Source organism: Sciurus vulgaris, assembly GCF_902686455.1.
Source record: "Sciurus vulgaris genome assembly, chromosome: 12".
In the NCBI taxonomy this organism is placed as follows: Eukaryota; Metazoa; Chordata; class Mammalia; order Rodentia; family Sciuridae; genus Sciurus; species Sciurus vulgaris.
The window spans coordinates 56,957,705-57,086,580 of NC_136473.1; the positions used below are offsets into that span (position 1 = coordinate 56,957,705).

General features: G+C 37.3%; 1 protein-coding gene, 2 long non-coding RNA genes and 1 pseudogene across 6 annotated transcripts; 3 read left to right on the forward strand and 1 right to left on the reverse strand.

Annotated features, from left to right (window-relative positions):
* Nucleotides 1-290: 290 nt before the first annotated feature.
* Nucleotides 291-65,559, reverse strand: AHCTF1 (AT-hook containing transcription factor 1). 3 transcript variants are annotated; one of them, XM_079106602.1, is made up of 36 exons: nt 65,169-65,559; nt 58,482-58,609; nt 56,082-56,335; nt 53,115-53,295; nt 50,085-50,292; nt 48,946-49,062; nt 44,639-44,723; nt 43,265-43,415; nt 41,938-42,070; nt 41,672-41,853; nt 41,261-41,322; nt 40,287-40,415; nt 39,920-40,010; nt 38,483-38,572; nt 35,361-35,501; nt 34,527-34,631; nt 33,330-33,423; nt 31,972-32,095; nt 31,781-31,837; nt 29,111-29,257; nt 28,351-28,538; nt 22,256-22,400; nt 22,048-22,179; nt 21,241-21,391; nt 20,640-20,790; nt 20,232-20,339; nt 17,082-17,274; nt 15,461-15,661; nt 14,437-14,848; nt 12,109-12,208; nt 10,216-10,301; nt 7,902-8,086; nt 4,657-6,454; nt 3,385-3,518; nt 2,261-2,343; nt 291-1,304 (listed from the first exon to the last, which is right to left on the reverse strand). In XM_079106602.1, the coding sequence occupies exons 2-36, from the start codon at nt 58,600-58,602 to the stop codon at nt 1,112-1,114; spliced, it is 6,732 nt and encodes a 2,243-aa protein (XP_078962728.1). In that variant the 5' UTR covers nt 58,603-58,609; nt 65,169-65,559; the 3' UTR covers nt 291-1,111. The 3 variants fall into 3 exon arrangements, with proteins under 3 accessions (XP_078962728.1, XP_078962727.1, XP_078962726.1); XM_079106601.1 differs by lacking the exon at nt 65,169-65,559 and adding an exon at nt 64,749-64,962 and having other exon boundaries at nt 7,902-8,083; XM_079106600.1 differs by lacking the exon at nt 65,169-65,559 and adding an exon at nt 64,749-64,962.
* On the forward strand, nt 61,772-63,915 carry LOC306641512. Its single transcript, XR_013758177.1, has 3 exons — nt 61,772-62,582; nt 62,693-62,779; nt 63,683-63,915. It is a non-coding gene; the product is annotated as an uncharacterized lncRNA (long non-coding RNA).
* LOC306641514 lies at nt 64,835-82,777 on the forward strand. Its single transcript, XR_013758179.1, has 3 exons — nt 64,835-64,969; nt 72,416-72,546; nt 81,854-82,777. It is a non-coding gene; the product is annotated as an uncharacterized lncRNA (long non-coding RNA).
* LOC306641507 (small ribosomal subunit protein uS13-like) lies at nt 78,853-79,779 on the forward strand (annotated as a pseudogene). Its single transcript has one exon. The product of its transcript is annotated as a small ribosomal subunit protein uS13-like (transcript).
* Nucleotides 82,778-128,876: the final 46,099 nt, after the last annotated feature.

Here is a 128,876-nt window from a genome sequence, read left to right on the forward strand (position 1 = left end):
TTATTAATGGTCCATTCATTACACACTATCAATTACCTACTATAAATTATTTTACAACACTTATTTATTGATGAACTTTATGGCCTGCATCAAGTATCATTACTTCATTGCACAAAGTCTTACTGCAGAAAAAAGGGTGCTTTTGTTTTCTCTTGTTCCATATCTACTCATACTCTTCCCATTCTCAATCTGTGCCTGAGGTCCTATGATAATTAATTTGCCAGTTTTAAATCCTGAATATTAAGGGATTTCTGTGATTAAGAAGTTCCTTCATAGCAAGAATATTATAAAAATGTATCCAGACTTCTCCCCTTATCAATATTAGGTGCACTGAGTATCTGTAAAACAGATTTATTTTACATTTTTTTTCTCAAATCTTTTCATGAGGTTGCTAATAAGCAGTGAACCGGTCAATCTAACCTGGGTAATAAGTCTCTAAATTAAGAGACATTAAAGATAAATAGCCTTTAAGCTTGCTGAACAAGAAATGCCAACATTAGAGTTAACCAATGCATTACTTGGAAAATTACTCATCTGAGGTAGATTACACAAAATTTGTGAAACTACAAAAAGGCAGCAGGATTACATGCCCATAATTCAATTTCAGCATAGTAAAAGGCAAAAACCAAATAAAAATACACATTATGATTAGAAATCTTAATCACAAAATCAAAGTGCATAAATTATAAAATAACAACTTTTAAAAATAATAGTACAATCACCCTCATTTTAAGATTGGTCTAATATTTTAACTGTAGAGAGAAAAATGGGACAAATGCCTACTAGCATATAAAATCATTAATACAGAAATCCCCTTTCAAAAATCTAAGACACAAACTACTGTTAAGTATATATTTTATTTAACATTCCAATAAGAAGCCATATTTACATATAATATAAATGTATGAAGTCTTAATATAAAATAGAAAAAACACCTGAACTAAAAGAATCACACTCCATATGGAGTTACTTTACGTATTGAAGACATTCTATTTACAAAAATTTACAATAATTTATATAAATTATTTTCTTCCAAATTGGGCAATTTTTAATAATCCACACAATTTTGATGACTACAAACAGGTGTACATTAAAATCTTGGAAAAAAAAATTATAGCATTTTCCTGCGTAAAACTTGCTTTGGAAAGGAGGATGGTTTCTTTCTGCCCCTTCCAAGAGTGTTTCCTTTAACTTCTGCAGTTTTTCTTGGTTTGCTCTTTACTCCTTCAATTGGGCTTGCCAAGGGAGAAATCAGCTTAATTTTTATTGGAGGAGGTGACCAAGAACTTTCTTCTTCTGTATTTCTGAAAGATAGAATCAAACAAGAATAAATGCATTATATGACAAAAATAACTGTTTTCTCAACACTGTGAAAGATACTTCACAAGTGCTTTCATTTTGCAAGAGAGGTAATGCAATCAAAAGAGAAGCACACCTTTTAAAGTCATGTAAGCTAATTAGAGTCAGGTTTCACTTAAGAGGAGTTTTGTTTTCTGACATAGACATTTAAAAAAAAAAAAATCATTGATAAATTTTCCTTTAATTGGTTCACATGCGTTAATAAATACTGCTGGCAAGGATGGGTGGACCAAGTCCTAGCAGTAAATCCATGTGAAGAGGGTCCAGCAGGCCCAGACAGTCAAGAGAAAGCAACTGACAAATACACGTATAATTTAACAAACATGAAGTAGTTTTTCAAATATATACAAAGCCAACTTTTAGTGTTACTAATGTAGTCAGGAATCTCATTAAATCAGTTTTTAAAGAAAATGGATTGGCACTTTTAATGTATCTGAAATGGAGTTAATTTCCCCATGGATACAGTTTCATTTTTAGTGAAATAACTGCAGAATCTTAAAGTTTACAATTATTTATCAATACCAAAACCATCTTTATTACTGGAAAGGTGAACCATCCCACATCCTTCTCCACCCACTGCAAAAAGGAGGAGAGAACAGCTGGGTACTAAATTACCTTCTTTATAAAGTATGAATAGGCTTTTTGTGATTGCTATAGATCACTCGTTTAGCAGCAAATTCTAACAATGTCAAGGAGCCAATGCTAGAAACGTCCATAAGAATTTCCCTTTTCTTTTTTGCAATGATGGGGATAAAACCCAGGGCCTTGTGCCCACTAGGCAAGTGCTCTACCACTGATCTACATTCCCCAGTCATAACTGCCCTTTTAAAATAAGACTCTTATCATCTGTAATTTGCAGAAACAAATGGTGAGATATTGCAGAATGGAAAGTCATACTTACTTGCTTGCTTGTTTTCTTTTTGCAGTCCTGATTCTTTTCACTTTTTGCTCTCCCACAGTTTCTCCTGATTTAGCATCATCTCTCTAGGGTTGAAATTTTACAGAGATAAATCCTAAGTAATTAAACATTTAAAATCTAAATTCTTAAGTTTTATCCTGAGTCAAAGAATATAGCCAAACACTGCAAATAAATTCAAACTTATATAGTCCCAAACTGACTCCTTCCATTCTTTAGTAGAAACCCTGGCTAAGACTGCTGCTCTTAATTCCTCACTCCCACAAGTCAACTGTATGCCAAGTCTTGTGTTTTATCTTCAATGGAAACTGACAAGTGCTGTTCCCATTGCTTGAGTTCCCAATCCAGGCTTTATATCTTGTACAGATTAGGCCACCAACAACTTTTTTTTTCTGCCTAGAATTCATCTTGCATAGAAATGACCTAAAGTAAATACATGAATATTTGCTAGTTTGTGAACACTCCTAACCTACCCACCCTTGCCACATATTCCATTTACCAACTGTTTTCTCTGTCCAGGAATGACTGTCTTCCCTGCCCTCTGTCTACAAAGGTATTTGGGTATAAATGATTCTTATCAAGCAATGAAATAATTTTTGTATTGTTTTTGTCTCTTCAATTAAACTATGTATTTCAATCAACTGTGAGCTGAGTTACTTTTGTATAAGCCAATTATTTCAATAAATGCCTACAAATTAATATTCATATATATATATATATATATATATATAAGGGACTCATAATCCCTGAAGAATTTCCCCCTCTAGGGTAATGTATAACTAGGTCACTGAAACAACTTCCCCAGAGATGCTCTTTGAATGACACATCAGGGGCTCAAGGACCTATATCACAGATAAACACACCTAGATAATTCTGATAGGCACTAACATTTAAAGACCATTCCCTCAATAGGTAATTTAAATTTCAGTTGCCAATAAGTAATGTATCATCAGTAACAAAGATGTGTCTTAAAAGTAGGGTCTTTAACAGTAAAGACATGACAGTTTTGGATTTTTACCAAAAATGAATGCTACCTTAAAAGATTATTTAGGATATATTTTAAAAATAAAATGTCTAAATAAACATATACAAAATCATGTATTTCTTACCAGTTCATCTATAACCTTGGATGCACTGGATATGTTCTTTCGCCTGGTCCTCAAAGCAGGAGGTGAGAAGACAAACTGGGAAGATAAATCTGAAACTAATTCTTTCAACTGTGTAGGAGCCTCTATTTTCTCAGCTAAAGAAAAGTTGGGGGAAAAAATGTATCTGTATGTATATTTCAACAAGATACTTGAAATAAATGATGCATATTAGAAAGATGCAAACATTACGAAATCTAGAAACACAGGTATCCTAACTTAATTACCAAGTTAGGACAAAGAAATGATGGGGAGATGGGGGCGGATTTCAGTATCATTTGGGTAAACCAAATGTTTACCTTTAATTGTTTACAAATATTTAATGACTCAAAATAAATAATGCTATAATATAAACATATGACTTAAAAGACAGGCACAAAATTGTATAACCCATTAGTTTTAATCTGTTCTGCTTCTCAAATATTCTTCACAGAAACTTTCTGCAACTATTTCAAAGGAGTAAGGAAACAAAAAAATTTGGTATCATGTACAAAAATGTTCAGCTTCTATTTACTGTTCCTTCCATGTTTCTATTATAGCACAGATGAGACTATTTTTTGTATATCAATTCCTCACCCATCCCTGTAAGCATCCTGAGGGTTAAGTTTTGACACAGTCAATGCTTTTAAAGGAGCTCAAATGTTAGGTTCAAAATCATTAGTATGCTGGTAAACAGTGCTCTGGGTTAAAAAAGGCAGATCTGATTTGATTTTTTTATAGTATAAATGTGTCCACTGTGCCCAACCAAACTATGGCCAGCTGACAAAACTGCTTTTCTGGGCTTGGGAAATGACTACAAAAGTACAATGCATTTTAAAGAGTTTCAGCACAGAGAATGTTGGAGATAGAAAATTTTAGTTTGCAGATTTAAGTGTCCTTAGGTTCAATTCTTGGTACCAAAAAATAAAAACTATGTTAGGTGCTGGGGATCGAACCCAGGGCCTTGTGCTTACAAGGCAAGCACTCTACTGACTGAGCTATCTCCCTAGCCCAGAATTCTTGAAATCTCAAAAGAGATTTGGAAACATGAAATCTTTAAACAATTTGTTTTAGAGTTGTTTTTTTCTTTCTTTGGTAGGGAGGTACTGGGGGAGGGAGGGAAGATTTCCTGTAACTACAAATTTTTTAGAGCAAATAAGGGCCTTAAGTCAAATCAAACCAAATAGAACTTTTAAACAATTAATTTTAGATGAAGATTCTGCATGATATGGAAAATATGAGTAAAAATAAAAGTACCTTTCACTTTCCTTGGAACCTCTGCTGCAGGAGGAGAAAATAAAGGTTCACTTTTTGGTTCAGAAAGGTCTGGTAACAAGATGGTCTTGCTAGACCTAGTTCTTGTACTACGGGAAGATTTAGTAAAAGTTGAGGTGGCAAGCAATCTTTCTTCTTGGTCATTTGTTTGTTTGTGTGTCATTTCATCTGATACAGGGTGTAATGAACGTTTCTGATTTTGATTTTTAGTCTTCTTGGTAAGTTTTTTCTTAGAGCTTGTCATCACAAGTTCCTCACTTGGCACTAAAATGGATTTTTCAAAAACTGGTTTCCCATCATCAATATTTTCATTTCTAGCTGGGGTGTTCCTTACAGATCTTCGGATGCTAAGAACTCTCTTCTTGGGACTTTTCTCTTCTTTAACAGTCTTAGATCCAACATCTTCTGATGGATTTATTTTCCTTGGTCTACCGCGTTTCCTAGGTGTGGCAGGTAAATCAATTTCTGCTTGAAGAATCAACTGGGAGGAATCAAGTTTAGACTCTTCTATCACATCTAACATAGTAATTTCTTTCTCTCTGATCCTTCTACTACGTTTAACAGGCAGTTGCTGGTCACTGGATTTCCCTTCCTGTATATTTTCAGAAGCTTCTCTATCAGCTTTTCTCAGCTTCTTGACAGTCCTACTAGGACTTGCTACTTTACTAACTTCTAGATCTTTTATAATTTCAGCACTTTCCTGATTTTCTACAGATTTTCTGGTTCTTCTAGGAGTCCTTTTTGCAACAGATGAAAGCTTAACTTCTTTTCTAAAAGAAATTTCTTCAGTTGCTGATTTTAATAGCTGGGATGATTTTAACTTTTTTAGTTCCCTACCGGAAGTAACTTCCAATTCTTGTTCCACAGAATCAATACTATCTAATGCATCTGGATTCGTTTCTTTTTTCTTCCTTCCTCTTCTAGAAATAATAGAATTTTGAGGTATCTGCTGGTTCTGAGATACTCCTTTGATATCAGAATAGGCACTTTCAGAAACCTCAGAAATTTCTTTCGCTTTTCTAGTTTTCTTTACAGATCGTGGCCCCAGCATCTTGGGAGTAGCAACATCTGCTGACTCCTGCCCTGCTGTAGTGATATTCAGGTTTTGGACACGCTTTCTCATGCGTGTTCTGGAGGAAACCATGTCATCACCCTGGCTGACATTTATAGTCATGGTACTTGTTTCCTGAACAGTCTTAATTGCAGGTTTGACAAATTTGGTGGAACACATTACCTTCTGTCTTATTAAAGGTACGCTTTCATGAATGGACTGCTCCATTACATCTGAAGTAATTTCTTTACTTCTTGTGTCTTTAATCACATCTAATAAATTTTCTGCAATTGCTACTTTAATGGGTTCAGGCACATATGGTAAAGTCTCTACCTTTTGGGATTCTTGATCACTAGTTATGATAGATGGAAAATCTGAGACATGTCCACGATCATCATGTTCCACACTGTATACAAGTTTTTCCTTGGTTGTTGTATTAACTACTTTAGGTAACACATTAGATGTTGCAGAATCACCTGTCTCAACTTCTCCTTCTTCACCTTCCAATATCAAGGTAAAGTTGCTCTGGGCCACAAAAAGTTCCCCATCTACTTCAGCAATATCACATTCAGCAGAGTCTTTATTATTAGGCAAGTCACAAAACTGTTGCTCAATAGCATCAAAATTATATTGAAGCTTAAGAGTTCCTGAGGGATATAACTCGTTAAATGAAAGATTCCTAGCCTCTTCTCCTGAATTTTGAACTTCAAGCTTTTCATGTCCAGTTACCTAAAATGAATTAAAGGCACCAGGTTAAGGAATTTAAAAATCTATTCTAACTTAAAGCACGAAGATTTTTAATGACCAACTTACTCTTGGTGTGTGCATTTAAAAAAATATACTACATTTGATATTTGGCACATACTACAAGGTTTACTTTATATATATTCATTTTAAAAATCAGGCCTGAATGAGAATTCAGTCAAAATAACTAAATTCAGAGATTATGACTGTATTTAAACTATAAATTCTACATTTCCCTAGCTGAGACAGTATTAATGAAAACTTGAAAATTATTATGAGACTACTATGAAAATTAGGACTTTTTCTATTCTTACCCAACAGAAAACTTAACTGGAGAAAACAATCCCCAAACTATATTTTAACAAAAATCCCCAAATTACCTAACTATCCATACGTAACAGCATGATCCCCATAAGGTTGAAGAACAATTCACCTACATAAGCTCCCTTGGGCTAGACTCAATCCTCTTCCCTTTGCTGGGGCTGCATAAACCATGAAATTCCTAAGGCTTTCAAGTTCAGTACCTCTCCTGCAAGGGTTTGGTGGAAGAAGGAATGGTCCTTGCATTTACCTTTTGGTAAGGGAAGGGGAGAAAAAGGAGGAGGTAGAGAGTAACAGAGAGATCTCCTGACCAAGAAGGTAGAACATTACCACCCACCTAGACAATGACATTTTCCCATTCCCCAAACATTGAGATGACAGATTGGAAATAGTATGTAAGTGAGGATTCCCATTTACACCATGCCCACATTTTTACTGTTTCACAACTAAAGGAATAGGGACTTTAACCATTTATTTAATCTGTTCAAGAAGATGAACATGAATAATTATAACATTTTAATATTACTCCCCAAACTCCATACAGATTTCTATACATAATTTTTTTCTCTTAAGTATGAAAGTTGCCTTTTGATAATAAAGATTTGGTCAAATTATAAAAAAAACCCATAAAACATATTAGGTACACACACACACACACAAATGCTTTTTGGAGTTGCACAGAAGTTGAACATCACCCAGGTAAATATCATCCTCACAAAATATGCCTGGGGTGGGGATGGGGATTACTGTTTAATTTTATCTACTTGTTTTCATATATAAGCTCTCAACAGTCTTATTGTCTCAGGAGCAGTCATTGTATGTTTTCTTCTGGCTAAAAAAAAAACTTTAAATTGAAGCAGATAAGTAAAAATTAAATCATTAAACTGTGGCTTCTTTAATGGAAAATTGGTTTTCATGAAAACCAATTTCTTAAAGGATGTATTCTTTTATATTCCATAAAATATTAATGTTCTTATTTAGTACAAATTGTTAAGATTTTTAATATAGCATTCAATTAAATGAATATATTAAATTTGAGAAATCATATCTTGAAACCTAACTAAACCAAAACTAAAAGACTGACAAAGAAGTAAAAAATTAATTTTTTTACATGAATTTCTTGAGTATCAGAAGAACTGTCAGAAATTGGAGGCTTCTCCTCTGGTATGTCAACACGCTCTTTTAGTACATCAATTTCTATTCCATGATCTTCTTTTAGGGTATGTTCAGAGATAACAGGACTTTCAGATGTGATGAGCCCACAGTTTCCACTATCACCAAGGTCACTGGCCACTGCTGGGGACAGGGAGGAGGTGGAGAAAAAGTCAAGCTTTTTACATTTCAAACTGAAAAACATGATCTACTTATGATTAAGAAAGAAAACAGAAAGAAAAGCTATATCTCACTTGAAATTATTACCTTAATCAAGTTATACTAAAACATTCTAAGATCTTAAAAGGGAAAGGTCTTTAAAAAGGGAAACCCACTTTTCTTCAGGATAATACACATTTAGTTGAAAACAATACATATATGCTTTCTACAAAGAATATAAATTACACATTTAAAACTGGCAACAATGGTTTTTTTTGATTGTGACACTTTAATGCGATGACAAATTCTTTGAGGAGGTTCAAGGTTTCTTTATTAATTTGAAAATTATGTTACCTAGTGACTACCAGAAAACTATCTATCTTTGTTAAACCAGTATAGAATTACACAAAGGACATGCAATCTGGGCTTTGATATGGCTATACAAGAGGAGGATATCTTTCTTTTGGCAAAAAGATACAAATAAACACAAATGTACTCTACCCTTTAAAAAATTAGGTGGAGGGGCTCACAAAAAATCCCTTTCATCTTTCTTTTCATCAAACTTCTATATATCACTAGTAATTATAGATTGTATTTAGGTTTAGCATTTGTGAATGACACAAAAAACAAACTAACCTCAAGAGGAGAAAAGATGTCTCCAACTTAACTAAAAATCCTTTTTAGTGGTTTAAGAAAATCAATAAAAAGGTAAAAAGATAAGGAATGGGAAAATAGGTACTTTTAACTCTTAACACTATATTAAAATAGCATACTTATTGGAGAAAACAATAAAACATGAGAAATCTGCATATTCTTTGACCTAGTAGGTCCATGTCTATCCATCAGAAACCTGACATAGACTGTTTCAAGATATATAAGCCTACAGAAATGAAACAGTAAAACAAAAAATAAGCAAAAATGGTTATCAGTCCAAATGTTCACCAATAAGCAATTAGTTAAGCATATCATAGAACATGCCTACTATAAAATACTACCAGAGACAATAAAAGGGCAAGATCCATCTATAATACTCCCGTGGAACAGTATCTTAAATAGGGGCTGGGTATGTAACTCAGTGGCAAGCAGGTGCTTGCCTAGCATATGTGAGGTCCTGGGTTCAATCCCCAGTACCTACACACACACACACACATGCACACACACACACACAAGTCAAATGAAAAAAGTTGTGTTTTTTAATAATAAATGTCCTGATAATGGAATAATGATTTATAGGAACAGCCTTTATTAAGTGCCAAGCACTATTCTAAATACTTTCCACACAACTGGCTTAATCCTAACAACTATGAAATGAACACTATTAACATTTCGTTGAAAACTGTATTTATCAGAATAAGTGCAAAACTGGATTATGAACCCAAGAAGTCTTGTTCAAACCCCTAAGCTCTTTTAGCCACCTTACTTGAGAACTCCTCTTTCCATATACAGGGGAAAATATACACAGAAAACAAATTAAAAAAAAAAAAAAAAAAAAAAAGATACCTTAAACAGTTAATAAAGGATTTCTAAAGTGAGTAACCTGGTTTTCAACTTTATATTCTGAATTATTTTATAATGAGCACAGATTACATTCTTCATTAGGCATGCTCAAACTTGTCCTAGCCCCTATTCTTTCAAGCTAGTCCTAGGCCCGTATTTTGTGATAGGCAAAAAAGTCTTAATAGTTAAGGGCAGAGGGTTTTGGAGTCAGATAACTACACCACATATGGTGCCGTGAGGATTAAATGAATTAACACATGTGAAAAGCTTCTGAACCCAACTGAAGAAAGTATCTTTACCTCTATAATACAGAGAGTGTCTGAGAGTAGGTGCCCCCAATCCCAAAATAAGATTAACTGGCGTGGGGGGCACGGGTGGGGATTCAATGAATTACACTTATTAATTTCCCTGACTTGGTTATTCTTTTATGTTCCAAAATTCCTTACAAGCAACCCATTGTTTTGACAGCTGACACATCTCCTTAGAATGCCTTTTATCTGGGAAAGCCAATCAAAAAGTGTAGAAGAACTGAGAAAAGAAAATTTCAATAATAGATTTTTGTTGTTCTAAGAAAAGATCGTTTCTCAAAAGATTAAAATGACATAAATAATACATACATTCATTGTTGTCTGCTCTAATTGTAGAGTTGTAGGTTTCAATAGATATTAATCCTTCATCCAAAATTGGTACCATAGGGATTTTCCTTTAGAAACAGAAATGAACACTTTAGTGTACATATCATGTATAAATATTCCATCTTCTCTACTTACTGCCAGTTCTGTTCTACTGTCTCTGTTATTGTTGATGAAAATCAAGGTATAAAGAAATCACCAAACTCATAAAATCCACCAAGTGAATTTAGAAACAAATAATGCTGTACTTGGTTTTCCCACTTTCTATTATTTTACTTTTTTGGTGACAATGGCATGGCATTAAATGCAACTATTTAAATGCTTGTCAGTATAAATTAGATTTTAGATAATTTTTAATAATAATGGCCATGTTCTTCAAATAAGCCTGTCAAGTATTATGGAATATTTCCTATATACACAGTAGGATCAGGTTCAGTATTTTAAAATTGGAAAAATAGGGTAAAAACACTCATAATGATAAAATGAGTTTTAGAATATGCTGACAGTGATCTTTTGCTATTCTGAGCTGGCCCTTCCCTAAAACCCAATTAAAGTAGATTGATTTTTTAAGTAAAGAATAATTTTTTAAAACACAGGTATCTGAAATGTGCACACACAGATGTCTAAAACTTACCTCAACCACAATGCTTATAGCAAGAATAACAGAATAAATCACCTCAAAATATTAAGAGTTTATATTTAGAAAGGAACTAGAGCTCTACAAAGATGTTAAATATTCACCTAGTTTCTCACTGAAACCAGTTTCTTCCCATATGAAGGCTTTTGTTTAATGACTATTGCAACTACCTATCAACTCCATTGTAATAAGTAACATTCATTTTCACTAAAATTCAAAAAACATTAAAATAATTGGATAATTTTTTCTTAATGGTTTCTTCCACATTTCCAATGAAGGCCTGGAAAAAGTCATCAAGTATGAAGTCTTTTCTCAGAAATGAAATATGTGACCAAGTTTCACTTATCGGGTGATTACTGTGTTCCTGAATTTTGTGGATTATTTGTGAAGTCACTCTCATTACTTACTTGTAAGTTAATTTTACTGAATAACCTTTACTACCTCTTAATAATTGAAGCTGACACCTTTTTGTATCCTCTACAACCGTGCTACTTCCAAGTGCTGACATGCAATCTGTGTTTACTCTTAAAAATAAGGAAAAGAGCTTTTGCAGAAGGTGAATTGATTACTTCATACAGTTCAGTTTAGTTGACTTTCTCAATAAAGCAGCACACTGATTCACATTCTAATGTACGCTGCTTATCCTAAAACAGACCATAGACTATATGGGAACTGGCACCATTTTACAAGACCCTGTTTTGAACAGCAAGCACTGTCCTATATCACCTAATGACATGGCCTTTCCTGGCAATGCTGTCAATGAAATTATCTGATAGCATAATATTTCAATTAGTTATTAAAAAATAAAACTTTAGTGATTATTGTATCAACCAAATAGTAGGGAAAAAATTTTCTTTCAGCCATCTCGCCTATGTTCTACTCTGGTTTTATAGGAGTCCTGAGCCTATATCATCCTGAAACTATTAAAATTTAAGTAAGGGCATGGAATAATACCATAGCTGTGAATGAACTTTTGGTGTTCAACAAAATGAGATAGTCAAAGAATATTAATATGCTTCAATTCACTGGGTCTCTATATTCCAGAAATGTCTAATAGCATTAAGAATTATTTCATGGTAACTAAAAAACACACAACTGAACAACTATGAAAACAGATATTAGCAAGGTGGAGATGTCAAAGATCTAAATGAGCTCTAATATATAAAAAAAATATTGTTATGGGTTCATAATTTCATTAAACTTCTTTGGAAAAATATTTGAAATTGTCTTTATAAACGTACCCTTCTTGGATTGACGGCACACAAAGTGAAGCTTCAACTCCTTCAGTGGCGCTTAAGTGATTTAATCCTGAAAGGGACTCCTTTGCCACTTTCAAAGTGCCTACAAATAATACAGGTAAGAATAGTGTTTATGCCAAATGTTTTATAATTTGCACAGGTCCTGAACTAGACCTGCTTTTTTTATTCTTTTGTGTTTATTTCCTAGGCATCTGACAGTCAGGAGCTTTTACTAATTCTCTGAGCCTAGCTCAAAGAGCTTCCCTTAACCTCCAACTTTTTATTTTTGGCCGAACAGGTACAATTTATTGCAAATGTTCTACATATATCAATTCACTTAATCCAAACTATCCAATGAGGTAGATGAGAAAAACTAAAGCACAGCATAGTTTATCTGAGATCACAAAGCATACTTAGTAAGTAGTTGAACAAGGATTCAAATTTAGCCTGGTTTCATCTAGAGTATGTGTTCTGTCCCCCCTGTCCCCCATGCCCCACCCCAACACACACACAAAAATACAGATTTCTACTTGGGACTTCCAACAGTATAGAAATAACCCATGAATAAATTGTTATGTACAATCATTTTCTTTATTTTTAATTGTGGTATTGGGGATGGAACCCAGGGTTTCATGCATGCTAGGCAAGCACTTTACCACAAGCTACACTCCCAAGCCCTTTTTAAAAAAATCTGTTTTATTTTGAAAGAGGATATAGTTAAGTTGCCTGGGCTGGGTTCAAATTTGCACTCCTCCTGGCCTTAGCCTCCCAAGTAGCTGGGATTACAGGTATATACTAGAAAGCCTGCCTCCCTGCCATGAACATTCTAATATTTATCATTTAAACATTTTAATGAACTATGACACAGCAAAAAAAAAAGCAGTGTAAATCTCTAGATATACATTATTTGAGCAGAGTCCTGAATTTAACAGAGAAATTAATAATAACACTTGTTACTAAAGAAAGATCTTACAATCCAAACTTCATTGGACTCACTTCTTGAGAAATATTACTTCAGTCTAGGCAGAAAATATTTCTCAAAATGATCTACTTACGACACAGGTTTTTATATAAATATATGCTGTTATAGACTTAAAAAGTTATCTTAGTAGACTTGCTAAAACTGTGTTTGGGATAAAAAATTTAAAAAGAGGCATAGTTTTCTAATCTACCAAGTCTAAGTCAAATCTCTCTTCCCGATATGATCCAGAACAGTATTAATCAAATTGCATTATAAGCACTTGTCAGTATAGTTCACTAATCCTTACATAATTGGGCAAAGGTATGTCTACTTTACACACATTTGGTGTTTCACCCAGAATGCACATTTATGCACAAGAAGAGCTCATTGGAGCATATATATGAGGAAAAAAATTATTACATAAATGAATATTAAATGGGCCTTTGGACATTTATTTTGATTGTTCTGTGATTATTTTGGAAATAAGGATTGAATACAGAACAAATTTCCTGATCTGTGATGGAATTTTAGTAAATTGAGGCTGCTGGATAAGTTAAAAATTGCAGCAACAATCTATTTTATAAAGTTGTTATTATTACTACTATACCTATATATTTATGGTAAGGTTTTCTAAGTCAAGACTACAGCGCCTTGCATTTCCATCCTCAAACACTACTATTCTTTTCCATAATTTCATGGCCAAATAACAAAAACACAGAGTTCCTCACCCTTCAAAGCTCATATATACTTATGAAGCCATACTCATAACTGAAAGAATTAGATTAGTGCAATTTGTCAAGGACATAGGACACCATGGAGCATGTAATAATTATTTGAACTTGATCTTGATGCTTTTCTTATGGTGAAAAGAATTCTATTACAAAATTTATTAAGGCTGATGAGGGGGCAGGAGGGATACAAAAAGGGAGGAAAGGTGGAATGAATCTTACTGAACTGTACATTTATGATATACCACAGTTAATTAACCTTTATGTATATCCATTAAAAAAAGATGATAATAACAATAGAAGACCAGAGGGAAAGGAATGGGGGGAGGGAGAAGGGGTGGGAAAGGAAAAGTACAGGACACTAAATTGAAACAAATTCTATTCCATGTTCATATATTATGTCAAGATGAAAACCTCAATAGTATGTATAACTATAACGCACTAAAGAGAAATTTTATTAAGGTATAGCAAATGTAAATTAAAAAAAAAATTTTTAGTTGTATGTGGACACAGTACCTTTTTTCTATTTATGTTTCTATGTGGTGCTGAGGACAGAACATCAAACCTCACAAGTACTCTACCACTGAACCACAACCCCAGCCTGTTAAGGGCAATTTTTCGTATGTGGAAATGAGTTCTTACCCATTTGTTTCCCCTCATCTGAAGGAACTACTTCTAACTCAAACACGTCTTTATCTTCATCCTTCCTGATTTGCTCAGTTAAATTAGTATTTAGTTCAGTGGAAGAATTCCCTGACTGGGAGGACAAGAAAATATCTTCAAACTCCTCTGGTAATGGTGCATCTTGATACTCTAAGGTGGTCTGGTCTGACCTGGTTGAAGCATTGCTTTCTTTGCTCACATCCAGTTTCTCCAAACTTGGTGAGGATGCATCCTGTGACCCTGTGTCCATTTCTTGAAGGTCTTTTTCTGAGTTATTTAGGAGAAAAGATGAGGTTTCATCTTTGCTCTTTGGCCATTCAGTTTCTGCTGGAACTCCACATTTATGGAAAGGTGTAGTGATAAATACTTCTGTGTTACTGTTATCTGTAGCCTGTTAAGATTATGAAAAGAAAATTAGTAAATATCAGTCTAGTCCTAAGCTTTTCATCTCGATCTTGCCCACCCTATTCCCAAATTTTCCTTAATCAAAAATCACTTGTTTCAAATCCATTCTCTTCAGATGCATAATGGTTGCTACTGTTTCCTTAACTGGCAATACATCATTAATTTCAAAAGACTAAAATATTCAATAATTACCAAATGGGTTCCCATTAATCTATAGAGGAGCTCTGAAGACACACCCTTCTAAATAGAAAACCAAATAGGAACTTAAGTAATACTACACAGGATTAAAAAAATAACAAAAAGTCCACGAATTAGGAGGTCTGGAATCTAGTGCCATTTCTGCCACTAATATCTGGCTGACTGTAGGCAATTCACTTGGTACTTCCAAGCCTAATTTTCTTTATCTGTAAGATAATGGATTTGGCTTAGCCAATGTGCTCCTGTCTCCTTCAGAACTGTTTTCTAAATCCAAGACAATCTATAAAATTGCATATAAAAATTCATAGTGAGGTTATTTAAATTGATTTATTATACCTTTTACTTGTAGGAGCTAATGTATTCTTTTGAGTCTTTTTTGCCCAATTATAATCAAACTTACTGTAGTAGTCCATTTTGTGTTCATGTCTTCTTCCATGAATGAAATTCTAGTTTCTTTAAGTCGCAAAGGAGGAGTAAGAGATCTTCCAGGTGATGTAGAAGGAGATACCAAAGGTGTTCTAAGACCTGACCTTAGGATGGATTGAGGAGTAAACTCAGCAAATCCAGAGGAAGCAACTGACATAGCCAAACTTTTAGCTTTCTAAAACAGAACAAATGGAATTCCACCATTAGTGTTTATAATTCACATAAGTATTTACTGGGGCCTTTGAGTCACAATTGTGGTTATAGTCTCATTTTCAATAAACATATGAGTAGAAATTTTTATTTCAGAGTGATTGGAGGAAAATAAATTCTACCAGTGTTTTCTGTATTTAAGGCTATGAAACTTATTTGTATCCATAAAAAACACAATGCCAATTAGAAGAAAAATTTAAGACAGAAAAACTTAGGTAAAGAGAACTAGGTGTACTGAACACAAAACTAGTTTAACCTTAGTATGTCTTAGGAAAAAAACTTTATATAATTATTCAATAATTACTTATTAGAAACTGAAGATTTAGTAATAATGAAAACAAATAATTTGAATTAGCACTTAATTTACTAGAAGTAATTCCTTCACTTAATTTGCCCACTAAAGACCTCATCAGCAGATTACTTAATCCCATTAATGAACTCTGTTAGACATATAATAGCATCATGACTTTATTTAACAGACACTTTTGGCAAGAGGCACAAAATTATTCCCTAACTTCATTTCACTTGAATTATTTGAACTTAGCTGTAGAAAATGCAAAACAGGATTTTATTTTTGGGCAGATGAAAAGGCTACAAATACAATATTGAATTGTTCTAGGAACCTAAAAATCTATCAACCTTCTTTTAATAACTATTTCAGAAATAGAATTTAGTGAAATAGAATTTTTCAGTTTGAAAAAGAAGAATTTTCTAGCTTTACTGATCTCTGGAACAAAGAACCAAGAAACAAGCAACAACAAAAAGGAAAAAGAAAGCTTCTGGGATTCAATACAGAACATTAAACAAGGAATTAGGAGATAACATATATGAAAATACCTAAAAAAATGAAAAGGCAAAAGACTACTGTTACCAGTCCTCACAAGTTTAGTTTTGTTGTTTTCTCAATAATATCAGAAAGGGTGGAGGAAAAAGTCATTTAGAGACTGATAAACTAAAGTAGGAAGGAGTAATAGTTCATGGTCAGAAAAATAAAAATAAATGTAAAAACTAAAAAGTATTTCAGAGAAGGAAAAAATAAGAGCATAATATTGGCAATATTATATATCAAGATATATAAAAATCAAAAACTTGCAAGCATTTTGAAAAGGACAAAGGCCAATTTATAATAACCATTCAGAGCCTTGTATCACATTCAAGGCAATGTACTCATTAATGTTAAACAGGAAAGGATAAATTTAATCAACCTTGCTTAAGAAGATGCAAAACTACAGCAAGTATTTTGGACAGTCATAAAAATTAAAGAGAAAAACAGCTTAAGCTGTTCTCTACTCAGAGGTATCAGTTATAAATAGCTTATTTTCCCTGTTATTTGAAAACTAAGAACACCCTGCCTTTACTATGAAAGCTAGGTTCATAATACTAACCTTAACAACAAGAGGAGTTTCGAGTAAATGTAATTCTGCAGCCTTGGAGGTATTCTGCTGCGATCCTTTTGACTGTGAATCAAATGGCAAAGAACTGGATAGTAGGCATAAAGGAGATCTTGTGGGGCTTTGCTGAATAAACCCCAAAGGTTGAGAAGGCTGGGGAACAGGATGAATAACCAAATCTAGTAATCTGTAATCAGAACATATATTATGAATAAAAAACTCTTGGTAAATTATTTACTGAATTATTCTGAAGAAATGAAAAGAATTTAGTATCCTATGTTATTGTTTAGATTTATATATTCACTGATAAATACCATAACCACATGTAAACATACTTAGCTAAGTATATAATCTAAACTGCCACCACTAATTTAAAAATTCAGAAAATAATTTCAGTAGCGAAAGAAGAATTAGAAATTATAGATAACAATTAAACAACTCTAGTTGTCCCCTGATCCCAATATGTTTCAGTACAGGGAATTCAACCTAGGGGTGCTTTACCTTTGAGCTACATCCCCGGCTCTTTTTACTTTTTAATTTTGAGACAGAGTTTCATTAAGTTACCTAGGCTGTCCTCAAACTAGTCTTCCTGTCTTAGTTTCCCCAGTTGCTAGGATTGGATATCCATCACCATGCCTAGCAATTCTCTTTCCCTTTTGTTATTTACTGAGCTTTCACTATGAGTCAGGCATTTATTTGACGTGAAGATGAACTCCTAATGATTGACAAAACTAAAGGAAACAGGATAAGGCATCCCCAGCAATCATGTGCTAAAATTCATCAACACTTAAAAAAAAAAAAAAAAAAAAATCCTATCACCTACACAGATATACATAATCAACAATGTTTTGTTTTACCTTTATGGATTTGACAGTATTAAAGACCAGACTAACACCCCCGTCCCCAAAAAAAGCAAATTAAAAAAGAAAGAAAAAGTTTGTTGACAATAATCTCAAAAGTTTTCCATAATGTCCCAGACCTAGTTTACATCAAATAATAAAACTGATTTCAGTCATGATCTGTATTAAGTATGCATAATCCAAGTAAGCTTAAAACCTTAACTTAAATTTAAACACTATGGTAATAGTTCAGGTCACAATTTCTAAGGGACCATTTGCACAGGCCACTCTTTTCTCAATTTCCTAATAGTCCACTTTATGTTTATATTTTATATACTAAAGACAGTATTGTTTTATTCCTCCCAAATGCCAGTGTGGATAAGCTGAGAATAACCAAAGAAGAACAGCTGTTCTATTGCCCAGAAATTAAAAAAAAAAAAAAAAAAAAATCCAGTTGCTATGTCTTCTCCTCCTTTTGAACCTTTAGGTAAGAATCAACCTATTACCCAGTGCAGAAATGAAAGCATTTTCTTAATACAAGGTCTTTGTATCTGTTATTCTGTACAGTCATAGTTTTGAGATTTCTACCATACCATGAACATCTAATTTAGACATTTCTTTCTCGGTTTTCTGTTCTGAATCTCTTCTTTCTCTATATTTGTATTTAAATTCTGTACTTGTAAACAATTTGCTTACTTTTTTATTTAACTATTTCAATATTATGTTAAAAGCTGTGCATTGTGTTAACATTTACGTCTAAGTTCCTATTTAGGGAAGAATGCTTCTCAAAAGAAAGGTCTGTGTGACAAATGGCAAAATTCTTTGGGTGGTGGAATGGTATACTGGGTATTAAACCCAGGAATGCTTTACCACTGACTAAGCTACATCCCCAGTCCTTTTTTATTTTGAGACAGGATCTTGCTAAGTTGCTGAGACTGGTCTTGAACCTCCTACCTCAGCCTCAAAGGTCAGTGCAATTATTATTACCATGCCTGGCACAAAATTCTTATACAAAATTAATATTAGTATCTTAAGTTATTCTTTAAGTATGAATTTTTGTTATTGTTACCAGGGATTGAACTCAGGAGCACTCTATCACTGAGCTACACTCCTGGCCCTTTTCATTTTATTGACTATTTGTTTTATGGTACTGGGGATTGAATTCAGGGTCTCATACATGTAGGCAAGTGCTCTAACACTGAGCTTCTTCAGCCCTTCAATTCTGATTTTGAGACAGGGCCTCACTAAGCTGCAGAGGCTGACCTTGCACTTGCAATCCTGCCTCATGTCACTGGTATTACAGGCATGCACCATCCCGTGCCTGGCAAAATGATACAATTTTTGTCCTTGATAAAACCTAATAAAAGATTTGCAACCATCATGGCCATTACGAAAGACAAAGTTCTCCGCTATTAATGATCATAAACACTTTTTAAGTCTTTTTTTTTTTTTTTTAATATCCCTTGGGTCAACAAGTAGGAGTAGGTCTACTGAGTCATAAGGGAAATGTATGTTGATCTTTATAAGAAACTGCAAGTTTTATGTTCCTACCAGCAATGCATAAGAGTTTAAACTGCTCTGCATTCCAGGTCAAAACACTATGTATTTTTGCAGTTAGCTATGGGAATAGGTTTACAGTAATCTCAAGAGAATTTTTCTTTTTTTGCAATAATAGGGATAAATCCCAGGGCCTCATGTATACAAGGCAAGCACTCTCCCACTGAGTCATATTACCAGTTATGACTATTTTTTTTTCTTTTTTTTGCGGTGCTGGGGATTGAACCCAGGGCCTTGTGCTTGCGAGGCGAGCACTCTACCAACTGAGCTATCTCCCCAGCCCCTATGACTATTTTTTTGACTGTTTGATGTTAAACACATACTTACAATCACAATTTCATTTAGATATGAAACTTTTATTTTACTTAAGTCATATCATATTATTGATATAGATAGTATTACTGCACCTGACATTATACGCAACATGGAGTAGCCTCTGCTGTACAGGAGAAAGCTTCAATATGAACCAATCAAGATTAGTGATTAGCTACAAAAACAACCTTCTTTAGATGCCAAGTAACAAGGAAATAATATTAAAGGGAAAAAAAAAAAAGTCTAACATTTTACTTTACTCCAAGTTACAGTAAAAATTACTTCTTTTCACTAAGATGTCTAAAATTAGAAGTTTTAAGTACACTACCAGTTGATTTAAAATTACCACAAATTTTAACAAAATCATACATTAAAAATTATAGTTGTAATTATTGCCTAACATCGTTTCTTTAAGGATGATTTAATGAACTCTCACCTAGAAATCCTCTGTGATGCTTTTGAAATGGGTGTTCCAACAAATGCCTCAGGCAGTTGTAGATGTGGGAAAGAATATACTATAGGAGATGCTGCTTCTATTTTAGGACTACAAAGAAAATTAAAATAAAAAATTAACTTTTGATTATATATCACAAACTGCATTGATTAAAAAAGATTAGATGGAAAAGGAAAGGCCTTTCATTTCTTACTCTGCAATATTTACAGTAAACATATCACTTTTAAAGATAAAAATCATTAAGAAAAGTAACTACCACAAAATGCTTTTCCTCTTTACATATGATAATAATAGACACTACAGTAATGAAAATAGATTGTAATATAATACTTCTAGTGTCCAGGAAAAACTGCAAGTAGCATGACCTTAAAAGGTGTAAGAAAAACATACCTATTATAAAGTGAGATGCTATTTCTAGGATCATTGCTGGTCCACACCTCTCCAATTCTAGATAACACATTATTGATGAAAGTGGATCTTGATAACACTGTTCCTGTCATGGCTTTCTTTGGAAATGCTGACAATGGTTTGGGTCTAGAAACTGTAAAATAAAGGATGTAGGATTTAATTGAATCTCTAACAAAAACAATTTTAATAATGTAATTAATATCAAAGAATGGACAACACAGAAGTCATGATAAAGTTTAAATTATATTTGGTTTAACAACTATAGCTATGCAGAAATTTAATTCAGGTGTTTAAGGATATGGTAAATTATTTAACTAAAAGTTGAGCAGGTGTCTTCAACTGAAATAAAAGATTTTCATTCTACACTATACTAAGAAACTGTAAAAACTTCCCAGGAAAATCCTACATTTCACAGAACAGCGTAGTCAGTTTAAAAAAAAAAAAGAAAAGAAACGAAAAAAAGATTGTGATGAAAGCATTAGTAAAAGTGAGCAATATTTAAGGTAATGAGAGTTTCAGAGAAGCAATCATTCAATATTTTTAATAGCCTGAGAGTTTATGACATTCTTCGGTGAAATCTTACATTCTCGAAAAACTGATGTTGTTGACAGATGGTAAGGCTTAGCTCTTTCCATGGCTAATTTTCTCTGGACTCTAGGAAGGATTTTCCCATATTGCTCTAATATAGAATTTCGAGCCACTGATCTCTCCCGCAAACGAGGATCCCGATCATTCTATTGAATATATCAAAATTGGTAAAAATTTAGTTCTGAAAATAATAGATGCTACAGTTATGTATTCAGTCAAAATATAATTATGATCATACAAGAATTTCTTCCTCCTACCTACATTTTTCCAAACTGAAGGTTTTGCCACAAACCTAATTAATTACACATCAATAAATTCAAAATCTCCACTACCAAACTTTGTTCCTTCACAACTAATAAACAATGGTTATCATTTATTAAGCATGTTTACATGTGTTAGTCAACGTGTTCTTTCATAAATCTGTGCCCTTTCACAAGTTCACAATGAGATATTATTGGTTTACAAATGAGGAAACAAAGGCTCAGAGCATGTCCTAAGCACACAGCAAATTAAGAATCAGTTTAAACCTTTGAAATCCAAAACTCTGTATTATGTAACTTCTGCTGTTGTCTCCACCTCTTCCTCTCATTTTCCCTGAGTGAAGTAGTTAGTGTGACAAGACTGTGGGCAGATGTCAGAACATAAATGGCATATAAAAATATAAAAATCAGAGAGGAGATGTAGTGGGAGTGAGAGAATAACAATAAAAGGCAGAGTAGTTACCAAAACAAAACAAAAACCAAACAAAAGTCTTCAGTTTCTTATTCCCCTGTCCCACACAATGAAACAACTTTAATCATACCATAAGATTAATCTTCAGAGTCTGGTTCAGCTTCAAAGCAGGAATATAATTGGCACGCTGCAAATGGTGAACTAAAAGGAATTCATGATTCTGAACACTGGCACTGGACTGCAAAAATTTCACCAAACACTCCTAGAAGAATAGAATGGATTTGTAAACTATCAATATACCCTGAATTTGTGGTAAATTTATACTGTTAAATGATTACCTGTTCAGTGTCTGTAAATGGTAACTTCAGTAAATCTTCCATTAAGCCCATTTCCTGACAGACTTCATAGGCATGCTTCAGTAATTCCTCTACATTCACTTTATTAGAATGTTGTCGCAATAAACTCCAGGCTTCAACCAGGCACCTAAAATTAATAATTATCAAAGTTTAGTTTTAGATAAAACTAAACGGCAAAAGAGCAAAAAGTTCAAAATGGCATCTACCTATAGAATCTCAAAAGATATTTTTCTACTGCAATCTTTTTAATTTTTTTTTTTTTTTTTTTTTAAGTTGTAGTTGGACACAATAACTTTATTTTGTTTGTTTAATTTTTATGTGGTGCCGAGGATCAAACCCAGTGCCTCACATGTGGTAGGCATGCACTTTGCAACTGAGCTACGACCCCAGCCTGTACTGCAATTTACAAAGACTTTAAAAACGTATTGGATATTAACTGCTGCATAATGAATTTGGCTAATAACATCAACATGATAACAGAGCAACTTTAAAGATTTAATATTATGCTGCTCTGTATTCTGTAAGTGTAAAATAATATGAAAGCAAAATAGAAGTTCACAACGAAAAACTAAGGAGGCCTAGAGAGAATTAAAGATTGATGTGACAGAAAAATATCAGACTTTTAAGGTAGTGATTATTTGACATAAAATCCAAAAGACAAATGATCTCACTGATAAGCAGATGACGACACATAATGGTGGGTAGGAGGGGGACGAGAATGGAGGAAGGAGGGACTGTATAGAGGGAAAAGAGAGGTGGGAGGGGTGGGAAGGGAGGAAAAAATAACGGAATGAATCAAACATCAATACCCTATGTAAATGTATGATTATGCAAATAGTATGCTGTTACTCCATGTACAAACAGAAACAACATGTATCCCATTTGTTAACAATAAAAATAAATTAAAAAAAAAAAAAGAATGGAAAAGAGAATGAATGAAGGTCTACAGGTGGAAATAAGCATATTTTATTCATGGGAGATGAAGGGTATAGCTGATTTGGGCTGATTCAGAGCAAGGTCTTCTTAAAGAACTGGAGTCAAATTTAACAGTCACAGACCACAGCAGAGGCAATGGAAGGTCCTTCTTTGAGAAATGAGATAATTTAAATAAAGCTGTGTTTCTTACATCCCCGAATCAAGACAGGGATTCTTGACCTTTAGAAAAAGGTTCAACTCAGGCTGCATTAATAGCCTTGTCTTTGAAGTTCACTTGAATATATCTATTAAAATTTAAGTTATATGTAGGCCACTGCAAGGAATATCATCTATATAAATGACAGCAAAAATGCAAAAAGATACACAGTGAACTATTATTTAGCCCTATATGTCACAGATATATACTTCCACGGAAAAAGATTAAGTTTAAAAGGGGGGCAAGCTAGAATGTTTTAAGAAGTGATCATAACATTAAAAAATTAATTGTGATATTTGGGGTAAATATGAGTGGTAGAGCTCTTTCCTAGGATGTGCTCCTAGATTCAATGCCAGTGTCACAAAGAAGAAAAAAAAAATTAACCAATAAACAAAACCTATAAATGTTTACACATTTAAGTACACAAGAAAACAGTTTTGAAAGATAAATACTAAGATTGACAATGATTAACCTGGCAACTAAATTTCTGGTGGACCTTTCATGGGAGGAAAAGGGGGCAGAATAAAACCACTCATTTCATGCCAAGTAAAAGTCATAGCCATTAGTATTCATAATGAGCATTAATCTAAGGAAATTTTGGCAGCACTGACCCAGACTTCCTGTGGACACAACGACACTCAGCAAAGCAAATGGCACCTGCTGTTGGAAGAAGGTCAGGGCTATCTGTTAATTTTATTACTCCAGCACTAGAGTATTTAAACTTATTCCACATATTTTATAAAGGCCAACAACTCAAAGATGTAAAATCTCTAAAATTTACATATGAAATTGTCTTGTATTTCTTTCTATCAAAACAAGTATGACAGTGTGGTCATTACAGCTTGAATAAAAAACGGGGATGGGTGTCTGTATTCACATGCACACATGTACAGGAAAAAAAAATGTAGTAAATTTTCCACTCAATCAAAATTTAGAAATGTGAAAATAAGCAAAACCTTTTTGTAGAAAGAGGAAGATAAAACGAACAGTTCAGTATTAATTTTAAAAATAAAATATGGAGAAATAAAGAAGTATAACAAAATCTTGGTATTAGCTAAATTTTATTTCATGTGCTAATGAAGACTTAATTATACTGGTCTATTGTTTCTGTGCGACAATGTTTATTCTTCTATTTTTGGTACTGGGGATTGAAAACAGGGGTACTTTACCACTGAGCTAGATGCACAGCCCTTTTTTATTTTGAGACAGTGAAAGGGTCTCGCCAAGTTACTTAGATTATAGACATGTACCACCATGCCTGTCTTATTTTTATTTTATTTTTTTCAGTTTTAGGGACTTGCTCAGAGCTTTGTGTGTGCCAAGCAATTGCTAGACCTCTAAACTACATCTCCAGCCCCGTAAAATCATGTTGAAACAATGCTTATAGCTAAAGAAATTTCAGATGAATTAATAACTTAAATAAAAACATAGCAATAAAGTGGTAGTAGAAACCATGAGAAAAAATTTTTTAAAACCTAGAAAAGAAAAAACATGATAATTATAATTTTCAGGACAGCAAAATTCATTATAAGCAAAGCACTATGAAAAGATAAATGACAACTAGACATGGTGGTATACACCTGTAATCCCAGTGGCCATGAAGACTGAGCAGGAGGATTAAGAGTACAAAGCCAGCCTCAACAACTTTGCAAGGCCCTAAGCAACTCAGCAGACCCCATCTCTAAATAAAATAATAAAAAGGGTTGGGGATGTTGCTCAGTGGTTAAACCCCTGAGTTCAATCCTCAGTACCCCAAAAATGATGAGCTAAATGACAAACTAAAGAGTAAATGAAAATCTCACAACAAGGTTAATTTCTGTAATGAATAATAAATCAATTAAGAAAAATTCAAACATACAGAAAAAGAGGCAAAGAATTTAAGGGGGCAAATTACATAATAAATAGCTCCTTATGAAAAAGACATCAGGGCTGGGATTGTAGCTCAGTGGTGGAGCACTTGCCTAGCACGCACGAAGCACTGGGTTTGATCCTTAGCACCACATACAGAACTAACTAACTAAATAAATAAATAAAAGAAAAAGAGGGCTGGGGTTGTGGCTCAGTGGTAGAGCGCTTGCCTTGCATATGTGAGGCTCTAGGTTCGATCCTCAGCACCACATAAGATGAATAAATAAAGGTATTGTGTCCATCTACAACTAATTAAAAAAAAAAAAAAAAAAAAAAAGTCTGTCCTCCTCACTTTCTCTATCCTCCTGGCTTTCCACTCTCTCTAGCACGTGCCCTTTTTTTCCCTTTCTCTTTTCCTCTCATTTTCTCTCTTACCCTGCAGGGAGACACTGTTTGCTTAATAAATTCCCTTATGTGAGAAAAAAAAAAAAAACATCAGGGGTGGATCAAAATGGCGTAACCCTCATGGAGGGCAATTTGCCTTATCTCTCAAAACTGCAACTGCAAATAGCCTTTGACTAAGTTATTCTACCCCTAGAATTTCATTCTAAAAAATAAATCCATGCATGTGAAAAATGCAGATACTCATTAAATTTAAGAATAGCAAAAATATATAAAAGTTCATTAATAGGAACTACACTAAATTACTCATCTCAGGCTAGGGTTGTGGCTCAGTGGTAGAGTGCTTGCCTAGCATATGTGAGGCACTGAATTTGATCCTCAACACCGCATATAAATAAATAAAAAATAAAGGTTCATCAATAACTAAAAGAAATTAAAAAAACTGCACTTCCATCCACAAAATGAACAACTATGCAACACTTGAAAGCAAGGAAACTCTTTATATATTGTTATGAAATGAATTCTAAATTAAGTTTAAAAAGCATATTTCACAAAGATATTTTTGCTAATGTCTGTCCAGAAAATCTCAAAAGGATGAACTTAATTGTTAATGATTGGGTTCAGGAGAAAAGCTAGTAATTCTGTTATCATTTTATACTTTATAAATGTTGAAGCAGATGGATATCTTATTAAAAACAAAGCCCAAAACACTCCACATACCTCTTTTCCTCCCCAGGCTTTGGACAAATTTTAAAATGAATAGAAATGTATTTTACATCACTCCTAAATTTAGCAGATATACATACTAGTAGGATACAAGATAAAATTGGTATAATTAATCTAATATTAATTTGTTAACAGTATATAGAATACTGTTAAAAGACAAAAGGCTAACATTCTTTCCTGTTTCCCCAATAGTAGGAAAATACAGTTATCTCCAACTTCAAAAAATCCATTGCTGTCTTTTACAAACAAGAGTACTAATTCTATTATTCTGCTTCCTATAATAGAAGGTGATAATGCTATGAAGAGCAGTAAGAAATATTTTTGATTGATTAAAAGATAGTCTAGGGTGTTAGCAGTTAACACATATAGAAAGTCATTTCAGTGTGGTGGGGTTCTTGGCAATATGGCAGAGAAGCTAGCCTGAAAAACTATGACAAACTCTTCAGATGCTAAAGTCAATATAAATAGTCTTTAAATGCATGGCAAAAACCACAGTAAGAAAAGAAATTCCAAACAGACAAATAAGGAACCACTGATTTCTAGGGGCCAGAGCAAAAGAAGACTGGGAAAGATACACAGGATATAAATAAGACACAGATGTATCAACAATTACATATAATAAAGGTCACTATATAATAATAAAAAGGCTGGGATGGGTAAGATAATCATTCAACTTGAGTTAAATAGTACAGCAAAATAAACCCCCCAAAAGTAGAAAAAAAGAATGAAGAAAATGATTATACCTATATAAAAACATCTTTTAAGTTCTACTGCACCTTTATGATATGAAGACTAAATAAACAATGTTAACAATTGACAATATAAAGCCTTTAACTCAAGTGCATCACTGTAGAGTGCATAATGGTTAACTTGTAAGCACAACAGCCAAGCCAGAGTTATAATGGTATGTCCTCAAATGTGTCTCACATAATCAAGAGGTTACTAGAATAAGTTGTAGGATAGGAGACTGATAATAAAGAGGAGGTGGTTAAGGGTGGAGTTAGGTTAACTTCAAGAAATGACAATAAAGGTTGATCAACCATTACCACCACTTATTAATGATGTATGACTTCTGCTGGCCACTATAATAGTGCTTTTGCCAAAACAATTTAAAATACTCTGAGATGGGCTTTATTAACCAATGTTACAAATGGGAAACTCATTCCCAGAAAAAATTAACTGCCTTTTTTGTTTGTTTTTGCTTGTTACTAGGGACTAAACCCAAAGGCTTTTTACCACTGAGCTATAATCCCATTCCTTAAAAAAATACTTGTTTTCAGACAGGTTCTGGTTAAGTTTCCTAAGGTGAACTCAAACTTGCATTCCTACTGCCTCAGCCTCCCAATTAGCTTGATTACAGGTATGCACAACTGTACCTGGCTGAAAAAATCTGCTTCTGACCTTATTTTAAATGAAAGTGGTACAAGTTAGGTTAAATTCACATCTATTTGAGCCCAAAGACTACACTACCACTAATGTAAGTTAAGGTAGCTCAAAAAAACAGTAACACCTTATTCATCTAACCCAGGGTGAGTTTCAGAAGGATTGTTTGTGTTTTTAGTCATTTTAAGTAGCATTATATAATCACAGCATTTACAGAAAAAAATGTAAATCTTAAGTTTGGCACTCTTTTTTCTCAAGGTACTTCTTGTTTTATTCTATTAGGCACTGTATGTTTTTCTTAAAACCGAAAAAACAAGAGGCATAGATAGGGCTGGGATGTAGCTCTATGGCAAAGCATCTGCCTTGCATTCTCAAAGCCCTGGGCTTAACGCCCAGTTCCAAAAAAATAAAAAAAATTAAAAAAAAAAAAAGAGAGAGAGAGAGAGAGAGAGAGAGAGAAACATGGTGTGTGATATTAGGGAATGCAACCAAAGTAAAAATACATTTTTGTTACTATCCATTCCATCAATTTCATATCATTAACATACATGATCAAGAGTCTGTACTTTTTGAAAGATGTACTTACCTATTAAAAAGCAAAACAGTAAGGTGAAGGATAACATCACTACCACTGGACACTGTTGGCTTCATTGTCTGAATATATCTGAGGGCTTGTCTATACTCTCCCTGACTCATGAAGGCTTGAATAATTTTTGAATGTTGCCAGGACAGAGGTTTTGCAGTAGCTGGGTGAAACAGAAGGTCCAACCCACTCTGAAAAAAATGACATGAAATGTGCAAAATATAAATACAATCCTTTGGAATTAAACAAAGAAAATAACTTTAAAATGAAAAGCAATATTAAAAGCCAGGGGAGGGAGGGATCAAAATAAAATAAGTTTTACTATAAGTTAAAAGGAATTACACTAACATATAATATTTTAAAGAATAAGTTTTAACAAAAGCCTCATACCTTCTAGACCTCAAGTTATACATAAAATCTTTCCACTATTAGTTTCATACATCAATGCTAAATCTTAGCTTTTATGGTTCACTCAACACCCCAAACGTATCTCTAACATATCTCTAACATACCGCGGTATTTGTATTATTCACAATTCTTATTTGTTTCCTTCTTTAAACAATAAGTAACTTAAGTTTCTAAAAAAGTTTTATCCTTATATTCTTGTTGCACAAGGTAGTGCCTGGTGAAAGCTTTGATTAAACTGAATTCTCCTTAAATTACCTATAGAAATAGACTATGATCTGTAGTATCAAGCTTAATCTAGTCAAGTATGCTTTCTCGAATCCTAGTAACTTAGGAAAGTTTACACTAAATGACTTACCTCATAGTCATTATGATCAATCAGCCAAAATCCTTGAATAAGTTTAATCTGTCCCCAGGAAATGGCAAAGGCAGTTGGAAAAGACTCAATGGGAGTATCCGTTTTGTTTGGAAAGGAATACATAATATCAAGTAGCAAATAAATGGTCTTTTAAAAAGAATATTAAGGATAATGAACAAAAAGAAAAACTACTACATATGTACTCAGAATAGGTAGCAATAGAATATAGCATTAAAAAAGTCTTGAAAACACATATAGAATATTCCATACTTCAATGACTGAATATATTCTTTTCAACAGCACATGGATCCTTCTCTGAACAAAGGATGTAATGTAAGCTATCACATATGCTAGCATGCAATTGTAACATAACCTTAATATACTTTCAGTTATGTGTGTGTAGGGTTACTTTGACAGTTCCCTTTCCATTGATATTAATTTTTTCATTCTTGCTTTTTTTCTTGATTAGACTTGAGTTTTATAAAATTTTAGCTGTATTATTTCTTTTGTATTTCATATATTTCTGCTATTATTTTTTCCTTCCTACTAATTTGAAAATAATTTAATCTAGCTTCTTTCTGATAAAAGTACTTTAAGTTATAAATGTTCATCTGAGTACTGTTTCATTCCAGAGATTGATATTTTAATCTTTAATTATCACTTAGTTCAAAGCACTTTTTATTTACTTTTCTTGTACTTTCTTCCTTGACATATGAAATATTTATAAGTGTACCATTTAATTTTGAAGTAGATGACATATGGGAGTGAGGTTCTATGTTTCTTAAGGTGACTGATCTTTAATGTAATAAATCATGCAGGAAAGTCTGCATGATTTCAAATTTAAAAACAAAGTAATGTAAATGCTTTTTATATTGACTGCATTGGTTACGTACATTTCAAAACATGTCAAAACTGAAGAAGTTGCATATTTCAAATATGTGCATTTTATTATATTTCAATTTTACCTCAATACAGCTACGGGGAAAAAAAAAAAAGATACCATGGACTGAACCCAGGGCCTCTTACATGCTAGACAACCATTCTACCACTGAGCTATTTCACAATCCCTTTTTATTCTGAGATAGGGTCTCACTAAGTTACCAAGGCTGAACTCCAACTTGTGATCCTCCCGTCTCACCTTCCTAAGTAACAGGGATTATAGGTGTTCAACTATCAAGCTGGGAGTAGAGTTGCATCAACTGTGGATACAGCCAGTATACCATGCTTCATTTATTCTTCGTATTTTATTACCACAACAAAGGAAATGAACTAAAGCATATTTTTTCCATATAGAAACAAACTTAAGAAACTTGCTTATTTAGAAAATTTAAAAAGCAGAGCTGTAAAATGGAGAAAGATGATGTTATAGTACATTATTATGCAAAATAAAAGGAGTAGTTAAAAAAAAAAGCTGTAAGCCAACTCATTTATTAGGCAAAAGTCAGCAATTTTTTGACACTATGAATCTTTTTTTTGTTTTGTTTTGTTTTTTTTTTTTTTGCGGTACTGGGGATCGAACTCAGGGCCTTGTGCTTGTGAGGCAAGCACTCTACCAGCTGAGCTATCTCCCCAGCCCCCACTATGAATCTTTATTTTTAAAAATATTTTTTGTTATAGATGGGCATATTTCTATTTTATTTATTTTTATGTGGTGCTGAGGATCGAACCCAGTGCCTCACACAAGCTAAGCAAGTGCTTCCAACACTTAGCTACAGCCCCAGCCCAACACTATGAATCTTATCAATTATAATGAACCTTATGTTAACACAAAAACATTATAAAAACTACAGAGTTCAGGGACTGGGGCTGTAGCTCAGTGGTACAGAGCTTGATCCTCAGCACCACATAAAAATAATAAAGATATTGTGTCCATCTACAACTAAAAATTAAAAAAAAAAAAAAGAGTTCAAACAATGCCTACAGTCATATTAAGCTAACTTACGATGTGTTACTTTGCAGCACGTAAGTAAACCCCATTAAAAATGACAACTTGCCAGCAATATTTTAGAGCAGTTGTTTAGTTTTATTCTTTCCAGTGCTGGCGGTCCAACCCAGGGACTTGTGCTTACTAGGCAAGTACTCTATCCCTTAGCTAAGCCCCCATACCCAACTGGCCCTCATGCAGTAGTTCTTGAGAGTTTTAGACACATTCAAGAATCTGACAAAAGCCAAGGCCCCATAACCCTAGACAGTTTTTTTGGCTGGTTGCTTTTGTTTGTAGTGGAGACTGAAGCCAAGCAGAGCACTGCCACTGAGCTGCATCCCTAGCCCTTTTAATTTACTGTAAGAAAAGGTCTTGCTAAGTTGTCAGGCTGGTCTCACTTGTCATTCTCCTGCCTGCACCTCCTGAATTACTGGGGTTACAGGAATGGACCACTGTGCCTGGATCCTAGACACATTTGAGAATCTGATTAAAAGCAAGGACCACATCCCTAGAAAAACAATTTTCCATATAATTTTAGGTTAATCATAAGCCAGTTGAATCCAACCAAGAGATCCTTGCAGGTGAAGAGGTTTTATTTAAAAAAAAAAAAAAAAAAAAAAAAAATTCCAAGCATGAAAGTGAGACTGCATTTGATTATTATTATAATCTACTATAAAATTACTACTACTCTGAAATTTTATGATATTTGGTATCACAGAAATATTTGATAAAAATTTAAAGGATACAACCGAGTGTTTATTTGCTTCAGTAATGTTGTCTAATAAATATATGTCAAGTAGTGCCTAGAAAAGAAATAGAAAAAAACTTCAGTGCATCTTACATTCATTCATTAACTTATTCAACATAGCTAAACATGTCTCCTCTCTCCCAAACTTTCAAAGATTCAAAGAGTGATAGCATGTTACTGTAGACCTACATGTAGACTAGCAGGAGGATATTTTCCTGTGCCTCCTTCATCTCGTTTCCACAACTTCTCAACTTGATCTCCTAACTGAGAAACCAATCCATCAATCATCAAGCAATCATGGTTCCACTTCCCTCTGTAATATGAGAAATATATTTAATGTTAATGTTAATTACTGGTATCAAAAAGCACCAGCTCTTAAAAGTAATTACTATCAAAGAAACAAGAGAGGTAAAGATTGGAGCTCATTTAGCATCATAAGAACTACAGAAACAAAAGAGCATTGATCAGATAAAATCTTAAGTTGCTTCAAATTCTGCAAGTTCAACAGTCATGGAAAATGTCTTGAACTATTCTATTTTTCACTGTATTGAGCAAATTATCATCGAGTATAGCAGTCTAGTGTAGTAAAACTACTCCAGCTCGAAGTTATACTTTGCATTTCCTCACCAGGGCTATTCTTTTATCTTTGGCTATAACTTCACCCAAAAATTTATTATTGAGCATGTACAATATGATATGGAGACCCTGTTCCCATTTCCTAATCTAATATTAATTATTAACAGTAGCAGCAATTTCTACTTCACTGAAATTTTCCTGAGTCAGGCTCTATATTAGGTGTCCTGCACATATTTTATGTTGATATTATAACTTACATGACAAATAGAATCACAAAGTATAATAAACTTGTCCAAGAACATACTTAGGAAATAAAAGATCTTTAACAGAATTTTAAAATATGCCTAATCATACTCCCAAGGTAATGTTCATTATTGTAAATTAGTTATTATAAACAAATTTTAAAAATTAAGTTGGTTATTATAAACTATTTGCACTGGCTTGCAAATTTTATGATGCATCAGAATTACAGTTTGCTGTACTTTTTAGGTACTGACTCCCTGGTGATTCTGAGCCAACAAAGGTGGAATCAATGTGAATCACTGCTAACAAATGTTGTCTGCTCTTTTAAAATTGGCATTCTGACTTGAGGAAGCTATTTAGTTCCAGATATAAGGTCAATGCTCTCCAAACAACTTTGTTCTACTACTATATTCATTATTTAAAGAGAAACAAGGCTATTCAAGTTTTTTTTTCCTCTCTCTCTTTTTTAAACATGCTTATTATAGAACCTCCTCATGGTTATAATTTTGTTTATTGAATAATGGTAGTACACATTAAAATAAAGGTATAACCATTAGGTCAAGGCAAATGATACAAGTAAATCAGGATTACCACTAACATACTCTAGTATTTCCCGTGAATTCCACACATTTAATCTCTGTATAGCATGATGTACTTTTGTTCTGGGAAAGTTTAACTTTTTTACACAAGTAATTCTAAACTGTGTTTTGAAGTTCTGGATTTAATACCTTGATAAACGCTCACACTTCTGTCGACGACTGGTGTAGTAGTTCTGAATTACCGGGTAGTTGTAGCATAACCTTGACAATTGCACAGCATCATCTGGATTTTTTTTAAAGTTGGGGGGAGAAAAAAAATCTAGTAACTTTTCCAGAATGTCTCAACAATACTTGAAGTTATATACATTGGCATTATGCTGTAATTTTATTATATTGCTTAAAACTGCAGGCTCCCTATATCTAAGTAGTAATACAAGGATGCTACACATTCTTTTATTTATAGATACACAAGTGAGAAAACAATGTCTCATGAAAGTTTACAATAACAGGGATGTCGGCTGGTTTAAAACCCTGCAAACTGTTCTAAATAATTTTACTCCCTAGGTACAAACAAAAATTTAAAAATCTAAAAGTATTAAGAAAACCCAAGATTATTAGAAATTGTGTACAGTAGCAGAAGCCCTTCTAAATAAAATCTGATGTGCTTACTAGAAATGCAAGCAATTGAAGGTTTAAAAGTGCATTCTATACAATGAATAGAAAAAGTTAATACTGAGAATTCTCTAATTTTTGGTACTGGCATGAATTATTACACAAAAGGGAGTATTGAACGCTTGGCAAATATTAGTTAGCAATCATATTGAAAAGAACACTAAATGAAGAGACCAGCAAATTAGGTTATAAAAACCATAGTTCCATGAATCTAAATTATAGCTAGTGTTATTGTTGTTATTATTTGGTAGTGGGAATTCAACTGGGGCGGGGAGGGTGGGGGGCTCGACCTCTGAGGCTCATCCCTAGTCCTTTTTAAAATTTTATTTAGAGAAAGGGTTTTGATAATATACTTAGTTAGACCTCCCAAAGTTGCTGAGGCTGGCTTTGAACTCGTAATCATCATGCCTCAGCATTCCCAGCTGTTGGGCTACAGACATGTGCCACTGCACCCAGACACTAGTGGTATATTGAACCCATTTTCAGAGCCTAGTTTTCTCAAATTTGCTTTCCTTTTAAAAATGTTATTCAATCCAATGAACACATATAAAGCCTACGTATCAGGTTTCAGGCCGAGGCACTGAAGATACAAAGTAAGGAAGAATGTAAGAAAAGAAAATGTAAGTGATGTAGAAGAAAGTAAGCCTGAAACATAGAGAACAATAAAATTATACAGAATGTTTTAATTAATATTAGATTAAGTAAATATTTTACCTAAGCCTTCTGGTAAAAGCCCAGAATGGGAAAACCAAAGAACCATTTGTACATATTGACAGATGAGCTGGGCAACCATATGTTTATTCCTTAAGTCCACCATTCCTGTAAAGAAAAGTTCACATGGATTGTTTAATTTTCAATTTATTAACCACAAATGAAAAACTGAAGGTATCTGCCAGTTTTAAAAAATAATTACTTGGTGATTTTTAACAATATGTATACACTTTTAACAACCTTAACTGGTAACTAAGTGACTTTGGTCCAAAATCATACCAAGTAAATCTCCAAAATGCTAAAATAATAAAACCCCATTGACTAATGAAGACATTTTGTGTAAACTAACATTTTATCATCAATAAAGGTTCAAATCAGGTCTTAAAATGAAACTGGCCTTTTTTTGTTTTAAAATGGCAAAAACTGGAAAAGAAAAATTGTCACCTCTCTGAATAAAAATCTATGTGTAGGGCTGGGGATGTAGCTCAGTTGGTAGAGTGCTTGCCTTGCAAGCACAAGGCCCTGGGTTCAATCCCCAGCACCACAAAAAAAAAAAAAAAAAAAAAAAAAAAAAAATCTATGCGTAATTGGAAGCTCTCCTGGAAGTATACTACTCTTGACCATCACAAACTTTTAACTCCAGAATTTTCAAAGCTCGTTTTAGTACTGGCTTATGGTACATCTAATAAGATTTTGCAGTTTTATATAAAAACCATTCCAGCATTTGAGAACTAATGTCCTTTATACAATGATCCACATAGGAAATAAGAACTTTATTCCATCTTTTAAGTAAATTTTAATAATGCACTCACACTTATATAAAAATAAAAAGCATACCTCTCTCAGTGATATCCTGAGCCTCTGTTGCAAAACAGCTTAAGACTGTATTAAGGTTGCTAAGATGCAAATGGCACCGCTGGATAGACTGTATAGTTTGTGGATCAATGAAACGACATGAACCATCAAATAATGGTACACCTTTCAAAAATCAAACACAAGATTAGTTTCCACACAGTAATGAATTAGAATCACAAATGCAAATTTCCTCAAATTTCTATCACTCGAAAGAATTATTCTATCTGAGATTTACAAAGACAAGCTAGAAATGACAAATATCTTCAAGGAAGACATCTTCAAATATCCTTAAGGAAGCTAGAATATGCTTTCGATGTAAGACCAGAAAGAGCTGGGTGCAGTGGCACATGACTGTAATCCCAGCGACAACAGAGGCAGAGTCAGGAGGATCACAAATTTGAGCCTAGCCTTAGCAACTTAGCAAGACCCTGTCTTAATACAAAATATTTTTTAGAAAAGGGCCTAGTTCAGTTGTAGAGCACCCAGTAGTGGGAGAAAACAAAAAAAAAAATCGACGAGAGTCAGTGAGAATTTGAACTCAAATAATATCAATGTGGAGTTTATCTTCATATATATCACGAGATGAGGATTTACAAATTAATGACCAAATTAATCAAATTAATATTTAATATGAGGGGCTGGAGTTGTGGCTCAATGGTAGAGCACTTGCCTAGCATGTGTGAGGCACTGGGTTTGATTCTCAGCACCACACATAAATAAATGAATAAAATAAATGTCCATCAACATCTAAAACATATTTTTTAAAAAATTTAATATGCCTGGTCTGGATATATTTTAATTCTAAAATCCTTCAAATCAAATCTAATTTTCTTTGCTTCCAATACACTTAAAAAAACATCATGCTCTATAGTTTAATTCTTAGACTCCACTAACTAGCAGAGAAATTCAAGTTTTCAATAACAACTGAATTACCCAATTCAACCCTGAAATACTACACTATACTCAGACTTAATAGTTTTACAGTTTATAAATTGAGTTATTTTTCCTTTTCTTAAAACAAAATATAATAAGCTCTGACAAACATTTTCCTCTTAAAAAAGTAAATACATTTTTATACTGATCTGACTTATCAGGCACTCTTCCATACACACAGTATTAATTGGTCACTAAAATGCTTAAAATTGATTTAAGTTATACTCCACATACATATATGTCAAAACACACTCTACTGTTATGTATATCTAAAAAAAATTTTTTTAAATAAAAAATATTTAGAATTTTGTTCATATTCATAGTTTCATAAACAGTCTAAGAATACTATACAACCAATCTCTCTACATACAGATCAAATACATACATATGTTTACTAGATATTTATTTATCTAATAGTATAAGGTGATACTAATGGATTAAACCAGTAGGCAAGTGCTCTACCAATGAAATACATCCCGAGCCCTTTTAAATTTTATTTTAAGACAGGGACTCACTAACTTGCCCAGGCTGGATTCAAATTTGCTGTTCTCTTGAAGCCTCAACCTCCCCAAGTAGCTAGGATTAGATATGTGACTCTAGGCCCAGTTCATATCAATTTGGGTTGGTTTAAAAATCTTCTACTGAGAATAACTTAAGTTGCTATTATTTAGAGTCAAATGTCTTTCAAAGTCCATTTGTTCATTCATCATGAACTATAAAAAAATGATCAAAACATGTGACATACATTCTAAAGTAAGCTTAATTTTTTCTTTTGTTTATAGTACAATCCTGTATCTTATAAATTAGTACTTTTTAAAAATGTTTACCTCACTCGTTTTTTTCCTATGCTGGGAATTAAACATGCAAGCACTATACCACTGAGCCACACTTCCAGTCTAAATTACTAGTACTTTTTTAAATATGTTTTTAGTTGTCGATGGAGCTTCATTTATTGTATTTATTGCAGTGCTAAGAATCGAACCCAGTGCCTCACACATGCAACATGGGAGGCAACCACTAAGCCACAACCCCAGCCCTACTAGTGCTTTTAAATTTTTTTTAGTTGTAGATGGACACAATACCTTTATTTATTTATTTTTACATGGTGCTGAGAAGTCACAACCCCAAACCCTGACTAGTACTTTTAACATGATTTTTGTACTCACTCATCATGATGGACTTTAAATTTCACTGGTTACCTCAAAACTTAGTCAATGTGTATAACAGACTTAAAAAGTAGTATCATCAAAAAGAAAAGTGAGTTGATAATAATGTTATGTGTTGGTAGGGGACAGGGATGTTACCTATCACTTTGCTTCTGCATATCCATGAATATTTTAAATAAAAAGTGAGGAAGGAAGTACAAGAGTTTCTGAAGTTAACTGGCAATATTATTCTCCTTACTCCACGATCAGCATATTTTATAAATTAAACTCCTATGACCAAAAGTAAGTAATATATAGTTCTAAAATTTACAATTGTGGCACATCAGCATGTTGTCACACTCTATTGTAAAAATCATTTTTCGACAGGGCGTAGTAATGTGCACCTGTAGTCCCAGGTTAAGGTGGCAGGATCACTAGAGCCCAAATGTTCAACAGTCCAGCCTAGGCAACCCAACAAAATTCTGTCTCAAAAACTTTTAAAAATTTTATTAACTTAAAAATAGAAAATATCCTGGAATTAGGAAGAGGGGTATACGTGTGAATTTTTACTTCCTGAGTTTCTCAAATCCTCACTCATTTGCTAATCCCGAAGATGAAAAACACTCTTCTGGAAGTATTCAGTCACCCTACACTGTTATTAATAGGGACAAATTAAAATAAATAAATAAGTAAAAATCAATGGATCCCATTATAGCAAGTCCTACTGATGTTGACATGGCATTTATCTAGAATACTCTGCCATCAGGTTTGGTGCATTTTTTGACCAGTGGTAACTGAGTCCTTTTACAAACCGCCAACTCAGGATCAACAACTGCATTATGTAATCTGAGTACCTGCCCTGCCCCCAGATAAAATGCTAGAGATTTATTTTTGTCATTTTAATATAAAAAAAAGAATATCATCTTTTGCAACTTCTTTACATTTGTAAGAATTTACTTCAATATGATCAAAAATTATTCAACTTAAAACTATTATATTTTGTCCTAAATCCAGACTTTTACTTACATAGCCTGTCAAATTCCTCTTTAGTGAGAACCACTTTATTCCATGTCCATTCAAGAACAAAGCGCAAATTAGTAGCAGAATTTGGTTGTTCTTATTTATAAGCATGAAAGGAAAAAAAATAATCACAAACAGAAAACTAGTTAACGGTCAGCAGAGAAACATGGCAAGTAACATCCTAACCAAATTCAAAAGTAAACATTGACGTTAATGTTGATAATCTTATAATTTATCCTGCTCGGTGCGTCAATTAAGGAGCACGTTATTTTATCTATTAAATGTTGCCAAAAATGTAAAGCCTCAATCTAATAGAGGAAAGATCAATAAACACCAACTGAAAGGCCAGTCTATAAAATAATAGGCCTACATTTTTTTTTAAAAGTCAAATTACTTTTTTCTTTTAATATTTTTAGCTGTAGATGGACAAAAAACCTTTACTTATTTTTATGTAGTGCTGAGGATTGAACCCAGTGTCTCACACATGCTAGGCAAGCACTCTGCCACTGAGCTACAATTCAGCCCTCAAATATCTATGATGGACTAAGATTTAGAAATGGTCTCAGATTAAGGAAAATTAAAAAGACATGAAAAACAGGGCTGGGGATGTAGCTCACTGGTAGAGCACTTGCCTAACAGGCACAAGGCCCTAAATTCAATTCCCAGCACCACAAAGAAACAAAAAAGACATGAAAACTAAATACAAAGCATGATTTTAGACTATCCCCCTCACAACTTACTAAAAAGGACATTACTGAAACCACTGGTAAGATTTCACTTGATATCAATGTTCTTTTTTTAAAATATTGTTTTAGTTGTCACTGACCTTTAATTTATTTATATGTGGTGCTGAGAATCAAACCCAGTGCTTCACATAGGTGGGGAAAACACTCTGCCACTGAGCCATAACCACAGCCCAATATCAATGTTCTTAATGTTTCATAATCATAAAGTGCTTTTCTAAGTGACTGTCTTTGTTTTTAGAAGGAAACTAATATTAAAATATGAATTAATAAGCATTTATTCTCAAATGGTTCAGAACATAAGATCATACATGATGTGTGTACAAAGTGATACAATTACCCAGAGAATTGAGTGAAAAAGTGAATCCCCAAAAAATAACCAGCTGAATGATTCCACTTAAGAAATTTCAATGACAGTATTACAGAAATAGAGAATAGATTAGTGGTTGGCAGGGAGTTAGGGATGGGGAAATGGGCGAGGGGAGGGTTAAACATGACATATGTGGTTGTGATATTGAACTAGAGGTTTGCCAGACTGCATCAATGGGGAGAGAAAAGTGGAATAAAGATCTTCATATTATGCCTTACGACTGCATGTGAATCAACAATTATCTCACAACTTAAAAGAAAAAAAAAGTGAACTAATAATTGATTTTAAAATAAAAATGTTCTAATAGTTAAAAATCAGAATACTACCTACCTTCAGTTATCCAACTTCTGATACAACCAGTCAAAAGTCCCAGGGAACTTGTTTGAATTGCTGCTGACAATACAGCTTCTAACTGTTCTTCCTAAATCATCAAAGAAAGGGAGGAAGGGGTGGGGAGGAAAACCATATGAGATCTCAAGTAGCAAAAGGCTGAAAAATCATTATAACCCAAAGTCAGGCAATGACAACTTTTTAATAACTTTTTAAAGAAAAATCCAAGACCACAGTTACTGATTAAACATAGCAGTCATCATTCTACTTTTATCTGCCTTTAAAAAATTATCTAATAGAAATTTATTACAATAAAAAGCTAATAACATGTAATCAACATAAAGAAATGATATAAAGATCATCTCACTTGACTTAAACTGGAGGGCTGACTATCAACAAGCCTTGGTGACAGAAGTCCAGCTATAAGACACCGATTATAACCATCAGGAATGACTTCATTGAGGGATTGTCCTGATTTCTTTAAAAAAGTCAAAGTCTGTAATAGATAAATAAATAAGACATCAATCAATACTCAATTCATCAACTTTAAGAATAAATTAATTACTCTATAATTAAACCCAAGTAAAACTAAAAAATACCTAATGGAATTTATGAAAGACTAGATTGCTGGAACGAGGAAATGGATTCTTTAACTCAACAATGCCCATTAGCTGTTAATGAACTGATAAGTACTTTAGATGGCTTACTTTGTGTTTGCATGATGCTGGGGTTGAACCCAGGGCCATTGTACATGCTAGGCAAGCACTCCACCAACTGAATTACATCCTCAGCCCAGCTTACATATTTTTATGAAAGGTAACCGTCTTAATCTTATCTAAAGCTGAAAGGTTTAGTAACAGATCAATAAACTTGATGCACATACAAAAGATTATTCCCGTGTATCAAATGAAAGACATCTAATATGAAGTATATGATATTTATTCACATTTGAATGATTATCAATTAAAAGAACTGTTTCCTTGGAAAAGTATTTTTCTACACATTATTTATATAAATATGGGTTGTTTTTAGCTTCTTTCTCAAAAGAACCAAGAGGAAGAATTTTAAAAGGGATGTGATAAGACACTGGCCTAGTCATTCTTTTCCTTGGTGTCTGAGTAGCTAACGTCCACAAAAAGTTACTGAAAGCATCCCAATGCCTTCCTCTGGAAGGCTGTCATTAGTAATTCATGCCACTTCATAAACTTAGTAGAAACTATCATTTCAGATGAAATAATAGTTTATAAAGTTAACACTCGAGTTTAAAACCATGAATCCCCTGTATTCTAAGATATGATCTCAGTTCAATTAAGAAAGTCTATGTTGCTAGTTGTTACTTACCTCCTTCTGAAAGCCAGTACAGGTTATGTGAACAATTCCTGAGTTTAATAAACAAGTGGCATCTTAAAAAAAAAGAAAAAAAAAAAAAAAAAAAAAAAAGATTAAAAAAAAACCTACTTAGCAATCAAACTGTCATATAAATTTTTTAAGTAAACCTTTTCAGGTATTTCCATCATGAAAATAACAAACTTTATCACCATAAAATAATTCATCTTTTCTAGCAAATTCAAAATAGTAATTATTTATTTATAAACATAAGTACTAAATTTCTCATATACATTGATCAAGTTAAACCCTTAAATTATCCATGTTAAAAAGTGAGATATGAACAGATTATCAATAGTCTCTTTATAATGTATACTCACATACATCTGCATAGTTTCTCAAAGGTGAAATTAAGAAAATACATACCAAAATTAAAAGTACTTGGGTTAAAATACTGCTCAGGAGGTGGATAAGAAGGAGGAATGCCTCGACTTAAACTTCTCTCATGTACTAATATATCCAAAATGTTATGTGGAGAAGTCCTATTTACAACGGAATCCAATGACCACAATGCAAAATAAGAACAATTATGTAGATATTCTCCCGATCTAAAAGAAAATTTAAAAATCATTATTGACTAGTTATACAAATACCCAAGAAAGAAAAGGGAAGAAAAAAAAAAAAAATCATACCTTAATGAATCTGGCATTTGTGCATGATACCAACGATTTATGTCAAAAAGTCCCAAATATATAGATGGCCTTTCCTGTCCATAAATATTCACTTGCCAGGTAAAGACAGAAACACTAGTGTCAGGAGATAGAGCTGAAAGAAAAAAAAAAAAAAAAATTCTCTCTCTAAAAACAAAATAATCTCAAAGTAAAATCATCCCAATAAAATTACGACAAGATTTTCCATCAATTTAAAAGTTTGATTTACATTCCATTAGATTTGTGAAAATGTATTTCTATCATCTGTGTGTAAGAAGAGATCTATTCATTTCTATCTTGACTGTTTTTCAGGGCATTATTAAAAAGTTTTCATCAGAAAAGTTCCATCCCAACTTCTTTTCAGTTAACATTTTAGCAACTACTTTTAAGATACTAGAAACACAAAGTCGAAAATTACTTCAATGACAACCTAAGGATGTACATACATAGCTAGTAAAGAGAAGTTAATTCACTACCTAAAATTGGTGCTCTTTGGGCATCAAGGATTAATTCTTTAGAGGAATATTGGCTGAGGGGGAAAAAAAGAGGAGTACCTGGACAGTGGCTGTGGAATTGCAACAGAATAAGGAGGCATCAAAAGAGGAAAGTAAAAATCTGAGACACTACTAATGGGAAATAGAAAAGGGAAGATGGAAATGGGGAAAAAAGAGAGTGCCTGGTAAATTCTGTTTTGGGAATGTTTAACTGGACCCGAAAGCCAGATAACAAATACTGATATGAAAACTAGGACAGAAGGCATCTCTGGGATGAATAAGCTCACTATGAGAAAGTCTCACTAATCACACACATACAATGAAGTCCCTGAGCATTCCCAGAACTGAATGTGGATCTTATTTAATGTTCATAATGATACTTTATAACTACTTACAAATAGGGAAACAGGGCTTTCAAACTGATGGGAATGGACTATAAATCAATGCTGAAATAAAAAATCTATGCAACTTTACTACATAAGGATATTTTGAGTCACATATAAAATTTAAAAATAGAGGCAATTATTTAGAGACTACACTAATGAGGACTAGAGGTAATTTCTGGTTTGAAATTCAATGTAACATACATACAAGAGTTCCCTCATTAGTCTTATCTATTCAATTCTTCAGTTCTACATAGCAATTTGGAGGCAAGAAAATACATAGTATATCTCACACAGCCTTGAATAAATTCCATAATTAGTATTCTAATTTTTTAACTGCCAGGAGTATGACAGAAGCCAATAAACATAAATTTTACATCACAATTAATCTTAAATCTAGACTTTGGGTGCTATAGAGTACTTTTAACCAACCTTCACTCATGTTTTCTTCCCTGTCACCATGAGATCGAAATTTCTCTATACTCTGGCACCCCAACAATTTGGTATTACTAGTATGTCCTCTCAAAGGAAATATTCCACCTGCCAGGTCCAGTGTATATCGTTCTTCACAGTACTCTAACCCCTGTAACGTAAGGGTACACAAATCTTAATAAGGTTCTAAAGCAAAGGTTACTGTAAAATTAAACATTATCCAAAATTTAAAGATTTTTTCACATAATACAATGAAAACCCAAAAACTAAAACTGAAGAGAACAAGTCATTGAAAAAAATTTTGTATACTACAAAACATAAACAACTAGATTTACACTAGGCATGGTGGCAATCACCTGTAATCCAGAGGCTCAGGAGGCTGAGGCAAGAGGATCACAATTTCAAAGCCATCAACTTTGTGAGGCACTTAGCAACTCAGTGAGACTCTATCTCTAATAAAATATTTTTTAAAAAAGGGCTGAGGATGTGGCTCAGTGATTGAATACCTCTGGGTTCAACCCTCAGTCCCCCCGCCAAAACAAACAAAAAACTAGATTTAAAAACTCAAAAAATGATTACTAATTAATCTTCTAAAGTGGTATTAATTATAGAAAGCTTCATGCTCTATCAATTGGAATATAAAGTGGAATAACTATCAAAAGTATACATGCACTCCCCACCACACCACACAGGGATTAATTAATCTCCAGCACCATACACATACAAATTATATTCATATGCACACAGACCAGCAAATCTATTTGTTTTCTCACTGAAATTCTTGCTCTAGAATAATTCTTAAACTTTTTTTGCTTATCAGTTCTTTTAATAATCAGATAGAAAACTGAGATTTTCCTTAGAAAAATATGTATAATCATAAGAATGCCACACATAAGTCAGGTACTATATCAATTTCCTAAAACTCATCGATATTTAAGTAAGTTAGGGAAGCTTGTTCTAGAGGGTTGGCAAAATACTTACATAAGCAGCACCCACAATTTTGTCAGGAATGCAGCCAGAAAAACACGTAGTAATCTGAGAATCTAGATGTGTATACCATATTATAAGATCACCTCACATGTACTGCTTGATATGTTAGAGCAAAAAAGATACAATTATTTTTCCTGAGTACTAATTAGGCCTCAAACTGAAGTCTAACCCAGTTCCCTCATTTTAGAGGAAAATCATAAGAGGGCTACCTTCATAAAAAGGGGTAAAATAGATCTTAAAAGGCCATTAATCTAATACTTTTTTCACTATATTGCAAATACAATAATAACTTGAATACAAGAGTAACTTTTCAATATCTTATAACAAAGGCACTTAAATTGGGGAAATAAAAAACAAAATTATAATGTTCTGATTGCCATTTACCTCATATAAGGTTTGTCCCGATGCCAAACATTTTCTATCACCAAAAGCCAGCTGAAGCAGATGCAAACTCAAAACATCCCCTTCACTAAAAGAAACAGAAATTAATTCAGGAGACAAACTAAATATCCCTGGTCCCCGCCCCCACACCCCCCCAAAAAAGCAAACAACTACTAAATATTTTGTGAAAACATTTACCATCTCTTATCATCTCAAAAAAAAAAAAAAAAAATTTTTTTTTGACCTACAACACTGAGTTCATGGGACAAAATTGTCACTGTAAAAAACATATGATTGTTAAAATGTTCCCTTGAAACAGTAATCTATTTTTATTTTATATTGATTCCACTTGATTAGGTTGATATTGTCTGTACACTTTAGGGGATATGTATATTGCAGTTACTTATATTCATTCCCAAATGTTCCCCCCAACAGCTATGTTTTAGTTAAAGACATATGACTCCAAGCACCTCTAAGTACTTGAGAGTTCCAAAGCTCAGCTCCCAGAATTCTTTTTTCTAGCAATTCTTTTACTCTAGTTCTCAATAAACCTGGTTGCTTATCAGAATCAACATAGGGGCTTTGAAAAAAAACAAAAAAACAAAAAACTAGTGTTTAGGCCTTACCAACAGATTTAATTAGTCTGAGGTATACAGATCAAATTCACTTTCATTATCTGGGCCTTCATGACCCTATATGTAAACAAGTTCTACTTGTCTGGCCTCATCTACAGCTACCCTGTGTTCTACTGCTTTGGTCATACTTTACCTTCAGATATTTTATTAAGAAACCTGTAATATTCACTCCCACGTCTTCTCATTATTCTTGCCATTTTCCTGACCCAATATCAATTAAATCTCCCTGACTCTACTATTTAAAAATAGTACTTCCCTATACTCCACCATATTCTATATTGCTTATCCTAACTTTACTTTTCAGCATTTAACACCATGACCAAAAATAATAGTAAATATGTGTACTAATCTACTTATTTATCATCCCTTTTCCTCACTGGGATATAAAGCTCTGAAGAAGAGAAATCTTATGTCTTATGCAATGCTATTTTCCACAGAGAATTACTGGCACATACCAAGATGCTTAATAATTGCAGTAAATGAATAAACACATGACAAATAGCCTCTGAAACCTAAAAAGTCAATAGGATATAGACTGCATACAACCAACATTAAAAGGAGTACCAGTTTTTTCACTCATTTTTCCATTACAAAAAAATAAATGTAACACCTGTAATCCCAGTGGTTGAGGAGGCTAAGGCAGGAGGATCACAAGTTCAAGGCCAGACTTAGCAACTTGGTAAGGCCCTAAGCAACTTAGCAAGACCCTGTCTTTAAAAAAAAAAAAAAAAAAAAAAGGCCACTGATGGGACTGGGGTTATAGCTCAGTGGCAGAGTGCTTGCCTAGCATATATGAGGCACTGAGTTCAATCCTAACCACCACATAAAAATAAATACATATATAAATAAAGGGTTTTTTTTGTTGTTGTTTGTTTAAAGTCACTGATTTCGCTCAAGTGGTTAGGCACCCCTGGGTATTCAATCCCTCATACCAAAAAAAATAAACAAAAAACTAGATATAGCTTTGTGTGTGTGTGTGTGTGTGTGTGTGTGTGTGTGTAGAGCTGGGGATTGAACCCAGGGCCTTTCACATGTGAGGCAAGAACTCTACCAACTGAGTTATATCCCTAGTCCTAGATGTAGCTTTTATAATCAATGAATACATTTCACAATGGTAACAATTTAAGATCTATAATCATAATTTTATGGTGATATATTCATCCATAGGAACTATTCCTTTTTCCTTTTATTTTGTTCAAGTGATTACTCTGATGGAGAAAATAAATTAATTTTATATTTATATCTTAATCTAGTTAAAATACCAATAAAGTGCTGGAAGATTCAATGTCCAGGGAGAGAACAGACACTGTTAAGTATATACCTTTGTACGATAAGAGATTACTTTAGTCTAACAATGATTTAAAGCAGGATTCCTAGTTGGGGATGTAGTGCAGTAGTAAAGGGCTTGCCTAGTATATTAGGAGGCCCTGGGTTTGATGCACTGCAAAACAAGCACAAACACACACACAATTCTTGACATGTGGTCCCATAGGCAGTTGTGACCTCCCTTAAATTGTATAATGATTATATTTATATCTACACACAAACATAAATATACATATTACTACAATGTAATATAATACACCACATTCTTCAATCTTCAGCACTGCCTATAAATAAAAGATCCATTAGCAACTAAAAACTATTTTTTAAAAAAGTCATTTAAATCTAATTATAAATGAAATCAAACTTGTCCTATTAAAAGATAAAAAGTGCTAGAAAGTAGCTTCATTAGAGAGGCCAGGCATGGTGACGCATGCCTATAATCCCAGCCACTCAGAAGGCTGAGGCAGGAGGATTGCAAGTTCAACACTGTGCAACTTGTAGAGACCCTCTCTTGAAATTTAAAAAAGGGCTAGGCACATACTTCAGTGGCAGAATACTTGCCTAGCATGCAAAAGCTCTCGGGTTCAATTCTCAGAACTGGAAAATTAAACTAACAGTCCTTGGAGAACTGTTCCCATGTGTTGTTTACTTGTGATGTGATATAATCAAGTGAATACTGGCCATCGCCGTAAGAAAAAAATGAAAAATGTTATCCTATTTTTTTAAAATTTGTCCTTTTTAGGTATGCATGAGAGTAAAATGTACTTTGACATACATGGAGTAAAACTTATTCTAATAGGATCCCATTCTTGCATTGTACATGGTGTGCAGTTTCACTGATTGTGAATTCACACATGAACACAGGAAAGTTATGTTCAATTCATTCTGTTTTCCAATTCCCATCCTCTTTCCATTCCCCTTTGTCTAATCCAATGAACTTATATCCTCTCCTCCCCCTTATTGTGTATTAGTATTCACATATCAGAGAGAACATTCAGCCTTTGGTTTTGGGGTACTGGCTTTCACTTAGCATGATAGGATCCAGTTTCATTCATTTACTGGCAAATGCCATAATTTCATTCTTTTTTATGGCTGAATAACATTCCATTGTGTATATAAACATTTTCTTTATCCATTCATCTGTTGAAGGACACCTAGGTTTGTTTCATAGCTTAGTTATTGTGAATTGAGCCACACTAATGTGGCTGTGTCACTGTAATATGCTGATTTTAATTCCGTTCACCCTGCCTCTTTTAAAATGATGACTCATTCATGCTTTCAATGGATATATAGTTCTAAAAACAACCTCAAAATAGTACTTCACACAGATTTCAGAAAAAAATAAGAAGTTCAGATAATAATTTTAAGGACAAAGTGGGTTAAATCTCCACAAAATCCATGAAATCCAGAGTGGAATGGTAAAATTGAAAGCAATAAATAAATAAATAAATAATAAAAATGGAATGTAGGCTTATTTACCAAATTCCAAAACAATGTAAGAGGGAATTCCTTTTAACTTTAATGTTGGAAATCCAAAAAGTAAAATAATAAATGCAAATAAAAAAATAGGGTAAAACAAAAATCTGAGTGGTGATATCTAACACAAAAACCCAAACTGACATAATTCAGGTATTGAAAGGTTGGGTGGACTTGGGAAAGAACAAACTACTAAGAACAGGAAGTTAATTAAAATGATAGCAGGCTGGGGATATAGCTCAGTTGGTAGAGTGCCTGCCTCACATTCACAAGGCCCTGGGTTCAATCTCCAGCACCAAAAAAAAAAAAAAAAAGATAGCAATTATACTACAAACTGTTTCATTATCAAAGAAAGAACTGAACTAAACACCAAAGAATATTTGTACTGTTCTAGAACTGGAAATAAATAAGTTTAACCTAATAGAAATTAAAAGATTTCTACTAGCTAACCATGGAACAAAATTAGAGCGTGCAAGAGACAAGAAAAGATTAACCAAACGAATTATAGGAGCATACTCTAAAAGACAAGTAGAAGGACAAGAGAACAGGGGGTAAATAAAAACAAGAGTCCTCACAACAAAAGAGGGAAAGGAAGAGATTATAAATGAGAAAGGATGTTCTTACAGGTACAAGGCCAAAAAATCCGCCCAATTAACAAGAAATTATCTACTTATCTGTATTGGCTTACTATTTGGAATAACATTTGATCAAATTAACACAATTTCTTCTTACTGCTATTCAACAATTAACATTTAAAATAATTTTAACTACCATACTTTTACTAAAAGAAATAACATAGCAAAAGTTTTCCAAAAGAGATAATACATTCTATTTTTGACAAATGTTTTTAAAAACCACAGTTATCACACTAACCTATCTTGTGTAGACTGAACAGCCCACAGGTAACAGCAATTACGAGGATCATTCTCAGGTTCTTGAAAAGTAATGGCATATACAGGAATTCTTCCACCTTCCAACTGAGTATAATACCTAAAACAGACAAAAGGTACATTGCTTACATTTTAAGTTATAGTTTTTAGAAAAGGAAAGAAATTCCTCACGTAAAACCTTGGGCTAAGCAATCACTATTTATGCGATTTCCAAAATTAAGTAATATGGGAAGCATGGCTATGCTGTCTTATCTTCAAAAATATACAAAGTACAAACATCAACATTATGGCCACCCAGTCAAGCTTGGCGTAACACATCTGTAATTACAGCAACTTTCGGGGGTGAGGCAGGAGGATTTCAAGTTCTAGGCCAGTTTGGACAACATAGTGAGAACTTGTCTCAAAAAAATAAAGGCTGGGAATGTAGCTCAGTGGTAGAGCACCCTGGGTTCAATTCCCAGTATTGCCTCGAACATTCACCCCCTGCAAAAAAAAAAGCTTAATTAGCCAAGGGATTTGTAAAAGCCAGGTTTTCTTGGTACTGTTTTAGAAGCAATTTCAAAACACAAGTTGATAAAAGGACAAAACTCTTAACAAAGATTTAAAAGATCTATAATGCCTATCTGCTGCCTCCCTTAATATTACAAGCAATTTTAACTCCAAAGATAAAAAGTTTCAAATAAATTATACTTTGGGGATTTTTTGATGCCATAAAAATTTTAAGACAGGTATTTTATAACTTTGATTTTGGGTGGGGAGGGCACCACTGGGGATTTAACAGGGGCCTCACACAAGCTGGGCAAGTGCTCAACCAATGTGCTACACCCCCAGTCCTAAGAAATGCACTTTTGAAAAATTCATAGTACACAAATACATGGTTTACGCATATAGTCAAACTTTTTACTAGCAAATGAAACACCAGTAACTGTACTGCTTTTTAAATGCTGCAAAAAACAAGTCATGTGTTAAATCATTCCATATCTAACTGTAATTTAATGCAATGAAAAATCATTCATTATCACTCATTCACTTTTCTCATGCTTATCTTCAAATACTAATTGAATACAAAGTATATACAAACAGAAAATACCAAGGCATATAAGGAAAAAAAGTTATACTTACTCTCTTTTCATACTTTTCATATTCCAAAGTGCAAGATAGCCATCAGAAAAACCTACAGCAAGATGATTTGTCCTGCTAATGTAGGTAAGAGTAGAAACAGCTGTTCCAGATGGGCTTACTAACTGGAAACACAGATGACGTCCTTCTCTCATCACACTTTCTCTGATATGTGGTACTTCAGCTGGGATACCAGTAATAACTTCGAGGTCTAAAACCAAAAATAAGAACAATTAAAGATTAATCCAGGCATAGTGGTAGCTCATATCTGTAATACCAGTGACCCAGGAAGGTGAGGCAGGAGGATCACAAGCTCTAGGCCAACCTGAGTTAAACTCCCCTAGGTTCAGTCGTTTGTATCAAGAAAATAAAAATAAAAAATGAAGAAACGAAACAGCACAAAAGCAAATACATGAGTCATCTAGCATCAACTGAATTAATTAAATGGAGTCAATTAAAATAAGAAGATGACAAATCATGCTGAACTAAAAAATAGCCACCTTTATCTATTTAAATGTTGAAATTTTTAAAATACGTTTGTGTAATTTAAAAAAATACATCTAAAATACTTTCAATGTCCTTAACAATCATAAAGTTCATTATATTTTTATTCAAATTTAGAACTACACCTCTGTACTTTCCTTGAAGGATTTTCTTTGAAGGATTCCTATGTAGGATAAGCCCAGTTCATCCTATGTCAGAAATCTAAAGAAGTTATCAAAGACTAAAGGGTCAGGTAATATAAAGGGGCACCCATGAGCCCAGACAGTACATCTGAGTGCTGAAAACAAACATTAATTTATCTCATGAGTTCATAATGATACTTATAAAAAAAAAGGGGGGGGGGGGGATGAAGAGGAAACCCACCCTGTCCACCTACAAAAGACCTTAGTGAACCATCAGAAGTAAATGGAGACCAACTTCTTATTCTGAAAATTAATACTTGAGCAGTAAACATTTATCCTGCCTTTTCTGTATAAATTCTATTTCTGGGTAGCCTAACAGCACTAGTTAATGAGAAAATTCCTCTTCAGAATAGTGAAATTTAAAAACCATCAATTTGCAAAAAGTAAACAATTTTGCAGATGCAAATCAATTTTGATTAAAAAGAAACAGTCAATTTAAAACTAGGGTTTTTCAAACCTGGCACCATGGACATTTAGGGTCAGATATATTTGATATGGAGGTGTTCTGGTGCCTATAGGATGTAAACTGGCATCTCTGGTCTCTATGGTAGTAGCCAAAAGCACCATCTTATCTAGTAATAACAACCAAAAAAGGTCTCCTGACAAATATCTCCTAGAGGACAAAATTCACCCTGGTTGAAAACTACTGACCAAAATCTCAAACCACGATTTTCAATCAAAGCATATTTATATTTACAAAAAATACAAAACAGAATTGATGCCACAAGAAACCACACAATTCCAAAATGAGGAACATCCTACAAATAATTAACTTCTTCATTAAGTCAGTGACATTAAAAAATAAAAACAGCATAGAAAGAGGATTTCTGTGCATTCAAAAACCCTGAAAGCCTAAGTGTCCAATGTAATTAATGTATAAACCTTGTTTAAATCCAGGTTCAAACAATCCAAATATAAAAAGATGTTTTAGATAAAGCAATATGATTACGGATTGAAAGAGTAGTCTATACCGAAGAAGTTTTTGTGTGGTGATGCTGGGGATCAAACCAGGGTCTTTGTACACGTTAGGAGAGTCCTCGCCATGAGCCCTGAGGCCCCTGAAGAATTGTTATTAGAAATGGTAATAGCATTTTAATTATATGTCAAAGTAACCATATTTGCTATAAAATAACACAGAAGGAAAAGGAAACGAAAGAAAATAAACACATGGTAAAATCTGAAAGTTAGTTGAGCTGGGCATGGTGGTGCATGCCTGTAACCCTAGTGACTAAGGAGGCTGAGGCAGGAGGGATTCACAAGTTTGAGGCCACCCTTACCAACTTAGCAAGACCCTAAATAACTTAGTGACACCCTGTCTCAGTGGTAGACCTTAGCACACTCAAGACCCTGGGCTGAAACCCCAGCACAACAAAAATTTTTTTAAAAATAAAAGTAAAGAACCTCAAAGTCAAAACCAAATGGTTCTTTCAGGAAAGCTTACATTCAGGTTTGTTCTTACTCGCTACAGATACCAACCATTTCAGTAAGAATCTCATATTTAAAAAAAAAACTAAAGGCACTTAAAAAAAAGAATAATTTATAAATATAAGCATTTAAAGGAGAAAAATTGTCTCTCCTCACTTTCACTGAATTTGAATAGCATTAGTTCTCCTCCTCACTTTCACTGAATTTGAATAGCATTAGTTCTATTTTAAAATGTTATTTTGTGAGGAAATTTTCAATTGATCTATAATTTTCTATGAAATTATTTTATTTATATCTTGGCCTTCCCAAAGGAACATAAACAGTATGTCAAAAAACTGTCAGTTCCTACATAGCTAGATAATTTTATACTAGCTAATTAGGATCAAGATTTTATATATTAGCCCTTCCAGCATTTATTTAACAGTTCTTATTCAAGTGTGTGTGTGTGTGTGTGTGTGTGTGTATGTGTATATATATATATGAAAACAAATTAGTGCCCTCCTTTTTCAAGGCCTACTTTTAGGACACGAACACTTCAACACAAAAGTTCTACAGTGCCTAGATGTACAGAATAAAAACAAGACAGATATATAGATAATTTCCTTCCTTCCTCCTCCAGCCTTCCCCGCTTCCTCCATTCCTATGGTACTGAGGACTAAACCCTGGGTCACTCTACCACTGAGCTACATCCCCAGTCCTTATTTTTTGAGACAGGTCTCTGTAAATTGTCAAGGCAGCCCTTGAACTTGTAATCCTCCTTCCTCAGCCTCCTGAGTTGCTGGGATTATAGTTGTATCCCACAAAGCCAGACTCACTTAAGCAATTTTTCTATAAAAAAAATTTGGGGCCATTTTAAATAACCAATCCATTGCATCAGAACATTCAGGTGTTCAACTTTTGGTTTCAAGTAATGAATAATTACCTAATGCCTCTACTTCACTCTGACTGCATGACACGTCATCCAAACACAGGTCAATAAGAAGAATGTGTCCAATATCAGTTACCACTGCTGCCACACCAAAAAGCCATCGCAGACTTGGATGTAAATGCTGAGAGCTTGCACTGGCTCCACCATGATTAATTATAGGTTCAATAGCTGTTACCTAGAAAGCAGAATATATGACTGACTTTCCTTTGACAAAATAAGAAAACACAACCAACAACAAAACAAAATTTGGAGTTAAAGCAGATTATTGGTTTACTACAAATTTAAACATCATCAAATAAAGAATCATAAATTTGCAAGTGATATTTGTGAATCCAAGTAACAACAAAATCTTTCGATATATTAGGAATTACACTATTTAAAAATATTAAAATCATGAAGCTGAATAACTGATGTTTACAAAGAGCTTATTTATGTGCCAGACATTGTGCTAATTGGCTCATTTAAAATTCACAATAATCCTTCGATATTGAACTATATGTAATTATCTGTTTAAAGATGAAGTAACTACAGTTTGCTTAACCAACTTACAAAACATTTTATCTAAGTTACATAAACCATAAAATCATTACACATAACTCAAATTGTTCTCAGCTGGGTGGAGTGGTGCACACCTGTAATCCCAATGACTCAGGAAGCTGAGGCAGGAGGATCCCAAGTTCAAAGCCAGCTCAGCAACTCAGTAAGGCCCTGAGCAACTTAGCAAGACCCTATCTCTAAACGAAATATAAAAAATAAAGGACTGAGGATGTGGCTTAGTAGTTAAATGCCCCTGGGTTCAATCCCCAGTAACAACAATAGCAACAAAAAACACTCAAAATGATTCTCACTTTAAAGCTTTTCATCAGCCATTCTAGGATACAGTTTTTCTCTTAGTAAAAACAATGCCTAGCTGACATGAGGTTCTGGGTTCAATCTCCAGAACCAGAAAAAAAAAAAAAAAAAAAAAAAAGAAAGAAAGAAAAGTAATAACAAATCATTCCAGAAAATTTTACTGTCTATTCTTAAACAATTTTAAGTCCTGCTTAGACTAAAGAGGGACAGCTTTCTCTAAATGGGTTATAGTCTAACAGACCTCACACAAAGCTTTGGCACTGACTAGATAACTGACACTATTTCAATTATTTGAGAAACTTTTGCCTTAGCTACTTTATGGAGTCATATTTTTCTCCCCTTCATCTCATGAGTCAAAATTTCAGATGTTTGTACTTAATTGCCATCCTTTTGCTATATTGCCCAGACTGGCCTCAAACAATCCTGCCTCAGTCTTCCAAATAGCTGGGAATACAGCAATCTGCCACTGCACTCAGCTTATATTTTATATGTAACTTTTCTATTACTTCACAAAACTAATTACTATATATGATGATTAAGTGATTATTTCTATTCTACTTATGAATGTCCTAGAGAGAGAAAATTTGGTATCAGTGGTTTATGTGTTAATTTAAAAGTATTTTTCAGGCTGTAATTTATTTTTATGACAAAAACCTGGCTGTCTCTATCATTAGTACACAAATCATGACAAATTCTGAAAGCTGTAATCTCATGTATTTTCTAATTAATGTAATGATATCTATAAATATTGAAATATCTTGTTTCCATCATACCAGAGAAATGCATACAGATTGCATTTCTCATACAAATACTGTACTGAAGTGATTATCAGCGCTACCTTATTTTAGAAGAGGCAATTATAAATATTTAGGAGATATTATACCCTAACCAAACTTCCTTTGACTATATATCTATCATTAACCCCACATCTTTTCTTTCTCCTACAGTCCCTCCTTCTTATGATATTAATCATCTTCTCAAATGAGCAACCAAGAACTTATTAATTCTGGTTCCTTCTCAATTACTCTCAAATGGTCAATGAGTCCTATCCATTTTACCTTCTGAATATATTTTCAACCTGTCCCTTACTCCTACAATTCTGTCATTTCCGTGATTCAGTTCATCATTAGTGACCTGAACTAGAAGTGTCCTTATTTCTTTTCTCATAATTCCATTCCTGACCCAATCCAAGGAACTTTTTACATGAGAGTTCTGCTTAAAACATAAAAATAAATCATCAGGCATTACAAGGCCGCTAATTATAAACCAGATCATTCAAAATATCAATCCCCAAACCACTGCACTCTTCTATGATTTTATATTTGTATATGTGTTTGTGTATTTATATTTTCTCGCCAGGTATACAGAAAAAAGCCGCAATAAATCTGAAGAAACAACTCAGAATTTAAACTACTTCTATAGGTACTACTGGGTAAGACTGTTAGTGTATGGAAGGTATAAATGTATCAGAATTAATAAATGGTGATTATAAATGAAGCTATTATTTACATATAATATTAAAATTCTAAACAACAGTGAAGACATGTTTTTTTCCACACTGCACCAAGGTTATAGTCTCAATTTAGAAAGAAAAACATTTAAAAACCTTATAATTAAACATACTTTCAGAGGCTGGGGTTGTGGCACATGCCCCACTTGCCTAGCATGTGTGAGGCACTGGGTTTGATCCTCAGCACCATATAAAATAAATAAATGAAATAAAGATATTGTGTCCATTTACAACTAAAAAATAAATATTAAAGAAAAAAACATACTTTTAGAAATATTGAGGTATTCCTCATAGAATACCACGGGAGATAAGAACAAGACACAAATGATACTTTTCACATAAACAAGTGTTAACACTATCATTCATTAACTATTTTTATTTCAGAATTTCCTAATTCTTAAGAATAGGAAGTTATATTTAAATGTTAAGTTCCTTTGATAATAAGAGCATCTTACACTTTTATTTTGAAATAAACACACATTAACATAAAAGTACACTGGCTATAAGTGTACAGGTGCAATGAATTTTCTCAAAGTAAACACAGGCCTGTAAACACTATTTTGAAAACAGAATATCCAAGTATCTTAAACATTACCTACCCTTCCAGGAAGAACAACTGCTTTAACCACTCTTGATACACCAAGGTCATAAAGACAAAGAACACTTCCTTCTGCTTCTTCCAGTCCTATCAACAATCCACTTCTCTTCTGCCAAGAGAAGTCTTTAACTGCAAGGACTACAGGAGGCTGCTGATTTACTCCAGTAAATCTATATGCAGACAACCGCTCTCCTGTTATAGAGTTTACTACCTCAAGTTGTGGACCACAAGCCAAGCAAGCAAGTCCATTTTTCCCTAAGGGGGAATAAAAAGCAAAAATATTTCTTATTTTAATACTGTATGCATACAACAAAACTGAAGCAGTTAGCTCTTTTACATAGATATATAGTATGCAGTTCATTACACAAAACTTTATGAATCATCTCCAAATTGAAACCTAAGCATTTATAAAACAGAATGGTCCTCAAATCAGTAGAATTAAGAATATATGTTGCACTCACATAAATTGAGAAACAATATGGTAGTAAAAAAAGAACAAAACTTTTGAAACATAAAATAAGCAACTATGACTACATTAATAATCATTCAGTAAAGGACCATGCTACGTGCTTAAATACATTATTGCATTTATTCTTTATCATAGTTCGATACAGAGATAATGCAACTAAAATGTGATGTAGTTTAACTTGTACAAAGTCGGTTACAAGATATTATGGTTCAGAAGTAGATCTCAAGTCTAACTCCAAAACTTGTGTTTTAAGTACTACAAGTTAAAAAATTTAAACTTGTGGAGCTACAGTAGTTATAAAATATAACAATTCTATCTATGAAGAGTTCACAATCTCAGATAAGACATTACATAACTAGCCTAACAATATAAAATACCAGAATCCCTTCTTGGTGCTGAGGATATAGCTCAGTTGTAGAGCATTTGTCTAGCATGCCCAAGGCCCTAAATTTAATCCCCAGCACCAAACACACACACACACATAAAAAGACAAAAGGAACGGAACAAAACACCCTTCTAGGCCTACTAGTCATGTTTGAATTCATTTTGTCTACAATGTAATATCATTGTAGGGGGTAGGGTTACCAGGTCAGTTACAATCAGATCTTTTTAAAAAACGTTAAAATGGACAAAAGGAGGGAGCACAGAATAGAAGTAGGGAGATGACAATACACTGGTAGGTGGCAATGGACAGAGAAAAGTGGTTTGACTAGAGATTCATCTTAGAGGTAGGACAGGAATTAGCTTGTTGATTAATTAGATATGGAGAGGTGAGTAAAACAAGAATCAATCAAGAATGGACCCTGAACTTTCCTTGAATAATTAAATGAATGGCAATAACTTTACACTAAATTCAAGATGTCCATCATGCATCCTAATAGGTAGCTAGATATACATTTTATATAGTAGAGGGATGCTACAAATTTTAATTTAAAAAAATAGCATGCTATAGAGGGGACCCAGAATGCTAGGGTTCAAAGTTCCTTTCTGCTATTTGGTATCTGACTGTCACCTACAGTGAAAAATGCCTATGGAGAACAGTAATGTAAAACTGCTATTGTTATTTGGGTTCTTGGTACTTGGAATTGATTCAAGGGCACTTGACCACTAAGCTGTAATCATAACCCTTTCTTTATTTTGAAACAGGGTCTCACTAACTTGCTAAGGCTGGCCTTGAACTTGGAATCCTCCAAACTTTGGTATGGTTCTCTCCTATATTATACAATCTAAAGCCTAAATATTAAGATCTTGTTCACATTAGAATTAGGAAATAAATCTTTCTTAAAATATTTTTTAGGACCCAGGGCTCCACAGATTTTTCCACTCCTAAGACAGTCTGGGTTCTAATCTTCAAACTCACCACCAATAAAACAAAGAACAATTGTTTGTTGATTACAAAGAACAATTGTTATATATTATTTCTACTTTCAAAATACAAATATTTGATACACAGAAGATATATACAGATATAGATATATAGGATTAATAGATATGTGGTTTGAGGAAAAATTAACTATAATCCCCCAATAAGATTCACTGCTAATGTGTTCTGAAGAATACAGGTGTTAAAATTTGTAGTTATAGGCAATACATAATACTTTAAGCTGGGTGTGGTGGTGCACACCTATAATCCCAGCAACTTGAGAGGCTAAGGCAAGAGGATTCCAAGTTCAAGGTCAGCCTCAGCAATTTAGCAAGCCCCAAGAAACTTAGCAAGACCCTGTCTCAAAATAAAAAATAAATAAATAAAAAGGTCTGGGGATATGGCTCAGTGGTTAAGCACCCTTGGGTTCAATTCATGGTACCAAAAATAAACAAAACAACAAAAAACTTTACTAAGCTTTCTTAAAAAATCCCACATTAAAGAAACTATAACATTTATTTATCTTACAGGTCCATCAAATTAGTAAACTTTCAACAACATTATTTTACCTGCAGCAAACCTTCCATGAAGTACAGATTCTAATGTTATTTCATCTTCTCTAAGGGCCTGAATGGTCACTTCTGGGAACTGTAGGAGACCACTAGTCACTTGAGCTGTTAAGTCTCTCATACTTCCACTGCAAATATTTTAAGAAGATAACATTATTATGATATATTTGTACTACTGTATAATATACTTAATTATTTTCAGGCAGGAATATAGCAAGTAAGCAAGTCACCATACCAAGTGAACAAAGTACAACTAAAACCTGGTTATAAAATATATATGTACCTGGGTCTGAGGTGTTCTCTCCTAAAAAAATATTTCCCAAATGGCCTTAAGAAAATAATAATTTATTAAGCCAGATAACCAAAGGATATATATTTCCTAGATTCTTTGAAAATTGGCTCAATTTAAATTATTTTGCCCACCCTAGTTTCAAAGAATACATACACACAGGAAAACTCATCTGTTTTAAAAATTATCTCTTTAGTAAAAAGAGGGAAACTCCCTGAAAAATGTCCAAACCCACAGAAATTTGAGAAATTGAATTTGATCTCTTTTACTAGATAGAAAAAAAGTATCTAAAATTATCTTTTGTTTTCCAATATATATGAAGCTAGATTCCCTAGATGACCCCTACCAATGTAAAAAAAAAAAATACTAGTAGAAATATAAAAATATCTTTTTTGAATGATTGTGAGTTGGCAGAGCCAAAAATGAAGAGACATGTAAGTTGGGCCTTGGTCTTGAGGACTTGCAACCAAATCTAATTCTGGTGATCATGATCTTGTTTTGAGCACTGCTGAATACCACACAGGCAGAAGATAAAGCTTAGGTTTAACAGAGTTTATGCAAGCTAAGAGGCTCCCCCTCACTTCCACTAAATTCTGCAGGGCTACATATCATCTTATGTGAAAGAAACATTTACTGTACAGGAGAGACATAAAACTATTCTGACTTTGGTTCTGAGTCTTAGAAAAAGAAATTTTGTTTCCACACAAATTTTTGACCAGAATCCAACCCATAGTATCCAAAAGTCCTAAATGAAAATGTTATTAAGAAGTAATAAGTCTCAGGGTTGGTAAAGACTCCAAGCAACTCACAGAAAATATATATACCTCTCTCTTTTGAAATCTCAAGAAATACACAAAGATGAAGGTCCAGAGTCAGGCACACTGGTGCACGCTGATAATCCCAGAGACTCAGGAGGCTGAAGAGAATCACCAAGGCTGGCCTTAGCAATTTTGTGAGGCCCACAGTAATTTAGTGAGACCTTATCTCAATCAATGAATCAACCAACCAACCAATTAATGAACTGGGGATATACCTCAGTGGTAAAACACTAATGTCCACCAAAACAAAACAAAACAAAACAAAACTATTTGTTCAATAAATACACTCTCTACAAAATAATTATATTTCATATTTCAACATATACTAAGCAAACATTTCTACAAAACATTATATATATGATTTTACTTTTCGCTTTCTGGCTAATAAAAAGCCTAAGAATTATGATTTCAATGTAAACTAAAATGGACCCTGAAAATGCAGTTGTTCCTTTAGACTTACACTTTTTTTTTTTTTTTTTTTTTTTTTTGGGGGGGGTACTGGAGATCAAACTCCTGGGCACTTTACCACTGAGCAACATCCCCACCCCTTGAAATTTATTTTTTTTGAGACAGTCTCACTAAGATGCCCAGGCTGCCTCCACCTTGTGATCAACGTGCAGGCAGCTGCGATTAAAGATTCGCACCACTGGGGCTGGGGAGATAGCTCAGTCGGTAGAGTGCTTGCCTTGTAAGCACAAGGGCCTGGGTTCGATCCCCAGCACCAAAAAAAAAAAAAAAAAAGATACACACCACTGCTTCTGGCTTAATTCAAATATTAATCAATTACTGACCATTCTTAAAGTATTGTGTTGGAAAGGGAAGACTGCAAAGGCAGAAAAAAGATCTACTTCCTGACCCACAAGGAGTTTACATTCTACAAGAGGACATATATAATCAAACCATGAAAATAGCAGACCAAAGAAACGTTCTCATCAAGAAAACATATGCTGTAAAATCCCAAGGAAGTGAATTAGAGGAAAAAATAAAATGGAATAAAAGGAAAATGCACAAAGAAAACATGAAAGTTACAGAAGGACTTAAAATTTGATAGTTTGGAAAAAGTAATGGCACAAGGCATGCCAAGCTGAAAGAGGAAAGAATACCAAACATTTCTTCCAATGAATGGACCCAGAATTGATAATGATTCTAGTATAGTCGAAACAAAATTTGTGAGCAGATGAGACTATACACTTGAGACTTCTGAGCTAATCTAGGGAAAAAAGACTTAAATTGGAGGGAGTATGGGGAGTGAAGAGTACCTGAAATTTTCCATGATTTCCACACTTTTTGTACTACAGATTGAACCCACGGTAACTTACCCACGAAGGCACATCCCAGCAGGCCACCACAACTTAACTTTTTTTGTTTCTGGAGACAGGGTCTCACACAATTGCTTAGGGCATGGTTAAAATTGCTGAGTCTAACCTGAAACTCGCAATCCTTCTACCTCAGCCTCCTGAACTACTGGGATTACAGGTGAGTCACCACAACCAGTCTGAACAATATTTTATTTCTACTTAAGGATTGTGTCCCCCAAGTACCTGCATAAATCTTTTAAAATTTGTACAAACTAATTGTGTTCAGTTAGGGGCAGTGGCAAATGTCTAAAATCCCAGCTGCTCCACAGGACGGATCCTTCAGAGGAAGATGGCAAGTTCAAGGTCAGCCTCAGCAACTTAGTGAGGTCCTAAGCAACTAACTGAGAACCTGCCTCAAAAACAATATAAAGGGCTAGGAATGTAGCTCAGTGGGAAAGTGGCCCTGGGTTAAATCACCAGTACCAAAATAATAATAATAATGTTGTCTTTCGAATTAGTGACATTTCAGTACAATATTGAAAAACTGTTGACAGAAGTCACAGTACTGGGGCTATGGCTCAGTGGGAGAGCACTTGCATGTGTGAGGCACTGCCTTCTATCCTCCGCACTGGATAAAAAATAAATTAAATAAAGGTATTGTGTCTATCTACCACTAAAAAAGAAAAAAAAAAAAAAAGTCACAATACATACAGAGAGAATGTGTATTTCCTGTAATACTTAGTACACTTGTCCTCCCTGGCAGAATCCTCCTACAGAGGTAAACTTACCAGTAAATTCGTCTCTCCTCACAGACTCTTTTCAATGAAAGTTCACAAAAGACAGTTCTTAAAATTATCATAGACTCCAGAATACCAAAGTTTCCAAAAGACCTACATTTTCTTCTGAAGAACCGACGCTCTCGCAACCGTTCCTCCAACAACTCAAGGAAAAAAATGGCCGACAGGTGGTAAAGCGCGTGCTTAGAATGCGCGAGGCCCTGGGTTGGCTAGCAACCATCAAAAACAAACAAAAACAATTTAACGCTCCTTTCCTGTAACTGTATACCTCTAGTATGAACCTCCTCGGCTTTCACAACAAAATTAACATATACCCTCTTAAAACAAAAAAAGTGAACCTATAGCATAAGTAAAGGAGCACCTGACTGAGGTGGTGACCAGGCCTGTGATCCCAGTGACTTCTGAGGCTGAGGCAGAAGGCTCACAAGTTCGAGGTCAGCCTCAGCATCGTAGTGAGGGCCTAAGCAACTAACTGAGAACCTGCCTCAAAAACAATATAAAGGGCTAGGAATGTAGCTCAGTGGTAAAGTGCCCCTGGGTTCGATCACCAGTACCAAAATAATAATAATAATGTCTGGGAACTAGTGACACTTCAGAACAATGTTGAAAAACTGTGGTCAGAAGTCACAGTACACGGGGGCTGCAGTTGTAGCTCAGGGGTAGAGCACTTACACAACGTGTGTGAGGCACTGTCTCCCAACCTCAGCACCGCATATAAATAGATAAAGGTCCATCGACAATTTAAAAATATTTTAAAATAATTTTAAAAACTGTCAATCTACAACTGAAAACAAAAATGATCAAAAAATAACGAGTCACAGTAGAGGGACAATGTGGATTTCCCTTAACAACACACTAGTCCTCCCTGGCAGAATCCTCCTAAAGAGGTAAACTTACCAGTAAACTCGTCTCTCCTCAGACCCTCTTCTTTTTTTTTTTTTTTTTTTGGCGGTGCTGGGGATCGAACCCAGGGCTTTGTGCTTGTGAGGCGAACACTCTACCAACTGAGCTATCTCCCCAGCCCCTCACAAACCCTTTTCAATGAAAGTTCACAAAAGACAGTTCTTAAAATTATCATAGACTCCAGAATACCAAAGTTTCCAAAAGACCTACATTTTCTTCTGAAGAACCGACGCTCTCGCAACCGTTTCTCCAACAACTCAAGGAAAAAAATGGCCGACAGGCGGTAAAGCGCGTGCTTAGAATGCACGAGGCCCTGGGTTCCACAGCCACCATCAAAAACAAACAAAAACAATTTAACGCTCCTTTCCTGTAACTGTATACCTCTAGTATGAACCTCCTCGGCTTTCACAACAAAATTAACATATACCCTCTTAAAACAAAAAAGTGAACCTATAGCATAAGTAAAGGAGCACCTGACTGAGGTGGTGACCAGGCCTGTGATCCCAGTGACTTCTGAGGCTGAGGCAGAAGGCTCACAAGTTCGAGGTCAGCCTCAGCATCGTAGTGAGGGCCTAAGCAACTAACTGAGAACCTGCCTCAAAAACAATATAAAGGGCTAGGAATGTAGCTCAGTGGTAAAGTGCCCCTGGGTTCGATCACCAGTACCAAAATAATAATAATAATGTCTGGGAACTAGTGACACTTCAGAACAATGTTGAAAAACTGTGGTCAGAAGTCACAGTACACGGGGGCTGCAGTTGTAGCTCAGGGGTAGAGCACTTACACAACGTGTGTGAGGCACTGTCTCCCAACCTCAGCACCGCATATAAATAGATAAAGGTCCATCGACAATTTAAAAATATTTTAAAATAATTTTTTAAAAAACTATCTATCTACAACTAAAAACAAAAGCGATCAAAAAATAACGAGTCACAGTACAGGGACAATGTGGATTTCCCTTACAACACACTAGTCCTCCCTGGCAGAATCCTCCTAAAGAGGTAAACTTACCAGTAAACTCGTCTCTCCTCACAGACCCTTTTCAATGAAAGTTCACAAAAGACAGTTCTTAAAATTCAGACTCCAGAATACCAAGAACAAACTCAAGTTCAGAGTTTCCAAAAGACCTACGTTTTCTTCTGAAGAGCTCACGCTCTCGCAACCGTTTCTCCAACTACTCAAGGAAAAAAATGGCCGACAGGTGGTAAAGCGCGTGCTTAGAATGCGCGAGGCCCTGGGTTCCACAGCCACCATCAAAAACAAACAAAAACAATTTAACGCTCCTTTCCTGTAACTGTATACCTCTAGTATGAACCTCCTCGGCTTTCACAACAAAATTAACATATACCCTCTTAAAACAAAAAAAGTGAACCTATAGCATAAGTAAAGGAGCACCTGACTGAGGTGGTGACCAGGCCTGTGATCCCAGTGACTTCTGAGGCTGAGGCAGAAGGCTCACAAGTTCGAGGTCAGCCTCAGACACTTGGCCATACCCTAGGTAACTTAGGAAGACCGTCTCAAACAGAAATTTTAAAACGAATGAGGACGTAGCTCAGTGGGAAAGCGGCCCTGCGTTCAATCCCAGTACACACACACACACACACCCTGTCTGGGGCTGGGGTTGTGACTCAATGGTAGAAGGCTTGCCTGGCATGTGTGAGGCACTAGAATCTATCCTCAGCACCACATATAAATAAAAGAATAAAATAAAGGTCTGTCAACATCTAAAAAATTTTTTTAAAAAGAAAGAAAACCCTCTCAAAAGGAATCGTCCTTAAATCTCCCAAGTGGGTTAACACTCCAAGGATCCCAAGTAGGAGGACAGCCTCTTCAACTTAGCCAGACACTGTCTCAAAATAAAAAGGTCTGGGAATGTGGCTTAGTGGTAAAGCGCCCCTGGTTTCAATCCCCGGGACTTCCCCCCATCAAAAGATATATATGTAAAACCAAAAAAAAAAAAATTTTTTTTAAAGACTGAGAATGCAGCTCAGTCGTAAAACGCCCCTAGGGTTCAATCCCCAATACTCCCAAAACAAAAGCATATAAGCCCGACTCCAAGCCGCGTTATTAACTGGAGCTCTCCTTTATCCGGGCAGTTCGCTGAACGGGTGCCGCAGGTTCTCCACTCTCCGGACAAACTTTCTTCCCTGCCCTGGACTCACCCAAGCCAGGCCCAGGAGCGTGTGGAATACAGGCCAACGTAAGACAAACTCAGAGAGCCAGCAGCCTCCCGCGGGGGAAGGCCCGCCAAGGTTTCAACCGCACCGGACAACAACAGTGAAGAAGCCGTGCCGGGCGGGTCAGGATCCCGCTGCCAGGGCGGGAAACGAACACCGAGACCTTTCGCCGCAGCCGCCATGTGCCGCCGCCACTCCATCTCGAAGTAGGTTATATAACTCAACTGCCGAACGCTGGAGCGTGCTGCACCGGTCGCCGCTCGCGTTCGCCCCCTCGGGCCCGTTCCGCGCGGGCATGCGTCCGGCCTAGGCCCCACGAGGCGCCGCGCGGGGACAAGCCGGGCCCAGGCCGCGCCGACCCGCCCTCCGCCGCGCGGCCCTACCCTGGCCTTCCCTTCCCCCTACCTGAGAAGGGCGGGTGACCCAGCCGCCGCGGCCGCCGAGTCCCGGAGGGCGCGAGGCCAGGCGTGAGCTCCTCCCGCGCGGGTCCGTCACAGCATCTCCCGGGAAACACAGGCTGGGCACACACGCCTCCGCCCTGCGGAAGCTGCCTCTCTGCTCCCGGGCCTGCGACCTCCTGGCCACCTCAGAGCCACACACCCGCCCCTAGAGAGTGGTTTCGCCGGCTGCAGGCCTGCACACGACTCAGCGGCTAAAACGCAGCTGGTCCCCCGCCTCGGTGCAGAATCCTGCCCCTCGCGACTCTGCCACCTAGTCTCCGACAGCGTCAGCGCTCCTCTGCGCATTACCCTGGGCGGACAGATGGAGTCCCACACACACACACCCGAGAAGGGAGGGGAGGGGAGGGGAAGGGAGGAGGAGGGCGGAGAAGGAGGGGAGGAGGAAGCGGGTAGGAGAGGAGATCACGGCTACCGAGACCGAGTTCTCGCGAGGGTTCGTGCCTCGCGCGCCGGATCCGCGGGAATTTTCAAACTTCCCGTGAAACAAAGTGTGGCGAGAGGGAGTGGAAAGGGAAGCAGCCTCTGGAAGAGTGGCTCGTTTACATAAAATAGGGTCTCTCCGCCTCGGTGAGCCAAGGAGGAGAAAGACTACGAACCCCATAGTGCCCTGCGCGTGGACCGGCTCCAGCGGCCCGTCCTGCGCGCCGGATGTGGAGTCGGGAGTGGTAATCTTCGCCCGAAGTAGCGCCGCTACTCCTGGTAGGCAGGGTGTCTCGCCCGGGAGATTCCCGGCGTGGTTATCTCCTCGCCCATCCTGCTGACGGGCGGGTAATAATCTTTCCCTCGTTAGCAGATACTTTTTCCCTGTTTTTCGTCCTGTGCTCTGACTTTTCATGCCAAAAGCGGGCCTTCGGACCCCTAGGTAAAAGCTTTCCCCCTTTCCTACGTGTTTCTTCAAATATTCTACCGTGTTTTCATGGTCAAAGGTGCTGCCTTGCCTATTCTTTTTCGTCAAACATTTGCTTGGAGTTGAGGGTGTAGCTGTGATAGAGCGCGTGCCCTGTGTGCAGGAGGTCCTCGGTTCGATCCCCAGCACCGAAATAATAATAATAATAGAAAATTACCCCAAATCTGTTACCATTTTTGGTTTGTTAGTATATTCCTTTAAAACTAATCCCCGCAGGACTGGGGTTGTGGCTCAATGGTAGAGCGCTTTCCTAGCAGGCCTGAGGCACTGGGTTTGATTCTCAGCACCAAGTATAAATAAATAAAAGATTCATTGACAATTAAAAAAAGAAAAAAACTAGTTCCAGCACCAAATATGTCCAATACCAAGTAGTAAATCGAATCAAAATGAGGTAGAGTGAGGATACTAACAGACCACTCTTTGTGGGGAGGGGAGTTGAAAGAGTACCTCCTACCACTTTTGCAATAAAAAATTGTTCTTCAGAACCGTGCCGTGACACAAGCCTGATTCCCAGCGGCTGAGGCAGGAAGATTACAAGTTCCAAGCCAGACTTAGCAATTTAGCGAGGCCCTGTCTCTAAACTATAAAAAGGGGCTGAGGATGGGCCTGGGGTTTGTGGCTCAGTGGAAGAGCACTCTCCTAGCCTAGCATGTGTGAGGCACAGGATTTCTCAGCACCACATAAAAATAAATAAATCAATACAATAAAAAAGGTATTGTGTCCATCTAAAACTAAAGAAAAAAATTTTTTTAAATGTAAAAAAATTTTTAAAGTGGGGCTGAGGATGTAGCTCAGTGATTAAGCACCCCTGGGTTCAATTCCCCCATACAAAATTAAGAGGTTTTTATTTATTGTTAGTTGTCTCAATTTGCTGGGTGAGGAGGGGGATGCTAGGCATGCTAAGCATACTGTACCTCTGAGCTATACCCCCAAGCCTCTTTAAAATGGACCTCTTCAAACAGAAAACATCATACGTGCTGATTATGTCTTTCTTTTGCTCCACATTGTACACTTCCATCTTCCGAAACTACTTTATACTCAGTTCTTGAGTACTGTTCTTGGTAGTCAAAAGAGGAATTTTCAATCCAGGTGTGCTGGCCGTGAGTTGTATGATGTGAAAATCAAGCACTCTTTAGACCAAAAGGAACTAGAGGATTGACTGATTCATAAAAAGACATTTATTAACCTTACTCTAAAATCCTTTCTGAAGCCAGGGTGGAGGCACACAACTATAATCCCAGGAGGCCGAGCTGTAGGGTGGCAAGTTGAAAGTCAGCCTTAGCATCACTACAAGACCCTAAACAACTTAAGCAAGATTCTGTCCCAAAATAAAATTAAAACACACACACACACACACAAACTTCTGATTGTAGAATTTAAAAATCAATATCATTATTACTTAGGTTAGTCAACTTTCTACATAGTCTTGCAGATTTTAATCTTTCCATCATTACCAACAGACTTAGTTCTATATGATTGTCTATAACCTGGACCAACCCTACCCATCCTATTTTATTTCACTACATAATTCCTAAGAATCCTTTCTTTCCCTTTTAGTGTCTCCCAGCCTTTTCTCCTGTCTAAATCTTAGCATTTATCAGGGACCAGTTCAAGCATCTTTTCTTTCCGAAATTGTCCCTTAAACTTCAGTTCAGATGAATCACTTAAAGTTTGCATTGAAAATATACTATGTTATTTTTTATCCCTTTCCCCTTTTTGCCCTTGATTCTCTCCACCCACCCCCCCCACCCCCCCACCCCCCACCCCCCCACCCCTCTCCCAGCTATACTGGGAGCACACACTGCATCTTTTGAAAATGTTTCCTTCACAGCTACTGCTTTTTTAATTACCTTATAAACTCCATTTCCACTTGAAAGCTTTCCTTCAACCTTTTCTCCTCTTTCAGTCACTTAACTAAGCATATGCCACATTCTTTTAATTAGGTTCAAGATATGTTAGTAATTGTCAAATTAAAAAAATAAGTTTTGTAGTCAGAGGTTTTGGGGAAAGCTAATTAAATAAAATTCAACATTTCTTTTATGTAATACTTTACCACCTTTAATATGCTTGGTATTTCCCAAAGTTATTTGACCATGGCATCCATTTATACTTGAGAACATCTTATTTCATTAGCGTTCCACACAACAGACTTTGGTAAACACAGTTTCAAAGCTCTCTCTTTTTGAATGAAGCATAGAGTAATGAAAAGAATGTGATCATTTGGAGCTTGACAAACTTGGTTTTTAATGCTTTTCACTACTTCTAGCAACATGATTTTAATTGGGTTACTTCATTCTCTGAGCCTTTCTCAGTTAAGAAAAGATAATGTTACTTACTGTACTTCCTTCGCAGTTATTGCGAAGATTAAAGAAAATTAGGCACCAAGCTCAGAACCTTCATTTTTAACCTTTTCCTTTTTCATCTATACCTTCATAAGATATAATAATATTAATAAAAAGGACTAGGAAATGGTAATTATAATAACTAATACAGACCCTCATGCTTCCATTTGGAGTATTTTATTCAAGAGGCAATATTTCATTTCCAACCTAGCATCCTGGGAGTGACTGACAGCCATCTAATTTCAAAGAATTTAGAACCTCATTGAAATATAATGAATTACAACTTCATTTGTTCCCCACTACATTCCAATGATAACACAATGGATGCCATATAAAGAAGTGCTAAAGTAAAGTAATTGTTTAGTGAATAAGTAAATACTTATCAATTTCACCAAATTGGAAGACATACAATATTTAATTAATCAGGACCCTAAAAATGTTTTTTGGTACATGGGAGAATTAATTGTCAAATGATTTGCAGCAAGTATTTTGGAACAGGTAGAATTTTGTTTTGTTTAAAAAACAGACACTGAGCTGGAGGTGGTGGCACACACCTATAATCCCAGTGATTTGGGAGGCTAAGGAAGGAGGATCACAAGTTCAAAGCCAGCTTCAGCAATTTACTGAGGCCCTAAACAATTTAGTGAGACCCTGTCACAAAATTAAAAATTAAAAAATGGCTAGGGATGTAGTTCAGTGGTTAAGGGCTCCTGGGTTCAATTCCCAGTATTAAAAAAAAAAAAAAAAAAAGACACTGTGCAAACACAGGGCACACACCTATAATCTTAGCATCTCCAGATTCTGAGGCAAGAGGTTTTTAAGTTCAAGGTTAGCCTGGGCAAGTTAGTGAGACCCTGTCTCAAAATAAAAATTTAAAAAGTGTAGGAGATGTAGCTCAGTGGTAGAGCACCTCTGGGTTCAATCCCCAGTATCACAAAAAATATCATTTTCTGTCATTAAAATATAGTCTTTCTGCATTTGAAAAATATTTGCATAAATTCTACTCCTAAAAAAATCACAAAGGGCTGGGGTTGTGGCTCAGTGATAGTGCACTCGCCTAACATGTGTGAGGCCCTGGGTTCAATCCTCAGCACCACATAAAAATAAAAAGGTATTGTGTCTACCTACAACTGAAAATTTATTTTAAAAATCACAAATTTTATTTCTTTATTCAGGGACTGATAATATGTATATTCAACACATTACCATATTAAACTTCTCATGAAAATTGTTCCCCTTTCTACTTCTCCCTTTCTTTCACATTCTCATTTCCTGAAGCTACTTTTTATAATCTGTACATTTTAGCTAAAACAATCGAAGGCTTCTTTGTGTCAATAGTATTGCAAGTAATGCTCCTGAGTCACAAATCTTTTGTTTGCTAGAAACCCTGCCTCTATGGAAACATAATTAAGAAAAGTTGACTGCGTAGAGTTATAAAGTGATGGAAATGAGTCAAGTCCAATTTCCCGTGGAGGGAATAGGTCACCCATTTTAACAAATGTTTTGTGCCAAGTTTGTTAGACAGTCTCAACCTTATTTTGTCTCATGAACTTATTTAAATGTTTGCGCTTGTACTTCCTGTATTAACTGTGGTGTCTGCATGGTGCTTTAAGTTTTCAAAGCATATTAAATTGTTAGTCGAAACATTATTTCTACATGGTTTAAATTGTAAACTGGGGGGGGGTTGTTTTTGCCTTTTGCCTTTTCTGGATTCCTTGAATCCTCTGTGGTTTTTTAATGAACTGCAGGTAGCTTCGTTGTATTTGATTAAAGTGTAGGCGATCTCTTATCAATGTTTCACTCGGTAACTTTTGTGAAAATTGAAAGATGTTAACTAGAATCTAGTTACTACATGGAGAGCCAGCTATAGAATGTATATAACAAAATTTGGTATACCCTAGAGCACTCTTCCCCTGAAAATAAATTTAAATGCAGATTTTTAGGGTTTAGAAATACATTATTAGCAAACCATATAATTCCATTGTAGTGAAGAAACTAGAAAGAGCTTTAATGAAACCACAATTACATGCTTAAAGTTCTAAATCATGATTCCCAAGTAGTATTTTTCAGTATAGTTTTATTTCATTTCACCTTCTCATCATTCATTCATTTGTTCATTTATTCACATGTTGACACTGGTGCTGAGGACTGAACCCAGAGCCTTCCGTATACTACGCACATGCTACACCCCCAGCCCACTTTGATAAGTAGAACTGGGGAGATATCACCCCAGTAAAGTAAACAGTGGAAAACACTTTCAAAACAGGAGGGTAGAGATGCATACAAACCTGAGCATAAGAATCATTGTCTGAGTTACAGTGTTGAAGAATTAGAAAAGAAGTCTTTAGTCTGAAGATCAGGACTGTTTCAAAGAATAAAATACAGTTCCTTTAACTCTGTAAGACTTTAATGGAGTCATAAGGCAGAAACATTAAAGGATAAAATGATGTGTGAAAAGTAACTTTGGCAGACTCCTGTATAATTCCACCTGATTTGGAAACCATGTGTTATACAGAATAAATCTCAACAAGCCATTCCATGAGAGTCACAGGCAGAGTCCTTAAGAACCAAGTGTTTTGGTGAAGTTATTTAATTTTAATCATGTCTTTCCTTTAGTTTGGGGGGACACCCTTCAAGCCTGCACACTGTCCACCTCCTGGAGATAAAATATGAAACAGTATCTCCTTTCTTCATTGTAGCCTTCAACTCCCCCAAGACCAGGGATTCACAGTCCAGGGCCAGCCAGACTGAAATGTGTTCTATTCTAGACTAGGACTCATAACTTAAATGCAATAGGGTCAGCCCCTCCAGCATATGACTTAAAAGCAACATTCTCTTGAGACTTCCTTTGAATATATGAAGCACTTCAGGATGCAACACATTAAAACATGAAAAGTACTGAATTTGGACAAAAGAGGTTTAAATTTGAATCCTGACTTATGAAGCTACCCTTTGCTATTAGTGCATCCATGGAAAGGGAACTTACACTATCCAAGCCTCAGTTTCCTTACCTGTTGTCAGGATTATATGAGAAAATATGTAATAAACTTTCTGCAGTTTCCACGTATTTGCTACAGATGGCAAATTTAAGATAAGAGCAGGAAAATTCCCTGGGTTCAGTGGGGTATGCCTATAATTCCAGCAACTAGGTAGGCTGAAGCAGGATTGCAAGTTTGAGGCTAACCTCAGCAATTAAGAGAGAGCCTAAGCAGTTTGGCAAGGCGCTGTTTCAAAATAAAAAATAAAAAGGGCTGAGAAGGTAGCTCAGTGACTGAGCACTTTCTAGCACGTGTACAATCCCCAGTGTCACCAAAAAGAGAAAGGCAGGAAGGAAGGAAGAAAATTGTTCTCGCTTTCCCATGTCTTTGGGCTGGGGGTATTGCTTAGTGGTAGAAGGCTTTCCTAGCATGCACAAGGCCTTGGGTGTGACTCCGAATGCTCCAAAACTTCAATAAGAACAACATATGATAGTATAGAATATATTTCTGTATTGTTTTGGATGAATTATTCTATGTATATATAAGGCTTTTTTTTCCCCCCCGCTGGAATACTAGGGATTGAACCCAGGGGGGCTTAACCACTGAGCCACATCCCCAGCCTTTTTATTTTTTATTTTGAGATAGTTGCTTAAGGTCCCCCTCAGTTGGGGGCTGGGGAGATAGCTCAGTTGGTAGAGTGCTTGCCTTGCAAGCACAAGGCCCTGGGTTCAATTCCCAGCACTGCACAAAAAAAAAAAAAAAAAAGTCCCCTCAGTTGCTGAGGCTTGCCTTGAGTTTGCAATCCTCCTGCCTCAGCCTCCCAAATTGCTGGGATTACAGGTATGTGCCACTGCACCCAGCCTGTCAGGTTATATTCGATCATTGTGTTGTAATTTTTCATTTACATTGCTGGTCATTGACTTTTCTTTTCCCCTTCTTTCTTCTTCTTTTTTTTCCCCTTGAGATGCAGTCTTACTATTTTGCTCTGGCTGGTCTTGAATTCCTGGGGTCAAGCAATCCTCCTACCTCAGCCTCCCAAGTAACTGGAAGTACAAGAATATGCCACCACATCTGGTTTGGTTGTTGATTTTGAATGTTAGTTCACCTATATTATCATAGATTATCAGAGTGAGAAGAGCTCTTGGAAATGAACAAATCAACTTATTTCAATGAGATTTTTGCCCAAAATCTATTTAATTTTTGGCCATCCGAGACAATGAACAGGGTCCCTAAGTCTCTGTCTCTCATTTTCTTCTCTAAAAAAAACATACGTTACCCTTATGACATAGCTACTAAAAAAAAAATAATAATAAAATCTATTCTTCTGCCAACTTTAAAACATCAACAAGGATAATTAGGAAACAAAACAGAGTAGATGTGAACGAGAAGCAAACAAAACATTTCCAGCTTAATGAACCAGAAAAAATAATCTTATGCTACTGTATAATTGCTACTATTATCTAATGTGTTGGCACCAAGTTCACAGAAGGGACACTCCAGACAAAGGAAGTTAATGAATGATGTTGCTATTAGCACATACAGAAGTCTGTGGCCTTGAAATAGGAAAGGGGACAAGGATCTTTTACAGCATCTATCACACTGCATTCTAATTACTTTGTAAGTTATCATCCTAACTACACCGTGAGCTTTGTTAGCACAAAAACAATGTCTTTGTCATCTTTTTCCCTCAAAATTCAGCAAGTGCCTCACATATGTTCATTCACTTTTTTTTAAATGGATGAATGAATATATTTTCTCTTCTACTCGTGGAATTAGGAGAACAAGACAGAAGAAAAAAAAGATATTTGTTGAAAAAATCTCAGGTGAATCTTCCTTTAATAGTCTTTAGAAATAAATTCTGTAAGAGCTGTAGGGCTTTTTGTTTATTTGTTTTATTTTGTGGGATTCTGGGGATTGAACCAGGAAACTACTAGTTGCTAAGCAGCATTCTACCACTAAGCTGTACCTGGAGCCCCAAGAGCTCTTTTAATTATAAGCAGCTAACTCTGCTGGTTAGACCTGATGGAAATGCACTTTCAGAGCATGAAATCCAGGCACTATATTCAAACAAAATTCTCTTCAAAGCAACTCAAAGTTTTCACAAAGTAGTTCCTTGGAATATGGTTTGTGCTAAGGTGTTAAGAGTTTCTGGTTGAAACTTATTTGAATTAGAGAAGTGTTCTTGTCTATCATCATGTCAAATTTTGGATGCCCTATGAAGGGTCAGATGAGAAAAAGATGACAGTAATCCAGAGCTGTACAATAGTTCCTTAACATGGTAAGTTTTTGGCCCTTCCTTCCTTCCTTTTTTTTTTTTTTTTTTTTTAGTTCATTGCCTTGCCCTTAAAAGACAGCAGATGGGTGTGTGGTGTACGCCTATAATCTCAGGATACTGAAGCAGGAGGACCCCAGGTTCAAGACCAACCTCAGCAATTTAGCAAGGCCCTAAGCAATTTAGCAAGACCCTACCCTATCTCAAAATAAAAAGGACTGGGTATGTGGCCAAGTGGCTAAAAGCCCTGGGTTCAATGACCAATACCAAAAAAATAAATAAATAAAATACTAAACCCATCACACCTGGTGAGGTCATCATCCTTATGCCATCTCATTTTAGTCTTTTGACCTTCAATAATTCCTGCTCCTCAGTCCAGATATTCACATTAACCATCCTGATCTCCAGATTACTACTACTTCTTTTTTTTTTTCTTTTGAGTATCCTGATTACTTCTTGACTGTGATGTATCCCATCACTGAGTAAGGTGGCACATGCCTATAACCCAGCAGCTGAGGCAGGAGGATCACAAGTTTGAGGTTAGCCTCAGCAATTTAGCAAGACCCTCAACAACTTAGTGAGATCCTGTCTTAAAATAAAAAGTAAATTGAAAACAGGGAGTGGCTCAGTGGTAAAAGTTCCCTGGATTCAATCCCCAATACAAGATAAAGAAAAAAGTGTCTCCTATCTATACCATGAAAATTTGCTGCTGTCTTCCTGCAGTGTTTTTACTTTTATTCTCTTCCAAAGACCTGGCTTGTTCTTTCACCACTTGTCTGAACCACGTGTCCTGTTGTTTTCTTAATTTTTAGACCATCTGATTTCTATGTCACTTTTAGTCTCAAAAAAAAATTTCCTTACCCTCTTGGATTTTTTTTTTTCCTGATATTTTATACAGCCAACACTTGTACTTATTTTTGAAGATTGAAAGGAGGGATAAGAGAACAGAGATGGCATCTGGCTCTCTCAAGGAGACAGTGCCATAAACAATAGCCTTGGCCTTGGAGGAAACTTGGACATGCCAGGACTCCTAGGGCTCATCCATCTCAAGATGGACTTGTAGGAACCACATTCCTAGGAAGTTTTTATATAAGAAAAAATATCCAATTCATTATGCAATTTATTATACAATTATTATAACAGCGGGTATATCTTTGCCTTGACTAGGATCCCTATATGCCCTCCTGATCTAGGGCACTTCACCCTCTTAAAATAGTGAAGTATATGAGAAACTAAGTAAGCAAAAGATTGCTTGGAGAATATGAAATCAGAGTGTATGGGGTGGGGGAATAGTTTAGAGGGATGTTTCATCCAGGTCTGGGCAGCCTGATGACTCACAATTGCCTCTCAATAGAAAACAGTCTGTACTGCATAAACACAGCCAACTCCAAGTCTCTGACTTCCTTTCCCACACTAGGGTTGCCACTGCCATTCTGAACACAAGGTCAGTCAGACAGGGCACAATACAACAGATGGGTTTTTGCTGTGAAACTGCAGTCAAGCTTGCCTCCTGGGATTGTTCCCAGGGCACTGTGAGTAGTGTATTGGTTATGTTCACACTTCTCAGCCAATGCATTTATTCATGCACTCTCTTGATTCACTCCTGCTGATGGGTGATTGAGTTTGTGCTCAGTGTGAATTTTTGATATACACTTGTTCCTGTCTCTCAGTAGCCGTGGGAATTGACTCTAGGAACCCTGTGGATACCAAAATCTGAGGATACGCCTTTATATAAAATAGTGTCGTATTTGAATATAACTTATGCATGTCCTCTATACTTTTAATCATGTCGAGATTATTTATTATGCCTAATACAATGTAAATGCTATGAAAATAGTTGTTATACTCTTTTGTTTGGAGGGTAATAACAAAGAAAAAGAAGTCCATATATATTTAGCCCAGATGCAATTTTTTCACAGATATTTTTGATCTTCAGTTGGCTGAATCCACAAATGTGGAACCCATGGATACTGAGGGTCAACTATATTGTCTTTTTCACATTGCAAACAATAAAAAAAGACTTATTGCTACTCTGTTAATAAAGTATAACCATCAATTACATATTTAAAATTGTGTATGCGTCTTTAAAGATAAATGTATAAAAGTTCATTTTATAATGGTAAAATGTACAGGGAATTAATTCAGCTTCAGATTTACTACTTAAGTAATATATTTTTTATTTTATCTCATGCCACACATGAGAAGGTATTTCCATTTTATTTTTAAAGTGACAGTCCTCCTTAGTTTGTACAATGTAACCTTATTGTACTAAAGTTATATACTTGGTTTCTGTTTACTGAAAACCAAATGGGTGAATGAGCTGTTTATGTAGCTCAGAAAAGGTTCTTTACATTAGGAGAGAATAGGGTTGTGGGTGGTGGGGGACACCTATAATTGCAGCGGGAAGCTAAGGCAGAAGGATGACAAGTTCCAGGCTAGCTTCAGGAACTAAGTAAGACCCTGGCTAAAAAAAAAAAAAAAAATGGCCGGGATTGGGGGAATGCAGGGGATGTATCCCAGTGGTAGAGCAGCACAACCAGGATTCAATCCTCAGTACTGCAAAAGCAAAACAAAATATAAATAAAAGAAGAATGTGACTCCCCAATTTTATGTAATCACCTCCTGCTTTTACTTAATTTTATCATTTGTAATCTTTTAGGAGAAAGACAAAGTTGGTGTGTTTATTACCAAGGACAAGCTCTAATACATAACTAGGATGGGCTCTGGAGTGGTTTTAAAAATAGTAGCTAAAGAGATTCAAATTTCCTATCCTTTGTGATTATACATAATCCTTTAAAAATAGTGTTCCCTAAGCAGAAACATGAAAATTATAGGGATTTGTAAAGCTTATCAGCATTTTATTGCTCTCCTGGCTCCGTCATTTCCTAGTTAAGTAGCTTTGGGCAAATTATTTATAATCATTCTGTGACTCAGTTTCCTCATTTGCAAAATGCAAAAAGATAATAGTTTTATTATTGTGAAAATTAAGTGAGTAACATCTATCAAATGCTTAGTAAAATACTTGACACCTACCAAGTACTCAGGAAGTATTAGTAAGGCTGGGCATGTAGCTCAGTGGTAAAACTCTTATCTAATATGCATGAGACCTTGGGTTCCTTCATCAACACCACAGAAATAAATACATAAACTAAGTATTAGCTATTCTTACTTATTACTCCAAACTGATGAAGATTCAACAGGTATACTTAGTTTCTTCAAATCCATGTCTCCTTGTTTATTAACAAACAACACATAATAATAATGCAGCGGTTTGATCTAATTCTTATCCCATTACAGAATGTGTACAGTTTATATGTAGGGACATTGAAATATTAATTAAATTATTGTGATATAGTTGACCTCAAAGACATCATCGGGATGTATGCTCATTCAGTCATGGTCAGTCAACTGTCTGAGTCAACAGTTTTTTAGGTAAAATTGACTGGAATCTTGGTCACTATTACAGATTGAGTTGTGTTCCTAAAGTACGATGGCACACATCTGCAATCCCAGCTATTCCATAGACCGAGGCGGGAAGATCGAAAATTCACGGCCAACCTTGGCAACTTAGTGGGACCCTGTCTCAAAAATAAAGTAAAATAAGAAGGGCCGTGGATGTAGCTCAATGGTAGAGCACTGCTGGGTTCCAGTACTGCAAAAAATAAATAAATTTCAAATCCAAACTCCCAGTAACTCAGACAGCGACCTTATTCAGAAAGAAAAGTTTTTGCCTGAATTGGTGTCATGCCTGTAATCACAGATACTGGGAAGGCTCAGCAGGAGAATCTCAAGTAGAGGCCAGCCTGGGCAACTCAGCAAGACATTGTCTAAAATTAATTAATTAATTTTTTAAAGAAATACAGTTGTTGCTAATGTAATTAGTTAAATTGTCATGGTGGATAGGGTGGGTTCTGATCTAATATGATAGGCATCTTTGTTCCAGGTCCCAAAAGCAAGTTGCTTCTATCACTGAGCCACATCATCAGTACTCCAGCTATTATTTTATTCATTAATTCAAGAATTTTAAATTTGGCCCTACATGTCAGTTGCTTAGCTTAAGAAAACCTGCAGGATATTGTCAGTAACAAACACAAAGAACCCTAAGACTCAGGGTAAGGGAAGAGCACCTCTGGGTGCTCTACACAGAACCCTGCCAAGACCCCAAAGAGTTCTAAAAGGATAACCATTCTGTATTGTCATAAATCCTGAAGTCCCCATTTTGCAAACTTAAAACAACTGCTCCTGAATATAGGAACATCAGTACATGAATGAACAAATGACTTCAGTCTGTCCTTGGCTGAACAGACCCCCTTGCCAATGAGGCCAACCCTAAGCAACAAGAGGAGCTTGTTCTGAATTTCCCTGAGATCCTACAGCACTAGAACTATTAAACAAGGAGCATAAAACCCCAAGAGCTGGCATGCACTCCTCAACCACATTTCCCAGCTGCTTGAAGCCAAAGACAGGAACAGGCAATGCCTTCCAGCTGTTCCAGGGCAAAGGGTCCAAAGTGATATTCATTTCTGCTTTGTTCAAGTTCAGCTCATATTGCTGAAGAAAATCTACCACCTTTCCAGGGCTTTAAGATTGCTCTCTGCTCTGGCAATCACCATTACACAAAAGTTATATACACTTCAGCTGTCACAGAACAGTCAAGAAAATCCAAATCCACAAAACTGGAAGATGAGGAATAAAGATCAGGATAACATGAAGTTCTGATCATCTTATCTAATTTGCAAGATTTTGAAATTGGGCTTCTACATAAGGAAACCATATGTGTTTACAGGGTTACAATTCATGAAAATTCCTTTAAAATGATCACTGATGAGATCATCTATAAAAATGTGGAATCTGAATCAGATGACCTTTCTGCCACTTTCTGCCCCTTTCAGTTTAAACTCAGTCTCCCCATCTCTATTCTAACATTTTTTTGGGGGGGAAACTCATATCTAATAAAGCCAAAATTAGCAAATACTATATGACAAAATTCACATACATAATTTTATTTAATTAGAAGTAGGTGAAGCTCTTTATACAGTGTTTTAATATACTCTAAACTCCAGAATTATCACCTCAGCAGCAAAATAATAATAACAACAACAATAACAAAATCATTCTATACTCTTCCACAGAAGGTCTATACCCCACTACTTTGCTGCCACCATGTCTCTAGTGATTCCTGAGAAATTCCAGCACATTTTGAGAGTACTCAACACAAATATTGATGGGTGGTGGGAAAAAGCCTTTGCCATCACTGCCATTAGGTGGGTGGAGTGATATGCTCAGATGGTGCTGAGGAAAGCAGACATTGACCTCATCAAAAGGGCAGGAGAACTCACTGAGGTTGAGGTTGAACATGTGATCACCATTATGCAGAATCCATGACAGTACAAGATCCCAGACTGGTTCTTGAACAGGGAAGTAAAGGATGGAAAATAGAGCGCAGTTCTGGTCAATAGTCTAGACAACAAACTCCAGGAGGACCTGGAACCACCGAAGAAGATTAGGGCCCATAGGAGGCTACACCACTTCCAGGGCCTTAGTGTTGGAGGCCAGCATACCAAGACCATTGGTGCCCATGGCTGTACCTTTGGTATGTCCAAGAAGAAATGAGTCTGTAGGCCTTTCTGTTAATAAATTTTATATACCAAAGGAGGGAAAATCATTCTCTAAGTATTGCTGATCTCTTCATTGAACTTGTTAAACACCTATACTTTTTTTTTGTACCAGAGATTGAAACCAGAGGTGCTTAACCACTGAGCTACATCCCCAGCCCTTTTTATTTTATTTTTTTTATTTTGAGACAGGGTCTTACTGAATTGCTTAGGACCTCACTAAATTTCTGGGGCTGGCCTCACAATCCTCCTGCCTTGGCCTCCAGAGTAAATGGAATCACTGGTGTGTGTCACCATGCCCAGCAAACACCCATACAGAACAAAGTTTATTTAATTTCAATCCAAATCATTGTTATTGTTGTTGTTGTTAAGTGCTAGGTATTGAGGATTAAACCCAGGACCTTGTGCATGCTAAATATGCATTCTATCACTGAGATACACCCCCAGTATTCAAACTTCTGAGCTCAAGGATCCTCTGCCTCAGCCTCTCTGGATAGCTGGGGCTGCAGGTGAGCACCACTATGCCTGGCTCTAAATCCTTTCTTCCTTTCTTTCTTTCCCCTTTTAAAATTTATTTTATCTTATGTTTTTGATTCATTGTACACAACTGGGGTACAACTTTTTATTTCTCTGGCTGTACACAATGTAGAGTCACACTGTGTAATTATACATGTACATGTACATATAGGGTAATGATGTTTGTCTCTTTACATTATCTTTCCTTCCCCCAACCCCCTTCCCACCCCTCATTTCCCTCTACACAATCCAATGTTCTTCCATTCTTCCCTTACTCCTGCCCCCAGTTACGTATCATCATCCACTTATCAGAGAAAACATTTGGCCTTTGTTTTTTGGGGATTGGCTTGTTTCACTTAGCATGATATTCTTCAACTCCATCCATTTATCTGTGAATGCCATAATTCTATTCTTCTTTTTGGCTGTCCAAATACTTTTCTTTTGTATAGAAGTTTTTTCCTCCCAAGATTTGCTTCAGTCCTTTAACCTAAAATGGCAACCTTCTATATTTATATAGTATTGTTAACTTTTTAAAGCACTTCTTTTACCATTATTTCTCTATAATGAAGCTCCATGAGAGCACTCCTTTGTCTTTTGGTCAGTGTCTAGTACACAGAGGGTGTTCAGTAAATATCAGTTAGAGTGATAAATATGGAATTCACAAGAAATCCGTGGGTAGACTAGGATCTTGTCATTAACCCCATATTTGACAGACTCAGGTACTGAGGCATAGGGAGCCACGTCAGGAAAATAACCAAATTCACCCAAGTGCAAAATAAATGTTAACCTTGATTGGATCTTGATTGGGTCTTGATTTTCTTTCTTCCTTTTTTTTTTTAGATGGGGGTCTCACTATGTTGTTCAGGCTGGCCTCAAACTCCTCTGCTCATGCTGGGTGCAGTGGTACATGCCTGTAATCCCAGCAACTTGAGAGGCTGAGGCAGGAATATCACAAGTTTGAGGCCACCCTCAGCAACTTAGTGAGGCCCAAAGCAACTTTAGTGAGACTGTCAGGATGTAGCTCAGTGGTAAAGTGCCTCTGGATTCCATCCCTAGTACAAAAACAAAACAAAACAAAACAAAACTGCTCTCCTGCCTCAGTGTACTGAGTAACTGGGACTACAGATGTGTAGCATTGCACCCACCTTAATTGGATCCTGATTTTTATTTTAAAAACTGTAAAATTATGTTCATGGGATAATTGGGGAAATTTTAAATAGAAGAGATATTAGATAATACCATGAAACTTATTATTTTTCTTAGCTGATAATGTGGTTATCTAGGATAATCCTTTTTCTTAGGAGATGCATATTATTCTTAGGAAGTGTTATATTTAGAAGTGTTATCATGATATGAAATTAGCATTCTATTGGTTCAGTAAGAAAAAAAGAGATAAAGCAAATTCTACAAAATGTTAATATTGATTGAATTTAAATAGAGAGTAATGGTGTTCTTTTATAACTCTTTCAGATATTCCACTGAAGGGGAGAATAGGCAATGGAAGAATTCGGTGGAAAATGGTATATATGTGACTATATGAAAGCTTTAATTATTTCTAATGGTGATTAAATTTGAGTGGCAGAACCATTTGAACTACTTTCTTTTTATAAATTTTCTGCCTGAGCAGATTATATTTCTAATAAAAATGTACTAAATTTTGAATCATACAACAGCTATAACATAAATCTCTAATGTCTTTCTAGAAACCCATTCTGGCAGACTGTGTTTTCTAAATATGGCTGCACTATCTAGTTATCCCATCCTACATGCTTTTTTTATGACAAGACTTGACACTTACCCTATCCTACATGCTTTTCTTAAGATGAAACTGACAGTTCTCCCAAGAGAGATGGTATCTATGCCCCTTCCCATTGAATCAGGGCAGGGATTTGTGACAGTCCCAAGTATGGGTATTTGGTAGAAAGTCATAAAATACATGATATTGAAGGTTAGGTCATAAAAAGGATCTAACCTCCATGTCTTTCTTCCTCTCCATTAGGGTGCTTGCCCTTAGAACTCAACCATCATGTTGTCAAGAAACCCAAACCACATAGAAAGTCTGCTAGCCAGAAGCAATCATCAACTGCTTTCATATCAAGTGAGGGAATGATCTTTCATTTCAGATGATTCTAGCCCCCAACCTTTGAGACTTCCAGTTCACATTCTGATAATGTGGATCAGAAATCCTTCATCCATTCTATCTATGCCTGGTCTGAATTTCTTACCATTGAATCAGTGCAAATGAATAAAGAATATAATGCATGATTATTATGCTTTGAGCCACCGCAGTTTGGGTTAATTTGTTATGTAGCTATCGTAATACATAAAGACAATGAAATCCTCAGAAGTGGAAAGTGTGTTGGTTGGTTTTGTTTTGTTTTTTGTTTGTTTGTTTTGACTTGGTACTGGGATTGAATTTAGGGGTGCTTCACCTACATTCTAAGCCCTTTTTATTTTATTTTTTTATTTTTAAAACAGTATATTGCTAAGTTGCTGAGGGACTCACTAAGTTGCTGAGGCTGACCTTGAACTTGCGATCCTCCTGCCTCAGGCTCCCATCTTGCTGGAGTTACGGGAATGTATCACAGTACCTGGCTTAAAGCGTGTTTGTTATTGATTTAGGAAATTGGGCATCACTCATGGGGAAGAAAAATTGAAATGTGTTGAAATTTATCTCCACAGCCATCAGCTAATCAGAAAACAAATCCTCTGGTTATTCCAGAGAAGCCCCTAAAAGGCATTTTTTTAGAACTTGAACTATTGAGCTTGTCCCTTTTGCCTTTAATATACTACATCCCTGTCAATGACACAGGAAGGTAGTGGTAAATGTTCTTACTCCTTCCCCAAAGGCAGTGGATATGGTATTTTCCTCTGCAGAAAGAACCCTCCAGTACATCCTATCCATTAGCTTTAGGGCAAGTGCATCAGTTTTCATGGTACTTTCTTCAGTAAATATTTTACCCTCACCTTTATCCCTCTAAGTAGGTCAGATTATATATTTCATTATGTGCTCTTTGAAACCAACCCAAATGCATTGCAAGCCCAGTTTTTGAACAGTCTTAGTCTGTCTTTCATCATAACAAAAGTTCTTAATGTTTCATTTAAATTTTACTTGTAATTGTTTGCTTTTCCTGTCAGATTTCATATATTTTGCCATGTCATTATTTAAGAGAACATAATAATATTGTAATACTTCCTTTTTTCTCTTCAAAGAAATTGTAAACTGATCAACCAAAAGGGAACCATAACTGGATCTGAAATACTAATAAATTTAGAGAGCAAAGATCGCTGCCACACTACGATTTCCCAGGAACCTAGATGCATTTTGCAGCACCAAGCAGTGTTATGATTGCTGTTTTAGAAAATATGTTTTTTTGCAGTGGCAATGCTGGTTGTCATGTATGTAAAAATAGAAGACAAATTGATAATGTGCATCCTGCAGTTTGGATCTTGAATGTCTTCCAGAGGCCTATATGTTAAAGTTTTGGTTGCCAGCTTGTAGTGCTCTATTGGGAGGTGGTGGTACCTTTGAAAGGTGGGGCCTAGTGGGAAGAAGTTAGGTCATCAAGAATGTGCCCCTGAAGGGGACCATGGAATTCCCAGCTCCTCCTTGTCTTTCTCTTTGCTTACTGACTCTCCTGAGAACAGGCCTCCAATCATATGATTCCACCATGATGTTCTGTGCCACCACAGGTCCAAAGCAACAGGCCAAGCAAACATGAACTGAAACCTCTGAAATTCTAAGCCCAAATAAATTTTACCTCTTTTTAAATTGATTATCTTAGGTGTTTTTCAGGTCAGTTCTCAGTTGTCCCAAGGATCAATACAAATATCTACAAAAGTAAAGGACCTATGAAGATCATTGGAGCTCAAAATGTTTTTATTTCATGTATCATTTTTAAAATGTTCATTATAAAGGTGGGTCTTCTGATTTGATTTACTCACTGAACCTCATAGTAGAGTCAACAGATTGCCAAGAAGTTTAGCCATTTCAAAGCTATGGGCATGACTTAAAATCAGAGAGTATATGCTTAATGCAAAGTTGCCATCTTTGGCATCATGATTAAAAAATTATATACATGCCATTCCTCTAATTAGGCATAACACTTCATTAGAAGTTACATAGTCATTTAAAGTCACCTTCAACAGCACCAGCCTATAAAGATCTGTTTACTCATTCATGTGACAATCTTGTATTGCTACCTATTATTTCATGTCAGGTAGTTATTTAATAAAGGTTTTTTAAATGAATGAATGTAAATATCCTATCTTCTCACAATGTATGCTTTTAATCCTAACCCCCCATCATTGCCACTCCCTACCACCTCCATTCCATAAAATGTAGGACCATTGCTGTATAAGCTTCCTGTGTTCAAGCTGAATGCTTTAACAATTCTCTTCATACTCACAGGCAGCTCTGCCTTTCCTTTACAGATGCTCAGGGAATCTTTCCAGAGGCCTGCCATCCATCCTACTAAATTCACTTCCTCCCTCTTGCTACCTCTGCTTATAGTTCTTTCCCTTCAGATCCAGTTGTCCTTCATTGGTTGTACTCATTCTGATAAATGAAAGATTCTTCCCACTCTTCTTGAGTGTTGTCCTTGGCCTCCTCATCCTGCAGTTTTCCTAATAGCACCAATCCAGTCTCAGCCTGGAAGAGACCTTCAGATAGCTTGGACTTGGTAGTAAGGGTGGTCTAACTACTGTGATCATTGAGCCCAAGGTTGACCAGGCTGATGAACAAGGTGTCCTCTTCTTAACTCCCATGATCACTCAATTTAGGGAAAAGAACTTCTCAAGAAAAGAGAGGCATAGGGTAGTTCCCCTAAGGGCACCTAAGCTTAGTGTCTAGCCCTGTGTGTAAAATTCACTTTTTTATTTATTTATTTTTATTATTATAATTATTATTATTATTATTATTTTTGTATCAGAGATTGAACCCAAGGGTGCTCAACCACTGAGTTACACCCGCAGTTCTTTTTTTATATTTTATTTAAAGACAGGGTCTCACTAAGTTGCTTAGGATCTCACCAAGTTGCTGAGGTTGGCTTTGAACTTTCAATCCTCCTGCCTCAGCCTCCTGAGCCACTGGAATTATAGACTTGCACCATCGTGTGATAATTTACATAATTTTTTGGTATTGGAGATTAAACCCAGGGGAGCTTTGCTACTGAGCTATATCCCCAGTTCTTTTTTTAAATTATTTTTTAAAATTTTGAGACAGGATCTTTTTAAATGGCTGAGGGTCTTGCTAAATTGCTAAAGCTGGCTTCCAACTTGAGATCCTCCTGCCTCAGCCTCTTGAGTTCCTGGGATTATAGACATGCAACACCATATTTGCCATGCTTTGCATAAATGTTTGTGGTCATAGCAAATGGTGGTAGTGATAATCCCTGAGACCTGTATCTTTATAAACAGAGACAACTCTGAACTTCTCTTTATGGAAACCCAAGTATAATTTCCTTCTATGGTTGCTTCATAGGATAGTCAAGGTGGGGCAAGAAGCCACAAAGTCCTGTCTAAAAAATTTTAAGCAATGTTTATATTATAGGCTTGATGTTTCATAATGAAAGGGAAGCTGCTGACTAATGGTGCTCAGGTCATACTTCCGGCTACTAGCTGGGTTTGCACATGAGGTGAATACGAGATGAATGGCTTGGGCTCTGTACCCCATCATCACTGGGACATTGTCATCCAGTAACAGGAAGATGACTAATGAGACTGCATGATTACTTTATTTCTGTGTCCAGTGAATGGCACCAGCATCCCTCAAGTGATCCGAGCTAAAGATCTGATTATCAGTCATCCTAGACTCCTGCTTTGACTCATACCTCACACCCACTTTGTTAACCCAAATCTTGAAGATTTTACTTCCTGAATGCCTCCCGAATCTCCTTTCCTCTCAGTGGCTCCAGACACCCACTTAATTCAAGTCCTCACTGATGATCATTAACATTATTCAGTTTAGAACCAAATGGTTTTTTTTTTTTTTTTGCTTCTGACCTCATCACCTCTGAATTGATGTCTTCTGCCAGAGTGATCTTTCTAAGTTACTAATATGATCAGGTTCCACTAACTACTCCCAACTTCCCTTCCCCAAACCTAAAACCTTTCAATGACACCTCACTGCCTTTAGGCTGAAGTTCAAATGCCTTATCATGATATACCAGCCCTTGCCTTTTGGTTTATTCCTATATGTCCTTCATAACTTTCAGCTATCTGCACCTAGTTCCCATTTCCTGATTATATGACACCGTTCCCCTTCAGTGCTTTTCTCAACTACCCCCTCACTCTGAAATGTATATGTGTTACTAATTATCTCCCCACTACTAACTTCAGCACTTTTTACTCATGGAATACTGACTGAAGCTTACTTTGTGTTAGGCATTGGTCTGGGTGCTGGGCATCATTCAATATAACCAACAAAGCTGCCTGACCTGCAGAGCTCCCATTCTATTGGTTGTGATGGGGGTGGTGGGAGGGGATAGATGATGAACAAAATAAATAAAAGTAAATTATATGCTAGATAAGGAGGGGAAAAGTGCTATGCAGAAAAGATTAAGTGGGGAAGAATGATGTGAGTGCCAGAGCAGATGTAGTGGTTATTATTATTGTATTTTAAGTGGGCTGGTGAGTGATAGGAAAATCCAATTGTTTCTCCTTCTGTGGTCACAGTCAACATAGAATACTTCACTGCTGGTCACCAAAATGTGAGTGAGTCTTTTCCCACACACATAGCAACCAACCAGTTGCTAAGGTTTGGGTAAGTGTTCCCCAAAGGCCCATGTGTGAAAGTGTTGGTTTCCCCAGCCTGTGCTGCTTTTTGGAGGTGATGGAACTTCTGAGATGTGTGGCCTAGTTGGAAACCTTCTGGTCATAAGAGGGCATGCCCTTGAAATAGATATCAGGACCCTGGTTCCTCCTCTCCCTCTCTCTCTCTCTTGCTTCCTGGATGCCATGAAGTGAGCAACTTCCTCTACCATGCTTTCCTGCCATTGATGTACTGTGCTGCCCCAAAGAGAGGGAGCCAATTGATCATGGACTTTGAACTTTGAAACTATGATCCAAAATAAGCCTTTCCTTTTATTTTATGTTGATTAAGTAACAACAACAACAACAACAACAATAAAACAGACTAAAACACCAATTGTCCAACACCAGCAGGGGGGGTCCTACAATTTAACTCAATTATGACATTATCTTCCTCCAACCAAATATTAGAACAAAAGAATCCCCTAGCATCCTTATTGCTCAGGAATTTACAAGGATTTTAGGAATTATGTCCAGGAGCCAGGGACAAAAGCCAAAATATGTATTTCTTATAAATCGCAATATCACAGGTGTTCAGGGAAGACCTCACTAAGGGACAGTTAAGCAGAGACTGGAAGGGAGTGAAGGAGCAAGTTATGTGAGTATTTGTGGGGAAATATTAAGGGAAAAGTGAAAAGCGAGGGCCCTAAGGCAGAGGCACACCCCAAATGGAAGGAGGCCCATGTGGACTGAAGAGAATGAGCAAGGGAAAGACCAGTAAAAACCAAAGTGAGAAAGAGAAGGGGAGGCCTGGTAAACCATGAAAAGACTTTCAGTAAAAGGAAGAGCCATTGGAGGGTTTGAACAGGGACATTAAGTATTAAAGAATCACTGTGGCTGCTGTTAAAGAGATGCAAGAGGCATCTGAGGAAAAACTGCTGGTGGCTCAGACCAGGGTGATAAAATAGTTCAATTCTGGATAGAGCTTAAAGGTAGGTCTGACTGGATGTGCTGATCAATCGAATGGGAGATAACTAAGAAAGAGGGCTGGGGGTGTGGCTCAGTGGTAGAATACTTGTCTAGCATGCGCAAGGCTCTGTGTTTGGTCCCCAGCACCATGAGCCACCAGTGGTGGTGGGGGGGTACTAAGACTAAGGATGAGATCAAGATTTTTGGTCTAAGCAACTTTTTTTTTTTTTAATTGTACTGCGGATTTAACCCACGAACACTCTAGGACTGAGTTACACCCCAACCCTTTTTTATTTTGAGACAGAGTCTGACTAAATTGCCAAGGCTGGCCTCAAACTTGAGATTCTCCTGCCTCAGCCTCTGGAATAGCTGGAATTACAGGCACGAGCCATCACACACGACTGGTCCAAGCAACGTTAAGGGTAGAACTGCCATTAACTGAGGTATGGGAAAACTTGCAGGAGCAGTTGTTTGGGGGACAACCAAGAGTTCTGGTTTGGCCTTTATAAAATTTGAGACACTTAAAGACTCAACTTGAGCATCTCCTCCTAGAAACCTTCACAGTTCTTCCTTCACTCAGAATATACACCTTGTATGCCATCCTTGAAGAAAAGGGGGACAGTAAAGCACCATGTTCCTGAATTGCCCCTTTCTGCTCCTAAATGCATAGCTAAGTCAAGGGAGCAATGAGAGCAACCCTGGGCCAGAATGTCCAGATACCTATTATCTTCAAGGCTGTTGGCTCTCTCGTGCATGCTGGGAATTAGGGCAAGTTAGTGTTATCTGTGGAGAGCTGCTTTTTTGCACGCATGCCAAGTTCTTTGGGGTGCTGGTCATAAAATGGAACAAAGCAAACTAAACAGCTGCTGCGTCTATAAGCAAACCTATAACCCCCACTCCCCTCCACTCAGGTCCATGGTAACTGGTGCAGATCAGAATACATTGGAGAGGGAAGGGCTTGCCCTGGTGGCTGCCCCTGAACAAAGCATCATGGGGGATAGAAGGTGCTACTTTCTGGAGAGGGGCCAGAGGTACTGTGTGGAATAGAGGCCTATCTATCCAGTCCTTCTCCTCTGGACCTTCTAGTGAAACACCTGTCTAGTCCATTGACACTGGCCTTCCCCTGTAAAGCATTTCTCAAGAAACCCCATGTCTCATATTCCATCTCTAGGTGTCTTCCTTGGTCTCTTGGCAACCTATCCTGCTGCCCTAACTCAACTGGGTAGTAAATGTTAGACGTTGTTTCTCCCATAATTCAGTTTCTATGCTATCAAAGCCCTTAATATAGAAAGCATCTCTCTCTCTCTCTTTCTCTCTTTTTCTTATAGTGCTGGGGATGAAACCCAGGTGCATGCTAGGCAAGCACCTAGCACTGGGCTACACCCCCAGCCCTCAGAAAAATAGATCTTTTAACAACAGGTGTTTTATGATAAAGCATGTATTGACTCAGACTGAAAAACAAGACAGTGACTTCTTTTCTGACTGTGAAAGGGTAATTGAGATTGAACTTGTCTTTCTGGCATAAACAACTAGAAAACTGGATACATATATGAAACAATTATATTCAGATATTCCTCAGATTGTCAGTTTTAAATGTAATCTCTGATACAAGAGAAGCAAACAAGGTAAATTCTATAGTCACACCAGCTCTGTGTCTGAAGACAATTTTTGAACTGTTTTTTTTTTTTTTTAATTGTTTGTTTGTTTTGGTTTGGTTTTGTTTGGCACTGGGACTTGAACCCAGAGGTGCTTTACCACTGAGTCATATCTCCAGTTCTTTTTATTTTTTAATTTTGAGACAGGTCTTAGGGCCTTCCTAAATTGTTGAGGCTGGCCTTGAATTTGCAATCCTCCTGCCTCAGCTTCCCTAGTTGCTGGGATTACAGGTATGCACCACTGCACCTGGCCAATTTTTGAACTGTTATGCAGGGGGCAAGAGCCCAAAGAGATCTAGCTGAATTGATGAGACAAAAATCAGAGATAGTTAAAACAATTTCTGGGGCAGAGTATTGAAGAAGAAGCAGCTACATGAAGAAAGAGCTCCAGAAGTCTGCACAGAAGTCCCTTTGAGACTTTCCATCTGGACATGTGTAGGGAGTAACTCTCCAAGTCTAGGAAGATCAACTGGGAATCCAAACCTGACACAGGAATGGAAGATGTGAGTTCTTACTATGCATAGCGAAGAGCCCTTGTTGAACACTCAGAGTAATGAGTGAAGGCTTCAAAAGGGTCATACCTTAGTAGAAGCACTGAATTCACCCTACAGTGAAGACTTAGAACAAAGCTCTGGGGTGGGATGTAACTCAGTGGTAGAGCACATGCTTACCATGTGCAATGGCCTGGGTTTAAATACCCAGAACCAAAACAAACACACAAACAAAACAAATCTTTGAAAAGACTCAAAAGGATCAACCTGTTCTCCAAGTGATTTACTTGCTCAACAAAAAAAAATTTTGACACTATGTAAAGAAAGACAATAAAATCCAACCATTCAACAGCATAATATTTACAATGACAAATTTAAAATAGTATCAAAACCCATAAATTATTTATGGATATATCCAGTGTATGTTGGAACTGGCTCACCAACAACTGATTCTGTCATCTTTTCTGGAACTTGTTTAGTGATATCACATTGATAGCTTGAAATTGACCGAGGTGTGTTTACATTACAGAAATTGACAAACAGTATGAATTAGGACTTTCTGATTCCTCTTGCTCAAGAGCTCATTCACCAGCACAAAACTGGATAAGTTTAACAAAATATGAGCTGAAATCTACAACAAAACATTGCTGAGAGAAATTTAAGGAGACCTAAATAAATTAGAAATTTTTGTTTATGGCTTGGAAGACCCAACATTAAGATGTAAATTCTCCCCAAACTATTCTACAGATTCATTGTAATCCTGATTCATTCTCAGAATCTCAACAGATGGGCTGGTACTAAAATGTATGAGCAATGCAAAGTCCTATAATAACCAAAACCTGAAAACAAATGAAATAAGTTGGGAAATGTACACTATAAGATTTAATGATTTGCAATAAATATATATTAATGAAAGCAATAAAAAGATTATTTGTTATAAGACAGATCCAGGACCAGGGATGTAGCTGGCCAGTGGTAGAGCTTAGTAGTATAAGGCCCTGGGTTCCATCCTCAGCACTGAAGGAGAAAAAAGATCAATGGAACAAAGTAGAATCTAGAAATTCACCCAGACTTACGTAGCCAATTAATTTTCTTGGCATTAGACATTCTATGGCTACTTTATTAAAACTTTTTTTTTTCTTTTTCTTTTTTTTTGGTGGTGGTGATGGTCCTGGGGGTAGAACCCAGGGAACCAGGGTCATTCTACCACTGAGCTACATCCCCAACTCTTTTTTTTTTTTTTTTAATTGTGAGTCAGGGTCTCACTATGTTACCAAGGTTGGCCTCTCAAACTTGTGATCCTCCTGCGTCAGTCTCCCAAATTGCTGGGATTATAAGCATTTACCACCACAACAGGTTTTATGGAGACTTTTTATTGGTCACTTGGGAATTTGTTAATATTCATGTTTTTAAAATTCTAATCAAAAGTTTTATAGCTATATTTCATGGCATAAAAGTTTGGATTTTATTCACTTACTTGTCCTGTGGTGGAACAAGTTTAACTATTTTTAAAAATAATGTGGTTTGCTTATGAACATTTCCTTGTTCCTTCTTTATGCATTGGCCCACCTCTAATTAAAACACAAACATATGTTCTTTTTTTTTTAATTTATTTTTTAGTTATAGGTGGACACAATTCCTTTATTTTATTTTTATGTGGTACTGAAGATCAAACCCAGGGCCTCACACGTGCTAGGCGAGCACTCTACCATTGAGCCACAACCCCAGCCCTAAGCATATTTTCTTAACAGCAACAAAATAACTCATTCAATCAAAAAACATTTATTGAATGACTACTAAGCGTCAAATACTACTTGGGAAGTATAACAAAAACTACAATCAAAAGTTTGATTGTTTGCTGGGCATGGTGGTGCACACCTGTAATCCCAGTGGCTTGGGAGGTTGAAGCAGGAGAATTGCAAGTTCAAAGCCAACCTCAGGAACTTAATGAGGCCCTAAGCAATTTAGCAAGACCATGTCTCTAAATAAAATTTTAAAAAGTGCTGAGGATGTGGCTCCATGGCCACCCTCAGTTCAATCCCAGGTACTAAAAACACATAAATAAATAAAAAATAAAATGAAAAGTTTGCTTCAATGAATAATATTTACCATTGGGTGGGGTGGCATACACCTCTCAGTATCTTGGGAGGCTGAGTGTTTTAGGAGGCTGAGGTAGGAGGATTGCAAGTTCAGAGCCAGCCTTGACAATTTAGCAACTTAGCATGACTCGGTCTCAAAATAAAAATGAATGGCTCAGGACTGGAGTTATGGCTCAGTGGTAGAGCACTTGCCTAGCATGTGTGAGGTACTGGGTTCAATTCTCAGCACCGCATATGAATAAATAAATTAAATCAAGGTCCATCAACAACTAAAAAAAAAATTTTTTTTAAATGAATGGCTGGGGTCCGGGAGGCAGGAGCTATGGCTCAGTGATACTGTGCTTGCCTAGCATGCAAGAAGGCTGCGGATGTGGCTTAGTGGTAAAGCACCCCTTAGTGGTAAAGTAATTCCTAATACCCAGTGTAGGCTTGCATGGAGGGGAAGAATAACATTTATCAGCAGTAATAGTCTGAAATATATGTAGTCAATTCATTTCTTTATCTAAAATTTTTCTTGCAATCTCAGATTGATACATATCTGGCCCTCACAGATTCAGCAGGGATCATTCTCTAGTGTTATGTTCTGAGCAGTGTTATAAGAAGCAATTTTGGGGCTGGAGGTGTAGCTCAGTGATAGAACGCTTGACTATCATGTGTGAGGCACTGGGTTCAATTCTTAGCACCACATAAAAATAAATAAATAAGAGAAAGGTATTGTGTCCATCTATAACTAAAAATATTTTTTTAAAAAGAAGCAGCTATAATTAGGATCATTGGACTTCATGGAATATAGACCCACTGAAATTTCCTCAAAACTATATTAGAAGACTAGGAATGTAACTTGGTAGTAGAATATTTGCCTAGCATGTATGATGCCCTAGGTTTCATTCCTAGCACCAAAACAAACAAACAAACAAAAACCCTACATTAGAATAATGCAGCTCTTTGGTTGTCCCTGGGTTATCATGAAGTCGGGCTGTGGGCTAAAGTTTCCAACTTCATTTTCATGACCACAGTATGATCACAATAAACTCTGGTTCTCTGAGTTAATCCAAGTGAGCATCTATGATCTGCAAGTGAAAGAGCCTGTGTAACTCATGTACTTTTATTTATTTATTTAACAACATTAGGAACCGGGTGCACTCTACCAATGAGCCACATCTCCAGCCCTTTTTATTTTTTATTTTGAGATAGGGCCTTGCTAAATTGCTAAGGGCCTTGCTAAATTGTTGAGGTTGGCCAGATTCTTCTGTCTCAGCTTCCTAATTCACTGAAATTACAGGTGTGCATCGTGATGCCCGGCTTATTTATTATTTTTAAAATGGTTATAAAACTTTTGAAGGCTAATTTTGGTGTAAAAGCAATTTAAATAAGAATGAAAATTATTACACATACTGGAGATAGCTAATCTTTGTTCTCAAAAACTTATTGGCTATAAACAGATTTAGTATGTGTTCAATTCTGAATGAAAAGGACATAATTTTAAAAACTTGTACAAAATGCTGGAGATATAGCTTCAAAGATTTTTCCCAGAAGTCTATAGTAGGATGTACTAGATACGGAAACTAAAAAAAAAAAAAAAAAAAAAAAAAAAATCCCCAAGGTAATGTGACCTGGGAAAAGGGAGTGAAAAAGAAGGCCATGCACTGACAGCCTTCATCTCCCAAGACAAATGTTTTCCAGGTGGAAAGCAGACAGGGAAGAGGTGTTTTGTCACCCCTAAAGTAACAGTCTCTAGGAGGTGTTAATCTCCTTCAAGTAAATCCTCTCCAGACACAGCCCACAGACCCCACCCACCCAAAAAATTCAAATTCCTGAGTGCCCAAGGAAACGGATATGTTCACTAGACCACCCCTCAAAATAACCTATATAAACCTCGTCCCTTTTGTTCAGCGGCTCATTTTCCACCAGGAAAGTGGGTCCACTGGGGCTATTTCATCCCTGCATTCCCTGTTCCAATGTGATACTTTGTTTCTGAATAAACAGCTGAGATGATTTGTGAAGTTTGCATCCTGGCTGGTCTTTTTGTGCTAACAAGATGTAGGCAGCTTTAAAATTATAAACTGGGAATTAGAATTATACAGATTCTGTATCAGTCAACTTTTCAACTGAGAAGAACAATTTAGAAGCCAGACTCAATGGTACATGCCTGTAATCCCACTGACTCAGGAGGCTGAGGCAGGAGGATAGCCAGTTTGAGGCCAGCATCAGCGAATTATTGAGTCCCTAAGCCACTTAGATCCTGTCTCAAAATAAAAAAACAAAGAGGGCTGGGGATGTAGCTCAATGGTAAAGCATCCCTGGGTTCAACCACCAGTAACAAAAAAAGAAAAAGAAAAGATGAACAACACAGAAAAAGATAAATTTATTTTGACTGATGGTTTCAGAAGATCCAGTTCATGGAGTCATCATGACTGAAGGGAATGGCAGAAGGAAGCTGCTCAGTTCATGGCAGCCAGGAAACAGAGAGAGATTGAGGTGGTGTGGGAAAAGGGGAGTAAGAGAAACCTTTCTAGAGGCATCTTTCCAATGACCTACCTCCTCCAACTATGTTCTACCTCCCAGTAGTCCATTTAGCCCTGGGGTCTATTTGATAGAGATCAGAGCCTCTGAAGAGGTCAGAGCCCTCATGATCTAATCACTACTTAAAAATCCCACCTCTGAACCTTGGTTGCATTGGGGACCATTCTTTCAACACATGAGCTTTCAGGGGACATTCAAGATCCAAACCATAACAAATTCTATTGATAGAAATACAGGAACTATTGATAAAATATGTAACAATATAGCACATTACAAATTCTTTCATCAAGAGGAAAGTTTGGAGTTTGGTTTTCTCTTAACAATGTTCTCAGGAAAGTTAGCAAGAGATTTTCATTACATTCTGTTCAAACCCCTGCCAAACCTTCACCCAACTCCACTTAGGCACTTGCAGATTTATCCAACATTAAAATCAAGTCCTTACCCATTGCTTCTGGAAAGAGTGGTAACTAGAAATTGAGGAAAGAAAAAACTTGCTTTAGAATAAGGAATAACATGCTTGAATCAGAAACAGGCCTGTATTTGAAGTATTTACCTTTGTAGTTGCCATGAAGTTGCGGTATAAACCCTCAACAAGGAAAGGGACAGGCTGGGGGTGTAGCTCAATGGCAGAGCACATGACTGGCAAGCAAAAGGCCCTGGGTTTGATTACCAGCGCCACAAAAGCAAACAAAAAACCAGGAGGGATTTTATTTTGATGTATTGGGTCAGTCCCCACTGAGGTCTATGGACATGTAAGAAAACTAAAGACCCCAGAGTGGGGGGGTGAGTTTTCACCTGAGTGAAGAAGGAGTCTGGCCAATTGATCTGATTGCAAATGTGGGCCAAGAGAGAATTAGAAAGCTTAATAAGCTCCCTGTCCCCTTCAGATGGGCTAGGTGCTGGAGATAATAAAGGTGGTAGAGGTAGTCATATGGTAGAAGAGTCAGATAAATTTTGGCAAATCCATGAAGTCTACTCCAGAAACTGATATCTAAATGATGAGACAAAGAATGAAGGAAGGAAATACAAAGGCAATTACAGAGACCCCAGGCGTTGAAAACCTCAGTAGAGTTAAGGAGATGAAAGGAGACTGGTTGGCAGTACACAGATGGACGTGGGGCATAGGTTGGAAAGATGAACAGGACCCATCTCACACTGGCTTCTTTTTTTTTTTTTTTTTTTTTTCTATTTTATTGTAAACAAATGGGATACATGTTGTTTCTCTGTTTGTACATGGTGTAAAGGCATACCATTTGTGTAATCATAAATTTACATAGAGTAACGTTGTTTGATTCATTCTGTTATCTTTTCCCTTCCCCCACCCCTCCCCCCCTTCCCTCCCCCCATTATGTGTCATCATCCACTTATTAGCGATATCATTCTTCCTTTGCTTTTTGAGATTGGCTTATCTCACTTAGCATGATATTCTCCAATTTCATCCATTTGCCTGCAAATGCCATCATTTTATTATTCGTTATGGCTGAGTAATATTCCATTGTATATATATACCACAGCTTCTTTATCCACTCATCAATTGAAGGGCATCTAGGTTGGTTCCATAGTCTGGCTATTGTGAATTGAGCAGCTATGAACATTGATGTGGCTGTATCTCTGTAGTATGCTGATTTTAAGTCCTTTGGATATAGGCCAAGGAGTGGGATAGCTGGGTCAAATGGAGGATCCATTCCAAGTTTTCTAAGGAATCTCCACACTGCTTTCCAGAGTGGCTGCACTAATTTGCAGTCCCACCAGCAATGTATGAGTGTACCTTTCTCCCCACATCCTCGCCAACACCTGTTGTTGCTCGTATTCTTGATAATCGCCATTCTAATTGGGGTGAGATGGAATCTTAGGGTGGTTTTGATTTGCATTTCTCTTATTACTAGAGATGTTGAACATTTTTCCATATGTTTGTTGATTGCTTGTAGATCTTCTTCTGTGAAGTGTCTATTCATTTCCTTAGCCCATTTGTCGACTGGATTATTTGAATTCTTGGAGTAGAGTTTTTTGAGTTCTTTATAGATTCTGGAGATTAGTGCTCTAACTGAAGTATGATTGGCAAAGATATTCTCCCACTCTGTAGGCTCTTTCTTCGCATTGCTGATAGTTTCCTTTGCTGAGAGAAAGCTTTTTAGTTTGAATCTATCCCAGTTATTGATTCTTGCTTTTATTTCTTGTGCTATGGGAGTCCTGTTAAGGAAGTCTGGTCCTAAGCCGACATGTTGAAGATCTGGACCTACTTTTTCTTCTATAATCTGCAGGGTCTCTGGTCTGATTCCAAGGTCCTTAATCCATTTTGAGTTTAGTTTCGTGCATGGTGAGAGATATGGGTTTAGTTTCATTCTGTTACATATGAATTTCCAATTCTCCCAGCACCATTTGTTGAAGAGGCTATCTTTTCTCCATTGCATATTTTTGGCACCTTTGTCTAGTATGAGAAAATTGTATTTATTTGGGTTTGTGTCCGTGTCCTCTATTCTGTACCATTGATCTACCTTTCTATTTTGGTACCAATACCATGCCGTTTTTGTTACTATTGCTTTGTAGTAGAGTTGAAGATCTGGTATTGCAATACCCCCTGTTTCACTCTTCCTGCTAAGGATTGCTTTAGCTATTCTGGGTTTCTTATTCTTATTCTTATTCATAATTGCTTGCTCTATTTCTGTAAGGTACGTCATTGGGATTTTAATTGGAATTGCATTGAATTTGTATAGCACTTTAGGTAGTATGGCCATTTTGACAATATTAATTCTGCCTATCCAAGAACATGGAAGATCTTTCCATCTTCTAAGGTGTTCTTTAATTTCTTTCTTTAGTGTTGTATAGTTCTCATTGTAGAGGTCTTTCACCTCTTCTGTGAGATTGATTCCCAAGCACCCCTTCATGCTCAAAACACTAGAAAAAATAGGGATAGTGGGAACATTCCTTAACATTGTAAAGGCCATTTATGCTAAGCCCATGGCTAATATCATTCTAAATGGTGAAAAACTGAAAGCATTCCTCCTAAAAACTGGAACAAGACAGGGATGCCCTCTTTCACCACTTTTATTCAACATCGTTCTTGAGACTCTAGCCAGAGCAATTAGACAAACCAAAGAAATTAAAGGGATACGAATTGGAAAAGAAGAACTCAAACTATCCCTGTTCGCTGATGACATGATTATATATTTAGAGGAACCTGGAAATTCCACCAGAAAACTCTTAGAACTCATAAGTGAATTCAGTAATTAGCAGGTTACAAGATCAATGCTCATAAATCCAATGCATTTTTATACATAAGTGATGAATCTTCAGAAAGAGAAATTAGGAAAACTACCCCATTCACAATAGCATCGAAAAAAAATAAAATACTTGAGAATCAATCACACTGGCTTCTAAGGCGTGGTTAGGAATTGCACATTGTCCTCAGAGCAGTGGGAGCTTTTGAAGGTTGTAAGCAAGGGTATGACCTAATCAGATCACTCTGGTCTCTCTCAAAAGGATGGATTAGAGAAAGTAGGAACTTCAAGGCCTAGTAGTTGCTATAGTAGAATAGCTGGGTGAAGTTTTCTTGGAAAATATGAAGGGGGATGGACCACCAAAGAGGAAAATACTGGACTTATATTAATAAGATCAAGTTGGGGCTCTTAGAAATGCATCAAAAAATAAGAAAAATATCCAAGTTAATGAAACAGGTCATACTGGTTACTTATGATTGACCTGTGCTTTCCAGGGATAGTCTAACCAGGGTAGTTGGATTTCTAGACTTACAAGGATATTTCTTTTTCTATATAGGACTTTGTTTTAGCCAGTTTTTGCATTACTGTGACCAATATACTTGACAAGAAAAACACAGAGGAGGAAAAGTTTATTTTGGCTCACAGTTTAATAGGTTCAGTCCATAAATGGCTGACTCCATAGTTCTGGGCCTGAAATGATGCAGAACATCATGGCAGAAGGACATGGTGGAGGAAAGTAGCTCAGGAGTTAGTGACCAGGAAACAGAGAGAGCTCTGCTCCAGGGACAAGACATAAACCCCAAAGGCGTGCCTCTGCGACCTACTTTCTCCAGTCACACCCACCTGCTTGTAGTTATCACCCAGTTAATCCAGATCAGTGAATTAATCCACTGATTGGGTTAAACTCTCGTAATAAAACCATTTCGCCTGTGAACATGTTTGTGTTGCCTCATACATGAACGTTTGGGGGGCATCACACATCCAAACCATAACAAACTCTTTTAGAGTAAAGAAAATTATTTCCTCTAAATGATAAATGGCATTTGAGTATTTCAGAGTTAAGATTCAGAATTTTTATGTACACCAAATGGGATCAAGAAGAGGATTAACCAGGACTGGAAGAGGGGAGACATGCTCCAAATACAAAAGTGACACCACCACCCTCTTCTCCCCAGGATTCCACTCCTTCCTTTCCTCTCTGTCCTCCTCTTCCCACAGCTCTGCCTTCTCCTTCCCTCCTCACTTCCCCACCATCTCAACCTGGTACAAACCAAATATACAGAGCCAATCATGAAGGAAAATGATTTGTTATCCAAGACAACTGGTTAGTAAATCATGCAAACATGTTGGACAGAATCCCAACTTATTAGCATAACTCCCTCTTTGGACCTTTCCTTTCTAAATTTTCCATTTACTTAGTGATAATGTATAGATAACTGTATAGTAGAGTGAGACACAAATGGAAAACAGTCTTTGCCCCAGAGGAACCCAGACGTCTTTGGCAGAGACTGCCCATATATATCCCAGCATTTTTTTTTTTTTTTTTTTTTTTTTTTTTTTTTTTTTTTTTGCGGTGCTGGGAATCGAACCCAGGGCCCTGTGCTTGCAAGGCAAGCACTTTACCAACTGAGCTATCTCCCCAGCCCAGCATTTCTTACAATTGCTCTTAGTTATGAGAGCTGGAGAACTCAGAAACTCAGATGTCATCCTTGATAACTCCCTCTCCTTGCTTCTCTACCCATAAAAATCCAAGTCTTGTCAACCCCTAAAGATCTCCCACATCTGCCTACCTCTCTCTACTGCTACCTTCTCCCCAACCACCTTTCCCTGACCCATCCAAGGTCTCTTCTCTTTTCCCTAGGCACTATAACACCCCCCTCACAGGCTTATTTCATGATCCCCTTTCAAATCCATTCTCCATATTGCAGCCAGAGAAATCTTTCAATGTGCAAAGTAATCATGTCATTTTACCCCTCACTTAGAAGCATAAAACTTTTCCATGTTTCCTTTTGTTTTAGAATACAGACCAGATTCCTTAAAAGAGTCAAGCCAGGGCTGGAGGTAAAGGTCAGGGGTAGAGTGCTTGCTTAGCATGCACAGGCTCTGGGTTTCATCTCCAGCGACACACGCACATACACACCAGCCTGCATTGGTCCCCACATCCCTGCAGCTTCAATTTGTGCTGCCAGTCTTTCATTTCTCTATTCCAGTCACACTGGCCAGCTGGGCACAGTGTCACATGCCTTTAATCCCAGCCATTTGGGAGGCTTAGGCAGAAGGATCATAAGTTCAAGGAGAACCTCAGTGACTTAGATCTTATCTCAAAATAAAATATGAAAAGGACTGAGGGTGTAGCTTAGTGGTAAAGTACCCCTGGGTTTGATCCTCAGTACAAGAGGAAAAAAAAAAAAAGTGTAACATACTGGCTTCATTTGGGTCTCTTATATTTTCCATTTTCTCTCCAGTAAGTCATGACAGGGTAGCCAGCACCCTGACAGAGCAGGTTCCTGCTCAGAAGGTGTGAGCTGCCTGAAAAAATAAAAGTCTGAAGTAATCAGTAAAAGATTAAAGACAAAGCCAAAGATTAGATATAAAAAGCAGAGCACCTGATTGGTCTTCCAGTCCTGATATGAACTGGAACTGAACAACTGAAAAAGGCCCCAATTCTGTATCAAAGGGGGAGTACATCAAAGGCAGGGATAAGGTTTCAGTGGGCGGAGTTTTGTTTGGATGCTAGTTTCCTGGTGTGGCAGGGGTCTTTCAGTAAACAGGTTGACTGGCTTTTGGCAAGCTATACCCATCTCAGGGAGGCTGTGCTTGAACTTGAACATTGAGCTAAAACAGGGTGCCACTTGAATCAGGCATTCTTGGAACCAGTGGATTTTGACTGGGAGTTCCTAAGACCAGGCTTTCCTGCTTAATGGCTTGAACATCACTTAGTTCACACACATGGTTCATAGGTGACTCCCAGCAGTAAGTAGTCCCTCTACTTTGAATGCTCATCTGTCTCCACTTTATATTTTTACTCTTTTTTTTTTAACGCTGGCTCAACATCACTTCCTCAGGGAAACCTTCTCTGACTTCCTAACTGGGTCAGTTCCCCTTACACAGCTGCAACAAGTACTTTCCTCCATGGGGCCTATCACACTGCATTCATTTGCACAGTTATTGGTTACCTGTCTTCCTGACACTCATCCCACAGTTCCTCTGCCTGTCTTCCCAGGAAGCAGAAGAAAAGATACATTGGGCTATAGGGCTGGAACTGGAAGAGGAGAGAGGATTATCATGCTCATGACAGCACTGGTGTGCCTAAGGCTGGTTCTCCAGAACAGGAGCCTGAGACAAGGTGATGGCTCTTGTGATGTACTGAGGGGCTGTTGGGCAAAGCTGTAAGGGAGAAAAGGAAGCCAGGTAGGTATGGGGAAAGGGAGCTTCAAGACAGGTTATGGTCTCAGGGAAGACTATCCGGGGAGGACTCTGGAATACAACCTGCCCTGAGACAAAGGACAATCTTTTGCACTCTGCCGTTTACCAGTCAGACATTGGCTGGAGATGCTCTCTCCTCTCTCCACAGAAGGATTTATAACTTCTGTGACTTCCCAACAAGGCAGCTCTTGTTGGCCAACGGTGATTCTTCTGAGAAGAGAGAGAAAAGCTGAGCGGCTGTGATGTGCAGCTGCCAACTGTCACAGCAACAGGGTCTGGGATCTGGGCAGACAATATGGCATCTGCTACAGTGTGGTAGCTAAAATTTCTTCTTTTAAAAATGCATATAGTGGGCTGGGGGTGAAGCTCAATGGTAGAGTATTTGCCTAGCATGCATGAGGCCTTGGGTTCAATTCTTAGCACTGCAAATTAAAAAAAAAAAAAAAAAAAAATGTGAAAGTCAGGTGGGGTGTTGCCTACCTGCAGTCCAGATACTTGAGAAGAGGAAGGAGGATGGTGTGAAGCCAGCCTAAGTAGCATAGCAAGATTACATCTCTTTATCCTTTTTATTTTATTTTTTTCCCCCTGGTACTGGGGATTGAACCCAGAGGCACCTTCCACTGAGCTACATCCCAGCCCTTCTTATTTTTTTATTTTGAGACAGGGACTTTCTAAATTGCTTAGGATCTCACTAAGTTGCTGAAGCTGACCCCACACTTGTGATTCTCTTGCTTCAGCCTCCTGAATCCCTGGGATTACAGGCACATGCCACCATGCCTAGCTGTAAACTCCATCTCTTGAAAAAAAAATTCTGATGATAAAGAAAAATTACCAGTAATCCCTGTGACTCAGGAGGGTGAAGTAGGAGAATTACAAGTTTGAAGCAAGCGTGGGAAGTTTAGCAAGACCCTCAACAACTTAGTGAGACCCTGTCTCAAAATAACAAAAAGGACTGGGAATTTAGCTCAGTGGTGAAGCACCCCTGGGTTCAACCCCCACTACCCCCCACCCCAAAAAAGTTAAAGAATAAGATTAAATGAAGATGAAGGAGGTTTCTATTGGACTTTTTTCCCCTCTATTTTTTAGACTCAATCAGAAGCACAATGAGACAGGAGAATCACAAGTTCAAAGCCAGCCTTAGCAACTTAGTGAGGCTCTCAGCAACTTAGTGGAGACCCTGTCTCAAAATAAAACATAAAAAGGACTGGAGATGTGGCTCAGTGGTTAAGTGCCCCTGGGTTAATCCCTGGTACAAAAAAAAAAAAAAGATTCAGTTTCAGGAGAGAATTTATTTGAGTGTCCCACCCTGGATCATATGTCTATTCTTGGCTATGAGAATTTCCTTGATTTAAGAAGAGAGAATTAACTCCAAAGGCATAAATTAGGGTGCTGTTTCCAATAAAGGGAAAATGGATGCTGGGCAATTAACAAATTAAATGGCCACTGTGAGTACCTCTGTGTTTGCATGTTCTATCAACAAACCTTGATACTGTAGAGACCATGCAGGAACTCTCCACACTCCCCTGCCCAGGTTGCTCCATAATCATAGGGTTTTTTTTTTTTTCTTTTCTTTTATTGTAAACAAATGGGATACATGTTGTTTCAGTTTGTACATGGAGTAACAGCATACCATTTGCATATTCATAAATTTACATAGAGTAATGATGTTTGATTCATTCCATTATTTTTTTCCTTCCCCCCCACCCTTCCCACCTCTCTTGTCCCTCTATACAGTCCCTCCTTCCTCCATTCTTGTCCCACTCCCACCCCCCATTAAGTGTCATCATCCGCTTATCAGTGAGATCATTCCTCTTTCAGATTTTTGAGATTGGCTTATCTCACTTAACATGATATTCTCCAATTTCATCCATTTGCCTGCAAATGCCATAATTTTATTATTCTTTATAGCTGATTAATATTCCATTGTATATGTATATACCACAGTTTCTTTATCCATTCATCAATTGAAGGGCATCTAGGTTGGTTCCATAGTCTGGCTATTGTGAATTGAGCAGCTGTAAACATTGATGTGGCTGTATCTCTGTAGTATGCTGATTTTAAGTCCTTTGGATATAGGCCAAGGAGTGGGATAGCTGGGTCAAATGGAGGATCCATTCCAAGTTTTCTAAGGAATCTCCACACTGCTTTCCAGAGTGGCTGCACTAATTTGCAGTCCCACCAGCAATGTATGAGTGTACCTTTCTCCCCACATCCTCGCCAACACCTATTGTTGCTTGTGTTCTTGATAATCGCCATTCTAATTGGGGTGAGATGGAATCTTAGTGTAGTTTTGATTTGCATTTCTCTTATTACTAAAGATGGTGAACATTTTTTCATATATCTGTTGATTGCTTGTACATCTTCTTCTGTGAAGTGTCTGTTCATTTCCTTAGCCCACTTGTTAATTGGGTTATTTGTATTCTTGGTGTAGAGTTTTTTGAGTTCTTTATATATTCTGGAAATTAGTGCTCTATCTGAAGTATGAGTGGCAAAGATATTCTCCCACTCTGTAGGCTCTCTCTTCGCATTGCTGATAGTTTCCTTTGCTGAGAGAAAGCTATTTAGTTTGAATCTATCCCAGTTATTGATTCTTGCTTTTATTTCTTGTGTTATGGGAGTCCTGTTAAGGAAGTCTGATCCTAAGCCAACAAGGTGAAGATTTGGACCTACTTTTTCTTCTATAAGATGCAGGGTCTCTGGTCTGATTTCAAGGTCCTTGATCGATTGTGAGTTGATTTTTGTGCAGGGTGAGAGATAGAGGTTTAGTTTCATTCTGTTGCATATGGATTTCCAGTTTTCCCAGCACCATTTGTTGAAGAGGCTATCTTTTCTCCATTGCATATTTTTGGCACCTTTGTCTAGTATGAGAAAATTGTATTTATTTGGGTTTGTGTCCGTGTCCTCTATTCTGTACCATTGATCTACCTGTCTATTTTGGTGCCAATACCATGCCATTTTTGTTACTATTGCTTTGTAGTATAGTTGAAGTTCTGGTATTGCGATACCCCCTGTTTCATTCTTCCTGCTAAGGATTGCTTGAGCTATTCTGGGTTTCTTATTCTTCCAGATGAATTTCATGATTGCTTGCTCTATGTGAGGTATGTCATTGGGATTTTAATTGGAATTGCATTGAATCTGTATAGCACTTTTGGTAGTATGGCCATTTTGACAATATTAATGCTGCCTATCCAAGAACATGGGAGATCTTTCCATCTTCTAAGGTCTTCCTTAATTTCTTTCTTCAGTGTTTTGTAGTTTTCATTGTAGAGATCTTTTACCTTTTTGGTTAGATTGATACCCAAGTTTTTTTTTTTTTTTTTTTTTGAGGCTATTGCAAATGGAGTTGTTTTCCTCATTTCCCTTTCAGCTGTTTCGTCGCTTGCGTATAAAAATGCTTTAGATTTATGCGTGTTGATGTTATAGCCTGCTATTTTGCTGAATTCATTGATGAGGTCTAGAAGTTTTCTGGAGGAGGTTTTTGGATCCTCTAAATATAGAATCATGTCATCAGCAAATAGTGACAGCTTAAGTTCCTCTTTTCCTATTCGTATCCCTTTAATTTCTTTAGTCTGCTTAATTGCTCTGGCTAGAGTTTTGAGGACAATGTTGAATAGAAGTGGTGAAAGAGGACATCCCGGTCTTGTTCCCGTTTTTAAAGGGAATGGTTTCAGTTTTTGTCCATTAAGAATGATGTTGGCCATGGGCTTAGCATAAATAGCCTTTACAATGTTCAGGTATGTTCCTACTCTCCCTATTTTTTCTAGTGTTTTGAGCATGAAGGGGTGTTGTATATTATCAAATGCTTTTTCTGCATCAATTGAAATAACCATATGATTCTTATCTTTAAGTCTATTGACATGATGGATTACGTTGATTGATTTACGGATGTTAAACCATCCTTGCATTCCAGGAATGAACCCCACTTGATCGTGGTGCACAATTTTCTTAATATGTTTTTGGATACGGTTTGCCAATATTTTGTTAAGGATCTTAGCATCTATATTCATCAAGGATATTGGTCTAAAATTTTCTTTCCTTGATGTGTCTTTTCCTGGTTTGGGTATGAGGGTGATATTAGCTTCATAGAATGAGTTCGGTAGGGTACCCTCCTTTTCTATTTCCTGGGATACTTTGAGAAGTATTGGAATGAGTTCTTCTTTGAAGGTCTTGTAAAACTCGGCTGAGAATCCGTCTGGTCCTGGGCTTTTCTTGGATGGTAGATTTTTAATGCCTTCTTCTATTTCATTGCTTGATATTGATCTGTTTAAATCGTGTATGTCCTCTTGGTTCAGTTTGGGAGGAGCATATGTCTCTAGAAATTTGTCAATGTCTTCGGTAGTTTCTATTTTGTTGGAATACAGATTTTCAAAGTAACTTCTCATTATGTTCTGTATCTCAGTGGTGTCTGTTGTGATATTTCCTTTTGCATCATGTATTTTAGTAATTTGAGTCTTCTCTCTCCTTCTCTTTGTTAGTGTGGCTAAGGGTTTATCTATTTTGTTTACTTTCTCAAAGAACCAACTTTTTGTTATGTCAATTTTTTGAATAGTTTCTTTTGTTTCAATTTCATTGATTTCAGCTCTGTTTTTAATTATTTCCTGTCTTCTACTACTTTTGCTGTTATTCTGTTCTTCTTTTTCTAGGGCTTTGAGCTGTAGTGTTAGGTCATTTAATTGTTGACTTTTCATTCTTTTCTGGAATGCGCTCCATGCAATGAATTTTCCTCTTAGTACCACTTTCATAGTGTCCCAGAGATTTTGATATGTTGTATCATCATTCTCATTGACCTCTAAGAATTTTTTAATCTCCTCCCTGATGTTTTTTGTTATCCATGTTTCATTCAATAGCATATTATTTAGTCTCCAAGTGTTGGAGTAATTTCCTTTTTTTACTTTGTCATTGATTTCTACTCTCAGTCCATTATGATCTGATAGAACACAAAGCAGTATCTCTTTTTTTTTTTTTTCATTTCCTAAGGGCTGCTTTGTGGTATAACATATGGTCTATTTTCGAGAAAGTTCCATGTGCTGCTGAGAAGAATCATAGGGTTTTGACCCTCTCTGCTTTCACATCTAGTTCCACTGACTCTGGGAGCTGGTCAGTGCCTGAGTCCATGAAAAGTTGCCCAGAAGAGCCTCCAAGGTGCTCTGGGGGGACCCAGGGCAGGCGACCTCTTGGAGGACAAGGACTCAATAAAGGTTACTGAATGAATGAATACAACCATCCTAAGCCGAAACATGACACTCAAGTAGGTGTCTCTCTTCCCACTATGTAAATAGCATCATTCATTCTGAAACCTGGAGAATCCTGGGGACTTCAAGATTCTACTTAACTAATTAATTTTTGTGATGCTGGGGATGGAACCCAGGGCTTTGTATATGCAAGACAAGTGCTTTACCACTGAGCTGCACCCCCATCTTAGAAGCCATCAATCCAGTGGCCTCCTGACTTCAATGGTCTCTCTCCACTGCCTTTCCCAGCTCTGCTCCATTCTTCCTATTGGGCCATTAGTCTCCCCTTTTCTTGATAATGATTCATCCTGGGGTTGCAGATGTTTGCAGGAGATGTTGGACTTCTAGCGACACAGTCCAGGAAGGCTTGGAGGAGAAACCACCTTGGTAAAAGCATCTTATCAAGAGTCTGGGGAAATCTTGGTTCTGTTCTACTGCAGTCAGGTGTACTTCTATACTCACTGAGCAAATCAGATTGCTGTCTTCTTACATGTAAGAGGTTCACAGGCCAGCTCAGGTTCACCCCAAAATAATTATTCAGCATTTCTAATATGTCAGATTCCATACTAGATACTAGTGGTAATGTGTTTACAGCTGCAGGGGAGGAGACATTAACTGAATGAATGCACACGTATGTCTTTAAGGTGTGATGGTTTCCAGTTGGGAAAAGCAAGAGAAATGTTAGAGTAGATGACAGAGGATCTGTTTTCTGCAGGCCAGGGAAGGTTTCTCTAATGAAGTGATGGTTGAACTGCTATCTGAAGGGTGAATGGAATGAAATGGATTGATAAGGAAGATTGTGCTTGGCAGGGTGTTGCCTATCTGCAGTCCAGATACTTGAGAAGAAGAGGAAGGAGGATCTTGTGAAGCCAGCCTAAGCAGTTAGGAAGAAGCAATGTCCTGACAGTTTGTGTGAGAATGGAAAGATCTATGAGCTGATGAGAGAGAGAAAGAGAGAGAGAGAAAAAGAGAGAGAGAGAGAGAGAGAGAGAGAGAGAGAGAGAGAGAGAGAGAGAGAGAGAGAAAGGGGCACTGGATGAGGAAGGAGCTGCTGAACCTTCAGGCCCAGGGTTGTGGTGGGGAGCTTGTTCTTAATCCTAAGAGCAGCCATTTTAAAGGGAATTGGAAGCAAAGGGAATGGATGGAATCTAAGAGGTGTTTTGTTTGGTTTAGTACTGGGATTGAACCCAGGGGTGCTTTACCACTGTTCTACATTTCCAGCACTTTTTATTTTTTTTTTTTTTTGAGATAGGGTATCACTAAATTGCCCTGGAAGGTCCTCTAACTCATGATCCTCCCCAGTCACTGGAATTACAGGCATGTACCACTGTGCCTGACTCTAAGAGGTATTTTGGATTTGGAATTGAGGGGACCTGGGAATGGATTGGAGATGAAATATTCCCAGTCTTCTGGCTTGCATTTATTTAACAGTTGCATCAAATGATCTGTGAGGGTCACTTTCACCCCAACTGCAATCTCATTATATTCTGGGACATTATTTTATGCGTCTCCCATCTAGGTGCACCTGGGTGAATGAATACTCTTATGCCTGCAGTTCTTAGCTACCCCCAGGAGGTGGCAGCACATGAAAACTAGTTGGTCACTTTCTGGAGGTCTGAATCTTGCTGCCTGCAAGCCAGTGACTTTGAGTCCCTCTGGAAGTTTTCCCCACATTCTGAGTTCCCAGAAAAGAGCTTTCACCCAGCCTTTCTGTGCTGCTTCTGTGGAGGGTGTGACTTAAACAGGGAATTTCCATGGGGACCCATATTGACTCAGTAATTTTGTGGCCGGGGCCTCTTTATTTTTGGCTGCATGGTTTGGCAGTGGCTTCCGTCGTCACAGTGCTGGTCCTTGGTGGAGCACTCTGGCAAAGCTGATAGGGCCCTCAGGATTTCTTTCTTCAGTTGCTCCAGCTTAAGCTTCAAAGAACAAGATGAACTAAGTGAGTTCTTCTCAGGTAGGTCAGGGAGACGTGGGGGAGAGCCCAGGAATACTTCACACAGGGTCAAAATGTGGATATAGACCTAGAGAGGATTAGAAGTGGGGGGAGATGGCTTTGGCCACTGAAAGGCCAGTGGCAAAAGTGTGTAAGTGAAAAGACAGATTTATCAAGTAAATATAACGGGGTGAGGAAAGAGAAAGATGAGGGTAGGGTGGCAGGGTGAGGAGTGTGGAACCAGATGACAAGAATACAGAACAAAGATTTGTTGATGGATACTATAGAGGGTCACTTTAGGGGGCGCATTACCAGGAGGAACAAAAATCAGAATCCAGAACCATGTCATGTAATGTTGGGTCCTGGTTTCTGTACACTGCTGAAAAGATCTGTGGCCATGATGTGAGAATCCATGCAGGACTTCTTTAGCTCCCTGGGTGACTGGTTCTACTCTGTAGGACACTTTGGAAGAATCCCCATCTCCACTAGCACTCTCCTCTGCTGAATACTGACCTTTTGATCTCTTTTATTTTCCCCAGGTTTCTTGCTTCTGCCTGTAACACATTCTGGCATCTTCCTCCTTAGTAGAAAGAATGGGTGGGTCCCAATTTCAGAAACTGAGGTACACTGACCTCCCACATCCTTGATCTCTGACCAGTACCTGAAGTGCCATAATTTTATGCCATGGATTTATTAATATTCATTATCATTTAGTATATGTTATATTTTTATTTATTTTATTAATGTTATTTTAATTTTAATGCAATTAGTTCAATTTGATAAATATTTGATGAGAATCTACAGTGAATAAGAGTGTTAGTTCTGTGTTACTATAATAAAATACCTGAGATAATCATCTTAAAAGAGAAAAGGTTTTTTTGGCTCAAAGTTTTAGAGGTTTCCATCCATGGTCTCTTGGTTCTGTTTCTTTGAGCATAGTACTTCATTGCAGGAGCACAAGGCAGAGGGGGCATGTTCACCTCATGGAAACCAGGAAGAAAAGAGAGATAGAAGAAGGGCCTGAGGTTTCACAATCCCCTTTAGAGCCCACCCCCCATGACCTAACTAATTCCTGCTAGGCCCTACCTCTTAAGGTTCCACTACATTTCAACAACATCATAGGTTAGTGACTAAGCCTTTAATACGTGGGCCTTTGGGGGACAGTTCAGGTCCAAGTTATAATAATGGCCCATTCTGTCAGTTAATCCAAACACACATAATTTGGGAGGACAACATGTTTACCTGTTGTCAGTCATTTGCTTCTTTAATTTTGAACTCTGGTGTTCATAGGTCACCTCTAACTGGTTTTGTTTTGTTTGGTTTTGTTTTGTTTGGTTGGTTTGGTACCCAGAATTGAACCCAGGGATGCTTAACCACTGAACTATAACTCCAGCCCTTTTAATTTTTTTATTTTGAGACAGGGTCTCACTAAGTTGCTTAGGGCTTCACTAAGTTGCTGAGGTTGGCTTTGAGCTTAGAATCCTCCTGCCTTGGCCTTCCTCACCGCTGGGGGTGCACCATGGTGCCTGGCTCTAACTGGTCTTGTGTAATACTTGGGTACCCTGGCCAAGACTGCCTCACAGTGTCTCTCCTTCAAGTCTGTTGACAAATGTGACCCTGCCTTGTCTTGACTACTCCTTGCCTTCAACCTCATATGATCCAATCACCTTGAATAACCTGCAGTTCTCTGATGCATCTTTTTATTTCTCAGACCTGCATCTTTGCTTGTTGTCCACACTGCCTGACATTCCTCAACCTGTTATCTTAGTCAAGTTTCTCCAGGGCAACAGAATCTACAGGATATGTATAAAATAGGAATCAGCCGATGTCATTATGGAGGCCAAGAAGTCCCATGATCTGCCATCTGTGAGGTCCTAATCCAAAGGCCTGAGAACTACAAGAGCCATGGAGTAAGCCCTAGTCTAAACCCAAAGGCTAAAGAGTCAGAAATGCTGATATCCACAAACAGGTGAATGAATGTCCCGACTCAAACAGAGGGAACAAATTTGCTCTTCTTCCACCTTTTTGTTCTATTTGGGACCTCAAGGGATGATGTCCACTTACATTAGTAAGGGTGGCTCTCCTTTAATCAGTCTACTCATTTGCTTATCTCTTCCAGAATCTCTTAGATTCACCCCAAAATAATGTTTTATCAGCTATCGGGTAATACCTTAGCTCAGTCAAATTGACACAGAGATTTAAATGTTCATTAGTCCTTCCCTTGCTAATTTAGCACCCATATGCATTTCGTCTCTTTAACCATGCTTAACTTCCAAATAAAGTTAATAGCAAAATCATAATTCCACTCAACATGATACTTCTACGTGGTGTACAACAGAGAATGCTCTAATCCCTTCCCCAGGAGAGAAGGTAAAGTCCTTGAGTGCTGTTTACTCTTCTCCAGATAAATACTACAATGTAAAATTAACTATATTTAAATACTGATATAAAGTCAACACATCTTAAGGTACAAGATAAGGAAATAAAAAAGGGAAAAAAACCAAAGATACGTGCTTAATATATGTATATATGCACACACATATTCAGAACAAAATAATCTAGAAATAATCTTGATGATATGGTTCCCAGTTCTATAACTGGTCATGTAGTCATGGCTGGTGTTTATAGCTTCCTTCTTCTACTATTCTTACTGTATTCCCTTTTTCTTTCAGCAAAGTAACTCATCTGGTTGTGGTTCCTCATCTGTTGGGGTGATACAACTTCATTGCTGAAGGTGGGCCATTTGTAGTCTCACCTGGATTGGGTGGCAGTAGTTTTTAATTGACCTCACAGGTGTTGGTAATACTAAAAGATGTTGGGGTCCTATAATCCCAGCTACTCAGGAGGCTGAGGCAGGAGGATTGCAAGTTCAAGGCCAGCCCCAGCAACTTAGAGAGGCCCTAAGCAACTTAGCGAGACCTCGTCTCAAAAAATAAAAAGGGCTGGAGATATGGCTCAGTGGTAAAGTACCCCTGGGTTCAATTCCCAGTCTCTCTCTCTTTCTCTCTCTCTCTCTCTCTCTCTCTCACACACACACACACACACACACACACAAACACACACAACACGCACACACAGGAAAAAGTCATTCTAATTGCTTCAGGATGGCAGGAACATGGTAAAACCAGTGAAATCCAGGTGTTTGGCTATGAAGTGAGTCCCTTGATCAAAAGAAATGGACAGGACAAGCTGTAAATAACAAGTGCTGGAGAGGATTTGGAGAAATCAGAACCCTTGTGTACCTTGTGGAAAGGTAAAATGGTATAGCCTAGAAAACAGTATGGTGGTTCCTTAAAAATATTTAAAATTGTATTATCATTTGATCCAGGAATTCCATTCCTGGGTTTATACCCCGAATAATTGGAAGTAAGGTCTCAAAAGGATATTACACACCCATGTTGATAGCAGTATATTATTCACAACAGCCAAAAGGTAAAAGGAACCCAAAAGCCCATCAGTGGATGAATGGATAAACAATATGTATTATACAGAATGGAATATTATTTGGCCATCAAAAGGAAGGAAAGTTTGATCCATCCTACATGGGTGAAACTTGAGGATGATATGTTAAGTAAAATAAGCCAGTCATAAAAAGACAAGCACTATATGATTCCACTTACACGAGGTATCTAGAGCAGTAGAGATAAAGAGCAGAATGGTGGCGGCCAGAGGCTGGGGGAGGGGAAATAGGGAATTATGTAATGGATACAGACAGAGTTTCAGTTTTATAAGATAAAAAGAATTCTGGAGATGGATGGTGCTGATGGTTGCATAACAATGTAAAGGTACTTAGTGCTCTTGGACTGTACTACTAAAAATGATTATCATTTTTAAAAAAACCCATATAGTTATAATGGCAAATTTTATGTTGTGAATATTTTTCTACCTTTTTTAAAAAAGCCATTTGTGCTACAGACAGCAACTTGGGAATCTGTAGACTATATTAGATGGCAGTTGAAATTGCAGTCTCACAGAGGGGAGCAGCTATCAGTCACAGTGTCAACAGAGTCAAAGGAAGGTGCTAAGGGGCCTGAGAAGCAGCAACTAGAAACATAGGAGGGAAAACAGGAAGGAGTGGTAGCATAGGCTTGGAGGGAAGGGAACTTGTCCTAAGACCAGAAGCTGCAGAGCAGTCAAGAATGAGGACAGGGGCTGCAGGTGTAGCTCAGTGGTAGAGCATGTGGGAAGCTCTGGGTTCCATCCCCAGGAACACACTCACATGCACACACCATGACAAGGCCTAAAGAGAATCCTGCACTTCACTAGGTTCATGACGTAGACACAAGGCAGCTTCTGGGCAGAGGCGGGGTAGGTTCTGAGTACAGCCAGGTGAGGAGCGTGTGGGCGGAGGAAGTAGGACAAGTGCAGCTTCCTAGAAGGTTGGCTGGGAGTGGAGGGAGAGGGATGGCAACAGAGGGAGGTGCAGTGAGCTATCATAAATCGATGACAAGGTCACTAACTTTCCAACTTGTTCTGATTTCATGCTCACTCAGCATTCTTCTGTATACATCCAGATTCCAATGCCCATAGAAACATCTGGTCCACCAGGCAAAGTAATTGCTTAAGGAATTGGAATTCTAGTTGATACACCATCCTCTAAAAATTCAGTTAGCTCAGGAAATCTTGCCAGACTCCAAAAAACTCCATCAAGATGGAGTGTTTCAAAGTGCAGAGCTCCAGACAGTGAACTACGCAGAGATGCCATGTTCTCATGCTGCATCTCCCTTCTCCGTTTTTCTCAGTTACCTCTCTGGCTGGAACACTGTCCTTCTGGCACATACCACTTGATTTTATTCCCACCCATCGTTTGAGACTCAATTTAACTTCATACCTCTTTCCCTCACTAAGCTGTGAACTCCCAGAACACTTCTTCATTTTGTAGCCTCTGCTTTTGCTATATTACAGATGGTCAGTAAGTGTTCATTGAATTCAATGAATGGCAAAGAAAGATTAGATTGAAATTGCCTAATGAATAATGGGATAGAGAGCCCCAGTCTTTTAAAATGTAAATTCATTTTATATTGTTTTATTTATTTATTTTGCTGCATTTAAATTTTTTCTTTTTGTTTGTTAACCCATTCTTTAGCAAACTACACATGTACAGAACTTATTATTATTATTCTCAAGACAGAGTCTTACTATGTTGCCCAGGCTGGTCGCAAACTCCTGGGCTCAAGTGATCCTTCTGCCTCAACCTCCTGAGTAGCTGGGACCACAGGCACATGCCATTGTGCCTGGTTGTGCAAGCAATATTTACTGAACATTTGCCAGGCACACATGAGGTATGATGGATATATAAAAGGGCGCAAACTGGGTGTGGGGACACACACCTATGAGGAGACTGAAACTGGAGGACCACAAGTTCCAGGTCAGCCTTGAAAATTTAGCAAGACCCTGTCTCAAAGTAAAATACGAAAAAGAGCTGAGGATATAGCTCAGTGGCAAAGTGCTGCAGGGCTCAATCCCCATTACCCTCCCCCTCCAACACACACACACACACACACACACACACACACACACACACACAAGTGTGGACTCAATCTTTAAGGAGCACATATATTCTTTCTATCACATCTTTCCTGTTTGGGGAGGAGGGTTGCTTGTTTTTGAGGTGCTGAACATTGAAACTAGGGCTTTGTACCCATTAAGCACTTGCTCTGCCACTGAGCTACAACCCCAGTCTCATCTTTCCTGGTTGAAAGAGGAATGGTCATTATATTTGGCCTCTGTGCTCTCAAAATTATTTGTACATACTTGAGGCTGGCACATCGTGCACAATAAATCTTTGTTGAATAGATGAATGAGCCTTTATCATAGTACTTGAAATACAATTTTTTTTTTTTTTTTTTTTTTAGTTTTGATGTGTGATTTTTTTCCTTCAGTTTGTGAGCTCTTGGAAGTCAGGGATTATGCCTTGCTCATGTTTGTTAACAGAATCTGGCACAGAGCTTTGCACACAGTAGGTGTCAAAAACGTCAATTGTTTGAACAAATGAATTTCTAATTGAGGTTAAGAGTGATGCACGCACAGCTGCACACATGTGTATTTCACACTCTTGCCCTCCCCTCAATATTTTTTCCCCAAAGGAAACCAGGTGAAAGATCCATTTCTTCTTATTGGCTTTTAAAGGCTTTTAAATTCTTCTGCAGGCATCCTCAGTAGTTTGTTCTGGCTAACGGGCTCCCATTGCATTAATTGAGGTCCTGAAGGATCCAGGAAAAGCACAGCAACAGGGTCAGTGCACTTGGTCCTCATAAAGACTGTGACTGTGTTGGCATTTCTGTGAATGGGGGCAATGGTTGCTGGAGATCTGATGTGCTGTCACAGCCCAGCTAGGCACCTGGGCCAGGAGAGGGGTGCAGGAGTTAGCTGACACTACCCAGCTGAGCTGCACACTTAACTTTTAAAAATTCTCCCTTGAGTTTATTAGATTTACCCATATGTACCCAAAAAAGAGATACCCAGTAGATACCTAGTGTAGATTTTCCCTCCTCTGGTTTTCTTGTATAGAAAACAAAAAACAATAGCAAAACCTCCCCACTTCATCATCCTGCCTGCCTGGGAAATGTGTTTGTCTATTCAAGAATGAAGTTTCCACGTGGAGTTAAGAGGAATGGGGATGTTTTACATTTTTTTCTTTAGCATGGGTCGAGTTTATCAAAGAACAGAAAATGCCACAGGTGATCATTTCAGAGATTCTGAATGTTGCTTTAGGGGCCACGCTGGTGGCTACAAAACTGGTTGGGCCAGAGCCTGCAAAACTGGTTAGACCAAAGCAAAGATAACAGGCCTCCTGCCTATTCCTGGGCCAGCACAGCACCACATGGTTTTGTATTCTTTGGGAGTGAGCCCCCCTAGGCTGGACACCACCATCTCTTCCCCACTCTTGGAACAAGCACTGGGGCTTATGAACCTTACTTGAGCACATATACCTACTTCCTCTCTGCTTTGGTGGCTAACATCAAGCAGTAGTGCAGGGTCAGCTAGTGAGGGAACACCCTTGATGATGATTTCCTCTTCTAGCTGTTCCAGCCTTTGGCTCCATCTTCATAAACAGTGATGGGAAAGCCTTACACTCTCATGATCTATAGACTTATTTCTTTTGGGCCAGCCTGATTTCTTTTCTGGTCTCATGGGGGTCAAGGGGACTGTCCAAAACATATTGTGTTTATTCCCAATAAAAAGAACTGGCTTTCTCTTCAGCTATTTTTCTGCTCTTCATTATTTGTAAATTCCAACTCTCTAGCCTCCAGCTAGGCAAATTTGCAAGCTATTATTAGTAGCTATGTGGAAACCTCATATTCGAAATGTTTTCTGATAAAAGAAGGAGGACATTCTTTGTTAAAAAATATTTCAGAAATACTTTGCTTGTTTCTCCCTATTCTAATGGCTCTCTTTTTGTTCTCCTGCCCTCTCCCCAGAGCATTGCTAAGTGCTGTCTTTTCACAGCTTTTGAAGAACAGCTTTTTAATTTGATGTTGTGCTAACAGTTATTAATGCTAACTGGTGGGAATATGGGTTTCAGTTGTGGTATTATTTAGGTTTTTCTATAACTTTTATATTTATCAGAAAAGAACAACCCTAAAATGAATTGCTTTTCCCCTTATTTCCTGGGGTTTTGCTGGTGATTTTGTGCTATCTCAACTCCCAAGCTGCTAGCAGGGCCACACTGTTTCCTTTGTGCACAACCAGATCTCAGTGTTCCAGGGCACTGTTTCTCCCACCTAACAGTGGAGTCTTGCCAACCATTCTTGCTGGACTAGGAAGTGAACTACTGATACTAAAGATTAGAAAACAAAATAAGGAGATACAGGGTCCCCAGAGAGACCTCCCTACGTAACTCCAGTGTAGGTTACTAGCTTTGCTCCAGTGGCTTCGCTCCAGTTCCCAGAGAAAATAACCAGGCTTTTGAGGTAGATAGACCACTGGGGTGGTCTGAACCAAGATGACACATTGCTTGACACTTGAAGGACCTGAGGACATGGAATGAAAGTATTGATTCCAGAGCTTCAAATTTTAACTGGATTTGGTCCCACCCTCATTTGCCATCTTTTACCAATAAGCCACAATAAACCACTGCTCCTTCAGTGTTTTCATTTAGAACAGCAGTTCTCAAGTTTATGTGCATAGTTAAATCACCAAGAGAACTTGCTAAAACATAGGTCTGTAGACCCCACCCACTACCCCACCACACAGTTTCTGATTCAGTAGAATTGGATAAGACCTGAGACTGCATTTCCAACAAGTTCCTGAAGCTGATGTTGCTGGTTGGGAACAACAAGTTAAGAACCACTGATTAAGAAGGTATGTTTGGGCCACTTGCCTAGCATGTATGAGGCACTGGGTTCAATCCTCAGCACCACATAAAAATAAATAAATAAAAAATAACGATATTGTGTCAAAAAAGAAAAAGGTATATTTGGTGGGTGTATCTCATCTGTGTGCTGATGTGAAAATAAAGGTCAAAAGAGAAAGAAATTGGTAGCTCTGTGTAGTTCTGTGCTTCATGTATGCTTATATGGAGTGGCATCCATTTTCCATTATTCTGTGCTTTAGTAGTTGGGGGTTGGAGAGGTACTGTTTGCAAAGGGGCATATCTGTCTATATCTCAACCCAGAAGGTGTATTCACTGATCTCATAGTGACCCCTGCCCTCTCCCTTGATTGGACTGGTTGTGGACTCAAGTTACCCTCCTGTCTCAGCCTCCTGAGTAGCTGGAACTATAGGCACAGACCACTGCAACCAACTAGTCTAGATTGTTTTGAAGATTACAATAGGATTAAATTATATGTGTCTCAAAATTTCGCAGGATAACTATTGTTCAAAGCCATGTTTCAGAGTATCTTAACTCCACCTACCCATCTTGCTGGCTGTTGCCATAGCAGTCCATCCCTCATAAGCTGGTTGAGCATCTGGTCGTCATCTGTCCCTGCCTCCCTCCTAGCCCATGGAGGACCACTCCCAGCTGGTTCTGCAGCAAGACTCAACACACTGCAGGCCAGAAGACTATGTTCCAGAAGTTCTCTGGGTTCTGATTATCTTCTGATATTATTTACAGTTGAAGTTATTGGTGACATAAATGGAACTACTCAGGAAATGGAAAATCCCGGATATGTAGGTCCAGTGTGTTTATTGAAAAAGGGGAGCTTGGGGTAGATGGAGCATGTTTTGTTTTGTTTTGTTTTCATTGCTCAGTAAATTTCCCCAAATAAGCCTTGCTTGCAACATTTAGCACTGAGAGGAAAATCCCAAAATAAATAGTAATAATCTGAAATCTTAAGTAGCAGGAGCAGAGGTCAAAGAGTTGGTAATCTGCTTTTTTTTTTTTTTTTTTTTTTTTTTTTTTTTTTTCTTTTTTTGGTACCCGGGATTGAACTCAGGGGCACTCGACCACTGGGTCACATTCCCAGTCCTATTTTGTATTTTATTTAGGGACAAGGTCTCACTGAATTGCTTAGTGTATCACTTTTGCTGAGGCTGGCTTTGAACTCTCAATCATCCTGCCGCAGCCTCTGGAGCTACTGGGATTACAGGTGTGCCCCACTGTGCCCAGCCCTATTTTTTAAAAAAATATATAATAATAAAACTTGATTTTTACTATGAGACTTTAATTCTAGAGCAGCCAGTGGTCTTTGTATATAGTTACGGTTTAATTTTTTATCCTTTCTGTAAGATGATAATGCATTGTGCACCTGCTGTACTGTTAATATTTTCATTGTTATTAAATTCTCATATATGGGAAAGCTTAAATATTATTTATCTTCAAATGATTGTTTTCTCTTACTTTGTGTACTTTGGGGTGTTTTCGAAATTTTTCTGTCCTCCCTTATGCTGCATAACTTTTTTTCAGATGGCCAAATTAGGGACTTTATTACTTTTTCCCTAACAGGGACCTTAGATCTATGAACTATGAATTATGAAGAAAATTTGGTGATTTACCTGGAGACACAGATATATTACAGAAGTTCCTTGACTTATAGTGGGATATGTCCTGACAAATCCATCAGTAGTTGAAAATATCTTAAGCCAGGCACAGTGGCACACACCTGTAATCCTATCCACTCAGGAGGCTGAGGTAGAAGGATCACAAGTTCAAGGCCCATAAGCAACTTAGCAAGACCCTGTCTCAAAATAAAACCTATAAAGGGCTGGGGGTAGGGGTTGTGGTTGTAGCTCAGTGATAGATAAAATAAATAAATAAATAAGGTTTTGTGTCCATCTGCAACTAAAAAAAATTTTTTTTTAAAAAGAGCTGGGGATGTAACTCAGTGGTAAAGCACTTCTGGGTTTAACCCTCAATACAAATATATATATGTACATATACATATATATTTACATATATACATACATATATATGAGAGTGTGTGTGTGTGCGTGTGTGTGTGTGTGTAAATTGTAGAGCTGGGATCGTGGCTCAGTGGTAGAGCACTTACCTCACACGTGTGAAGCACTGGGTTTGATCCTCAGCACCACATACAATGAATAAATAAAATAAAGGTGTTGTGTGTACCTACAAGTAAGTATATATAGATGTATACATATATACAGATAGATAGATAGATATATCTCAAGTGGAAAATTCATTTACTACACTTAGCTTACTGAACATCCATCTTAACTCTGTGACACAGCACACGGTAGAGTCTTGATTGTTTACTCTCATGATCACTGGGCTGACTGGGAGCTGCAAGTCTACTGCTACTGCCCAGCCTCAGGAGACAATAATATATCTCACATTGCTAGCCGAGGGAACATATGATTTCTACTGAATGCATGTTGTTTTCACGTAATCATGAAGTCAAAAAATGGTAAGTTGGAGTTGTCTAAGCGTTCACCATGAGAAAAAAAAAAAAAGTAAGGGTAGTCAGTGGTCCCTGGACTGGGTTACATCTGTGTTTTAATGCACTTCACCATTAGATGGTAGTATAGTAATAGATATAACAATTGGAAGTGGAGGCACAGTCTCTTCACCAGTTTTAAATAAGCTCAGAGAGGTCTAGATAGGTCTGATAGAATCATAAGGTCCTTGTCAGCCCCAACAAGGTAGATTTGGAACTGGGACCTACATCTTAAGACTCCATGACAAGTCAGATGGGGTGAATGCTGTAAACAGAACTTTTTTTCTTCATAATACTGGGGATTGAATCAGAGGCCTTGTGCTTGCTGGCAAACTTTCTAATTCTGAGCTACACCCTCAACCCCAGAATTTAGTTTTGGTTTCAGGGTGTCTTGTTACCTCTAGATGTGGGGTAAATATTTAAGTCTAAGGATACTTGGATGGGATTAGGGAATACTGTTCTGAGACTTCTTAGTATAGCTTCTAGCTTCCCTACTTTTCTAAATTTGGATGTTAAAATATATAATTTATTACTACTTCCTAATAGAGCTGCTGTTTATCTAACATATCAAATGCATTTCTTTAAATTAGCATTTAATTTTCCCTTCCCTATGTCTATACTTTCCTAAATTGACATTTTAAAAAGCAAGGCTAGTGTTTGGTAACTTTTCTCCCACATAATTTGTGACCTGGGAAAGAAAGAAATGGTTCTTTTCACTTCCTGCCCTTCCCCAGTTTCAAGGGTCAGCTGCCCTTTGACATTAGTGCCTTCTTCTGTAGCAAGTCATAAGGTGTCATTATCAGGGATTCTGTGTTCTGAGAGCGTACAAGAAAACCAGGTCAAAGGAATGTGCATAGGTATTAAGACATTTTTAGGAATGGCATGTTTAGCTTAATTTGTATTATAATTGAAAGACTCTAAAGTTAATGGGGTTTTACATGGCTGGTAGAAATAGAAACAAATCCATTTAGACCCAGTTTCGGTTAAGATAAAAGAAGAAAGCAAACCTTGAAGAAATAGAGAAAACAGAGTGCATTTGATTAATAAGTTTTCCCATCTTCAGAATCAGGGTAGTTGATTCTCAACTGAATACCATAGGTCATAGACTTGCTGGGGCAATTTCTTACACCTAGACAGGGCTCTGGCCTCACCCTGCAGCAGTCATCGTTCCTTCAGGAGATTGCACTACCAAACACTCATTCACAGGGCCATTGTCCCAGGGCATTTCACTGTTTAATCACAGGTTTCACCATTACCCTACCCTCTTCAGGGATCATCAGAATTGTCCCAGTCAGGAACTGGCCCCCCACACCCTAAGCCTGGGGACCTCCCAAACCCTGACCTTATCCTACTAGTCTGGCCCATTCCCACAGTGGTGGGAGAGTTGCCAACCTAGATGAGCAAAAACCTTCATTACACGACTGCTAGAGACAGACAGCAAGACCTTTGCTGGCCTTGCCAGCTCCCAAGAGCTTCCACCATCCCTGGTGGCTACCAAAGCCCTCTCTGTTTCGTTCTCATGAAGTGACTTTCACCATCACAGATTCTGCTGCTTTCAGTGACCAGAGCACAGCCATGGGGCTATGGAAGTCACACTGCTTGTGGAGCTGGGGAGCCTTTCTGCTCAACCTAGTTCACCTTCCCTGCTCCCAGGTCCTGGGAAAGACCAGTAAGAGCTGAAATTTCTCTAGGTCTGATAATGGGGCAGGCCTGCTGCTGTGGACCACACCGTTTCCCCACTCTAAGGAGCACAGACTTGCTCCTCTCCCACATCTGTTAGGAAATTACTTTTCTAAGAAAACAGGTGCTTCCTCAGGCCCTAAGAAATCTGTTCGGCTTCCCTTTAGCACCGTCTTGCTGGCCATTCCGGAGAGATTCCTAAGTGAAGTGAAGGCTCTCCCCTTCTTCATCATAGCTCTAACTGGGAGCTTTCTCTTCATGTGGTGATAGGTTGGTAAATGTGCATAACCAGTTTTGGGTAGAAAGGGGGGGAAAAAACCACTAACTAGTAGCATTTGCTTGTTTCCATAGTGTGTGAACTCTGGGACCTACCTGCATTTGGGGGAACTCCAGAGAAAACTACACCAGCCTTGGCAGAGCAGGGGGATGGAGGAAGAGAAATAGGACCACCTTTAGGAAAGGACTGCACTCAAAGATAGCAGGGATAAACAAATGTAGGCCTCATGGCACAGACAGCAGGCCGAGAGATTTAATTTTTTTTCCTTCTCTTTCTTCCTATGCGGGGGTGGGGGGAGTGATGGAGGTTGAACTCAGGGGTACTCTGCTACTGAGCTACATCCTCAGCCCTTTTCATTATTTTTAAAAGTTTTAAGACAGGGTCCCATTGAACTGCCTATGAGATATTCTCAACCAGTGGGATAGCCTCAGTTTGATCCAAGATGTAGCTGGGAGGCTGATATGAACTGTGCTGCTTTCAAATCTGTGCTCTTTCCTACAAACTAGGCATGGAAAGTCTGGGAAACCTCTCCTTAGAATGAATATTACTATGTTAATAAGCTAGATATGTGGCCTTGTCATCTAATTTCTGAAAAAGAGAGTATTTTGTGATTTAAATGTCCACACAGGCCTGGGGATGTAGCTCAGTGGTAGAGTATTAACCTAGTGTGCATACAAGATCCTGGGTTTGATCCCCAACACCACAGACAAAAAGTAAAACGCCCAGGCCATGAACTAATACCTCAGAGTAAGCAGAAAAATTCTGTGGTCCTTGGAATTTTTATTCAATGGTGGGAAAGCATTTTCCTGATAGAATAAATTTTGAAGGCGCAATGGTGGATAACATAAAGTTGCTTAGCTAGGCACAGTGGCACACACCTGTAATCCTAGTGACTCAGGAGGCTAAGGCAGGAGGGTTGCAAGTTCCAGGTCAGCCTAGGCAATTTAGCGAGATCCTGTCTCAAAATAAAAATGTTAAAAGGGGGTCTAGGGATGTAGCTTAGTGGAAGAGGAATCCTGAATTCAATTCCCAATATCACAAAATGACTAAATAAGTAAATAAAGTTGCTTTATAAAAATCACATTTCATGAGCAGTGCTGGTCTAACGAACAGATTTGATGGTTAATGGTGAACATCAGGCCCTCTGGGACCAGTCTAATCTGCAGAGTTCCTTGCCTTGGGTCTGATGGGAACAGAGGCATCTGGGATGTGTGGGAGGAGCCCATCAGACTCCACGGTAGAGGTTGCTTCAACAGACTCCTGGAATGAGGTAAGGGTTGAATTTACTAATCCACCTTTTCATAAGATGATACATTTGCACACAGAGTAATTGCCTGTGGAATAGATTCCCACTCACATTTGTAGTCTATGCAACATCTTCTCCCAGCCCCTCCCATGACTTACAAAGGGTGGGCATTTCTACCCAAAGTCTTGGGAAGCCCACAAAGAAATCAACCACACTAACCAAATTTCAACCTGTGATGTTTCCAAAGGAATTCGTATGATACAGAGATGTGCCTGTAAGCAGATTCTAGTTCCAGTTTGGAGAATTTAGGCTAGTGGCAAGTGTCTAGCTCTGTGTGTGCGTGGGGGGGGGGGGGGGATTTTGATAAAAGATAGTGACAGATAGAAACTTGAATTAAGGTCCAACATTTTTAGATATTATATATATTCTGCTAGGTTCCTTGCAGCTTTAGAAATCCTTCATTCTGAGTCCTTTTTGCAGCACCGTCTGAGTCAACCTTTTTTTTTTTTTTTTTTTTGGCCACTCTCCTGGCAGTGAGAGATGTGTGTGTGTGTGTGTGTGTGTGTGTGTGTGTGTGTGTGTGTGTCCATTCTGTTGTTCTGCACCACCACGGGCTGCAGCTGGTGTTGATGGCGCAGAAGCGCTGAGTCACTGGCTGTTCTGCGACCCTTACATCACGTTCCATTGTCCTTTCTTCCTTTCTGGGCTTTTGAGGGCTTGTTCAGTGTTTTTGTTTTGTTTTGTTTTGTTTTTGCCAGGGGCATATCCCTATTAGGAAATCAGGGTGTTAAAATCGAGAGGCTGCTGGGGCTCCTGAACAAAGCTATCCAAAGGGACAGGGGTCCCTGCGGTTTCTGAGAACACCCAGCCATCCAGATTCAGGCGCTGGAGGCACCGCCCCAACTTGGGCGTGGGGCCCCAGGGTGGGCTCCAGCTCACATTTTTCTGCCGCTGTTCCTGCTGTGCCGGTTTCAACTGGAGCTGATGAGTTTAACAACCTCTTTATACATTCCGAATTCAACCTTCTGCATGCCCGTTTTAGCACAAATGTAACAGGTGGTGCTAATTATCTGTGCGACATAAATTCTTGGAGAAGTAGTCTCTGGAGGTGGCTATACAAATTTGTTTAAATGACTGTTTGACCCAACAAGCTTGTCCCTTCATTTAAAAAAAATAATTTGTTATAAAAAATACCTATTTATTATATAAAAATGGGGTGTGGGAGACCCATAAAGGATGAAGTAAAAATTATGTAGCTATTTGGAAGACTGAGGCAGGAGGATTGTTTGAGGCCAGGAGTTCAGGGTCAGCCTAGGCAACACAGTAAGATCTTGTGTCCAAAAATATAAAAATAAAACATCTATTATCCAGGTGCTGCAGGGATAGCTCAGTGGTAGAGTGCATGCTTAGCATGAGCCAGCAACCCCTCTCACCAAAAAAGATCTGTAACCCATCACCCAGGGACAATCATTGTTGATATTTTGATAGATAATCTTCTAATTCTTTTATATGTTGATTGATTTGCACATACATTTTAGATTATTGGGCCCACATTGTACATTTTATTTAAACTGAAAAATACACTGTGAATATACTCTTTTATCATTAAACTATATTCTAGAAATGTTACAAGTTGTGCAGTGTGAGCAGAGATATAGCTATAACTGAATTTTGAATTCTTTCATTTTTCTTTCTCAGACCTTTCTCTTGTCAGAATAGCCTCATCCACAGGTACCATCCTTTCCTCTCACCTCTGCAAGGTAGCTAAAGCTTTTTTGGCTGTCTGAGAACCCCTATGGTACTTCTATCTGGGCCAGTGCTTCTCAGACTTGAATGTATAAAAATTCAATGGAAGGCTTATCAAAAGAGTTTGCTGGGCTTCATCCTCAGAGTGTCAGATTCAGCAGGCATTGGGGGAGGGGTGTGGAACAAATTTCTAGGTGATACTGTCCATGTTAGTTTGCTACTGAGAACCACTGATGTGGGGGGAATGAGTGAACAATGTTCTTTTTCCTGTATTACATTTATCTTGTCTCCAAAGTTTTCTTTTTTTTTACTTTATTTATTATTTACTTATTTATACGTGGTGCTGAGAATCGAACCCAGCCTCATACATGCTAGGTAAGTGTCCTACCACTGAGCCACAACCCCAGCCCCAAAGTTCTGTCTTTAACCACTGCCTGTTCTGAGGGGACAGAAATATTTTCATGGGGCTGCTCAGTAATAGAGCACTAGTGTAGCATGCTCAAGGTGCTGGGCTCAATCCCCCGCACCCCAAGAAAATTTAAGAAACAGAAAAATTATTTTCTTATTGAGGTTGAAATTCAAAATCCAAAGGTTTGAGGAGGGTCCCAGTACCCATGAGAGTAGAGCCAGGATGATTTGCCTTCACTGTCACTGCATCACATTCTCTTAAAGAGCTGGCTCAAAAGGAAATGCACAGATGCCCAGACTATTTGTTAAAGGAAATGACACATTATCCTCTTCCCAACATCTGGTAATTCCTGAAAGACAGTCAAGCTCTGATAATACTGTTGGCTCATTAGAAGCCTGTGTCTTCTTTCCCGAGGGAGGTGGGGCCAACCAAGGAGGACAGAGACTATTTTCGGTGTGAGCCAGAGGGGACGCCTGAGGAGGGGGGCAAAGGGTCACTGGCAATGCAGTTCTGTTCCTTGAGCCAGGAAAGCAAGCTTCCTTCCCGTCCAGCCCTGAGCAACGGTCCCTTTCTTAAGTTTTAGATTTTTCACAGAGAGCTGAAGAGATTTAAACATACCCTCATGGGCTAGAATAGTTAGACACCAGTAGATGGACTAATTCAATGGGGGAGGAGATTTGGCAGGGACCCTGGTGTTGCAGCAAAGGTGAGATGCCTGGGTCTAGTTGAGTGGCCGTCACAGTGTGCAGCGGTGGTGGCATCTGGCTACCCCTTGGTTGGGAAATGTACTTTTTTTTTTTTTTTTTTTTTTTTGTGGTGCTTCGGGAAAACCCCAGAGTCTCATGTATGCTAGGCAAGCACTTAATCACTGAGATATATGCCTGGCCCCAATACACATCTTTTTCCAGCCCTCAGGCATCCTCTGGGGTTTAAGGGAAATGTGGAGAAAGAACAGGAGAGGTGTGAGCAAGGATGCCTGGCTAAGGAAACCAGAAGGCTTGCCTAGGTTAATTGACTTGGCACTGGGGGAGAAGTAACACCCTGACACCTACCTGGAGATCCAAGGAATGGGTGTCTCTTAACTGACCCCATCCAGCATCTACAGCAATGGAGAAAGTTAAGCTGAGGTCTGAGAAAAGAAAGGCTTGTTCTCATTAAATTAGCTGAAGGCCTCCTGCACTGGGGAGGGAACAAGGAGGGGTAGTGAGGGCACATCTGCCTTCAGATCTAAGGGCATTTGTTGTGCCAGGCCTTTGTTCTGTTCCAGCCAGGGCACTCTGGTGAAAGCATCCTGGGAATTCGGCCTGCAAACAGAAAGGGCATTTCCTTGTGTGGGTTTCCTGTTTAGGTCTGTGTAGAAACCCAAAGGATCGCTTGGCCTCATAAATCCTCTAGACATTACTGGTGTAGATGCTCTGGCGGGATGCCATGGGAAAATTGCACAAAAATAGAAGAAGGGAGGGAAGCACATTCACTCTCAGGATCCTGGGTGGGTTTCAGGCTCCCTGTTTTCAGATCTGTAAACAGAGGGGGTTGGGCTGGAGGAGATGACCATTCAGGTCCTCTCCAGCTTTGACATTCTCAGGTTCCATTTCCCTCTCAAGGGTACTGTGTGGCTCAATAATGGGAGGCAGCTGAGCAGTTCACCAAACAGAAGCACCAAGAAAGTTTCAACTGAAACATTAGGAAGTTGCCCTAGAATGTCTTTTAGACTCCTTCACAGAAAGAAGGTACCTTTGAACTCTGGTATTTTCCAGACTTTCCTAAACATTTAGTATATTCCACAAAAGACAGCCAACAGAAAGTTTAGGAGTTTTGTCGATCTTTTTCCCCCAGTACTAGGGATAGAACCCAGGAACTCTGTACCACTGAATTATATACCTATAGCCCTTGTCATGTTTTATTTTGAGACAGGACCTCACTATGTTGCTTAGGTGGCCTCAAACTTGAGATCCTTCTGCCTCAGTCTCCCAAATCACTGGGATTACAGGCATGAACCGCTATGCTCAGCTGTGGCTGGATTTTGACCCAAAGTAAGTTCACAGAGCTGATCCCCAAGTGATGAATAATAGGAACCTGACCCATTTTAGGTTTCTTTTTTTTAACTTCTGTTTCTCTCAATTTCTGCATATGTTAAAATTGCAATTTGACATTCAGACTTGGTTTAATGGAAGAAGTCTATGCTTTTTTTTATTTTTCTCTGGCTGAATTCACAGGTTCTGGGGAAACTCTACTTGGAGACTCACCAGATACTAGGTCAGTTGGGAAAGTGACAGGGCAGTGCTATAGTCTGGATCTGGAATGTCTCCAGAAGGCCCCTTGTGTAAAGACTTGGTCCCAATCTGTGGTAGAACTTTTAGGAGGTGGGGCCTAGTGGAAGGTAAGTTAGGTCATTGGGGGTGGAACTCTGGCCCCTTACTTTTTCTCTTTCACTTCCCAGCTGTCACGAAGTGATCCGTTTCTTCTGATGCCATGCTCCCACTGTGCCTCATCCCAGGCCCAAAGTGATGGAGCTACGGGGCTGGGGTTGTAGCTCAGTGGTAGAGCGCTTGTCTACGTGTGTGAGGCACTGGGTTCAATTCTCAGCACCACATATAAATAAATGAATAAAATAAAGGTCCATCAAAAAAATTCCTTTAAAAAATTAAATTGAGAAAAAAAAAAAAGTGACAGAGCCAATCAACTATGGACTGAAACCTCTGAAACTGTGAGCCAAATAAACATTTCTCTTTTTAAGTCAACTTATCTCAGGATCTTGTTTTTGTTTTTTTGTTTTGTTGTTTTTGTTTTTGTTTTACAGTAACACAAAGTTGACTAACACATGCAAAAATAGGATTTCTTCTGGAAGTGCTTTGTTCCAATGAGGACATTGTCCTCAACCCTCAGTGATCATCTTGTGTTCCTTTATTTTCATTTGTCATTGTGTGTTCCATTAAAAAAAATTACCATATGGGACTGTCTTTTCAGGGTAAAGGGAAAGTACTAAAATGATAGTGGGTAACATCAAGCTAATCGCTTTTAGTCTGGCAATGCAGTGTTCTAGTAAGTTAATTGGATTTATACTTAAGTGGGGGTAAACTCATTATGTAACATTTCCCAAGTCAAGATTGCTCCTTTAGAATTCAGCATTGCTTTTTCTCAGTTATCTCAGGTGGGAATTTGTGATGTTTGTCTATGAACCTCAGGCCCTCAATCACGTTCATGTGTATAAATATGTCAGCAGAGGGAAATCACTTCTGAGGCCCCATTCTAGTTCTTTTTTTTCCCAAATGTTGCTTGTATGCATCATACATTCTCTTTTTCTTCCTCCCAACTCTGAACTGGTTCTTCAGAACTGGAAGGAAGAGGAAGGAACACAATAGGAAGTTCTAAATTTTCTGGGTCAGTCTGCACTCCTTATGATGCCAGTCCTGAGAAATATGCTTTAGTAGGCATGATGGCCCATGGTTGTAATTCCATTAACTCAGAAGGCTGAGGCAAGAGGATGCTAAGTTCAAGGCCAACACAGACAACTTAGCAAAACTGTGTCTCAAAATATAACAACAATATATTAATAATAATAATGGGCTGAGGATGTAGCTCAGTGGTAGAGTTCCCCCAGAAGAGTTACCCTGGAAGAGTTCCCCCAGATTCAACCACCAGTACCGCAAAAGAGAAGAAAAAGGAGAAGAAGAAGGAGAATAATACTTCATCGCGGAGTTTTGTGGTTAAATGTGTTTGGGAAATGCTGTCTTTGAGAGTCACAGTGGAAGAGCACTTGCTTCACATGTTGAATCCCCAGCAAAACACACACACACACACACACACACACACACACACACACACACACGCATTCACTCAAGCTCTAAAATTCATGCAATAAGAAAAGACATTCAACCTGAACTCAGCATTTCCTAAACTTACGTGATCAGGAAAGTTTCTTTTTTTGTCTATAGTAGGTATTAACAAACAGTGGTAAGTGTTTGATTGGATCCTTTGAAAATGCTGCTTTTAGTCAAAAGATAAAGTTCGCTCTCCTTTATATATAGCACTGAGGGATACACACACAAACACACACACGTGTGTGTGTTTATAAGTGTTTTCCAATACATTTCCATATATATGTATATGTGTGTAATGTATAAATATATATTTCATACATATGTATATTTACATATACACACATACACATAAGCATATAATGGCAATATTTCTGCTCTTCTCAGAATTTTAATTGGCAATAAACTAGGATGATCATAATTATGAAATGATTTTTATAGATAGAAAAATATATTAGAAGCACACTGAAATCTCAATTGTGACTGTTGGTGGTTGGTAGAATGATAGGGGAAGTTTTTTTCCTATTTTCTGTTTTTTTTCCCCAAATCTTCCACATAATGCACATGAATTATTTCTATATTTGGATCATAAATCAAAATAAATATTTTTTTAAAAAAATCAATATACAAATGTTTTTCATTTGTTCTTTTTATTTATTTATTTATTTATTTATTTGTATCAGGGATTGAACCCAAGGGTCCTTTACCAC

What these genes read in the sequence shown, in the direction of transcription:
- AHCTF1 (XM_079106600.1), bottom strand. Translation starts at nt 64,945, where the DNA reads ATGGCGGCTGCGGCGAAAGGTCTCGGTGTTCGTTTCCCGCCCTGGCAG. An exon ending in TTGATCATAATGACTATGAG is followed by an intron (nt 28,539 to 29,110) that starts GTAAGTCATTTA and finishes CATTTTTTTCAG; the next exon opens with AGTGGGTTGGACCTTCTGTT. An exon ending in ACACAAAATGGACTACTACA is followed by an intron (nt 14,849 to 15,460) that starts GTAAGTTTGATT and finishes TAATCTTAACAG; the next exon opens with GCTACAGATAACAGTAACAC.